The sequence below is a fragment of the Seriola aureovittata genome, chromosome 11 (genome assembly GCF_021018895.1).
Source record: "Seriola aureovittata isolate HTS-2021-v1 ecotype China chromosome 11, ASM2101889v1, whole genome shotgun sequence".
Classification (NCBI taxonomy): Eukaryota; Metazoa; Chordata; class Actinopteri; order Carangiformes; family Carangidae; genus Seriola; species Seriola aureovittata.
In genome coordinates, this window is record NC_079374.1 from 26,618,707 (window position 1) to 26,762,885 (window position 144,179).

General features: G+C 41.2%; 1 long non-coding RNA gene and 27 other non-coding genes across 28 annotated transcripts; 27 read left to right on the forward strand and 1 right to left on the reverse strand.

Moving 5' to 3' along the window:
* Positions 1 to 24,713: 24,713 nt before the first annotated feature.
* Positions 24,714 to 25,632, reverse strand: LOC130177697 (uncharacterized). Its single transcript, XR_008829045.1, has 3 exons — positions 25,516 to 25,632; positions 24,910 to 24,979; positions 24,714 to 24,814 (listed from the first exon to the last, which is right to left on the reverse strand). It is a non-coding gene; the product is annotated as an uncharacterized LOC130177697 (long non-coding RNA).
* Positions 25,633 to 28,600: 2,968 nt separating this feature from the next.
* Positions 28,601 to 28,671, forward strand: trnag-gcc (transfer RNA glycine (anticodon GCC)). The gene has a single exon. It is a non-coding gene; the product is annotated as a tRNA-Gly (tRNA).
* Positions 28,672 to 29,584: 913 nt separating this feature from the next.
* Positions 29,585 to 29,657, forward strand: trnam-cau (transfer RNA methionine (anticodon CAU)). The gene has a single exon. It is a non-coding gene; the product is annotated as a tRNA-Met (tRNA).
* A 270-nt stretch (positions 29,658 to 29,927) lies between these two features.
* On the forward strand, positions 29,928 to 29,998 carry trnag-gcc (transfer RNA glycine (anticodon GCC)). The gene has a single exon. It is a non-coding gene; the product is annotated as a tRNA-Gly (tRNA).
* A 998-nt stretch (positions 29,999 to 30,996) lies between these two features.
* On the forward strand, positions 30,997 to 31,067 carry trnag-gcc (transfer RNA glycine (anticodon GCC)). The gene has a single exon. It is a non-coding gene; the product is annotated as a tRNA-Gly (tRNA).
* A 911-nt stretch (positions 31,068 to 31,978) lies between these two features.
* On the forward strand, positions 31,979 to 32,051 carry trnam-cau (transfer RNA methionine (anticodon CAU)). The gene has a single exon. It is a non-coding gene; the product is annotated as a tRNA-Met (tRNA).
* Positions 32,052 to 32,321: 270 nt separating this feature from the next.
* Positions 32,322 to 32,392, forward strand: trnag-gcc (transfer RNA glycine (anticodon GCC)). Its single transcript has one exon. It is a non-coding gene; the product is annotated as a tRNA-Gly (tRNA).
* Positions 32,393 to 33,390: 998 nt separating this feature from the next.
* trnag-gcc (transfer RNA glycine (anticodon GCC)) lies at positions 33,391 to 33,461 on the forward strand. Its single transcript has one exon. It is a non-coding gene; the product is annotated as a tRNA-Gly (tRNA).
* A 911-nt stretch (positions 33,462 to 34,372) lies between these two features.
* Positions 34,373 to 34,445, forward strand: trnam-cau (transfer RNA methionine (anticodon CAU)). The gene has a single exon. It is a non-coding gene; the product is annotated as a tRNA-Met (tRNA).
* A 270-nt stretch (positions 34,446 to 34,715) lies between these two features.
* On the forward strand, positions 34,716 to 34,786 carry trnag-gcc (transfer RNA glycine (anticodon GCC)). The gene has a single exon. It is a non-coding gene; the product is annotated as a tRNA-Gly (tRNA).
* Positions 34,787 to 35,784: 998 nt separating this feature from the next.
* On the forward strand, positions 35,785 to 35,855 carry trnag-gcc (transfer RNA glycine (anticodon GCC)). Its single transcript has one exon. It is a non-coding gene; the product is annotated as a tRNA-Gly (tRNA).
* A 913-nt stretch (positions 35,856 to 36,768) lies between these two features.
* Positions 36,769 to 36,841, forward strand: trnam-cau (transfer RNA methionine (anticodon CAU)). Its single transcript has one exon. It is a non-coding gene; the product is annotated as a tRNA-Met (tRNA).
* Positions 36,842 to 37,111: 270 nt separating this feature from the next.
* Positions 37,112 to 37,182, forward strand: trnag-gcc (transfer RNA glycine (anticodon GCC)). Its single transcript has one exon. It is a non-coding gene; the product is annotated as a tRNA-Gly (tRNA).
* Positions 37,183 to 38,180: 998 nt separating this feature from the next.
* On the forward strand, positions 38,181 to 38,251 carry trnag-gcc (transfer RNA glycine (anticodon GCC)). The gene has a single exon. It is a non-coding gene; the product is annotated as a tRNA-Gly (tRNA).
* A 913-nt stretch (positions 38,252 to 39,164) lies between these two features.
* On the forward strand, positions 39,165 to 39,237 carry trnam-cau (transfer RNA methionine (anticodon CAU)). Its single transcript has one exon. It is a non-coding gene; the product is annotated as a tRNA-Met (tRNA).
* A 270-nt stretch (positions 39,238 to 39,507) lies between these two features.
* On the forward strand, positions 39,508 to 39,578 carry trnag-gcc (transfer RNA glycine (anticodon GCC)). Its single transcript has one exon. It is a non-coding gene; the product is annotated as a tRNA-Gly (tRNA).
* A 998-nt stretch (positions 39,579 to 40,576) lies between these two features.
* On the forward strand, positions 40,577 to 40,647 carry trnag-gcc (transfer RNA glycine (anticodon GCC)). The gene has a single exon. It is a non-coding gene; the product is annotated as a tRNA-Gly (tRNA).
* A 913-nt stretch (positions 40,648 to 41,560) lies between these two features.
* trnam-cau (transfer RNA methionine (anticodon CAU)) lies at positions 41,561 to 41,633 on the forward strand. The gene has a single exon. It is a non-coding gene; the product is annotated as a tRNA-Met (tRNA).
* A 270-nt stretch (positions 41,634 to 41,903) lies between these two features.
* Positions 41,904 to 41,974, forward strand: trnag-gcc (transfer RNA glycine (anticodon GCC)). The gene has a single exon. It is a non-coding gene; the product is annotated as a tRNA-Gly (tRNA).
* Positions 41,975 to 42,972: 998 nt separating this feature from the next.
* On the forward strand, positions 42,973 to 43,043 carry trnag-gcc (transfer RNA glycine (anticodon GCC)). Its single transcript has one exon. It is a non-coding gene; the product is annotated as a tRNA-Gly (tRNA).
* A 913-nt stretch (positions 43,044 to 43,956) lies between these two features.
* Positions 43,957 to 44,029, forward strand: trnam-cau (transfer RNA methionine (anticodon CAU)). Its single transcript has one exon. It is a non-coding gene; the product is annotated as a tRNA-Met (tRNA).
* Positions 44,030 to 44,299: 270 nt separating this feature from the next.
* trnag-gcc (transfer RNA glycine (anticodon GCC)) lies at positions 44,300 to 44,370 on the forward strand. The gene has a single exon. It is a non-coding gene; the product is annotated as a tRNA-Gly (tRNA).
* A 998-nt stretch (positions 44,371 to 45,368) lies between these two features.
* On the forward strand, positions 45,369 to 45,439 carry trnag-gcc (transfer RNA glycine (anticodon GCC)). Its single transcript has one exon. It is a non-coding gene; the product is annotated as a tRNA-Gly (tRNA).
* A 913-nt stretch (positions 45,440 to 46,352) lies between these two features.
* Positions 46,353 to 46,425, forward strand: trnam-cau (transfer RNA methionine (anticodon CAU)). Its single transcript has one exon. It is a non-coding gene; the product is annotated as a tRNA-Met (tRNA).
* A 270-nt stretch (positions 46,426 to 46,695) lies between these two features.
* Positions 46,696 to 46,766, forward strand: trnag-gcc (transfer RNA glycine (anticodon GCC)). The gene has a single exon. It is a non-coding gene; the product is annotated as a tRNA-Gly (tRNA).
* Positions 46,767 to 47,764: 998 nt separating this feature from the next.
* On the forward strand, positions 47,765 to 47,835 carry trnag-gcc (transfer RNA glycine (anticodon GCC)). The gene has a single exon. It is a non-coding gene; the product is annotated as a tRNA-Gly (tRNA).
* Positions 47,836 to 48,748: 913 nt separating this feature from the next.
* Positions 48,749 to 48,821, forward strand: trnam-cau (transfer RNA methionine (anticodon CAU)). The gene has a single exon. It is a non-coding gene; the product is annotated as a tRNA-Met (tRNA).
* Positions 48,822 to 49,091: 270 nt separating this feature from the next.
* On the forward strand, positions 49,092 to 49,162 carry trnag-gcc (transfer RNA glycine (anticodon GCC)). Its single transcript has one exon. It is a non-coding gene; the product is annotated as a tRNA-Gly (tRNA).
* The last annotated feature ends 95,017 nt before the right edge of the window (positions 49,163 to 144,179 follow it).

The following is a 144,179-nucleotide window of genomic DNA, read 5'->3' on the forward strand; positions in this document are numbered from 1 at the left end:
GTGGATTGTAAAGTTCATCCTTTTTTCTTTTTTCTTTTTTTTGATCCAATACTGCTCATGTACTGTAAGACTGAGCGCTCTGGGAGGTGATGAGAAAATCATTAATTATCTACATAACACCATGAGTGATGTGATATACGTGGTGGCTGGGCAGCTGGAGAGTTATTGAAGAAATAAGTTCCCAACAGGGGAGGAAGATGTGGAACGATGATGAAACTCCAGAATCTCTTGTGTTGTTGTGATGTGAGATGAAATCTGTGTTTGCAGGTTTCTAGCTCAATAAACCAGGAACAAACTTTGGGGAACACAGACCTGAAGGCAGACAGTTGTGGTTGGTGATTAAAGCAGCATCAAATGTAATTATGAACTGGTTCGCCTTTAATGTGCCATGTACTCTGGGCTGCAATGAAGACACTATATAGGGAAACATTTTAACTGACAACATAATCCAGCTGGTTTACACACACACTCACCCATGCATGTACACGCACTATCATACATATGTATGTGCAGATATGCCATGGTATATAGGGTACATACTGTAGATACATGTGTTTATTCTTGCATTGGGGGCATCCATGCACTCATAAACAGATGTATGCAGTAATTAAAAGCGATGAGAAATCAGGGCAAACTCATGATATATATTGCCATAAACATAGCCACAAGACGAACGCACACATAATAATAATCTTCACACTAAAATATTGGCGGATTATTGGTTGAAAAATGCTTGATAAAATACACTTCAGGCTCGCTGGCGAAGCTTCAACACACGCTCGCTGCAGGGAGGAATGAAACTCAGCTCTTTTATATGTGCTGACCCTTCTCCATATAACACCACCCTGCACATTTACTTGACCCCATCGCTCCTCCGCCGGGCTATCTTTGTCATATGTTACGCTGGCCAGACCTTTCATACGTTCATAAAGTTTTAACAAGCCTCACACAGGTGGTGGAGAGGCAGAGGAAGAGAGTGGAGATTTTCCCGTCTGATGAATACATCCACAGTTAAACGTCAGGACATCTCGGTTAATGCCACAGGGTCAGACATGGACCTAATACTGAGGATGAAATATGACATCAGTCTACGCTGCCAGTGCAACTACAGGTTCACACAAATATAGCCGTGCCATAAATTCTCAAATAGTGGACTTTTATTTACCTCTGAACCAGACTTTTATTTGAGGCTGGCTGTTCTTACACATTTTTATTTCTGATGCTGCATCAGTATGAGGCCTCCATGTTTTAATTTATTCCAATTTGCCAGTGTCCTGCAACATTAGCACCATATAGAACTTAAACAGACTGTTTATACTACGATAAAATTAGTCATTATGTATATTTTAAATGTATTAAAACTCTATGTTTTCCTCTTCTCCCGTGTTTTATTTGACCTGTTGATCCATAAGAACCAAACCATTGGTTTTTTAAGAATCAAAAACTATCTCAGTGTAGTTTTAAATCTCCTCTTTCAGGCTTCTCTCTGGAGCTCTAGTAATGACAGATCAGTGAGCCAATCAGAAGAGAAGAGGCACTGAGCCTCTCTTCTAATTGGATGACTGTTTTTCTTCCAATAGCAATATAGCAAATTTCAGGTAAACCAAATCTTGCAAGGTTGGATGCTGGGTCCAGGTGGGCGGGACTTGGGGCATGGCTTAGGGCAGGGACTGCTTTGTTGTGACATCACAAAGTTCCAGAAGTCCTTACAGCTGGTTTTAAGGCTCAGTTTCTGAATACAGGCTGTGTGCATTTCTCTGTGGACTGAGGCTTTGATACTTTCACAGTATCAATATAGAAGCTAGACCTGATCTATAATCAAACTACACATGGACATCTACCTTTATACTATATGGACCTTATTAATATTAGATTACACTCTCATCTATTCAGGTTTTAAGATATTGGTTGTAATAACTCTACTATAACTATATCTACAGAAACTGTGACCTGTGTTGTTTCGTGAAAATTAGAACAAGAGATTTAAATGTAAAACAGAATCTGAGTTTCTATAACCTTTAGTTTCTTTGTTGGGATTAAACACAGTTTCCATAATTCAAGAAACTGGGTACGTAGTTTTGGCTTTTCTCTGTCTTACCTCAAGCTAGTAACTGACTCAACAGAGGTAAAACCTAGCTTAGCTTTTTCTTAGCTAGCTTATATATGTTAGTGCAGTGATAGTATACTAGAAGGGACACAACACAGTTATTGTGCTTTTACCACTTCAATGTTTTCAACTCTGCTACAGCCATTCTTCATGCAGCTGCCAATAGAGTACTCTACCTTCTGCTGGGTCAGGTCTTGCTCCTCTTCTTTCATTTGAATCAGTGTGTTTTGAAAAGCTTCTGCACCTGGAGCCTCATTTATCAAGAACAAGTTCTAAAGCTGTGAGTAAGAGCCTGTGCACACAACTGGCTTGTACCAAATCTAACAGTGCAGTTGTGTGCAGTGAGTAATTTTGATACCTATTCTCCATTTGCTCCTGCTCATTTAAATACAATTTTAAGTCAAGCACGTCCCTGAATGATGGAGTTGGTTTTATGAGAAAATGGAGCAGATTAGAAAAGTAAAGAAATATGTTCAGGTAATGCACCATGAGGTTCACCTGGGATAAAATGTACATGGCAGAGGTGAAGAAATGATGGTTTGACCTTGAAGTGATGTTGAACTGCGCTGGACAAAACAGACTGGACACAGCACCATTGTGTCATTCATGTGCGATGAAATTGTGCAGTAGTTATTGATGGATAAATGCCCCTTAGAGGCATAATGCCTGTTGGTAACAATAAGTCTGGATGACAACTACAGTCTGTAGCAAGTAATTTGTTTTTGTTTTTTGTTTGTTTGTTGTTGAATAAAACATTAAAAAAAAATCAATTTATTTGTTCTCAAAATAAAGTTGTAAGGCCTTTTGAAATACTTCAGTTCTGAGATTAGAGTTAAATGAAAATGTAAAGTTATTTAATGTCTGAATTTAACTAAAGCAGCAGCAACAGTGGAAAGGGAAAGAAGGTACAGCACATCTCCTGGCACTGAATCTGACAGTTATGCTGACAGCTGATGTTGGTTTACTTGATGATTAAACTTGCCTTCCTGTAGAGGTTTGTACAAATGGTCCAGAGTGGGCCTAATTTTTCACTCAGACACAAGAGCAACATAATAATAATGAATAATAATACATACTAGTAATAGTCAATGTGACTTTATGCTGGAATAATATGTGTGCAGGATTCATAAAACTGTTCATATGAGAAGTTGATAGGTGATGTGGATCGTACAGTAGACACGATGGTGTAGATGGAAAACGAAACGTCCTGACTGCAGTTTTGTGAACTTTGCAGAATATTAAACCAATTAATCTGCAACCTTTGATTGGATATGAGTTTTCAAAACTGGGATTTGTTTTATATAATTCTGACATAAATATATACTGGAAGTGAAGGTTTTGAAATTTCACAACTTGAAATTGACTACTGAGTATTTCACAAAGTGAAATTCAGAACACATAAATTCAGAAAGATGGTTTTCAACACTAAGTATTCAGTAGTGATTATATTTGAAAATGTGGGATTCAGTTGAGAAGTCTGAGAAGCACTCACACTAACAGTCTGCTGTAACTCCTCCTGTGAACCTCTCTGTCAACTCTGATCTGATGATTCAAATAAGACACACACACACACACACACACACACACACACACATACACACACACACAAAGGGAGAACAGAGTTCTAGAAAAAAATATCAATTCTTAAATACTTGTTTTGAGACATTAGATACAATTCAACAGTAAGTCAGTATGTGTATGCATGTTATTGATCTAACCTGAGCATAACCACTTCCTCAAAATTCTAAATCTATCAAATACAATATTAGAAATGATGTGTTTGTTATAAGAATACGAAGTTCAGTCTAAAGAGTAACAACCATCAGAAGTAGAGCCCACCTGTGCACACTGACTGACCCCTCCCAGAGAACACTGTCAGCCTTGTGCTTGGCCAGATGCATCTTCTGGGGGTCAGACTTCCACTCTCCAAAAATCTCCCACATGAGAGACAAAGTGGAGGAGAGAGCTGAGCTGGTCCTCTAAAGCTCGTCTCTCCTCCCTCACACCCTCTCCATCCAAACATCTTTATTCGCCCTGTTGTCTTTGTTGTCATGGTTACTGTTTGTCACTGCAGTGTCCGCTCTACCTTCTTTTGCTTGCATTTTAGTCACTTAACCTGAGAGATCTGTACCTCACTAACAGATTAAGAATTTGGTTTTCTCCCCATGGTTTCCTGTGTTTGTGTAAAGCTAAACCAACCAGCCGCCGACAGTCGCTTCATATTTATTGAACAGATATGTGAGTGGTATCAATCCTCTCATCAAACTCTCGGCAAGAAAGCAAATAAACCTATTTCCCAAAATGTCAAGCTATTACATCTCAGAGCAGCAACTGAAAAATGTGCAGCAAAGAAGATAAGCATGAAGCCTCGTAGTGTGAACACAGCTCAAAACAGCCGTACATGATGGGATGGTACGTTTGCTAGCCAATGTATATATATATATATATATAGGATATATATAATCCAATCCATTGTGTCCCTTTAGCGCAGCATGACCCTGTGCATGCAGACACACACACACACACACACACACACACAATGAGTGGTGTCTTCTTGATGCTGCAGTTTTTCCTAGTTCCAGAGCCTCCTAGCCAATGCTGATGAGCCTTGATGCCATTAGCGTTGATTTCATGCGACAGCAATGAAACCAGATAATGGAAATCAATAAGGCGAGCTTCTCTAAGCCTGCAATTGTCAAGTTTTGTAAAAATCTTTTCTTGGCTAAGGTAGACCCTTCTCAGCTGCACACATAAAATGCACATTAAGGTGGGGGGACATGCCTGCAACTGAAATATGTTGTCTCACTGCATCTACATTCATTTCCTGTTGCACAAGGGGCAGAATAAATAGTTTGTCAAATCAGTTGAAACTGTATTAACCATGAATGGCCATTGGAGAGCTGTAATTTTCATAATTTACCAATTTAGTCTGTGAAATGGTTGAACTTTTTTTTTTTATCTGTTCGTGTGCTTTTCTGTTAAATGTTATGTTCTTCTGTTATGCCATTTTTCAGGCTAAACCACTTATCAAATGTAATTTTAGTGCTTTTTTTGCTAAAGTCACAAATTGTATAAAGTGAAATTTCCATGTGTAGTGTGATTATAGATCAGGTCTAGGTTCTATATTAATACTGTGAAAGTATCAAAGCCTCAGTCCACAGAGAAATGCACACAGCCTGTATTCAGAAACTGAGCCTTAAAACCAGCCGTCAGGACTTCTGGAACTTTGTGATGTCACAACAAAGCAGTCACTGCTCTCACCCACGCCCCAAGCCCCGCCCACACGGACCCACCATCCAACCTTGCAGCATTTGGTTTTACCTGAAATCTGCTACATTTCTATTAGATAACCGAAAAAAAAATCAGTCAGTCAATCTGAAGAGAGCCTGAGAGAAGAGGTGTAAAACTACATTGAGATAAATATATCTTCTCATAGCTTGAACACTAATGAAACACTGGAGAAAAGGAATATATGGACCTGACCCCCCATTCCTCCCTGAGGCCCCTTTGCCCCCCTTTATATTCAACTTTTTTTTTTGTATTACATTCACACACACAGATCGATTCTCCCTCTCTGGCCTATCAGTGCACCAAGTTAGACAAATTGCATTTATCTGCTTCACATTGCTTCAAATAGAGAGAACAGAGGAAAATGAGAACACTAGAAAATAAGAGGCAGGAAGACTTCAGGAAACTAAGAACAGCGACAAGCCTCAAATACCATTCCATCACACCAGTGCACAGAGTGCCGTGCTGATTGTTTGTGGATTGGAGAAAAGGGTGGAGGCTCCTGAACATAATAGGCCTTGATTCAATGGCTGAATATTCTCTCTCTCACACACACAAAGAACAAATTAACAAGCTTTCTCCCAAAGATTGCAAGTGCTGCTTTTGATCATGAAATCACACTTGACCTTCTTTCTTGTGTCACATTCTCTAACCCTTCAGTCGAATGCTGCAGCTCTGAGGGACAAGGTAATAAAAGGCAATTTTGTTTTTTTTTCTCCATCTCTGTAGCTCACCCTGCATCTTTCTTTCTCCCTCAAAGACAAAACTTTTGGCAGATGCTGCAGCTCTTTGCACCAGAAGGACAAGATGCGGAGCAATGTTTGTTCATCCCACAGAGAGAAAATATGTGTGTGATCACAGGGAGGGAGTGATGATAGCCTGTATTTTCAGCAGAGGGCCTAGTGTCCTTGGAGGCCCCTACTGATTCATGAATATCTGACCCAGCAGCTGACAGCGATTGTCTGTTGTGGTGAGGCGAGAGGCCTTGTCTGCACTCATTGCCCGCTCGTCCTACAACATGCAACAGTAGCATCTCTTCCCACCTCTGACAGCAGACGAGATGGTTTTAAAACCACACGGAACAAATAGCAGCATGGCAGTAACTGTTTGTTAACGGGTTTGTATTGATTTAATTGAGGACGATAGCTTGGCCATCAATGTTCTCCTTGGAATAAGGAAATCCCCAAGGTTAACAAGTAACAAGTACCTAGAGTTTTCATGAGGATTTTGTTAATAGACACTGAGGGACATTGTGTTAAACATAGGCGATATGTAACAAATACTATATAGTTAGATTTACTAGAGAAGGCTCGGCTCTTTGAAGCAGCACTGTGTGTTTAGATGCAATTAAATAACAGGGTTGCAGTTGGCCTTTAGATGAAAGGAAAGATCATTATATAAAGTGATGCATCTTTGTGTTTGAAACAGCTCCATCCAAAGTCCGACTGACACAGAAACAGATACAAAACAGCCTTTAAAATTCAAAATAGGTTAGTTTTCACAACCAAATATTTGACTATTTATTTTATTGACTATTTAGATGAAGACAGGATCTGCTCTGTAGAAATATATGCTATATATGCAAATTTACAGAAGTTTTACGATCACCTGCATAACCTGGGCTCTCTGAGTAACCTTGTTAATTAAAGGTCCAGATAGTTTGATTATAGATCAGGTCTAGCTTCTATATTAATACTGTGAAAGTATCAAAGCCTCAGTCCACAGAGAAATGCACACAGCCTGTATTCAGAAACTGAGCCTTAAAACCCAGGACTTCTGGAACTTTGTGATGTCACAACAAAGCAGTCACCACTCTCAGCCATGCCCACAAGCCCCGCCCACATAGACCCACCATCCAACATTGCAGGATTTGGTTAATCTGAGTGTTTACCGGAAATCTGTTATATTTTTATTTGATCACTCAGAAAACAGTCAGCCAATCAGAGAAGCCTGAGAGAGGAGATGTAAAACTACACTGAGATGGTTTTTGGTCAATCAGTCCTCCAACCTGAACAATCATACAATGTATTGTATCCTGAAATAGTGCCCCTATGGTGGCAGGCATACCGGACCTCAGTTGTCAGGGTTACAATAACAAACACATGGACTGTACCATCGGCGGCGGAACTAACTTTGTAAATGCACTGAAAGAATCCAACGAGGATTCTGATGGATCTTTTCTGGATTCATTAGATCTTAATTCAGTCAACCGTAGCAAAGCCCATTAGGAGGAGGTTGGGGCGGTGGAGGGGAACAGCACCATTAAACAGCACTGGCATCAGCATATCAGCAGCCAGTAAGACATATCAGGTTAGGGTTGAGGCTTCTGTGTACACCTGTCTGAATGCAATTGGATGTTGCTTTTCAGCTGGAAGCCGAGCAACTGATGAATGACGAACTGATGGTGAAGCATGAATGAAGCTGCTGAGGCCGATCACATAATGCAGGTTCAGGCAGAGACTTCAGTGTTTAGCCTGAAGTAATGGGAAATACAAAAATCTTCTCCTTTCATCTAGGTAATAGATAAGAGAAGATTCACTAAATCTTCCAGTTTGAAAGTTTTTAACAATGTTAGATCCAACTGCTGAAGTATTCAAAGCAAAACCTTTGTTTGGGATTTTGTAAAAACTCCCTGAGGCTTCTTGCTAAACATCAGCCTTTGTTGTTTCCAAATGTTCGAATCAGGAAGAGGGAGCAATAATTGTGTAAATGGTTTGCAGCCCTAAGGTACTGTCAGTAAATCCCATTAAAAAAACAAAAGTAACAATGTGTTAGACAAAGTCTGTACATAGCTGACCTGCCTACACTGTCTGTGGCACTCGGCCCCAAACTATGCAAATATATATATATATATTTTTTTTTTTTAAAAACAGCTAATTGGTAAAACAGTTGGGCTATGTAGTTTTTACCAATATGACTCAATCAAGAGGAAATAGTGCATTTGTCGAGGACTATTTTCAGCTATCACACATGTGTAGAGGAAGTGAGTATTTATAGCAAATTATTGGAGGTTTAGTGTTTTGGTGGGATCTATTGACAATATGGAAAATACTCTGACGTGAAGGCTGGATATGTGGTGCTCTGGATCACTCTTGATAAAAGAAACAACTCACTTTATAAACAGCAGTTTTTTACTTTTCTCCACACTTTGTCCGCTTCACAACAACAACACTTCCTGTCTCTAAGTCACATGTTCCTAAACTAACCAATCAGTTACCAATTAAACTTGAACATAATAAATGTGCAAATATAAATCTGTCAGTAGTTAACTGTGTGAACATAAATGTGTAAATAGTTTACTGTATAAACACTGTAAATATATATATTTTGGTAAATTAACTCAGATATATGAATTAACATCTAAACCTTACAATACTATCATCAGCCTGTTTAAACTTAGTAGCAACATGTTAAACTGACAGATCACATAAAATGTTGAAACACCTATTTGTGTAGAACATGCTTTACTGATTAATACTTTTAAATTGAATTTCTTGCACATTGAACTGCAACCTGGTAAGTGATGCGTCCGCATTGACTTGAACTGGAACAGATAGAGGAGGGGCTGAGAGAGGAACACAATAAGAACTTCAGGAAATTCACAAGTGAGGCACTAGACCTTCTTCCCCTGTCCAATCCATTTGCTTTGTAATCTCAGCCCTGTCTTTAGTCCTGATCACTGCATAATAGCAACCCAAACAACTCAACCGCAGAGTTTGATTCATCAATAAATCATTACCAAGTACTGGTAAAGAATTAGAAACAGCAGTAATGGGCCAAAATGACCTCACACACACAAGTGGGATTTGAGAAACTTTCCACTTACAAATGAATCATCAGTCACAGAGAAGATGGTGGTTCAGATATTTCTCTCTTCACATCTTCCTCTTAAACTTTTTGGCAGTTGGTTTGTGTTGCTGTGACTGCCAGCATCCGGAGGCAAGGTCTCCTTTCGCATGCTAATAAAATATTAGTCATGTAAGCTCATCTTGCTGAAAGCATTTCGACTAACATGTGTAAAAGAAAGTTGAAGATGTATATTGTGTGTGCCAAGCCCATTAGACATGGCTGCAGAGTCTGACACTGTAAAAGTTTGGATGGGATTACTTAAAAGCTCCAATGTAAAAATATATTACTTTCCCTTGTCAAATGGCAAATAAAGTCCAGTTAATCTCAGCAAAGCTTGTTCTGGCCAAAGGGAAACGTGTAAACAAATCTATGACAAATGGCCTAGATGTTTCTAGGAAATTAAATTTAAGGCCACAAATGCTCTTCATCTAAAAATGCAACACTTTCCAAGCATCACCCCCAAGACATGTGACATTATTTGTCTGTCCCCATTTCTTTATCAGCTGTCTGAAACTAACCAAGATACTAATGTTTTCAGCATAAACACTGCCTCCTTCCCTGGTACCTTATGTAATGTACTGTAAATATTTCTCTGATCTTGATATGAGCCCATGGCATTTTATCATTACATATATTCAAACAAATATTCAGGAGCAGTCTGAAGCCAGTGGTGCCAGCTCACATGGGAAAAATGTTTTGCAAAACTGTACTGCTTGGAGATGATGTGTAGTCTGAAGGTGACAGACACAGTCACGTTAGCTGCTCTGTCAGGCTGTGCTGATGAAATGAGCTAAATGCTAACACTACTGACATTCTTATTATATGAAAGCTCTTTTTGATAGTATTTATGGTAGGCATTTTTAGCCATGCTACCATTGCTAGCAGCATAGCTCCATGGTAATGTCGGCCTTCCACCAATATCTTGACAACTATCAAATGGATTGCTAAGAAATTTTGTTAATGAACCCCAGAAGATTAATCCTAGTGACTGTGGTGATCCTCTGACTTTTCCTCTAGCGCCACCATGAGTTTGACAGTTGTGGTACAAGTGGGGAAAAAAACTAGTACAAACTTTCTCATATATTCTAATGACAGTGATGATCTTTTGCCTTTTTCTCTAGTGCCAACGTTAGGTACATGTTTGAGTCTTTTAATTAAATATCATGACAACTATTGGTTAAACTGCTTTGAAATTTGGTACACAGATTCATGGTCCTCAGAGGACGAATTGTAAAAGCAAACTTGTTACTTGTCTTGTCATTTTATAAGATGTGCTCTCTGGTATTTATATAACCTTTATATAATCTGATGCTACCTTCTCATTTGCACTATTTTATGTTGCATATGTTGTGTGTTTTTAATGGTGTGTTGTGTATATGGATTGTATGTTTCTTTTGCTGTATTTTGGGAGAAGCAAAGGACAAATTTCCACTGAGGTGGAAAACAAAGTCAATCACTCAATCAATCAATCAATCAATCAATCAATCAATCAATCAATCAATCAAATATGGTGAACGTGGTTAGCATTGTATCTGGTACACATGCATCATGCTAGCAATATCATTGTATCATATACAGTTTCACAAAAGTTCTAGCCTGGCCGTAAAAACTCCTACAGAGCACTCACCAGACATGCTTTGTTAACTTTGTTAAATGGTGGGCATGCCTGACACTTGGTGCTGGTGCGATTGTCACCAACAGTCACACAATAACATGCCATGCCAGCTGTCGATGCAGTTCTAAAGGGAAATACATGGGAAATAAACTTTACAACCAGACGCCAAACTGCCCCTGCCACCTCTCTCCAGGCTGGAGTTCTCTGGTTTGTGTCCGATTACATAAGCTACATGCTAAATAAACTCTGATCATAGAGAACAACAATTACCAAGCTCTACTCCATTTCTCCATTGATTGATTGATTGATTGATTAATTGTGATTTGACAGCGCCTGCATTGGAACATTTGAATAAACACGATTTGATTGGCTGTCACCTGCCATTGAACAGTTGGACTTTTCTTAACATCTATAAACACAAGCAAAGTGAAGCAGCGGATTTTGTTACTATTTCTCTATATAGTAGTTTATCATTGGTGTAGGAGAATGCTTCTCCTGTGTGGCATTAAAATAGTATACTCTCACAAAGATAAATGCAAGTACTGGACCTGCTGCTGAAGACAACAGCCAATTCTGGATATTTGGAAAAACTACTTATTTGTATTTCTTTATTATTACAAGGTGACTAGATAAATTAGGGTTCATCATCTTGGAACCATGAACATCTGACCCAAATATTGTGCCAATTTGTCTGACATAATTCAAGCTATTTCACCGGATATTTGAAAACTTTGACCTGCTGGTGGTGCTAGATGAAAATTCTGGGTATCTCAAGTCATTTGAATTAATCCACTGGGAAACATGAATGTTTGTATCAGATTTCATGACAATCCATCCCACAGCTGTCAAGACATTTTCATTGTGAGACAAAAAAGTAATGGCTGGTTAAGGAAAAACCAATTCCTCAGGATTCATCTTCTCAGTACCAGTATTTATGGTAATCCATCCAGTATTTGTTGAAATATTTGAGTCTGGACAAAAGTAGTGGTCCAACCAGCCAACCCATATTCCCTGTCAGCAGAATGGACAAAAGCTTTGTTTATTAAATTACAAACACTCAATACTTCTGGTTTCTTGTTGAGCAGTTAACGGCATCTACAAATGTTGTGTTACTGCTCAGCCCGACTGTTGGAGCTGTGTAGACCAAACAATGAAGCAATGTTTATATGAACAGAAACAAATCACAGTGTTGGGTTGAATCAATAATTGTATATATCTGGTAACATTCAACCTGCTAATGCAGTAAATGGCTCTCAAAGACAATAATGGACAGATGGGCTTTTTACTGCTGCAGCCACATTTGGTATAATTGTGCCCCCAGAAGCACCTAGAAAAGTAGAATACTGGGGTGTGGCGTCATGCATGCATACTGTATGTGTCTGTGTGTAAATGCTTCCTCTACATCTGTGGATTGGAATGGGATATCACAATTTAGACATCTAAAAACCCAGAAATGAATTTGTTGTAATGTCTGTGTTCCAGTCAAACATTTGTACATTTTTATCAAAATAAAACAATATCACTCTAGACATGATTGCTGACAAGACACCATGTTCCCTCCCTACCAAATGTTGCCTGTGAACATGTCCAGTTAAGTTAACCTTGTTGTTTCCTTGTTCATGTCCATTCAATTTTCATAATTGGCGATATTCCTACAACAATGCTTTCAGAAAAATATTCTTCTGCTCCAGGAGCAAAGGGTCCAAGCACGATCCTTGTTTTAAACATCCTTGTTAAAAGGACTATAAAGAACTGAGAAAGTGGGAATTTTCCCTTTGTGTTATTACAGCAGGCTGTCTATCAAACCACAGCACAGAGAACTGTGGGAGAACTGTGCTAATATTTGTGTTTGGTGTGCTGAAGGAAGTCTTCACACCAGAGTCTGTTTGACAAGAAGCTCCTGGCTGCAGGCGATGTGATCAACATATCCTGAAAGGTTTTAAACTCTGGTTAAGACGAGGGTGAAACATCTGAGAAGAGGTTTGGAATGGAGCTTCTGCGTATCATTTTCATTCTGAATCATTAACTCTAAGCTTCTGAAAAAACTTTGCTGGGAATACAAGTCTTGGCAAACACAGCTGCAAAAATCTATCTACATTATTCTGTTTATAAATAAAGAAACTGTGCTCTGTTTGATGTGATCTTTCTTTAGGTTTACCTGTCACTTTGTAATCTGTCATCAATGCAGTTTGCCTCAATCTCACAGTCATGAGCCGCCTCAAAACAGAGCAGACAGGAATCATACTCACACTGGAATAATAAAATCTCTCTCTTTTCAGCGATAGTATCTTAGATGTCCACTGAGAATAAACATCCATAAATCCCATCAGAAATCAGAGAAACCAAATGCTCGTAAAAACAGATTAAAAACATAAACTCTGAAGTCTGTGCTGCGTACCTGTCATTCTCAAACAATCCTGCTGTCTGTGCATTCAAGGATACACTGCTAACCATCTCACCTCCTCAATAACAGACTGACCAGGATCACGAACACTGCCAGTAATAGTAATATTATTGTGAAAGAGCAGGAACAACTGGAGTGTGTATACAAACAGAAAGCTTGATAAATTGATGTGTTATTAACGTGTCTGATCCGGTTCATCCTTCTTCTTAAAGAAGTCCCTGAACTGCCCTCGGGAAGATGCTGTATAGCCGCAATAACAAGCAAGAACATCTACAGAAAGTCCTTCATACCATATGCAATAACTTTATTAGTCAGAAGCATCATTCACACTGGAATCATGTCCCTTATTGTTGTCTGTACTGTGCATGTTGTGCCAGTTTATTATTGCATTTACTGTTTGTGAGTTCCAATGATGATAACCAGCCTGTGAAGCAAAGGGTAAAGTCATACCATAATGCAATATGGTCAAATAATAAACTGATAGATACTCCTGATAAATGTTATTTTCGTTTGAAATATACATAGTACATAACCTTTATATACACAACCTTCCATTTCTTAAAGAAAAATCATTCCATATTCTCATCCTCTCTGTCTATTCCCATTATTCACAGCCACCCAAACTGTTAACAGTTGTGATGACACCTGAGGTCATCTTGGGTTTTGGATCTTATGCTAAACTGTGTCTCTTTACCTCGGCAGATATCTGATTGGTGTATCTGGAACACCTGTGGTCCCCAGTGTGTTCCAGGGTGCACAAGTCTTGGCTGCAGACTAGCCATTCTCTCTCTGCTCAGGAACCACAGCATGAGTTTGGGTTACGTTGCCTTGGTTATTTTTTTTTATGTTTTGTCCTGCACCTTACAACACCTGCGCTCACATGCCTCAGTCATGCAGACCACACACCGCCGACTTTACTGATGACAACAAATCCATGCTGTAAGGATTTAAAATATTCTTTATTAATCATTATCCTTGGTCTGTTTCACTTTTCTTGTGGCCACTTGACCCAGTGTTTATTTAGACTCCATTGAAACTGACTGTTATTCTGTATATTGTATAATCTGTTTAACCCAGAGGGTTTACAACAATTTCTGGTAAAGGCAAAGTTCCTACTTTAGGTTTGAATTGAAGTATAGATATTAATACATTTATTTATTAAAAAAATAAACAGATACAGACAGCAGCTTTGTGTTACACCCACAGTAGCTACAAAGTATAATTTCATTCAAAAAACCTATGCTATTCCATTTATTTAGATTTGCTGTGCACTGAAGATTTACATCTTTTTACCTCTCTGTTTGCAGGCACCCAGCTCTCACCAGCCTGCACTGAGCTAAGTATAAAATCTGACAACTTTTCTTTCTCTGGTGATTTTATCAAACTACGTGCTGAGTGAGCTTTGTTGTCAGTTGCCTGAACAAATAAACCCCTTTGAAACATCATCATCACAGCAAACCTGTACCTTAAACTGGACCTTTAAATAACAAAGACCAGAAATTAACTACAGAGGGAAAAAAGTATAAAAGTTATCACAAATTTATGCAAATAAATTATTGGGTTTAAATTTAGGCTTTTAAATTATTGGTGAATCCTGATTGTTTTCTCCAACACAACTTCTAAAGAAGATACATCTTCTACTTTTTAAAGATGTGACAGAAAAGTATATTGAGCAGGTAATGTAGGAATTAGTGCTTTCAGAGAGGATATGCAACACACATATTGTCTGAAGATAGTTTTTATACTGTTTATCTCCCGTTGTCATCATTCTCTCTGTCTCCTCAACTTTGACTTTCTTTTGAATTTTCTTTAAGTATCACTCCTGCAAGTCTTATTTCCTCTTTCCTATCTGTGCTGTCTCATTGTTGGACTGATAGATCTTTTGCTCAAACGATCCTTTCGGACATTTAACCCTAAGGAGTCATGAATGACTAGTAAGGAACTAGTGACTAATGACTTTTTATTTTTCATTTGCTGTGCAGTGGCTGACCACAGGCACTGATCTACAGAGATGTGGTCATGTGAGCCATCCTTCATCATGGTCATTAAGTGGGTGAGTGCATGTGTGGCCCACACCAAGAGATCAGCACAGGCCTGAATGCTCGACTCCAACAGTGATGAGATCAGGTTACACTCTGGGGGGCATTTTGCTGGCATGGTTTGGGTCCACTTGTCTCCTTAGGGATGGGTCAATGCAAATCAATACAGAGCTGTTCTGAATGATCCTATTTATCCATGATGAAACATTTCTATCCTGATAGCAGTGGTCTCTTGACAATGCCCCAATCCATAAGACATTAGGGTGTCATGGTGGTTTGATTAGTATAAAAATGATGTAAATCATATACTGAGGCCTTCACATTCACCAGGTCTCAACCCAGTTGAACACCTATAAAAGACTTTGGACCGCTTTGTTAGACAGCATTCTCCACCACCATCATGAAAACACCACATGAGGGAATATCTTTTTTAAGACTGATGTTCATTCTCCAGTAAAGTTCAGAGACTTGTAGAATCAGTTTCCAAGAACATTTTTCTGGCAGCACATGGAGGCCCAACACACTAAGATACTTTATTGGTTCTTCCCTTAATTTGTCACCTGTCTGTAATTTGCTAATTCAAAACTAGATTAAGTGTTAAATTATTTTTCAAAGACAGTTCAATTACCTCAAAAAGAAGCAAATTATATGTCCATGTAGTGTCTCTACAGCAGTGGATTTGCACTTATTGCTGTAGCACTAGCTTTGTTGTCTATTCTTGATTCTCAATGAAGAGCTCAGTTTCAACAAATCATACATACATTTCATTTGGATTTACTCATCTGACAGACACTTTTATCCAAAGTCACTTACAAGTGAGGGGCATCACTAAAACTTCAGTGTCACGGTCCTGTGTTTTCTCTGTGTTTCCCCTTCTCCTTTTGTGGGTGTGTCTTTGTCTGTGTCTGTCTGGAGCTGGGGCGGCGCCAGGAGGTCAACTGGAATCAAGCTGTACACCCGCTGCAATCACTCACCCGCTCCTCATCTCACAATCAAGCCACCTGCACTGCTGCAGGATAAAAGACCGGTTCATTCTTCCACTCCTTGCCAGATCGTCTGTTACCCACCCGTGGTAAACCTCAGACTACTTTGTATTTTTTGTGATTCTGGCACTAACCTGCGATTCTCCGGTGTCTAGTTCCTGTGTCCTGCTTTCTGGCTCCATTCCTCACGTCAACCAGCTCTGCTTCAGCTACTCACCTGCCCTTCTGGAAACTCCACAGCCTGGATCCACATTGGCCCTCAGCCCCCCTTACTGGTTCTCCACAAAATAAACTGTGATTCTCATCCTATTCGGTGAATAGTCTGCATCTTGTGGTCCCACATTCAGTGTACTTAACATTCAGAGCAGTAGGAGACCTTGGTGTAAGTTCTAAGTACTACATCTATTCAATAACCAGAGCTAGTTAGACATGTTAGGGTGTTAGGGTGTTAGGAGAGGAGGTGCTTTCTGAACAGCTGAGTCTTCGATAGATTCTTGAAGACAGAGAGGGATGTCCCGGCTCTGACAGACTTTGGTAGCTTGTCCCACCAACAGGGAACCACAGACCAGAACAGTCTCGACTGAGACTGTCTTGTGTGCAGGTATGGTAATACTAGACCACTTTCCTTGGAGGAACACAGTGGCTGAGAAGGAACATAAACCTGTATGATTGAGTTCAAGTAGATGGTGCAGACCCAGAAGTCCCTCTGAAGGCAGCATTAGTGACTGTATTTGATTCATGCGGTCATGGGTGGACAGTGGAGGTTGATGAGTAGCGGAGTGGATGACGTGCCCTTTAGGCTGATCAAAGACCGGACGGGCTGCTGCATTCTGGACCATCTGTAAGGGTTTTACTCTCCACGAAGGGAGGCCTGTCAGAAGGTAATTGTAGTAATCGACGTGAAAGATAACCATGGTTTGGAATAGCTGGGTGGCTGAGTCACATAAGACCTAACCAGGAGATGGATGCAACATGGTTAGAGATAGATAGCTGGTCATCAAACATGACACCAAGGTTTCTCATGACCTTGGTTGGTTATTGGCTGGGGTGAAGGATGAAGAGGCTATTCTGATATTGATATCATGATGGAGTGACTGATTGGCTGGTATGACTAAAAGTTTAGTCTTAATATGGTCCACCAATTCACTTGTAATTGCTTGGTAACAGAAGCAGTCGGAGGACCATTCAGGTTTTTGATAAAGACCCAGGTTAGTCACATTTGGTAGGCATAAAAAACAAAGGTGAACTGTTATAATATTACTTAGTGTCTGTTGAATACCTCACAAACTTACTTTACTGTCTTCAAACATGTCAATTGGCCTTAAGAACTAAACACAACCCAGTCTTCTGAGGCTGTTGCTCTGAGAGACAACACCACAGGTGGATCTGTTAACTCACATCTTGTATGTCCTGTGATAACCCAGGGCGAGTGAGGTCGCTTCCCATTGATTTTACACAGAAAGAGTCCGGTCTGTGCTCAGTATGCACAGTGCAGATAAAACAGTTGCAACAGGGACGCAATTTGCAGCTTCACATAGTGAGCTTGGCAAATATATCTATACTCCGCTAAAACCTGCTGGGCTGAAATGTTACCACGGAGACAGAAAGGCAGCCACATATGAACACTGGCAGCATCCACAAGCAACATTAACAAGTGGTTTCTCACCCAGCTTTGCTCCTTTTCATCCTCGTAATTAACCACAGAGTGCATATTAGGCTTGACGGATGCAATATATTTGACAGTAAAAATTACATTATTTAACTTTCTCTAGGGTTGAGATAGACAAATAAGCTGTAAATAGTGAGGACTGCAGTTGGTTTTAGGGCTCAAACAAAGGTGCTGTAGAGGGAGAACATGGCTGGTCTGCTCAGTGGACCGTGGCTGTCGTGAAGTTACAACACTCTCCAGTGAGGAAGTCCCTATTCTCTTTAATGTCATTGCACAACTTTCTCTCTGTGTCTCTCTCGCTCTCCCGTCGCCTCTCTCACTGGTTTTCAATGTCTCTCACTCTCTCTCTTTAGTGGGCCCACTTATGCTTTATGATAGTCTCTCCTGGGCCCTCTGTGTTGAACCCTCTGCTCCCTCGGCCCGTCTCCCTCCTTCTCTCTTTCACAGTCTGTATATCTCTGTCTCCTTAGAGGACCACTTTTACCCCACTTACTTTTTATTACAGGCTCTCAAACCTCCAACTCCCCCCAAACCTTTCAATTGTTCTCTCAATTTTTTTCCTTTTCTCTCTTCCCTCACTCTGTCTGCCCTCAACATGTCCTTTGGTTGCATTTATTTGTCCTTTGATGCCCAGACGTCCTCATTCCACACTCCAGCCTGGCTCTCTTAGAGGAGCCTCCCAGAGCATGTCCCCACTAACACCACCACCCCCCAAATAGAATTCTCCATCATAGTACTATACCAGTTTAACCCATCAAAAGTGCTAGTAACAGGTAAATAATACATTTATATTTTCATTTTTCTAGGCCTCTAACTTGTAGGCCTCTAGTGAAACACAAAGGAGCGAGGATAAATAAATATGAAAGTAATGTCCAATGTCCAACAGCTTTGAGTTTTTTTGGGATTTGGGCAGTTTATCCCTTTCTTCCTGGCAGATCCTCTTAGGCTCCGTCAGAGTGGATGGGAAGTGTCTGAACTGTCTTTTTTAGGTCTCTTCACAGACGTGCTGTGTGGTTTAAGTCTGGGCTTTGGCTGGGACATTCAAAGACACTCTGTCCTGAAGCCACTCCAGTGTTGTCTTGGCTTCAGGTCATTGTCGTGCTGAATGATGAAATGTCGACCGAGTCTCAGGTTGCGCGAACTCTGATGATGGTTGTCTTTAAGGAACTCTGTATTTGATGTACATGATGCTGCCACCACCATGCTTCACCATAGAGATGGTATTAGCCATGTGGTGAGCAGTGCCTTGTGTTTGCCAGACATAGTGTTTTGGGGTTTTTTTTGTTTCAGACCAAAAAAAAGGTGTGCATTGCTGCTGCAGAACATCTTGGTTTTCATTTTGGTGCCCATGTTAACAGGTTAGAGGGGACACACTGCCTGCGTGGTGCGAGCCTCACCCCTTGTGGATGCGTCATGTGATCTAGAGATTGGCCGTCTCACCTATTTTTCATGCGTGAGCTTCTCCCATCAAAAATACACAGAGAAAAGACCTGTTGATACAATTGTCATCATAGCAGCAATATCACATAAAACTGACGCTTTCCCCTATAGCTTCTACGTCTTGAGTGAATATGAATATTTCAGACATGAAAAAAATATAAATATATTTAACCATTTTAGCAGCTGCATGTAGAAACACTGACATTTGAGTGATGTTTTCTGTCAAAAATAACCTACTCTATGTAGAGAGCTAGAGCTGCAGTAGCAGCAACACAACAGAGATGCAGCAGGTCAGCGATGCAGCTGCCACGCAACACAGGCAGTATGTTCCTATTGTTAGGGGCTTCTGTTCAGCCTTGCTGCCATAAAAGCCTGAATGATTGCTGATATGATTTTATTTCCAGCAGGGTCTCTGTCTGTACAGACGACTTCTGAAGATATTTTAAAGAGACCACTGGATTCTTTCCCTCCTCTTGCCTGGTTTGGACAGTTAACTCAGTGAATCCTGGATAGTTTCAAAATTGTTGTTTGACAATAATTGAAGCTATTGTGCTCCTTGGAACACACAAAGCTACAGAAAAGGTTTTATAGATTCTGTCCTGGTCAATGCCTCACCAAAAAGTGTGCTAAAACACTTTCTGAATATATACACAATATGCAGTATACATGCAGGATTCTGTTCCCTCACAAATCAAACCTGCCTCTACTGAAAGGAGCTACAGCCTCTTTCAGACCACCATGGATTTTTGATAACCACTAGACTTCTCACAGCTGCCACTTGCAATACCTCTTGTCATCCAAGAAAAATCTCTAGCAGCCACGCCAAAATGAAAATAAGGCATTAGAGAGATGAAACAGGTGCTATTGGCTGGTTTATTCCATTCAGCTCTGCAGATTGTGGTCCATCACAGCAGATGAGAGTTAGATTTTTTCCTCACTTGGAATGAAAATAAAATGCAGAGGCTGTACGTATGTGTGTATGTGTGTGATTGTGTTGGTGACCCACCCTCTCTTTATTACCTTCCACCAGAATAAAATGCCGAGAGACTTGGACGATATGATGGATGTGTTGGCGACCGCCTCGTCTCAAACTGAAAACTGAGGGAAATGTAAGATGAGTCTCATTAAAATGTGACAGACTTTGCTGTGAGGAGGCCACATTGTTCCCCTGACTCTGTACTTCTTAAACAGGAGGGACTAGATTGAATTGAAATAGGAAGCTGCAGTACAGCAGCTTTTGAGAAATAACTGCAAACAGAGGTGAGTGCAGGTTGCAGCTACGAGAGAAATGTCCTCCTTCTCCTGCCTTCCAAGTCAAATCTGCAAGCAGAGAAGAATCCAGCCAATGTGATGCAAAGGGAATATTCAATGCACTTCACACTCACTGTAATAAAAATTAAATGTGCTTTAGATTGCGTTATTTGGTGCATAGCAGTGGATGCTGAGACATGACTCTTTGGAATCCAATCTTAGATCTATATTTATTATATCTGATGCATCATCCTCAATAAAAGAAACAGTTGAAGAAGAAAAAGTTAAGCAGGTTAATTTTAAACTTGATAATATCACTAGATATTTCCACTGTCTTTTTCAGTAAGTCTTTTCTGTCCAAGTTCTTTATGAATGTGGGGCACTTTGGAGGATAAAAGAAAAGAATGAAACAATTATGCACTGAGCAAAATAGGTTACAGTATCAAAATCTTCATGCATATGCATGCTGAAACTCTGTAAGTCACTTTGCAATTTAAATGCTGAGATGCATGTATTAAAAAGTGTGAAGACGTGTTGGGATTTCTTTTTTTAGCCATGCTGCTTGCATGGCACTGAGGATGTCAATGTTGACAACTGCATGTTGGCGTCAATGGCATTATAGTTTGTATAGATGGTTATGGTCCCTTAACTAGTGAGTCTATAAACTCCCCCCTAGCACCACCAGGTCAAGGTTTTCAATAATAATCCAGTAAAACATCTTGAAATCGACAACATAGATTGGGTTAAAAGTTTGGTACAGTGTTTTCCACGCTGTGTTGTACCAACTTGGTTGAGCCTTTAACTTTTCATCTAAAGACATCATCAAGTCAAAATTTCAATATCTCCAATACTTTAATTTATGTTCAATTTAAATGTATTTTAAGAACTGAATAAGAAACAGGGTGGTGTTTTCTTGGTCCACTTACACACATTGTGACCAACTACATATGCACATTAGTGGCCAATAGATCTCACATTGCTATGGTTGGGATACTTGAAACAAACTTTGTAGGAAGTGTTGTCCAACCTCTTCTAAAAGAAAACTGTCACTTTCAAAGGCAAGAAGAGAAAATCTGCAAATGAAACTGCTAATTTATGTGATAAACAGCTGGTGGCACTAATTCTCCCGTAAGGTAACATTAAAACATTGGAGATGATCGGTGTAACCAGATGACATAATGATAAAAGTATCAATCACACCTCAAATGGTGGACAACCATGCAGAAAGAAAATATGGTGGACAAATAACTGTCATGCTTTGCGCAACAGATATGCTCCCCAAAAACTGTTTCCACTGCACTCTGTCGCATTTTCATTTTATTCATACATCAGCTTTTCCACACCAGCCAAGTGCAAAAAGTTTTTGTAATGTTTTGACTAAAGCACACACTTTAGACAATCTCTCCTCAAAGATCTTTGTGGTGTATTTATACTCCACTGTACAGACAGTTGTGCAAATAAAGAAAAACACAGGGCTTGAGAGAATCGCTGTATTAAAGGGGACCTATTATGCAAAATGCACTTTTCCATGGTTTTCTATCAGTAGTATGTGTCCCTGGCGTGTCTACGGACCCCCCAAACATGAGAAAAGTCCATCCTCTCGTTCTTTTGCTTTCTCCACCTTTCAAGAAATGTGTGCTCAAACGAGCGGATTGGAGATTCGCCCCTGGTGACGTCAAGAAGGGCGATGCCCCTCCCCCCGGGTGGGTGACGCTCCCCGAGCTAGGTGTGTGTTCCGCCCTCTGAGTCCGTGTTGCAGACGGTATCGTTACTTCCCTCGCGAACACTGGCTTTCGGTAGAACAATGTCGAAGGTACAGCGAAACACAGTAGTTGCTTTGTTGTTGGCTGCACAAACCAACACAGGAGTCTTTTTTTAATCCCTACGCCCGAGGATCTGAAGACCCAGTGGATTAATTTTATTTTTGATGGAAATGTTCCCGCTCCAACTCCGAAAGTGTTGTACGTGTGTGCTAACCATTTCACCTCGGACTGCTTTCTCAACGAGGGCCAGGACAATGCAGGATTTGCTACAAGTCTCAAGATAAAGCTTGGATCAGTACTGACTGTCCGTGACCCAACTTTGAACTTCGGAGCTGTAAGTTTTACCATTTTATGTTGCTTTACTGTTTGTTCACGAGAGCCTGTTGCGTGTGTTGTTAGCATGGCAGCTAACGTGGCTAACGTTTAGCGTCGTCGACGCGCAGCCGGGTATAGCCGGGTACAGATTGTATGCAATTCTTCTGCTTGGTATCGCCGTGTGACATTGATTAGAGCCACTCTGTTAAATGTATTATACTTTAAAGGCGTTTTAGCTGTCTGTAAAGTCAAGCAGGTAAAATTCGGACTAAAAATAGGCTCTGTATTGATTAGCATAGGTGTCCGGGCTTGTTTATTAGTGCTGTGAAAGTTATTATTGAGAGTCATGCCTTATGATGGCCGTTTGAACGTTTATATCATGTTTACAGATACAGTGTCTGTAGGGAATATCTAGATAAGCACACAGTTAAGGGGATATGTCCAAGGGGATAGTCTATAATACACATTTTTTGCATCTTGCACATATAGTGAGCTATTTGCAGCATTTACAAGCTATCGACAACCCAGTTTACACATAATTGAGAGCATCTGTTATCATTCTTGCACTGTTTGCAGCTGTTGCCATGACTACACATTTGAGGAGATGTTGGTGTAACCTCTGTTTCCTCTGTTCAGGCCATCTATACAGCTTCCTGCAACAAGGGGTGTTGCATGCCAGACTGACCCACTGCAGGCACACAGTTATCCTTGAAGAGTCTTCAGCCTCACATCAGAAGTACAGGTCTGTAGCCATCTGAAGTGCATCTACTTTTGATAAACCTAACAGTCATTTATCAGTCTTGGAATAATGTGCAGGTAAATGAAGCTGTGGTTACTTACAACTTGTGAGAGTGTGTAGGCTAAGGTTTCTGTCATCATCTGTCACCTGGCTGCCATGTACTACAATGAAAATGCTGACCGACCACAAGCCCAAACAAAAGAAGGTGAACCACTGTTCAAGGTCCAATTTCCAAAAGCCATGAAGGGAGAATGCAGAGCTAAACCAATTAAGACTGGGCTGACATTCTATAAGTGTTATATTATTTTATTTTTCAACCAAAAAATGTTTTGTACACATTGTATTAAATATTGCACATATAATGTTATGACAGTTCCATCAACAACAAAATACAGTAAAGAAAATATCAGGAGGTTAGAAACAGACTTTCAAGCATTGTTTTGTAAAAAAAAAAAAAAGTGAAAAATGTAAAAAAAAAAAAAAAAATCTTTTGTGTTTTATCAAACAGGGAATGTGGTGGACCTCATATTTGAAAAAGTCTTTGTGACCTGGGACCATACACAGAAGCTGCTTTGGCCATCCCCATCCCAGAGGATCTCACTGCACAGTTCGAGCGGCCTGAGAAGGAGGAGGTCATATCCAGCTCTGTGTCCCGGTTCTATCATGGGCCAGTCTAAAGCCCACGTACCGGCCTGTGGCGTCAGGAAACACGGCATGGATGTGTAGGACCACGCAGGCTGGAATGACGACCCAGATTCTGCAACCAAGGAAGCCCCAGCACCAGCTCACAAAGCTCCTATAGGCTAGATACCTGTACTGACTAAAACAACTGGACAGGGCATTTAGTCTTGCAAACATATATCTATGTTGTGTCTCACAATTTTTTATATGGATCCAGTGAATCCTACAGTTTTTTTTTTATTATCACTGATTATACCTGCCTCATTTGATGTAAATAAATGCTTGATTGTTACTAAAGAAATGACTCCTCTGAATTCATATATCATATGCACACTATCTGCTGATAGAAGAACTTTACAAATCAAAGAGCAGCTAAACTAATTTATTTGAGTGTGTGTTACTCTATTTGTGGTGTGTTATTACCATTGTAAAATTATGTGCACTGAAGTAAAACAAGACTGCCTAACATCTTTTATTTAGATTGAAACTATGTTTTTACAAAGAAGCAAAACATACTGGTGTATTCCTCTCAACTGTAAAGGACCGTAGTCAGTGCGGTACATGTTGCAGGCATTCTGGAGGGAGTACATAATGAGGCAGAGCGGCTCCAACCCAGGACGGCCGACCGTACATGGTAAATCTTCCTCGATCTCCCATAGCTGTCTGGTAACCTATAGTGAATTGCAAATGGGACATTCTATGGTTTATTATAAATGTAATGTAATCAAAACAAATTAATGATTAGTTTGTCTAGTGAGAATGTTACCTGTGGTATCTCCTAGCAGCAGATATTCTCAGCTTCTGTGGGCATGGTTGCACAGTTTCCACAGGAGCACCTGTCCAAAATATATAACAGATATAACCGAGGTAATTTATAACATGTCACTTATTGCATATAATGTGGAGCTTGACAACAGTGTAGTGTAGGAAACTGCCCAGTTTAGTCTTTGACTAAAGATTACTGTTGCTGTCAGACATGTTTATGCTGATTTACAGCTTTTACTGTAAAACACAAAATAAATTTACTACATAAAGGAAGATGTCATGATGAGCATCTCTGCTCAAAACATGGAGAAAAATGATTTACTTTGTCAGCACCTATTAAAATATCTGAATAGTACTGACATTGAACACCTGTAGCAGTCTACATACAACAAACATTTTCATAGACTGTAAAAGTATATCTAAGGAGGCATGACAGATAACTACATTACACTATTCACAATAGTGCTTATTTACCAAAAGAGCTCCCAGTAATGACGAGACAGTAACAGTTAGCATTAGCTACCTAGCTACATGTTAGTAACTGTGTGCCAGCTCTCATCAACAAACTGAAAATGTAATGTCAAAATACACAAAATTGGTTACCAACCATTCAGAAACGTCCTGCTGCAGTTGTAGAGTTTGAACTTCTTCAGCAGCCTCTCCCTCTGGCTCAGATTCTGGATAAAAGTCGTGTGGTTGAACCAAATCGCTACCGACGCCAGGTCGCTGGTCACGGTCACCGTAAACATTAGAGCACGGTGCCAGAAGCCCGAACGGCAGCCCCTTCCGGAAAGGGGCGTGGTCAGGCACAGCTCATTGCATTTAAAGCTACAGACACAGAAACAGCCTGTTCTGAACAGGGCTGAAAAAGAGGGGTTTACAGGCATGCTGAAATATAGGATCGGAGTGGATTTTTTAGCAAAAAGCTTCAAATACATGCTTTGGGGACCTCTGAGACTTATTCAAACTTGTTGAAAAGGAGCATAATATGTCCCCTTTAAGAGGATGTTCTTATCAGACTGTCGGTTTCAGGCAGTTGAACAAATTGTCCACCAAATCCAATGTCGGAAATGTTGGAGGAAGGGGTCAGGACAATCTGACAAACACTTAGCATACTGATCCGTATTGGAAGTAGATTGCTTTAAAAACTGACCCTCTTTGCAGTTTGAGGTGTCCTGTCAACAGTTTTATGGGCATCTCTTTTATAAAGGCAGCCTACTGGGAAGAAGGGAAGGTATTACTGTTTTGTTTTTTTTTGTTTTTTTGCAGTAATGTGGATGGCCACATGGAGTCTGACACTGACAACCTTACCTACCGCTCTTAATATATCAGGGCCAAATAACTAAGACTAATCACATCTCCCTCTTCAACTGTATTCTGAGTTTAGAGCTGGTTACATGTCAGTATATTGAAGCCTTGCTGTACACTGCAGTCTGTTATCCTGCTCATCTTTATTCTTTAAATATTGTTCCCTTGAAGCATTGCAAGGCTATGGCTCTTAATCCATCACCATCCTCCACAGATCCCACATCCTGCAGTGTTCAACCTACTGTCTGTCAAAACCCTGGCTGATAAATGACTACGCCCTATGCATGCTCAGAAAACAAAGTGAGGAAGGATGGGCAAATGGAGAAAGAAAGAGGAAAGGAGGAGAGTTGTGGATTAGAGGTACTTTTTGACAGTTTGAACAATGGCCTGGAGGGCTCCCTGGAAAAACACTTTGCACTAAAACATCCCCATTTAGCTTTTCATTTTCACACTGTATGTCTGCAGCTCTGACCCCTCAGCAAACAAAGTGGGGGACCTCTGGTTAGCTTCCAAGACCAGAAGCTGTCAAAGCACATCTCAGGATTGGACAATAGGCCACAGCTTCCTTGTGAAGAGGAAAGGAATCTAACACTTCAGCCTCTGTGGTGCCGCACATTCTCTGTGCCTCTGCCTGACCACTCATCCCAGCTCACAGGAAAGTGAAGATATATTTTTCCATTGTTTCGCCAGATCTCCGGCCTTAAATGCAGCCTGTCACACGGGGAGCAGCTGCTGGTGAAAACATATGCCAAACCTTGGTTTAAATGTATATAATTTCCTCTGCCTGTTTTCCTGCAGCTCACCTCCTCCCCCTATTTAAAGCCACACATTAGCAAAACTGTTCGTGATTGCGGACTCTGTGTTTTGGAGTTGACAAATTGATTATGGTTGATTTGCACCTAGAGGTGATACAGGGCGAGACAAAGAAAGAGATCAAGGGGTGAATTTTCTGAGAGGAGAGGCAGGCCACGGCGGGCAAGGTCATAACTCATTGGTTATTCCTCTGAGAAAGCCAACGGCAAACACTGCAACAACAGGCGCATGGTTGTGGTGATTCAGCTCTGACCAGTGAACCCACCCCATGAAAAGTTTTGTAACGTCTTAGTCTTGGAGCCTGCATTTATTTATATGTGTGTGTGTGTGTGTGTGTGTGTGTGTGTGTGTTTGTGTGTGTACTCACTGTTTGCAGTCTGTGCCACACCAAAAAACAATCACAGTTCTATCGAGTTATTGGAGTCAGAGGGGACCTGGTGGTGTGTGCTCCTTTGCCCTTAGAGTAACTGGAAGTGAGGATGATTGAATTATCTCTAGGCAGAGAGGAACATACAGGAGTGGGTATGTTCAGATACTGAGGGGCCTGAGACGATGGAAACAAACTCAACTCTCCAGCTGGATTGATCTCAGGCTGCTCTGTAATTGCATTGGGAAAGTAGGAAATTCCCTGATATCATAGGTGGCATCAGGTTCTGTTATGTGCTCACATTTTAGTCAATTGTGGAGTTTGGTGTAGGGCTCCGAGCATTGATTGATCTGTTACGCAGCCTTTGATCTGTTATTTTGTGACAATACATTTGATGACATTAAAGGCTCTGTGGCCTCAATATTACTTCCTCTGTGTGTATGAGCCAGGCCTGTCTGACAGCTCATACAGACCCAGCAGTACCCTTCAGACTTTCAGTCAGACACACAGAGACAGAATTGACCATTTATAGCAAATAGTTAGAGGAAACAGACAGATATGTGGATTCTCCTGAGAACGAATCCAACCCTAGTAAACACACTGTCAAGACTTCAATTTAGATTTTTTAAAAAAGAAACAGATTCTGTTAATTTATGTCACATTTACAGTTTGAAAGGAAGTGAAAAGAAAAAAATGATTGTTCTCACCTTTCCATCCAGTGGTAACCTGCCTTTTCCACCACAGATGCCAGCGTTACTTTTCCCACAACTTTCCTGGTGTGGTCAGACCTGAAGACCTGCCCAAATATGCCCTGGATGAATTTGGACACAGCTGGCTATTGACGTCTGAACTCATCTGGTAAGTTACTTGATTTCTTATTAGTTTTCTTAAACGTTTCTGCCATTCAAGTTGTTCAGTCAACACATGTAGATAAGTCCTTTAGAGGTGTGTTCCATGAGTAAAATGTTTTTTGGGATGTAAGTGATTCATTTCTGTTGCAATAGAGAAGCAAGCCATTGGCACAAAATAGCAGCAGGGCTGACTGACCACACCGCATCCAGCGTTCGTATTACATCCATGTTGAAAAGTTGGGGACTTGAGGGACTTTTCAAAGCTATTCGACTGTCAGACAAACAGTTCAGCCAGAGACCAATTGGCCTTTTAGTGGGCCATTTCTTGCAGTTGTAAAAACTCCCACATGTAAGCATTGGTTGTTCAGTGGTAGAATTCTCGCCTGCCACGCGGGAGGCCCGGGTTCAATTCCCGGCCAATGCATTGCATCTGACTTAGTTTATAGCACCGTACTACTCATGGCTAAGGCCAACCTTTGCTCTCCAAGCCGTCTGTGCTCTAGGTTCCACATGATGACAGTAGTTGAAGTAATCTTTGTTGACACACCAGCGCTCTAGTGCCGACTTTGTACCTGCGTTTCCTTGTATCCAAGCGGCTTCATCAGTTCTTATGTATTGGTCTCTCTAGTACGCACTAGTCTGACCAAGAAAGTGGAGTAGGACCCAGGTATTTACCTCTTGTGGGTGGGTCCACCAAAGTACCTGTGAAAGTACTGGTTTCACCTGACCATTGTTGTGGTCTCATGTGGACGACCGTCGTTATGGTCAGGTGACCCTGTTGTTATCCCGTGTGAACGACACTCGTTAGGTTCAGGTGAGCCCCTGGTGGATGACGATCGTTGAGAGTCGTCTGAGGTTATGTTGTTGACTCTCCTGGGTAACGATGAAAGGGCGACATTGTAGATGGAAGTCCAACTCGGATAGCCACAAGTTTTCAGGGCTCCCTTTAGATGTTTATGTTCTTCTGCTTGGGCCCGAGTGGAGGTTGGTATGTTGTCAGCCCTGTGTTGCAGGGTTCTGATAACACCCATTTTGTGCTCCAGTGGATGATGTGAGTCAAAGAGTAGGTATCGGTCTGTGTGCGTGGGCTTCCTGTATACCCCAATGTGGAGGCTCCTGTCCTCAGCAAGGTGGACGTCACAGTCAAGGAAAGGGAGGTGGTTGTCTTTGACATCCTCTCTTGTGAAATTTATGTTCTTGTCCACTGAGTTGATGTGCTGGGTAAAGGCTTGTAGATCTTGTGTTTTAGTCTTTACAACTTGACAACTTGTCTTTTGTGTCTGCATTACATTGAGAGATCTTTTCCATTTTACCCATCTAGTCCGACCGTGTTGCAGGCCTCGTTGGCGCAGTAGGCAGCGCGTCAGTCTCATAATCTGAAGGTCGTGAGTTCGAGCCTCACACGGGGCATCCTTTTGCTGCACAGGTGCTTTTTCTGGACTGGTGGGAAGTCATGTACACTGTACACGGTGTAGGTGTAGCAGTGGGAAAGGAAAGGAAAGGGAAGAATGGCAAAACACAGTCAAGGTACCCACATTGATAGCAACAATTTTCAACAACCAACATCCTCTCATAGGTAAATGTACTTTATCTGGAGGAAACGGTTGGGTGTGCGGACAACTAGGTTTCAGTTGTTTGTTGCGTTCGTTCGCGCAGCGGTACACTAAATTGTTCATGTGAGCATTGGTGGTTCAGTGGTAGAATTCTCGCCTGCCACGCGGGAGGCCCGGGTTCGATTCCCGGCCAATGCAACCTACCTTTTCATCTGTTTGTGTTTGATACCCCTACAGGGCAACACACTTTTTGGGATAATTGTACAGTGTGGTAGCAAAGCATGTTTTGGAACAATGGGCTTTTAAATATGAGTTACACAACTGTAATGTGCAGATGCCACAAACAGCAACATGGGACATGCCTTTTGCTGCACATGTGCATTTTCTGGACTGGTGTGAAGTCATGTATAATGTGCACTGTGTAGATGCAGCAGTGGGAAAGGAAAAAGAAGAATGGCAAAACACAGTCAAGGTTTCCACATTGTCCACAACAATATTCAGGTGTTCTTCTACCTTCAGACATTGATTGACTGGTGCTAAGGGGCCCAAAGAGTGACTTGTTGGTGAGAGATTCTTAAACTTCCATGTCTTGGTTTTCCAAGTGTGGAGTCCTTATTAAGGCCATTGTATTCACTCGATTCGTTAGGGCTCGTGGATGTTGTCACAACAGATGTTAAGAGTCGTTGGGCCACCTGAGGCCAAGAATAAACGACAACAATATTCAGGTGGTCTTCTGCCCTCAGACGTTGATTGACTGGTGTTAAGGGGCCCAAAGAGTGAGTTGTTGGTGAGAGATTTTCAAACATCCAGGTCTTAGTTTTCCAAGTGTGGGGTCCTTATTAAGGCTATTGCTGTCACTGGGTTCGTTAAGGCTCCTGTATTTTCTCACAACAGATGTTAAGAGTTGTTGGGCAAAATTGGGGAAAATTTTAAAGTGTGGTAACAAAATATATATTTTGGAACAATGGGCTTTTATACAAGAATTACACAACTGCAGTGTACCAATACCACAAACAGAAGCACAGACAAACTTACAGAAATGGTGGGAAACCCACCACCCTTCCAATTTGACGCTAGATAGGTGTTGACTGAGGGACTCTACAAAACTATGTGACTATCAGACAAACAGTTCAGCCAGAGACTGCTGGCCCTTTTAATGGGCCTTTTGGTGCAGTTGTAAAAATTCCCACATGTAAGCATTGGTTGTTCAGTGGTAGAATTCTCGCCTGCCACACGGGAGGCCCGGGCTCAATTCCCGGCCAATGCATTGCATCTGACTTAGTTTATAGCACCGTGCTACTCATGGCTAAGGCCAACCTTTGCTCTCCAAGCCGTCTGTGCTCTAGGTTCCACATGATGACAGTAGTTGAAGTAGTCTTTGTTGACACACCAGCGGACTTTGTACCTGCGTTTCCTTGTTTCCTTGTATCCAAGCGGCTTCATCAGTTCTTATGTATTGGTCTCTCTAGTACGCACTAGTCTGACCAAGAAAGTGGAGTAGGACCCAGGTATTTACCTCTTGTGGGTGGGTCCACCAAAGTACCTGTGAAAGTACTGGTTTCACCTGACCATTGTTGTGGTCTCATGTGGACGACCGTCGTTATGGTCAGGTGACCCTGTTGTTATCCCGTGTGAACGACACTCGTTAGGTTCAGGTGAGCCCCTGGTGGATGACGATCGTTGAGAGTCGTCTGAGGTTATGTTGTTGACTCTCCTGGGTAACGATGAAAGGGCGACATTGTAGATGGAAGTCCAACTCGGATAGCCACAAGTTTTCAGGGCTCCCTTTAGATGTTTATGTTCTTCTGCTTGGGCCCGAGTGGAGGTTGGTATGTTGTCAGCCCTGTGTTGCAGGGTTCTGATAACACCCATTTTGTGCTCCAGTGGATGATGTGAGTCAAAGAGTAGGTATCGGTCTGTGTGCGTGGGCTTCCTGTATACCCCAATGTGGAGGCTCCTGTCCTCAGCAAGGTGGACGTCACAGTCAAGGAAAGGGAGGTGGTTGTCTTTGACATCCTCTCTTGTGAAATTTATGTTCTTGTCCACTGAGTTGATGTGTTGGGTAAAGGCTTGTAGATCTTGTGTTTTAGTCTTTACAACTTGACAACTTGTCTTTTGTGTCTGCATTACATTGAGAGATCTTTTCAATTTTACCCATCTAGTCCGACCGTGTTGCAGGCCTCGTTGGCGCAGTAGGCAGCGCGTCAGTCTCATAATCTGAAGGTCGTGAGTTCGAGCCTCACACGGGGCATCCTTTTGCTGCACAGGTGCTTTTTCTGGACTGGTGGGAAGTCATGTACACTGTACACGGTGTAGGTGTAGCAGTGGGAAAGGAAAGGAAAGGGAAGAATGGCAAAACACAGTCAAGGTACCCACATTGATAGCAACAATTTTCAACAACCAACATCCTCTCATAGGTAAATGTACTTTATCTGGAGGAAACGGTTGGGTGTGCGGACAACTAGGTTTCAGTTGTTTGTTGCGTTCGTTCGCGCAGCGGTACACTAAATTGGTCATGTGAGCATTGGTGGTTCAGTGGTAGAATTCTCGCCTGCCACGCGGGAGGCCCGGGTTCGATTCCCGGCCAATGCAACCTACCTTTTCATCTGTTTGTGTTTGATACCCCTACAGGGCAACACACTTTTTGGGATAATTGTACAGTGTGGTAGCAAAGCATGTTTTGGAACAATGGGCTTTTAAATATGAGTTACACAACTGTAATGTGCAGATGCCACAAACAGCAACATGGGACATGCCTTTTGCTGCACATGTGCATTTTCTGGACTGGTGTGAAGTCATGTATAATGTGCACTGTGTAGATGCAGCAGTGGGAAAGGAAAAAGAAGAATGGCAAAACACAGTCAAGGTTTCCACATTGTCCACAACAATATTCAGGTGTTCTTCTACCTTCAGACATTGATTGACTGGTGCTAAGGGGCCCAAAGAGTGACTTGTTGGTGAGAGATTCTTAAACTTCCATGTCTTGGTTTTCCAAGTGTGGAGTCCTTATTAAGGCCATTGTATTCACTCGATTCGTTAGGGCTCGTGGATGTTGTCACAACAGATGTTAAGAGTCGTTGGGCCACCTGAGGCCAAGGATAAACGACAACAATATTCAGGTGGTCTTCTGCCCTCAGACGTTGATTGACTGGTGTTAAGGGGCCCAAAGAGTGAGTTGTTGGTGAGAGATTTTCAAACATCCAGGTCTTAGTTTTCCAAGTGTGGGGTCCTTATTAAGGCTATTGCTGTCACTGGGTTCGTTAAGGCTCCTGTATTTTCTCACAACAGATGTTAAGAGTTGTTGGGCAAAATTGGGGAAAATTTTAAAGTGTGGTAACAAAATATATATTTTGGAACAATGGGCTTTTATACAAGAATTACACAACTGCAGTGTACCAATACCACAAACAGAAGCACAGACAAACTTACAGAAATGGTGGGAAACCCACCACCCTTCCAATTTGACGCTAGATAGGTGTTGACTGAGGGACTCTACAAAACTATGTGACTATCGGACAAACAGTTCAGCCAGAGACTGCTGGCCCTTTTAATGGGCCTTTTGGTGCAGTTGTAAAAATTCCCACATGTAAGCATTGGTTGTTCAGTGGTAGAATTCTCGCCTGCCACACGGGAGGCCCGGGTTCAATTCCCGGCCAATGCATTGCATCTGACTTAGTTTATAGCACCGTGCTACTCATGGCTAAGGCCAACCTTTGCTCTCCAAGCCGTCTGTGCTCTAGGTTCCACATGATGACAGTAGTTGAAGTAGTCTTTGTTGACACACCAGCGGACTTTGTACCTGCGTTTCCTTGTTTCCTTGTATCCAAGCGGCTTCATCAGTTCTTATGTATTGGTCTCTCTAGTACGCACTAGTCTGACCAAGAAAGTGGAGTAGGACCCAGGTATTTACCTCTTGTGGGTGGGTCCACCAAAGTACCTGTGAAAGTACTGGTTTCACCTGACCATTGTTGTGGTCTCATGTGGACGACCGTCGTTATGGTCAGGTGACCCTGTTGTTATCCCGTGTGAACGACACTCGTTAGGTTCAGGTGAGCCCCTGGTGGATGACGATCGTTGAGAGTCGTCTGAGGTTATGTTGTTGACTCTCCTGGGTAACGATGAAAGGGCGACATTGTAGATGGAAGTCCAACTCGGATAGCCACAAGTTTTCAGGGCTCCCTTTAGATGTTTATGTTCTTCTGCTTGGGCCCGAGTGGAGGTTGGTATGTTGTCAGCCCTGTGTTGCAGGGTTCTGATAACACCCATTTTGTGCTCCAGTGGATGATGTGAGTCAAAGAGTAGGTATCGGTCTGTGTGCGTGGGCTTCCTGTATACCCCAATGTGGAGGCTCCTGTCCTCAGCAAGGTGGACGTCACAGTCAAGGAAAGGGAGGTGGTTGTCTTTGACATCCTCTCTTGTGAAATTTATGTTCTTGTCCACTGAGTTGATGTGTTGGGTAAAGGCTTGTAGATCTTGTGTTTTAGTCTTTACAACTTGACAACTTGTCTTTTGTGTCTGCATTACATTGAGAGATCTTTTCAATTTTACCCATCTAGTCCGACCGTGTTGCAGGCCTCGTTGGCGCAGTAGGCAGCGCGTCAGTCTCATAATCTGAAGGTCGTGAGTTCGAGCCTCACACGGGGCATCCTTTTGCTGCACAGGTGCTTTTTCTGGACTGGTGGGAAGTCATGTACACTGTACACGGTGTAGGTGTAGCAGTGGGAAAGGAAAGGAAAGGGAAGAATGGCAAAACACAGTCAAGGTACCCACATTGATAGCAATAATTTTCAACAACCAACATCCTCTCATAGGTAAATGTACTTTATCTGGAGGAAACGGTTGGGTGTGCGGACAACTAGGTTTCAGTTGTTTGTTGCGTTCGTTCGCGCAGCGGTACACTAAATTGGTCATGTGAGCATTGGTGGTTCAGTGGTAGAATTCTCGCCTGCCACGCGGGAGGCCCGGGTTCGATTCCCGGCCAATGCAACCTACCTTTTCATCTGTTTGTGTTTGATACCCCTACAGGGCAACACACTTTTTGGGATAATTGTACAGTGTGGTAGCAAAACATGTTTTGGAACAATGGGCTTTTAAATATGAGTTACACAACTGTAATGTGCAGATGCCACAAACAGCAACATGGGACATGCCTTTTGCTGCACATGTGCATTTTCTGGACTGGTGTGAAGTCATGTATAATGTGCACTGTGTAGATGCAGCAGTGGGAAAGGAAAAAGAAGAATGGCAAAACACAGTCAAGGTTTCCACATTGTCCACAACAATATTCAGGTGTTCTTCTACCTTCAGACATTGATTGACTGGTGCTAAGGGGCCCAAAGAGTGACTTGTTGGTGAGAGATTCTTAAACTTCCATGTCTTGGTTTTCCAAGTGTGGAGTCCTTATTAAGGCCATTGTATTCACTCGATTCGTTAGGGCTCGTGGATGTTGTCACAACAGATGTTAAGAGTCGTTGGGCCACCTGAGGCCAAGGATAAACGACAACAATATTCAGGTGGTCTTCTGCCCTCAGACGTTGATTGACTGGTGTTAAGGGGCCCAAAGAGTGAGTTGTTGGTGAGAGATTTTCAAACATCCAGGTCTTAGTTTTCCAAGTGTGGGGTCCTTATTAAGGCTATTGCTGTCACTGGGTTCGTTAAGGCTCCTGTATTTTCTCACAACAGATGTTAAGAGTTGTTGGGCAAAATTGGGGAAAATTTTAAAGTGTGGTAACAAAATATATATTTTGGAACAATGGGCTTTTATACAAGAATTACACAACTGCAGTGTACCAATACCACAAACAGAAGCACAGACAAACTTACAGAAATGGTGGGAAACCCACCACCCTTCCAATTTGACGCTAGATAGGTGTTGACTGAGGGACTCTACAAAACTATGTGACTATCGGACAAACAGTTCAGCCAGAGACTGCTGGCCCTTTTAATGGGCCTTTTGGTGCAGTTGTAAAAATTCCCACATGTAAGCATTGGTTGTTCAGTGGTAGAATTCTCGCCTGCCACGCGGGAGGCCCGGGTTCAATTCCCGGCCAATGCATTGCATCTGACTTAGTTTATAGCACCGTGCTACTCATGGCTAAGGCCAACCTTTGCTCTCCAAGCCGTCTGTGCTCTAGGTTCCACATGATGACAGTAGTTGAAGTAGTCTTTGTTGACACACCAGCGCTCCAGTGCCGACTTTGTACCTGCGTTTCCTTGTATCCAAGCGGCTTCATCAGTTCTTATGTATTGGTCTCTCTAGTACGCACTAGTCTGACCAAGAAAGTGGAGTAGGACCCAGGTATTTACCTCTTGTGGGTGGGTCCACCAAAGTACCTGTGAAAGTACTGGTTTCACCTGACCATTGTTGTGGTCTCATGTGGACGACCGTCGTTATGGTCAGGTGACCCTGTTGTTATCCCGTGTGAACGACACTCGTTAGGTTCAGGTGAGCCCCTGGTGGATGACGATCGTTGAGAGTCGTCTGAGGTTATGTTGTTGACTCTCCTGGGTAACGATGAAAGGGCGACATTGTAGATGGAAGTCCAACTCGGATAGCCACAAGTTTTCAGGGCTCCCTTTAGATGTTTATGTTCTTCTGCTTGGGCCCGAGTGGAGGTTGGTATGTTGTCAGCCCTGTGTTGCAGGGTTCTGATAACACCCATTTTGTGCTCCAGTGGATGATGTGAGTCAAAGAGTAGGTATCGGTCTGTGTGCGTGGGCTTCCTGTATACCCCAATGTGGAGGCTCCTGTCCTCAGCAAGGTGGACGTCACAGTCAAGGAAAGGGAGGTGGTTGTCTTTGACATCCTCTCTTGTGAAATTTATGTTCTTGTCCACTGAGTTGATGTGTTGGGTAAAGGCTTGTAGATCTTGTGTTTTAGTCTTTACAACTTGACAACTTGTCTTTTGTGTCTGCATTACATTGAGAGATCTTTTCCATTTTACCCATCTAGTCCGACCGTGTTGCAGGCCTCGTTGGCGCAGTAGGCAGCGCGTCAGTCTCATAATCTGAAGGTCGTGAGTTCGAGCCTCACACGGGGCATCCTTTTGCTGCACAGGTGCTTTTTCTGGACTGGTGGGAAGTCATGTACACTGTACACGGTGTAGGTGTAGCAGTGGGAAAGGAAAGGAAAGGGAAGAATGGCAAAACACAGTCAAGGTACCCACATTGATAGCAATAATTTTCAACAACCAACATCCTCTCATAGGTAAATGTACTTTATCTGGAGGAAACGGTTGGGTGTGCGGACAACTAGGTTTCAGTTGTTTGTTGCGTTCGTTCGCGCAGCGGTACACTAAATTGGTCATGTGAGCATTGGTGGTTCAGTGGTAGAATTCTCGCCTGCCACGCGGGAGGCCCGGGTTCGATTCCCGGCCAATGCAACCTACCTTTTCATCTGTTTGTGTTTGATACCCCTACAGGGCAACACACTTTTTGGGATAATTGTACAGTGTGGTAGCAAAACATGTTTTGGAACAATGGGCTTTTAAATATGAGTTACACAACTGTAATGTGCAGATGCCACAAACAGCAACATGGGACATGCCTTTTGCTGCACATGTGCATTTTCTGGACTGGTGTGAAGTCATGTATAATGTGCACTGTGTAGATGCAGCAGTGGGAAAGGAAAAAGAAGAATGGCAAAACACAGTCAAGGTTTCCACATTGTCCACAACAATATTCAGGTGTTCTTCTACCTTCAGACATTGATTGACTGGTGCTAAGGGGCCCAAAGAGTGACTTGTTGGTGAGAGATTCTTAAACTTCCATGTCTTGGTTTTCCAAGTGTGGAGTCCTTATTAAGGCCATTGTATTCACTCGATTCGTTAGGGCTCGTGGATGTTGTCACAACAGATGTTAAGAGTCGTTGGGCCACCTGAGGCCAAGGATAAACGACAACAATATTCAGGTGGTCTTCTGCCCTCAGACGTTGATTGACTGGTGTTAAGGGGCCCAAAGAGTGAGTTGTTGGTGAGAGATTTTCAAACATCCAGGTCTTAGTTTTCCAAGTGTGGGGTCCTTATTAAGGCTATTGCTGTCACTGGGTTCGTTAAGGCTCCTGTATTTTCTCACAACAGATGTTAAGAGTTGTTGGGCAAAATTGGGGAAAATTTTAAAGTGTGGTAACAAAATATATATTTTGGAACAATGGGCTTTTATACAAGAATTACACAACTGCAGTGTACCAATACCACAAACAGAAGCACAGACAAACTTACAGAAATGGTGGGAAACCCACCACCCTTCCAATTTGACGCTAGATAGGTGTTGACTGAGGGACTCTACAAAACTATGTGACTATCGGACAAACAGTTCAGCCAGAGACTGCTGGCCCTTTTAATGGGCCTTTTGGTGCAGTTGTAAAAATTCCCACATGTAAGCATTGGTTGTTCAGTGGTAGAATTCTCGCCTGCCACGCGGGAGGCCCGGGTTCAATTCCCGGCCAATGCATTGCATCTGACTTAGTTTATAGCACCGTGCTACTCATGGCTAAGGCCAACCTTTGCTCTCCAAGCCGTCTGTGCTCTAGGTTCCACATGATGACAGTAGTTGAAGTAGTCTTTGTTGACATACCAGCGCTCCAGTGCCGACTTTGTACCTGCGTTTCCTTGTATCCAAGCGGCTTCATCAGTTCTTATGTATTGGTCTCTCTAGTACGCACTAGTCTGACCAAGAAAGTGGAGTAGGACCCAGGTATTTACCTCTTGTGGGTGGGTCCACCAAAGTACCTGTGAAAGTACTGGTTTCACCTGACCATTGTTGTGGTCTCATGTGGACGACCGTCGTTATGGTCAGGTGACCCTGTTGTTATCCCGTGTGAACGACACTCGTTAGGTTCAGGTGAGCCCCTGGTGGATGACGATCGTTGAGAGTCGTCTGAGGTTATGTTGTTGACTCTCCTGGGTAACGATGAAAGGGCGACATTGTAGATGGAAGTCCAACTCGGATAGCCACAAGTTTTCAGGGCTCCCTTTAGATGTTTATGTTCTTCTGCTTGGGCCCGAGTGGAGGTTGGTATGTTGTCAGCCCTGTGTTGCAGGGTTCTGATAACACCCATTTTGTGCTCCAGTGGATGATGTGAGTCAAAGAGTAGGTATCGGTCTGTGTGCGTGGGCTTCCTGTATACCCCAATGTGGAGGCTCCTGTCCTCAGCAAGGTGGACGTCACAGTCAAGGAAAGGGAGGTGGTTGTCTTTGACATCCTCTCTTGTGAAATTTATGTTCTTGTCCACTGAGTTGATGTGTTGGGTAAAGGCTTGTAGATCTTGTGTTTTAGTCTTTACAACTTGACAACTTGTCTTTTGTGTCTGCATTACATTGAGAGATCTTTTCCATTTTACCCATCTAGTCCGACCGTGTTGCAGGCCTCGTTGGCGCAGTAGGCAGCGCGTCAGTCTCATAATCTGAAGGTCGTGAGTTCGAGCCTCACACGGGGCATCCTTTTGCTGCACAGGTGCTTTTTCTGGACTGGTGGGAAGTCATGTACACTGTACACGGTGTAGGTGTAGCAGTGGGAAAGGAAAGGAAAGGGAAGAATGGCAAAACACAGTCAAGGTACCCACATTGATAGCAATAATTTTCAACAACCAACATCCTCTCATAGGTAAATGTACTTTATCTGGAGGAAACGGTTGGGTGTGCGGACAACTAGGTTTCAGTTGTTTGTTGCGTTCGTTCGCGCAGCGGTACACTAAATTGGTCATGTGAGCATTGGTGGTTCAGTGGTAGAATTCTCGCCTGCCACGCGGGAGGCCCGGGTTCGATTCCCGGCCAATGCAACCTACCTTTTCATCTGTTTGTGTTTGATACCCCTACAGGGCAACACACTTTTTGGGATAATTGTACAGTGTGGTAGCAAAACATGTTTTGGAACAATGGGCTTTTAAATATGAGTTACACAACTGTAATGTGCAGATGCCACAAACAGCAACATGGGACATGCCTTTTGCTGCACATGTGCATTTTCTGGACTGGTGTGAAGTCATGTATAATGTGCACTGTGTAGATGCAGCAGTGGGAAAGGAAAAAGAAGAATGGCAAAACACAGTCAAGGTTTCCACATTGTCCACAACAATATTCAGGTGTTCTTCTACCTTCAGACATTGATTGACTGGTGCTAAGGGGCCCAAAGAGTGACTTGTTGGTGAGAGATTCTTAAACTTCCATGTCTTGGTTTTCCAAGTGTGGAGTCCTTATTAAGGCCATTGTATTCACTCGATTCGTTAGGGCTCGTGGATGTTGTCACAACAGATGTTAAGAGTCGTTGGGCCACCTGAGGCCAAGGATAAACGACAACAATATTCAGGTGGTCTTCTGCCCTCAGACGTTGATTGACTGGTGTTAAGGGGCCCAAAGAGTGAGTTGTTGGTGAGAGATTTTCAAACATCCAGGTCTTAGTTTTCCAAGTGTGGGGTCCTTATTAAGGCTATTGCTGTCACTGGGTTCGTTAAGGCTCCTGTATTTTCTCACAACAGATGTTAAGAGTTGTTGGGCAAAATTGGGGAAAATTTTAAAGTGTGGTAACAAAATATATATTTTGGAACAATGGGCTTTTATACAAGAATTACACAACTGCAGTGTACCAATACCACAAACAGAAGCACAGACAAACTTACAGAAATGGTGGGAAACCCACCACCCTTCCAATTTGACGCTAGATAGGTGTTGACTGAGGGACTCTACAAAACTATGTGACTATCGGACAAACAGTTCAGCCAGAGACTGCTGGCCCTTTTAATGGGCCTTTTGGTGCAGTTGTAAAAACTCCCACATGTAAGCATTGGTTGTTCAGTGGTAGAATTCTCGCCTGCCACGCGGGAGGCCCGGGTTCAATTCCCGGCCAATGCATTGCATCTGACTTAGTTTATAGCACCGTGCTACTCATGGCTAAGGCCAACCTTTGCTCTCCAAGCCGTCTGTGCTCTAGGTTCCACATGATGACAGTAGTTGAAGTAGTCTTTGTTGACATACCAGCGCTCCAGTGCCGACTTTGTACCTGCGTTTCCTTGTATCCAAGCGGCTTCATCAGTTCTTATGTATTGGTCTCTCTAGTACGCACTAGTCTGACCAAGAAAGTGGAGTAGGACCCAGGTATTTACCTCTTGTGGGTGGGTCCACCAAAGTACCTGTGAAAGTACTGGTTTCACCTGACCATTGTTGTGGTCTCATGTGGACGACCGTCGTTATGGTCAGGTGACCCTGTTGTTATCCCGTGTGAACGACACTCGTTAGGTTCAGGTGAGCCCCTGGTGGATGACGATCGTTGAGAGTCGTCTGAGGTTATGTTGTTGACTCTCCTGGGTAACGATGAAAGGGCGACATTGTAGATGGAAGTCCAACTCGGATAGCCACAAGTTTTCAGGGCTCCCTTTAGATGTTTATGTTCTTCTGCTTGGGCCCGAGTGGAGGTTGGTATGTTGTCAGCCCTGTGTTGCAGGGTTCTGATAACACCCATTTTGTGCTCCAGTGGATGATGTGAGTCAAAGAGTAGGTATCGGTCTGTGTGCGTGGGCTTCCTGTATACCCCAATGTGGAGGCTCCTGTCCTCAGCAAGGTGGACGTCACAGTCAAGGAAAGGGAGGTGGTTGTCTTTGACATCCTCTCTTGTGAAATTTATGTTCTTGTCCACTGAGTTGATGTGCTGGGTAAAGGCTTGTAGATCTTGTGTTTTAGTCTTTACAACTTGACAACTTGTCTTTTGTGTCTGCATTACATTGAGAGATCTTTTCAATTTTACCCATCTAGTCCGACCGTGTTGCAGGCCTCGTTGGCGCAGTAGGCAGCGCGTCAGTCTCATAATCTGAAGGTCGTGAGTTCGAGCCTCACACGGGGCATCCTTTTGCTGCACAGGTGCTTTTTCTGGACTGGTGGGAAGTCATGTACACTGTACACGGTGTAGGTGTAGCAGTGGGAAAGGAAAGGAAAGGGAAGAATGGCAAAACACAGTCAAGGTACCCACATTGATAGCAACAATTTTCAACAACCAACATCCTCTCATAGGTAAATGTACTTTATCTGGAGGAAACGGTTGGGTGTGCGGACAACTAGGTTTCAGTTGTTTGTTGCGTTCGTTCGCGCAGCGGTACACTAAATTGGTCATGTGAGCATTGGTGGTTCAGTGGTAGAATTCTCGCCTGCCACGCGGGAGGCCCGGGTTCGATTCCCGGCCAATGCAACCTACCTTTTCATCTGTTTGTGTTTGATACCCCTACAGGGCAACACACTTTTTGGGATAATTGTACAGTGTGGTAGCAAAACATGTTTTGGAACAATGGGCTTTTAAATATGAGTTACACAACTGTAATGTGCAGATGCCACAAACAGCAACATGGGACATGCCTTTTGCTGCACATGTGCATTTTCTGGACTGGTGTGAAGTCATGTATAATGTGCACTGTGTAGATGCAGCAGTGGGAAAGGAAAAAGAAGAATGGCAAAACACAGTCAAGGTTTCCACATTGTCCACAACAATATTCAGGTGTTCTTCTACCTTCAGACATTGATTGACTGGTGCTAAGGGGCCCAAAGAGTGACTTGTTGGTGAGAGATTCTTAAACTTCCATGTCTTGGTTTTCCAAGTGTGGAGTCCTTATTAAGGCCATTGTATTCACTCGATTCGTTAGGGCTCGTGGATGTTGTCACAACAGATGTTAAGAGTCGTTGGGCCACCTGAGGCCAAGGATAAACGACAACAATATTCAGGTGGTCTTCTGCCCTCAGACGTTGATTGACTGGTGTTAAGGGGCCCAAAGAGTGAGTTGTTGGTGAGAGATTTTCAAACATCCAGGTCTTAGTTTTCCAAGTGTGGGGTCCTTATTAAGGCTATTGCTGTCACTGGGTTCGTTAAGGCTCCTGTATTTTCTCACAACAGATGTTAAGAGTTGTTGGGCAAAATTGGGGAAAATTTTAAAGTGTGGTAACAAAATATATATTTTGGAACAATGGGCTTTTATACAAGAATTACACAACTGCAGTGTACCAATACCACAAACAGAAGCACAGACAAACTTACAGAAATGGTGGGAAACCCACCACCCTTCCAATTTGACGCTAGATAGGTGTTGACTGAGGGACTCTACAAAACTATGTGACTATCGGACAAACAGTTCAGCCAGAGACTGCTGGCCCTTTTAATGGGCCTTTTGGTGCAGTTGTGAAAACTCCCACATGTAAGCATTGGTTGTTCAGTGGTAGAATTCTCGCCTGCCACGCGGGAGGCCCGGGTTCAATTCCCGGCCAATGCATTGCATCTGACTTAGTTTATAGCACCGTGCTACTCATGGCTAAGGCCAACCTTTGCTCTCCAAGCCGTCTGTGCTCTAGGTTCCACATGATGACAGTAGTTGAAGTAGTCTTTGTTGACATACCAGCGCTCCAGTGCCGACTTTGTACCTGCGTTTCCTTGTATCCAAGCGGCTTCATCAGTTCTTATGTATTGGTCTCTCTAGTACGCACTAGTCTGACCAAGAAAGTGGAGTAGGACCCAGGTATTTACCTCTTGTGGGTGGGTCCACCAAAGTACCTGTGAAAGTACTGGTTTCACCTGACCATTGTTGTGGTCTCATGTGGACGACCGTCGTTATGGTCAGGTGACCCTGTTGTTATCCCGTGTGAACGACACTCGTTAGGTTCAGGTGAGCCCCTGGTGGATGACGATCGTTGAGAGTCGTCTGAGGTTATGTTGTTGACTCTCCTGGGTAACGATGAAAGGGCGACATTGTAGATGGAAGTCCAACTCGGATAGCCACAAGTTTTCAGGGCTCCCTTTAGATGTTTATGTTCTTCTGCTTGGGCCCGAGTGGAGGTTGGTATGTTGTCAGCCCTGTGTTGCAGGGTTCTGATAACACCCATTTTGTGCTCCAGTGGATGATGTGAGTCAAAGAGTAGGTATCGGTCTGTGTGCGTGGGCTTCCTGTATACCCCAATGTGGAGGCTCCTGTCCTCAGCAAGGTGGACGTCACAGTCAAGGAAAGGGAGGTGGTTGTCTTTGACATCCTCTCTTGTGAAATTTATGTTCTTGTCCACTGAGTTGATGTGCTGGGTAAAGGCTTGTAGATCTTGTGTTTTAGTCTTTACAACTTGACAACTTGTCTTTTGTGTCTGCATTACATTGAGAGATCTTTTCCATTTTACCCATCTAGTCCGACCGTGTTGCAGGCCTCGTTGGCGCAGTAGGCAGCGCGTCAGTCTCATAATCTGAAGGTCGTGAGTTCGAGCCTCACACGGGGCATCCTTTTGCTGCACAGGTGCTTTTTCTGGACTGGTGGGAAGTCATGTACACTGTACACGGTGTAGGTGTAGCAGTGGGAAAGGAAAGGAAAGGGAAGAATGGCAAAACACAGTCAAGGTACCCACATTGATAGCAACAATTTTCAACAACCAACATCCTCTCATAGGTAAATGTACTTTATCTGGAGGAAACGGTTGGGTGTGCGGACAACTAGGTTTCAGTTGTTTGTTGCGTTCGTTCGCGCAGCGGTACACTAAATTGGTCATGTGAGCATTGGTGGTTCAGTGGTAGAATTCTCGCCTGCCACGCGGGAGGCCCGGGTTCGATTCCCGGCCAATGCAACCTACCTTTTCATCTGTTTGTGTTTGATACCCCTACAGGGCAACACACTTTTTGGGATAATTGTACAGTGTGGTAGCAAAACATGTTTTGGAACAATGGGCTTTTAAATATGAGTTACACAACTGTAATGTGCAGATGCCACAAACAGCAACATGGGACATGCCTTTTGCTGCACATGTGCATTTTCTGGACTGGTGTGAAGTCATGTATAATGTGCACTGTGTAGATGCAGCAGTGGGAAAGGAAAAAGAAGAATGGCAAAACACAGTCAAGGTTTCCACATTGTCCACAACAATATTCAGGTGTTCTTCTACCTTCAGACATTGATTGACTGGTGCTAAGGGGCCCAAAGAGTGACTTGTTGGTGAGAGATTCTTAAACTTCCATGTCTTGGTTTTCCAAGTGTGGAGTCCTTATTAAGGCCATTGTATTCACTCGATTCGTTAGGGCTCGTGGATGTTGTCACAACAGATGTTAAGAGTCGTTGGGCCACCTGAGGCCAAGGATAAACGACAACAATATTCAGGTGGTCTTCTGCCCTCAGACGTTGATTGACTGGTGTTAAGGGGCCCAAAGAGTGAGTTGTTGGTGAGAGATTTTCAAACATCCAGGTCTTAGTTTTCCAAGTGTGGGGTCCTTATTAAGGCTATTGCTGTCACTGGGTTCGTTAAGGCTCCTGTATTTTCTCACAACAGATGTTAAGAGTTGTTGGGCAAAATTGGGGAAAATTTTAAAGTGTGGTAACAAAATATATATTTTGGAACAATGGGCTTTTATACAAGAATTACACAACTGCAGTGTACCAATACCACAAACAGAAGCACAGACAAACTTACAGAAATGGTGGGAAACCCACCACCCTTCCAATTTGACGCTAGATAGGTGTTGACTGAGGGACTCTACAAAACTATGTGACTATCAGACAAACAGTTCAGCCAGAGACTGCTGGCCCTTTTAATGGGCCTTTTGGTGCAGTTGTAAAAATTCCCACATGTAAGCATTGGTTGTTCAGTGGTAGAATTCTCGCCTGCCACGCGGGAGGCCCGGGTTCAATTCCCGGCCAATGCATTGCATCTGACTTAGTTTATAGCACCGTGCTACTCATGGCTAAGGCCAACCTTTGCTCTCCAAGCCGTCTGTGCTCTAGGTTCCACATGATGACAGTAGTTGAAGTAGTCTTTGTTGACATACCAGCGCTCCAGTGCCGACTTTGTACCTGCGTTTCCTTGTATCCAAGCGGCTTCATCAGTTCTTATGTATTGGTCTCTCTAGTACGCACTAGTCTGACCAAGAAAGTGGAGTAGGACCCAGGTATTTACCTCTTGTGGGTGGGTCCACCAAAGTACCTGTGAAAGTACTGGTTTCACCTGACCATTGTTGTGGTCTCATGTGGACGACCGTCGTTATGGTCAGGTGACCCTGTTGTTATCCCGTGTGAACGACACTCGTTAGGTTCAGGTGAGCCCCTGGTGGATGACGATCGTTGAGAGTCGTCTGAGGTTATGTTGTTGACTCTCCTGGGTAACGATGAAAGGGCGACATTGTAGATGGAAGTCCAACTCGGATAGCCACAAGTTTTCAGGGCTCCCTTTAGATGTTTATGTTCTTCTGCTTGGGCCCGAGTGGAGGTTGGTATGTTGTCAGCCCTGTGTTGCAGGGTTCTGATAACACCCATTTTGTGCTCCAGTGGATGATGTGAGTCAAAGAGTAGGTATCGGTCTGTGTGCGTGGGCTTCCTGTATACCCCAATGTGGAGGCTCCTGTCCTCAGCAAGGTGGACGTCACAGTCAAGGAAAGGGAGGTGGTTGTCTTTGACATCCTCTCTTGTGAAATTTATGTTCTTGTCCACTGAGTTGATGTGTTGGGTAAAGGCTTGTAGATCTTGTGTTTTAGTCTTTACAACTTGACAACTTGTCTTTTGTGTCTGCATTACATTGAGAGATCTTTTCCATTTTACCCATCTAGTCCGACCGTGTTGCAGGCCTCGTTGGCGCAGTAGGCAGCGCGTCAGTCTCATAATCTGAAGGTCGTGAGTTCGAGCCTCACACGGGGCATCCTTTTGCTGCACAGGTGCTTTTTCTGGACTGGTGGGAAGTCATGTACACTGTACACGGTGTAGGTGTAGCAGTGGGAAAGGAAAGGAAAGGGAAGAATGGCAAAACACAGTCAAGGTACCCACATTGATAGCAATAATTTTCAACAACCAACATCCTCTCATAGGTAAATGTACTTTATCTGGAGGAAACGGTTGGGTGTGCGGACAACTAGGTTTCAGTTGTTTGTTGCGTTCGTTCGCGCAGCGGTACACTAAATTGGTCATGTGAGCATTGGTGGTTCAGTGGTAGAATTCTCGCCTGCCACGCGGGAGGCCCGGGTTCGATTCCCGGCCAATGCAACCTACCTTTTCATCTGTTTGTGTTTGATACCCCTACAGGGCAACACACTTTTTGGGATAATTGTACAGTGTGGTAGCAAAACATGTTTTGGAACAATGGGCTTTTAAATATGAGTTACACAACTGTAATGTGCAGATGCCACAAACAGCAACATGGGACATGCCTTTTGCTGCACATGTGCATTTTCTGGACTGGTGTGAAGTCATGTATAATGTGCACTGTGTAGATGCAGCAGTGGGAAAGGAAAAAGAAGAATGGCAAAACACAGTCAAGGTTTCCACATTGTCCACAACAATATTCAGGTGTTCTTCTACCTTCAGACATTGATTGACTGGTGCTAAGGGGCCCAAAGAGTGACTTGTTGGTGAGAGATTCTTAAACTTCCATGTCTTGGTTTTCCAAGTGTGGAGTCCTTATTAAGGCCATTGTATTCACTCGATTCGTTAGGGCTCGTGGATGTTGTCACAACAGATGTTAAGAGTCGTTGGGCCACCTGAGGCCAAGGATAAACGACAACAATATTCAGGTGGTCTTCTGCCCTCAGACGTTGATTGACTGGTGTTAAGGGGCCCAAAGAGTGAGTTGTTGGTGAGAGATTTTCAAACATCCAGGTCTTAGTTTTCCAAGTGTGGGGTCCTTATTAAGGCTATTGCTGTCACTGGGTTCGTTAAGGCTCCTGTATTTTCTCACAACAGATGTTAAGAGTTGTTGGGCAAAATTGGGGAAAATTTTAAAGTGTGGTAACAAAATATATATTTTGGAACAATGGGCTTTTATACAAGAATTACACAACTGCAGTGTACCAATACCACAAACAGAAGCACAGACAAACTTACAGAAATGGTGGGAAACCCACCACCCTTCCAATTTGACGCTAGATAGGTGTTGACTGAGGGACTCTACAAAACTATGTGACTATCAGACAAACAGTTCAGCCAGAGACTGCTGGCCCTTTTAATGGGCCTTTTGGTGCAGTTGTAAAAACTCCCACATGTAAGCATTGGTTGTTCAGTGGTAGAATTCTCGCCTGCCACGCGGGAGGCCCGGGTTCAATTCCCGGCCAATGCATTGCATCTGACTTAGTTTATAGCACCGTGCTACTCATGGCTAAGGCCAACCTTTGCTCTCCAAGCCGTCTGTGCTCTAGGTTCCACATGATGACAGTAGTTGAAGTAGTCTTTGTTGACACACCAGCGCTCCAGTGCCGACTTTGTACCTGCGTTTCCTTGTATCCAAGCGGCTTCATCAGTTCTTATGTATTGGTCTCTCTAGTACGCACTAGTCTGACCAAGAAAGTGGAGTAGGACCCAGGTATTTACCTCTTGTGGGTGGGTCCACCAAAGTACTTGTGAAAGTATTGGTTTCACCTGACCATTGTTGTGGTCTCATGTGGACGACCGTCGTTATGGTCAGGTGACCCTGTTGTTATCCCGTGTGAACGACACTCGTTAGGTTCAGGTGAGCCCCTGGTGGATGACGATCGTTGAGAGTCGTCTGAGGTTATGTTGTTGACTCTCCTGGGTAACGATGAAAGGGCGACATTGTAGATGGAAGTCCAACTCGGATAGCCACAAGTTTTCAGGGCTCCCTTTAGATGTTTATGTTCTTCTGCTTGGGCCCGAGTGGAGGTTGGTATGTTGTCAGCCCTGTGTTGCAGGGTTCTGATAACACCCATTTTGTGCTCCAGTGGATGATGTGAGTCAAAGAGTAGGTATCGGTCTGTGTGCGTGGGCTTCCTGTATACCCCAATGTGGAGGCTCCTGTCCTCAGCAAGGTGGACGTCACAGTCAAGGAAAGGGAGGTGGTTGTCTTTGACATCCTCTCTTGTGAAATTTATGTTCTTGTCCACTGAGTTGATGTGTTGGGTAAAGGCTTGTAGATCTTGTGTTTTAGTCTTTACAACTTGACAACTTGTCTTTTGTGTCTGCATTACATTGAGAGATCTTTTCAATTTTACCCATCTAGTCCGACTTTGTTGGAGGCCTCGTTGGCGCAGTAGGCAGCGCGTCAGTCTCATAATCTGAAGGTCGTGAGTTCGAGCCTCACATGGGGCATCCTTTTGCTGCACAGGTGCTTTTTCTGGACTGGTGGGAAGTCATGTACAATGTACACGGTGTAGGTGTAGCAGTGGGAAAGGAAAGGAAAGGGAAGAATGGCAAAACACAGTCAAGGTACCCACATTGATAGCAACAATATTCAACAACCAACATCCTCTCATAGGTAAATGTACTTTATCTGGAGGAAACGGTTGGGTGTGCGGACAACTAGGTTTCAGTTGTTTGTTGCGTTCGTTCGCGCAGCGGTACACTAAATTGGTCATGTGAGCATTGGTGGTTCAGTGGTAGAATTCTCGCCTGCCACGCGGGAGACCCGGGTTCGATTCCCGGCCAATGCAACCTACCTTTTCATCTGTTTGTGTTTGATACCCCTACAGGGCAACACACTTTTTGGGATAATTGTACAGTGTGGTAGCAAAACATGTTTTGGAACAATGGGCATTTAAATATGAGTTACACAACTGTAATGTGCAGATGCCACAAACAGCAACATGGGACATGCCTTTTGCTGCACATGTGCTTTTTCTGGACTGGTGTGAAGTCATGTATAATGTGCACTGTGTAGATGCAGCAGTGGGAAAGGAAAAAGAAGAATGGCAACTCACAGTCAAGGTTTCCACATTGTCCACAACAATATTCAGGTGTTCTTCTACCTTCAGACATTGATTGACCGGTGCTAAGGGGCCCAAAGAGTGACTTGTTGGTGAGAGATTCTTAAACTTCCATGTCTTGGTTTTCCAAGTGTGGAGTCCTTATTAAGGCCATTGTATTCAGTCAATTCGTTAGGGCTCGTGGATGTTGTCACAACAGATGTTAAGAGTCGTTGGGCCACCTGAGGCCAAGGATAAACGACAACAATATTCAGGTGGTCTTCTGCCCTCAGACGTTGATTGACTGGTGTTAAGGGGCCCAAAGAGTGAGTTGTTGGTGAGAGATTTTCAAACATCCAGGTCTTAGTTTTCCAAGTGTGAGGTCCTTATTAAGGCCACTGTTGTCACGCTGTTCGTTAGGGCTCTTGGATGTTGTCACAACAGATGTGACAACATCTGTTGGCCACCTGAGGCCAAGGGTAAACGACAGTCGTCTGAGCCAATTGATTTCTTATTAATTTATTGTTTTAGAATAGAAGTAGAATTTTCACTTAGTTAGGAGCACCATACTACACCTGGGTAAGGCCAACCTTTACTCTCAAAGCAGTCGGTGTTCTAGGTTGCACATGATAGCAAATGGTCCTTACTCACAGTTGAAGTAGTGTTTGTAGAGACACCAGTGCTCCAGTAATGCACATTGTATCTGAGTTTCCTTGGATACAAGCACCCTGACTTTTGTGTTAGGGACAACTTGTCTTTTGTATCCTTGTACTGAATTTTTTAAAACTCACAATTAAGTTGGATTATATGAAGTAATTTTCTATTTTTCTTGAAGCTATAAATAATAGATACCCACCACCATAAAATATATGCTAACATTAGCTATCAGTCATTATTTGACTGCTGTTGGTAAATGGACTGCACTTATACAGAGATTTGTTAGTCTTATCGACCACTCAAAGCACTTTACAATGGAAGCCACATTCACCCATTCATACAACACTTTTCTACCATAACTGCACATTCGCAGTGATGATACAATTTCCTGCAAATTGGGGTTTTGGACACTTCATAATGCACACAGGAATCAAACTACCAACCTTCCCACAATCAGATCTACCCCCTTAGCTACAGCCATGATGACAGACAGGAAAAAACATGAAGTCAGTTAATGCTTGAATTTCATTGACAGACACAATTGCTAACATTTTGAATGACAAACTATTTTTGGCAGTGCACGCAAGACACAGGTTGGCAATGCACACATAATAGTGTTGATAAGTAGTTTTGCTAACTCATGAAATAATTGATGCAGACTATAAAATGTAAATAGAAGAAGCATTTTAATGGATTTTATTGGGATCAGTGCAGAGCAGGAACCTTGTAGTGATGGGATTTTCTGTGTTTTAACGGCATCAGCTGCCATAATGGTGCATTCAAGCTCCAGCTCTGTTTTCTGTAGCTCCCCGTGTCCTTAATATGGACAGACTGCAGTAGTTTCCACCATAATTTCAGAGATCAAAAGAATGCATATTGTTGGCTCCCATTACTGCATGCCTGCATTTAGCTTAAAATGGCTGAAAGTGCATCTCCTGGGGCTCTTTTATATAAATATCTGCCATTGCATTTACTCACTCTTCCTACCCATCCCTTTGCATTTCACATACACATCCTAGCTACATTGCATCTAGACAATTCTGAATTCTGTTCACACTGCTATCCTGACCACTTCCATATATCTGGTTATAATGAAATGTCACAATTACATAATACATTCTGGTGTGATTACATGGTGAAACCAGGAGTTGTAACTGTAATTGTTGCCCTTGTGTGCTGTAGAATTTGCATACACTATAGAAATTCAAATCAGTAAAGGAACAAAGGTGAGACTGGTAACAATCTTCTCACTGCTCAACACTGGCTGTGTTTCAAAGAAATCATTTTAATACTCTATACCTCATTCGAGATTTGCTTCTCTCTGATGATGATGATGTAATAGATTCCACTAATAACTAGCTCACAAAAGCTTCTATGTCTGAAGCTGTCAATATGTGATAGAAATCTCCCTGGTTCCATATCCCACAACAAAGTCAAACCTCTGTCTCTTGACTTTCTTTTTTTAAGTTATGGTTTTGTCTTTACTGTAATAACCACAGTGAGAGAGAGAGAGCCGAAGCCTTAATTGTATGCGCTCTACATGCTGAACCCCCTTTCTCTTTACTTTCAAAGGACTCCATATACCTCCTCCAATGCCAACTTCTTCTCCATCCAGGACCAAGGCTTGGGCAACAGGACCCTCTTTATAACTGCCACCTGCTTCTGATAATTGCTTCCTACACACCTGCTCTGCAACTGCTCCAATCGTACTACAGTCTTAAAACTCATCATTTTAAAACAGTTTATAATGTTTAACTTTATTATGATCGACCGTTTTTGATGACAGATTTAGTCTCAGTTATGAATGTGTGTTAATTCACAAATGGTCACCAATGAAGCTAAATTGCTCTATGGAAGAACTTCCAAAACCATTTATTTGGATGAAAAACCTTGTGACAGATTCCTACTGATAGTTATTGCTGTCATGCCAAAAAAAGGGATCAGCATCACTTGATAACATGAAAAATTTATTGTTATAATAAGATTTCTTTCTCATGATATTTTCACATTATTTATTCACCAAATTTATGAAAAAGCAAATTTTTCCAAACTAGTGTCAGAAAAATCACTTAACACATCAACAGTCTATTGGTTTTACCAAAACACTTAAGGAAAAGAAAGTTTTTGAATATTTTCGAAGTCTCTGTTTTTGGTGTTGCAATTTGTGGAAGGTCCCTGATTACTCGACTCACAGGACAGTTTTATTTCTCCAGCTCATTCGGATGAAAAGTGGGTATGAAATAGAACTTCATCAAATCCTGTAAAATGAGCCATATTTCTCCGTTTATTCTCTGCACACCATTGCCTCATTCAAACATACTGTAAGTTTGAAGTTACCATGTTATAATGTGAAATGTTTTATGTTATAATAATATAAATAGTGGAAGGCCTATCACAAGAAAAGTTTCTGCTTGTGTCATAAATTTGTATGTCACAATAACGTGAAAATATCATGTTACTTTTTTTTTTTTCTGGCGTGGCAGCAATACACTTCTGTAGAATCATTCTTATACAAATGCTGTTTACATAATTCACCTACAGTAATCAAGTAATCCGCTTACAGTGTTCATTTTGGATTTTTTCATACATGATACAATATGATTTTTTTTTTTAAATAAATAGTTTTAGCCTCCTACTGAAGTTGTCATATGCTCAGGTTCTTTTCTAACTCATTTGTACAAGGTTTTTGCAGCCACAGTGTGTAACAACTGGTAACAACCGCCCCTGCCTGCTCTCCCAACATAAGGTCACCGCATGTGAGTGTTTGTGATATCTTCACAGATATCTTCATTGAGTTATTTTTCCCTCCCTCCTTGCTCAGCTCACATTTTGGGACTTTATGAGTGCATAACTATCATCCCCGTTCTCTCACAGCAGCAGGTACAGTATGTTATGTGAGTGGCCTAACTATACAAAAGTCAATTAGAAGAAAAAAAAAGGGGGGGGGGGCAAATGGTTATAATAATTATCCAAGCTTATCCAAGATTATAATATAAAAATGATATGCTTTCGATAAAACCAGTCAGGATTAGATTAAGTGAGATACAGAAAGATACTGGAGCTGATCATCATTAGTTTAGGGTCAAGGCTAAGGGTTGAGGCAAAGTTTATAGGAAGGGAAATGTAATCCAGGTTGTGTGTGTGTGTGTGTGTGTGTGTGTGTGTGTGTGTGTAGGTTGGTTTAGGTGTGCGTATGTGTGTATAGGTCAGTGAGCCGGAAGCAGTGGGTTCTCTGTGTGTCTGACCTTTCCTCTGCCTCCTGCAGGCATGTGACACTGGGCGGACACTGACCCCATACTGGCCAGATGCTGCTTCCCTCACCCACCACAGACACAGCATATTTACCTGCCCTTTATTACTCACCATGCCCTATCACACACACAGACAAGGAACTTTAATAGAAAAAAAACTGATCTGATAACTTGATTTTGAAAAGATGGCCTTGGAATGAAATTATATGATGACCAGCAGACACCTGTTGGTCATCACCTGCCTGACATCGATTACATCTACAACTCAGCCTGCTCAAAGAGGCCTACACACATCATCAAGGTAGCTGACTCACTCCGGTAATCATCTCTTTAATCTGATACCTTCTGGCAGTAGACACAGGAACATACTGTATTTACTAACACATCCAGATTTACGAGCAGCTTCATCCACAGGGCCATCACTCAATTTGAGCAGTGCCCATAAACTGTAACCCTCCACTCCCTCCTGAGCTCATCCTCTCCTCTGGCATATTCTACATGCATTTCAACAAACACAGTTCCCAGCATATGCTATATAACTATGTACATAAAGGCTAATATGCAAGCGCAATGACACATAATTCCACACTTTCTTATCTACTGTAATTACCATATTTATTTTACAATTCACTGTATTATATTACTATATTAATGTTATACATTATTCATATGACATTTCCTCATATAGTTATTTATTCTTTTCATATTTCTATTTTTAACTGTCAATTTTGCAATTTTAAAGCAATTTTAATTTTTATCAAAAATTTGAATCCAGTTTTGGAGGATGAGGAAGACCTTCAAGTGCTTAGAAGTCAAAACCTAGTATATGTCTGGACTGCGTATGGTCAGTGTGCAAACTGACATCATTGTGTTGTATTAGCATCCAGCACTGTGTCAGCTGGTTTTAGCTCTTTATCGGTTTGCTTCCCTCTATGCTCACTTATACAGTTTTTCACTAGAGCTGAACTCATACTAAAGCTGTCCTCAATTACATGTTTTTCTGTTTCTGCCACAAGTATGAAGTATTGACTGAGATGTGACCACAACTTCCAAGTAATTTCCAAGCTGCTGCAAAAATCCTGATTTTATAACGACATCGTCTGACAAAATCACCAAACACGTCAGCTAAGGACAAAAACTGAGCTCTGATTTTCATTATATTTACTTGTAAAATGATCACTCAGAAAGTCTCACACAGTGCAGGAGCACAGGACTGGACATGATAGTGCTTTTCTAGTATTATTGACCACTCAAAACACTTTACACTGTGTAGGAACACACACACATTTATACAGCGCACATTCACACAGACATGATACTTCAGGGGCAATTTGAGGTTCAGTATCTTCCCCAAGGACACATTGAAGTGCAGATTGGAGTAGCTGAGAATGGAACCAATGACTTTCCAGTTAGTGGACTACCTGCTCTACCTACTGAGCCACAGCCTTCCCTCCATCTGAATAAGGAACTGCGGCTCCGCCTCTTAGCCACTCAGCAGACTAGACACAGAGAGGAGAGTTATCAGTCCTGCCCTCTCTAAGTAATAATCACTCAACTCTATCAATCAATCAGTCAGTCAGGGACATTCATGGACCCAGTGGACGTAGTATTCCCTGAGGAGAAACTACAGGAATACCTCCGAACCTACTGTCAAACAACCTTCAGCTTAGAACAATAAAATGAAGCTCTGGTATTAAACATCCACCAGGCCACTTCTAAACCTTGGTTGATGAAGGTTCCTGCCTCCTCAAAATTCTTTTCATCAAGTGTGAAAGGTTTTTCAGGCAGCTAGCCACCAGCCTGTTTCCCATTCAGCTAGTGTCAGGCTTGCTAGTTTCCTGCCTGTACTTCACTTGGCTAATTGCCCCTGAAAACCCCCAGCTGTAACATTTCAAGGGACTTGCCTCACCTGTTTAGGGAGAATCCTGGTGTTGAAGCCTCCAGAAGGTGTGACTCCCATAAATGTCTGTCTCCCCGCACCATGACTGTGGCTCCACCCAAGTAAGACTTGGCTCCCGCCGGACCCTGACTCAGACTCCACTGCCAACGCGTCACTGGACTAACTCTGATCCCCAGGCACCGGCTCAGTGACTCCCCTGTCCCCTGATCATCTGTGTACCTCCTGCCCTCCAGCAGCCGACTTCCTCTGAAGCCTCTCGTTGCTAGCTGTCGTCTGCCTGCCCAGCTCCCCAGATGCTGGCTTTCACTGATGCCTCTGGTTTCCAGCTGCCATCCGCCTGCCCAGGTCCTCAGCCATCTGGGCTTGTTTTTCATTTCAGCCATCAACCTGTTGTATTTGCACTGAGGGGTCTTCTAAATTCCTGTTGCCAGCTTCACACTCTGGCCACCCGGTGCATCTCATCTCTTGCCTTCTGGCTGTCCTGCAACCTGCCCTGATCCCCAGTATTTGGCTCATGCTCCAGAAGGGTCCTGTCTTAGCTTTGCTGTTTGGTACTGGGCAGCTAGTTTATAAGAACTGAGAGCGCTAAGATTTAAGTAAAATGGTGAAGTTGCAGACTGTTAAAACCAACATAATGAGCTAAGATGCTAAAGATGCTAAAAAGCTCCATACAGCTGAGGGAAACTGTAGGATCAGGTAATAGTTCTCACTTCAAGTGAGCCCTTTTTGCAGCATGTGTAATCATTTTATCCAGCATTGATAGAAACATTTGATTAGTAAAGCTTAAATTGGCTATAATCAATATTTTTGTAATGATAAGGTGAATGTGGTCGCTCATATGCACCTGAAGAGAATTATTACCTGAAGCAGCTTTAGAGAGCTTGATGGTGAGTGTCAGCTCATTGTTTTAGCTGTCCAGCCTGGAAATCCACTGTTCTGGTTCACTCTCGCCACTCAAAAAAATACATTTCATCTGCTTTCAGAGGAATAGTTCTAAAGGCACACTGCACACACACTACCTGCTCAGCAACAAACAGCAGACAGGCACAGTTAGAGACTGCTGGTGAACATAGTGGAACTGTTAGTGGCTACAGAGCCACACGTTTCCCTCTGGAGATAGTAGAGTCCAAAAACAGAGCTAAAAGAGAGGGAATACTGGACAAACATTCACCAGGTGGCAACACACACAATTCTGTTCGAATGCTCATGTTGCTCTGTAACTGCTGGATGTGCAAATTGTGACGGCCTCCAGGCCTCCAGACCAATTTCCTGGTTATTGGGATCTGGGGAGAGGCTCATGTCAGTGAGTGATGAGAGAGTGTTGGGTAACAACTGGTGTGACTGCTCACCCATACTGTATATTTACTTTAAAGAGTCTCCACATTTTATCCTGGATTTTGGTTGTATTATTTATTTATTTATTTTAGTTTATTTATTAAATAGGGATGATGAAATTAAACATAGTTTCAATATAAGCATGAAACTGATGACTGATGAGACTTTATAGCTTTCGCTAATTTTCAACTCTTGTCCCTATTTGGCATTTTACATGTTGTGTAATTCAAACAGTCAGTTTTCATTATCATAATTATTTTTATTATCATAAACCACAACACACTACAGATAGATACAGTAGAGTAAAATACTATACTGAAATGCATTGATTGTGATGTACAGTCTGAGAGGAGACAACAGCACTAAAAACAAAATAAATCAAACGAACTTTGTTCTTTGTTACTTTTGGCTGGAGGACCTCTCACGATTTTGATGTTTTGTTATTTTGTGGAGCATTCTAATCCATTGCTAATAAGTTCACCATATAAACTTAGAAGATGATGATTATGTCCATGCCATGACTGCAGCATGTTTCTGATTTAAGGGAAACTATTGTTTGTTTTAGATTTCATTTTCACAGCACTGACCACTGGTTCTGTTGAGCAGAAAAATACTGCGCTCACCAATGTGTTGATATCTAGAAATGCTGCAGCACTGTTATTAAATTGGAACAAAAAGGCATCACACAGGTTGTAAACGAGGTTATTCCTTTGTTTTCATTAAATGACTCAATATCTTTCAAATCATGGTCATGTGTTGACACAGGTAACAACGTCAGATCTTCAAGGTCATAAAAGTCGACATCAGCAGCCAATTATATGTTTCTTTATATAAGCAGCTGCAGGCAATAACTGCCAATGTTCATATACATAAAACCATTCGCAGTGTTAATTGACCTTATGATCACTATCTCCGGGGGCGTGGTCCCTGGAACAAACTACTTTCAAGTAAACATAATCCTGTTTTTTACGCTTCTTCTAACATGAAGTGACAGCAGCACATGGCTTTGGAGAGGAGAGAGGCAAAGTGAAAGGGAGGAATGAGTAATGTCTGTCATACCGTAAATCCTGCACCATAACTTTTCAGCCACCATTTTACTGCCCCTCATGCTGCCCTGTAAGAGCTTGGCACAGACACATGGCATTAGCATCTCACGCCGTAACTCTGTGCTGTACTTATAATCATGGTGGTGAACACACACACACACACACACACACACATGCATAGAGCATACACATGCGGCCGCATTTCCAAGGGGGAAGCAAATACTTTTTGCCATTTAGGTCATTTTTTGGTTGGGTGGGCACAGTCGAGCTGTGGGTGCAATATTGTAAGAAATGAGTGTGTTAGGAAACGCCACTGGTGGGTGACGGAGCTTTAATGTTGATCATATAAAATCAAATCTGCAGACCTAATTCCAATAACCCGTGCAGTCCTAATGGATTAGAGTGATAGCTCACTATTAACTGCAGCTCGGGCCTTTTTTTACAGCCTCCCTAAAACTCACCACCTTTTTCCAAAAGAAGAACGACCAAGGTTATTCAGCTTTTAAGAACAGCACAGGAAGACACTGCAGCCCAGCACTGGATCGTATAAGAGAAAAAAAGGAAAAGTCACTGCAGGTTGTTTTCATATCACACTCTGGAGGGAGTCCTGTCAGTGCTGTAATAGCATTTTCTAGAGTGTCATGTTTTTATCCTGAGAAATTTAACATATATGTTACTTGGACGGTCTGCCTTTAGAACCAGATCATAGGTGAAACTGCTTTTCCCCAGAAAAAAGGTGCAAACAATCCCCTCTGTGGCCACAGGAGATATTTAGGCGTACAGGGCTGGAGGCAGGGATAACTCTGCTGTAGAGATAAACTGAGAGGGTCTCCATTTCCCTTAAGGGATATCTAGAACTTTAGTAATCCTACCTCTGCTTATGTGTTCAGACAGCTTGTACAAGTGAGTGATATTTTGCCCGCGGCCCAGGCTGTATGTCACTACACTATCTCTGTGGTCTAGGCTCTGTTGGGGTTTCAGTCTTGTAGCTCATGAAGCTTTTAACTGGACTCCGTCATCTGGAGCTCTCATGATGTGATTATCTGGTCGAAGCTTTAGTCTACCTGTATTCCTCCAACACTATAAAGTATTTCTATTACCTGCTCTGTGATATTTCATTATCCTTAGGAAGATAAAAATAATAATAATACAATAATTACAGATGTGTGTGTGTGTCTGTGTGTGTGTGTGTGTGTGTACATGGACTTGCTGGTCTAGTACTACTCAGCCAATGAGACAGCTTTCAAGTCTGATAGAATAAACTTGATAATGTCATTGTGTCATTGGGGTTTGGATGCTTTTACATTTTGGTCTCATGTCTGAGTTTCTGAGTCACCTTTCTGTTGCAGTGTTGGTGGGACCTGGTAACATTTCTGTGACACTTAAGATGGCACAAGGTAATATAATAGACTTCAAATGTGTGTCATTATTAAGAGCACAGTGATAAATTTATAACTCAGTTATTATCTCAGCGGAAAGAGTTCAACATTTTATGAAATGTGCTTATTTGCTTTTATGCAAAGAGTTACATGAGAAGATCAAAAACGTTTTCATATCTGTCTGTGAAGCTGGAGTTAGGAGACAGTTAGCTTAGCTTAGCATAAATCTTAACAGCAGGGGGAAACAGCTAGCCTTGCTCTGTCCAAGGGTTAAAAAATACACATACTAGTGCCTCTAAGGCCTCAATTATACTCCCTTGCAGACAGCTGCAGACACCGGGGACGCAATGTTGTTCTTACTTATATATGTCCTTCTAATCTTCTTGGAGGAGCCTATGCGCATTTGTAACCTCTGTTGCGTGGTGGCTGTGCAGACAGATACAACGTATTTGAAACTGAAACTGGAAACTAAAAAACTCTAGATCTGAGTCTTTGAAACCAAATTTCAGGGGCTTTAAAAACTAATGACATTTCAGAATCATAACTGAAAAAGTAGCACTAGCTGCACTAAAGCGCATTTTCTACCAATGCATCTAAAAGAGCTTGTTTGGACCCAGTCAGAGGAATACTGGATGTTTTTGTCAGGCTTAGTAATGGCACCACTAATGTGTTCCCCAGCATTTTTCCCAAAAACAAAATATTAAAAGCCATAGATGGACAGACAGATGGATAAATAGATGGATGGATAAATAGATGGATGGGTAGCCAGAGGTTCAGCTGTGTGTTTTTCAGTGCTTGAGAATCCATGATGGTATCATTCATCCCAAATCCACCCTCCTCATAACTGCATTGCAACTCCACCTGAACTTGTGCTGCTGCTCTGCTTGTGATCCCTTTAGTGCTGTAATCCGCTTCAGCAAACAACCTTTCACTGTTCCCTTACCCTAAGATGTTACGCTTTGATGGGTTGATAACGGCTGTAAATTGGAAACTAATCCTAAATGGTTTTTATTTTCCCACTGTGTTCTCGGTGCTCTCCCTCTCTCCCACACTCTGGACGCTCCGCAGGGCGGGGAGGTGGCTCTCCTTTTCTCCCGTCTTAAAATAAAGAGACACATTTTCTCTCTGTCTTCTGCTTCTATATAGGAACTCACAAAGACCTTTTATTTGGTTTTTGTCCATCGTTCCACTTTTATTGTACATTTTCCAACTAGATGGCAAATTATCGAGCAGACAAAAAAGCAGAGGAAGCAAAAGAAAAAGTTTTACTCCAAAGTCAGACAGAATAAAATTAATGAGTGGTTCTTCCAGCTCTGTAATCCATGACGATCGCCTGCACTTTGTTTACTGTGGTCTCACAGCCATCTGAAGGCAGCAGGTATCTGCTCCATCTCTAACAGGAGTGATGCACAATAATACAGAGCACAGTTTTGCATGAAGCACCAGACCATTGCAAGATAACCATGGAAACCTCTGTGCACATGTGCACAACTCAACATTCATCCTATCCTTGAGTCCAAGTGAACATTTGTGCCAAATGTGAAGGGATTCCCTTGAAGAGATCTCCAGATATTGTAAGCACAAGGGACACAACAACCCCTCCAAAACAAAGAGAATTAATGCTGTTAACCGAACGGTTTTCTTAACATATCGTCTGCATTTACAATATACATTACATTAACAAATTACTTGTTAAGAGAAAAGAGAAAATTTTTGCATTTTTTCATCCAACAGCAACATGTTTATATTCAGTAGATCTACCATTGTTTCAATTTCCCTCCTCCCCTTGATTTCACATTTAAAACCAGCTCCATGTTGACCCTCTACAACAGTAAAATGCTGCTAATCCGGTGATACAATTTAATAATATAAGGTTGGTGACGTGAGCTAGCTAACATGTTTTCATTTAAATCACAGTGGCTGCTGGCTTGTTAGTTCACTACCTACATAACTACTACCACCTCTTCGTTCGTCTTGGAAACGTAGCCTCTGGGAGGGCACATCAGAATTATCTAATATGACTTCACTTCAAACTTAGTGCGTAAAAGTTCACTCAAATATTGGTAGGGACAATTCTGTTCTCCCAAATTATTAGTAAAAACATGTCCGTACCGTCCATATGCAAACCGACGTCTTGTGGTATTAGCTATCTACTGGAAAGCCTTCTTTCTTTTTTCCTTACACAGCTGGTGCTTGAAGTGGAGCTTCACACTGAGACCTGGACTTGTGGAGTGCTGCCTGTAATCACTGGAGTTAAGTAAGTCATTTGTTCAAAAACTTGAAGCACACATACATATTCCTGACAAGGACCTCTTGCGGTTGTGTGAATAATGATGTCGGTCAACGGCAGAGGCAGAAGTACCATGTTGTAACATGTAGAAACTTCTAAGGGAAGAGGCCGGGGGTTAGAGAGTTGAATAGGTCATCAATATCATTTATGGCTGTGAGAATGACTGATATGTCCGCTGTTGAGTCTGCTGCTTGCATGCTTATCTCCGATTCGCTGCTGCTAGACGGAGAAGCTGCTGCTTCATTAGTAGTTTTCTTGGTGGTGAGACACTTCTTAGATGACTTCATGTCGCCATTTTGTGTGGGGGGCTTTTATTGCAGGATACAGGTTTTATAGTAGTATAGATAATATTTTATTACTTGAATCTTGTTATATTGAAGAGGGGCTCTGGTGAAACTCGTCTACTTCATTAGGGGCCAGTTTCACAAAGACAGATTTTGACTGTGTGAGACGTAACAAAGTGTCAGACTTCAGATAGACGTCTGAATTTATCCGTTGCACAAAGCAGCTTAGTTCTTGACAATCCTAAGCCGGACTGTGATACAATGAATTCTGGGTAAATTTGGAAGATTTCAACAGTTAAAAGGACGTTTTACTTGAAGAGTGAAACAATAAAAATAAAAATCTGAGTTGGGAGAAAAAAAAACGTCCTCACCATTAACAATGTTTTCCTGTTCCTTGTTGTTGGGTGCTACTGCATAGCGCAATTGTCATTGATTGTTACCATGGTAACATTGGTCTTAGGCCTGAGTTAGCCTGAGGGTAAGGTGTTAATTGTTTTGTCTTAAAATGAGTAAAAAGAAGACTGGACCGATACCACTGACCAGGCTGAGATATCTTTGTGAAACCAGCTCCAGATGCACACTAGCGCCCTCTCTTGCCTATAAATACTAACGAAGACTTAGAGATAATCAATATTTCAAAAGTCATTAATATTTTACAAAATTAGACACCTCGTGCAATAATGCAGAGAGTTTCATGTTTTTCAATCAACAGCTCATATTTCAAGACAAATCTGTCAAGTTACTAATGAGGTAATTATCTGCCTCAACATCCCGGCTGCCCAGACTTTTTATGTGCGCAAACACATACACACCCACAGATATACACAACTACACACTACACAATCACAGCGGACACGTACAGAAGAATACACTTATTGGTTCTGTCTCAGCTCATGAAGTAGGTAGTGAGGTGCCCCGTGTGTCGGATATATGGGTCATTACCCATCCGCCGGATCACCCTAAATCTCCGGACACATTCTTCTTCAGACGTGATTGTTTTAATGGACGCCGATAATAAACAGGCTGCCGTGCAGACCCGGCAGCTGTGGGTGGATGCATGTGTTTTTCTTCGGTGAAGAGTAGAAATCTGCTTGTTTTTTTTCTGCGTGCTTTTATTTTCACTCTGGTCCGTGTGTGTGTTTGTGTTTTTGTCTCTCAGGAGTCACCCAGACTGCATCTGCAGCCCGGCGCTATCACACGAGTTGGCGTTCATGTCTATTAATCTACAGATGTAATAGTACATGTTAACATATAAATGATATGTTTCACTCCTCGAACCTGTTTAGTCTCATGGAGCTGTGTATATACTCTGGTTGGTGTGTGCATGTGGCTGTATGTGTTAACACTGTCATTTACAGCTCAAGCAGAAGAGGAGTAGACTGGTGCTAAAGAGTTATGTACTGCAAAAAATGTCGTCCTCAAAAACTCACTCACAGAAAAAACCCCAAAAATGATCTTGTGCTCTTTTATCAAGCGGAGCAGGATCACTGACATCTGATGAAGCGATGAAGACAGCTGTATTCCCACAGTATTATATTGATTATATTGAACTGATATCAGAAAACATTAAAACGATGCAGGTACAATGGCTACAGGTGACTGCTGATAACTCTCTTTATTTACAGTGGCTCCCAGGATTGTGTGTGTATGATAAGCAGATTTACAGCAGATCCAGTTACAGTGTCATGAAAAAGAAAAGCTCAAAACAACTAGTAGTGGAAACAAGTAAAATCATATAAACCCACTGAGTAACTCTTCATTAGAATTAGAAAGTCTTTATTACTACTGTAGGCTCTGCAGACAAAGACAAGCAACAACAAAAAAGATACAAAAATATATATACAAAAAAAAAATAAAATTGGGCCGAGTTGAGTGTATTATATTGCACAATAATAAACTGTAAATTGTTGAATATAGTACTGAACATGAATGAATAGCGGTGAGAGATGAACAGAAGTTTGATTTGGTGATTATTACACACAGTATTGAGCCAAAGTAAAGTAGACTTCATTGCTTATTTGCGGTTGCTGTGCTAATGGCCTTGGGGGAAGAAACTGTCTCTCACTCTGGAGGTGTGTGTTTTGACAATTAACAATTAAAATGAAAGGTTTTTGTGCTCGACATAAGATTCAAGTTGTATTTTCTCGCCAAGGATATTTTATATATATATATACCTATATATATATATAATTGAAATGTTTGACTCAAGTCTTGTGGATTTCTATTTTTTCTTATTTTCACTAAATCCCATGAAAACATCCAAAGTAACAATAAATTGATCCTTTCAACAAATCTAAGGTGTGTATCACAGCCTGATGAATCTTACTCCTCTGAGCCATAGAGCTCTTTCGTTTCCAGAAACACACCAATAAACCACACTGTTGCACTGGGTAACATGCACATTTAGGAACAAATTTGTATAAATCTGTGGCTGAAAATATTCCCCCGAAAACTGGACTGTCTGAGTAAAATTTTCTGAAAAAGAATGACAAGAGTCCGTTTTATAAAGTCAAACTAAGTATTTGTGAGTTGTTTTGAAAGATTGATGTCTTCAGTAGGAACCAGTGAGCTCAGTGCCACAGATCATAGTGAGAGATGGACTAATAGGCTTCTGGTTTTGATCTTAAGAAGTACAAAAATATAGATCACCAGCCTGATACGTTATTGGCAAACTGGTAATATATTAAGTTAACCTGAACTAAAACACCTGTCAATCAATCAGAGTTCTCACATTTCACTGTTTTGTTAAGATGATTTCTTTACAGTAGGCCTATGCGTCGCCGTTTCCTACAGTCCACACTCAACAGATGTATCAGACACTCACACGACTGTGCACACACACAGACACAGACACACACACATGCACGCGCATGCACGCGCACACACACACACACACACCACAGATGCAAGCAGAGCCAAGGCTGTGACTTTAATTATCACCTTGTCTCAGTCTAAATGAGGGTGCAAGGCTGCGCTCATCTCCACATGGACTGTGTGTGTGTGTGTGTGTGTGTGTGTGTGTGTGTGTGTGTGTGTGTGTGTGTGTGAAAGAGGGAGACAGAGAAAAAAAAATTATCCTTCATTTAATCACTTCAACTTTCTGATTGTCTTTACGTGTGACAGCATTTTTTTGTCTGATTGCAGAGTGGTCGGCTGAGGCACCTGACCCCAAACCTCTGACACAAACAGGATTATTCACTCAAGTTCTTTTTCTCCACACTAACTGCTACCCTTACAAAAGCCCCAGTTCTTTCTTCACAGACAAAGTTATGGTTGCTATATATAGTGTAAATAAATTCTTATGTCAGAGGTGGGGCTCTGAAAGAGAAGGTTAGAGTGCGTGTTATATTTCCCATCCAAATGAGGGAGAGAAAGAAAGAAAAATTGCAGTGTGGGGCACAGTAGATCTGTCATATCCCCTAAGGTGACATTTCAGCACCCTGTGATGTATGATTTGATTACTATCACACATCTATGACATTTCACTAAGCTGAAAATCAATGGGGCTCAATGGAGATGTTGTATCAGACATAAATCACCCCAGCATCTCTTATCTTCCCCTTTATGTGACATTAGATATGAAAAGAAGGAAAGATAATGCTGATACTGGGTATAAAAGAGAAGAGAAATGAAAAGGGGATATGAGTGGATCGTGATAAGGGAAAACATATGCAGAAAGCAAAGCAGTAAAACTGAGAGAGAAGGGAGGAAAGAGATGACAAAAGATAAGCGTGAACAAAGATTAGCAGAAGACAGAGGAAAGGGCATTAGCAGGAAGAGAGGAGGAGATTAGAATAAAACGATGAAATAAGAGAGGAAAATGAGGAGGATGGAGAAATATATATTGACAAGAAAATGACAGATCAGTCACAGATGTGTTGGGGCTCTAATCCCACTGCTTCCTCTGGGGGTGAAAGGGCGTCTTTAATCCCCTCACTGGTGTATGGAGCCTGGTGTACATGGATGCACACAAATACACATGTAAAAAAAAATTAAAAAATCACACATATGCTGCAGAGGGAAGCAGCAGGATTCTACAGCATGGCATCTGTATTTAAACCTGGGACTCCACGGTGATGCCAGCCATGCACTTAGCAGGCTGCTGGAGCTACTGGGGAAGGATCGCTGTGTGTGTGTGTGTGTGTGTGTGTGTGTGTGTGTGTGTGTGTGTGTGTGTGTGTGTGGAGGGGGGGGGCAGCATGACAGGCACAGAGCTCATTTTAGCCGCAGCAGCTGGCGGAGGCGCTCTGGTGGGAATGAGCATGGCGACTGCTTCCCCTCCTGTAGCTCGTGAAGTCGAACCAGGGCCAGCTATCTGTATTAATAGAGCCAAAACCCCGCATTTAAAATGCCAATTTGAATTAGGTTGAATTTTAAAATGGGTTGAAAGGACTGGATTTTTTTTTACTACAGTTATAGTAAAAGAATGGATCTAATGGCTGTAATAGTTTATCGTGTTAATTAAACATTGTTCTTTGGGGCTTAAAGATGTCTGCACAGGTGTTTGATTAGACCTCTTCAATGGACTCTGGGAATGTAACACTCATGTTGCAACTGTTAGAATGGGACAACAGTCAGAGTAAGAGGCATTTTGTTTTCTGGTTATCCGTCTGTCCTACCTATTCTCGTGGATGCAATATCTCAGTAACGCCTCAAGGTGAAGGTCGTGGTGACCTCACATTACATGATTTTGGCCTTGTGAATGCAATATCTCAAGAACTCCTCAAGGGAATCCTTTCAAATTTGGTACAAAGGTTCACTTGGACTCAAAGAAAGAGTGATTAGATTTTTGTGGTCAAAGGTCAAAGGTCAAGGTCAGTGTGACCTCACAAAACACTTTTTAGCCATTACTCAGACATTACACAACAATTATGACAAAGTTTCACACAAATGCTTCATATTTTCTACGACTTTGGATAAACAGGGATGTAACCTGGAACTAGTCTGAGTGGAGGAGGCAGACAACCACGAGCTGGTAGTTGTAGTTTTTCCACTTTATTCATATACTAAAAGGTACGAAGAAATGACAAACCAGAAAATAATTCACATTTTACATGTTACAAAGCCAGAGTTTGTGTTATATGTAACATATTATATACATTAAATAGTTTTAAGGTCTTAATAGCTCTTTTGGTGCTATCTTGTTGTATCTTTGTTTCTATTGTTTTCTTTATCTTCCCCTGGTATTTTGTTCACCATTGCACACTATTTTGTTCAACAATAACCCATTACAGAAGTTCTCTGAGCAAAAAGAACTTGCTTAACACTAGTTACTTGTCAAATTTCACCCCATTTGAAACAAGGACCAACCTCTGGAGCTGAAAAAAGAAGCCAACACGTTCCATGATTGACCAATGTAGTCAACAGTGAGTCAGTCCCCATAGACTCCAATGTTAAAATGTCCAACTTTACAGCAGGAATACACATGTTTACAGCCTGGTACAAAAACAGTTTTTGGTCTCTAGAGCTAATTTCCTCCTTCATGACAACTGTTTATATAACTCACCTGTGTACATTTTATAAAGTTATGTATAATTAAGGGCGTGGCCGCTTTGAATGACAGGTGCGTGACATCACAGTCCACTAGCTGTCTGCTAGATGTCACGTGACCTCTTGGACATGTTTGTAGTGTTGGAGCTTTTTGGAGGATTATTCATACAAATATCAAATGATAATCAAATAATATAGCTTGTTGTGCAGTTAAATGATAGAGGTGCAAGTCTGTCTTCAAGGTGAGTGAAATTCTACTATTATTTTTAGCACTAATTAGCAGGTATCAGTGGCTTGTTATCTTAACTAGTTAACTAGCTAATTAGCCGACATATTAATTAGCCTTGGGTTAGCTTTGAAACAAGACATCCAGACACCCAGCTGTGCCATTGATGCTAACAGGAGCATGTGCTTGCCACAAACTGGCATCCACCAGAGTCTTGGCTCCACACACGCCCCTCCCCTTTGACCATTTTTGGATTAGCTGGGAGTTAGGGGCGGCGTCAGACACCGTCAAAATGGCGACGGTGGAGCAGCTTAATCTGAGCTTCAGAACCGCTCTTCAGAAACTGCCTTCACTGTGGGCGAGGTCACAGAGGCTACGTCCAGCTTCATTTACAGTCTGTGATTTGAACTCTATGTAGAGCATCAATTTCACTTCCTGGAGCAAATATTCATAAAACTTTAGTAGCCTTTAGTAGGAAAAGCACAGGTGTTGTTAAAAACATTAATATGACTTAACTTCAAGTGTGCCAGTAAGTCATGACACCACAGTGAGCCAATATGCACAACTGGAGCAGCTAAATGGAATTCAGGCATCGTTAATTTTATTTTTTTACAGATGCTTCTCCTACATGACATGAGATATCACAATGTCTTCTGTGTAAAAGGTCTATTGAAAAAAAAAAAAAACTTTTAAGTTGCAAAGAAGTTCAGTCAGTTCTCTAGAAAATCAGTCAGACATGATGTAGAGGCCAGAGGAGGAATGTCAGTTTAAGCTGCTCAATCAGGAGCTTTAACATTCAGACATTTAGCGTTCTGATACTGCAGAGGTTAGCACTGATGTGTGATTTCTGCTGCACTGGGTCTTAGATATAGAAGTATGTTTTAACCACCACAACCAGGATGACGTACCCACAGACATTATAAAGGACAGAAAGGTAAATATCACAGACACAGATTTTCATTCATCATTTCTGAACGGTTGCCACTTGACAGAGTATAGAGGTATAGACACATGAGAGCGGTGTGCAGCAAAAAGCATGTGTTTATTGAGACCATGATGGACACTGAGTAATAACCCCTCAACCCGGTCATTGGTAATTGAGGCAATCAGTTTTTGGTGCAGTTTGTTAATTACATCCACTAGACCAGTACAACCTGTGCCCTGACAATAACATGCTGGTTTTCAAACATTCAAATAAATCTGTCGTCCAAATGTTTTACAAGGAAGACCATCGAACACATTTACTAGGCCTCGAAGATATATACAAATGTGTTTTGGTGAGTCCAGCTGGCAACTCCAGTCACACCCACTATTTAGTTTGTTTGGTCTGAAACACGGTGGGAAGATGTGCAAAAAAAAAGTCACACAGACTCAGAAGACAAGCTTGTTTACTGGAGTCCTGCTACAGTAATCTGTCATGTAACTAAATTAGAGATTTTGGTGACAGTCTTAAATCAACTTCCATAATGGAAGACTATGTCTCTTCCCTGTAAATAACCTAATCCATGGAGTTAATAACAGGGACAGAGTCATGTTAATAATCTGGTGCATCTTTTGCCACGTTGGGCTTTAAATGAGGAGCTGCTGGTGACAACGTAGATGCTGCCGCTCTCAACTGCTGAATGACACACACAAAAAAAAAATGGAATTGGATTATATCTACACTGAATTTTGGTGAACTCTAACATGCATGTTTGTTAATAGCAAACAGTCTTGACTTTGCTGACCTTTGTGGAAACAGTAAGCTAAAGGATGCTGCTTATTAGTTTTGTTGAACCATAACCTTCCTCTGTCAGGTATGGTAGTCGATGGTGTCAATAAATATCTTGAATTAACTATTCACTATTCATGCTTTGTCCAGTTACGCAGATTGTTCTCTTTTCCATTTCCAAAAGTCCAATGTTAGCGCATCTTAGTGGCTTTTTTGACCAGTGGAAAAAGGGCTTTAGGGATTATTGGAGTTGTTGTGGTCAAATTAACACAACTAAAAGTAAGTACTGTAATAAAGAGGAGGCAGAATCCTGATATCAGAAATCCATTTAAAAGTCTTCTTCCTGTTAATATAGTATCATATACGAATAAATGAAAAGCTTGTATTTCAGAAAGAAACTCACTGTGTAAGGTTTTGCTATGATCTGAACCCACAGGGCAGAACACAGAGCAGTGGTGAAAACAAGTCTCTACTGCACTTTTAGTTTATGGTGTGGAATGGGGGCTGGTTACAATGCTGAGGGAATGGAGGTGTAGACAGTTAGGTAGGATAATGGCAGAGATGACTTTACAGACAGGAATCCACAGAGCTAAGCAGGCAAACCAGATCCAATATGGCGAGGCAGGACAGGAGCTGAGCGTGGCAGGTGGCAGGATGGCAGGAGTATGACTCTGAAGCACAAAATCAACAGGATTACCAAAAGTTTAGATAGACTCAGAGCAAACAGGTAGCAGACTGAGCTTTCCTGTTGCAGCTTGAAGAGACGGAACGATCGGGTCAAGAATGGTGAGTTGAACCGTTCCTTTGTACTGCAGCAGGAGGTTGATGACTGGATGAGAAGCAGGTGAGTATGGAGACTGGAGAGAGCAGGAACAAGGCTCAACTGACACACACACACACACACACACACACACACACACACATACAGAACCACAGCACAATCTGGGGACAAAAAACCACGAGGGAGGGGAAAACAGTAGAGGACAAGAGGGAAAGAAAAGGACCAGGAGGTCCTACTTCTTAACAAATGTTGATTTGTTTCAAATGTCAATTACATACAGTAGGTTTTTTTTATTTGTATTATTATTCAGTTAAAACTCGTAGCATTTTCTTGCTTAAAGAATGAATGTGTTTTGTAGCGGAGATGACAATCACATCTCTGACAACAAAAAAGAAAAACTTTTCAGACAGTTTTTAAACTGCTGTGACAACAACAATGAAACTTGTGAATCATGTCACCACTTCCTTGACCTTTGCAAAGTTGAGCGATTCATTTTAAGAAGAACATGATCACACTTTTCTGTTCACTTCAAGCACTGACTTGATATTTTCCAAATTCTGCAGAATGGCACATTTTTTAGCTTACTTTACCTTTGTGTTCCCCGACTGACTGCTCAGCTCTCTCGCTCTCTCTCTCTCTCTTACACACACACACACACACACACACACACAAAGAGAAAACAAGAGGCTGTGCCTCCAGTGTATGTGAACATAAAGGTCAGGTGTAATTTGTACAGCTGTGGTATCTCCTCAATTAAGCACTGATGATAATAATGAGTGCCCCCACTGCCAGCCAGCGCCATGTATACACACTGTCAACAGCAAGATTTACAATGAAAAGACAAAATGCAAAAAAAATAAATTCCCCAAGCAAAGCTGCAAATTCATTTGGAGTCTATCCCCAAGTATTTCTCAGAAACACAAACACTCAGGACATGAGGAGGAAGGTCAGTACAGAACAAAGTGTATCAGCTGAGCCTTTGCAGTTACACATAGCACAGAGATGCATCTTGATTGGGTAAAGGTGTTTTTCTTCTCCCGAACTCTTTTAATCCATAAAATAATTATAATTCCTAACTCGTGTTGCTAGATTTAGTGCTAAGAGATGCATCAATCAGACATCAGAGTTTGCAAATTACTGGGCACACTTCACCCTAAAAACATTGAATTACCTACAATTAATAACTGGTGTGATGAGAAGGGAGACCAGAGTGAAACGCTGCTGAATCCCTGCTGAATCGCTTCTGAGCTAGAAACTCATCATGTGGCTGACTTTGATCTCAGGTCTCTGTGCATGGGTCAAGCCAAAGCACATGTTCCTGTGTGAGCCAATGTAAAACAGTGCATTATGGGGAAAACATCAGACTGAAATTGAAAAATGAAAAAAAAAAAAAATAGGTTCAACAGTTTTAAGCTTCGACAGTCAAGAGTGTTGAAGAGTTGGAGTTAAGTCAATAAAGAGCTGTGGAGGCAGACGCAAGAGGGTCAGTGTGAGAGTCCTGTCTGAAACACATCAGTCAGCTCAAACTCTGTGCATTTAAAAGGTTATACTGTTTAAAATACTCTCTTCAGTTAAATGCAAATAAGTCTCAGTACAAATGGTCAAAAGGAAGGTTTTCACTGGAGATGAAAATAATGGCTGACTTTTGTTTTGTGTTCTCAAGTGTCACCACCATCACTGAAGCAGCAGACTGGAACTGAGCACAGTGAGAGCAGAGATGTTTGGGTTGATCATGGTTTGCAGTCCAGCAGATGACGGTAGTGGAAATTGCTCTGTCACCAAGCACTAGTCTGAATGTGGTTATGACACAGGCTTTGGGAAAAATAAAAATTAATAAAAGGATTAAATCTGGGATAGGTAGACATCTGGTAAAGAATAGAAAAATGCCACAATTTGAAAATACAAAAATACAGCCGGCGTCCTGCAGCTCTTTCCTCTTGCTTCATACACACACACACACAACACAAGCAACACAACCACAGCCGTGAGCCTTTGGCTACAGTTAGCAGAAGGCTGAACTATTGGCGACATTCAACATAGCTACTCATCACCTGCTTTCATGGTACATCTACCTGCACATTTAGATACTACAGGACAGTGAAGTTAGCAGCCTGTTACCTGTCCAGGTGAAGAACAGCAAGTCCTCTGCATCTCTGAAACACTTCACTGATAGTGACACACGTCCATCTGATGGGACGTGCACACACATCTGCATTTGTAGAACAGCCACACATCTATTAAGGTAGGAAGGAATCCTGTTAACCAATTAGATTGTTGCACATAAAGGACCACACTTCCTGGTTCATGCTGAATAGTACCACAGCTTGCTTGGGCACTGAAACTTCTGTCTTCAGTTTCTGCTGCTGCCATAAACATGGAGCTCCATATGGAGAAGGCTGGAAGAAGGCTGGAATGTGCCAGCAAGTCACCTCTTTATTTTATTACTGTAATCCTGTCACATGTGATCCAACGCTCCCCTTTCCTAATCAGACCAGATGATGATAATAAGAGTATGATGTGTACATAAGCTACACAAACACACTGTGTTTTTAACTTATTTTTTCACAATATGTAAGGACAACAGTAAGTGATTGGATAAGTGGCTAAGTGGGTCTTTCATAATGGCCTTTATATAACTGGATAAACCATATGTACAAACCATTACTGCGCACCTTATCAGATACAGGATTAGGTTCTCCCACTGCACACAGATGTGTATCAGAGAAACCTGATAGTCATGCAGTCCCCCCCAGGTATGTGTATGGTATCCATTTACTCTGAGTCTCACACACACACGCACACATGCACACACAAACACAGATAGCGTCTATGTAATAAAGTTAGGAGTTGGAGCAGCAGCATACAGCACATTGTTTAGCTGGATATGAAGATTCTATATATGAAGTGACTAGACTGCAATTTCAAGGGTACTTTGTTGACCTATCCAAGGTGGGTCCTGGTTCTCACCAAGTGCATGCTGGGAAACTCCAGCCCTCCACAAACTTGTACAGAGAAAGTGGTTTAGAGAAATGACGGACTGATAGATGGACGTTTTCTTACTTCTCTATAGTCTATGTACTTCTTTACCAAATGTGAGCACAGACATTCCTGGTCCAGACATAAAAGACAGCCCTGGTGGAGATGCAGTAGAGTTTAGAGTACATTACAGTACTAGTCACAGGAACAACATTCTGTCACGTTCACAGTCTTTCCAACAACCCAGGACAAGTTTTCCTCAAAGTACTTTGAATTTCTTTGCTGATCTTTTCAAACACTGTGCACCATGTCCTTTCTGTTTACATTGGTGTAACATGTTGGTTACATTATAACTTCTGCTCTGGACTGTAAGTACACTTCCTGTGCACAAAGGTTTGATGCATCACTATCCTTAGACTGAGAACCCAACTTCAGTGTCATGGCTGCAGTGTATACCTCTTTACATAGATTATATTATATCTATTGATATCCATAAGTCATGTTTACTTTTCATGCGTGGACAACTGGCTTTAAGTGATAATCAGTTACTAACCCTCTATTAATTCTCTATTAAACTATCTGAGCGCTTATAGGTGGGAAGACCTCCAGCGTTGTCCTAAATACCATCACTATGTAGGTTAGTATTTTATTTTGTTTTGGCAAAATTGTGCTTTGAACTAAATGCTAACAGCAGCATGCTCACATGCTCAGAATGACGATACTATGTAATCCCATTAATGTTCTTCTGCTCAGCCACTTTGTTTATTATTTTTCTTTCTTTGAGTTTATAATGGGTGTGTATTGCACAGAAGCTCGAAAGCTGGTCTGAAAATGTTTTGTTTAACTCGTCCTCACGGCTACAAATTTCATTCTTTACATGTAATTTTTTCCAAGAACATAAACATATTGATCTTCTTTCAGAGAATAAGCCTGACAAAGAGACTTACAGAATTTGAACTGTGAGCCTCCGAGTGATGGGAGTACCATCCAACTGTTCCATAGACTTCAATACGAATTCAGAAGTGGATTTTAAGAGAAAGGCTGTTTTAAGCTCCTCTTTCCACATTTTTGAGTCTGGGAACACCAAAACCACATAGACCTGTTCAGGAAGGTCTTGTTCCACTGAAGGTGTAAAAATTGTTCTGATAAATGGCAGGAGTTGGAGAGGTGCACCGAGCAGGAATCTCAATCAGGTCTGCTCACAGCTAAAGGATATTAATCAGCTGATTCAAATCAGCTGATTAGACGACTTCTCTGATATCTTTGGTGTTTATCAACCGCTTGATTGACTTTTCTGTTAAAGTTCAGCTAGAAACTGCTCCAACACTAAATACAGTAGGACAGTGATTTACGCACATCTCAACACTTTTCAATGGAAATATGTTTTAATAAAGTTTTAGTCAGGAAGCATTCGGCAGTTTATGTCAGTCTGTCAATCTAAATGACTCCACATTACATATATTGTGATTGGTTGATTACCTTTAAGCAGATTTTGCCTGCTACATTTTCCTTTCCATTTTAAATGTGAGTAAAGTGAAACAGGAAGTCGGACATTTTTAAAATCGCTGCACATGCCACATATTAGACACCACAGACAAGTACTTTATATTACTGTGTTCAGAAGAATCTCCTCCCTCAGAAGATACAAAGCTTTAGCTGATAGTTGTAATAGTGTTCGATTGGCAAGCCAGAGTTCAAGAGGTATATATACATACACATATACATTTTCATTTACTCATGTTGCAGTAGCTTTTATCCCGAGCGACTTACAAGTGAGGGACATCACTAAAGCTTCAGTGAAGTACCAGACCTTAAGTAAGTAAGTGTGAAGTACTACATCTTGTCTTGTGTACAGAGACATTCCTTGGGCTGATTGAAGACCAGATGAGCTGCTGCATTCTGGACCATCTGTAAGGGTTTCACTGTGCATGAATGGAGGAACACCAGAGGGCATTGGTCAAGGCGAGAGAGTCAGAGTCAGGTAAGACCTGATTTTTCTGATGTTGTATAAAGCGAAGCGGTACGACCGGGAGACGGATGCAATTGTCAGAGAAGGAGAACTGGTCATCAAGCAGGACATTGAGGTTTCTCGCAACATTAGATGAGGTAAGGGATGAAGAGGTGATTCGGACGTCGATATTGTGATGGAGAGATCGATTGGCTGAGATGACTAAGAGTTCAGTCTTAGTAATAATATTAATTAGATAAGAACATGTGACATTGACCAGGTTTATGTGACCAATAGAGTCTTCACACATATTGGTTTGGACTATAGTTTAGCCTTATTGGGGTAAGATGCGGAAAAATTTTGCAACTATGTGACACATATACACCCTGTCAGACAAGACATCTTCTACCACTTCTAGTGGCACTAGTCTGATTCACATGCTGGCTTGGTACTTCTTGTCATTTTCTCCATGCTTACATACTAACCTCCTGGTAACAGTACAATACCTTGGATATAATTCAATATATATCCATGCAAAGTTTGGAGAAAAGACACATATGTTTCAATGTTTCCAACTCTGATTTTAAACAAATTCTGTTCCATATATAGTTTAATAATATACTTGTGACCCATTATATTTTACCCAGTTATCCAGCACATCTTTAGTAGGAACAAATGGGTTTGGGGCAGAAAAGCACAGAGTGGTGCACCAGTCAGAAAGTATTGAGGGATGGCATTGCTGCTCTTTTCATGGGATGTCTTCCTAATTATCCTTTAGTGCAGGGCGACCTTGGCGGGGCAAAGTTATCATTTTACAAAAAGCAGAATAAAGCAATTAAATCAAGAAACCACTCTGCAGTTAAAGAGTAGAGAAGCATAATGTATTGTTGGAGCATCCATTTTCTGTATTGATATTACTCAACTCAACTCAACTCAACACACCATGTCTAATGCCACCACCACTCAGCTAGACTATGTTATATTACATTACTGATGCTAATTATCAAAGCTATATGACTCCATGCTTTAAACGATTTTGGCCCTGGGTCTTTATGCTGCAGAGACAGTATCATTATAAAAACACACTCAAGGTTGTTGGCATGGTTACTGCTGACTATACTCTTATCATAGATCTTATGATTCGTCACGTCCTCCATTAACTTTTTGCACCAACCTCTCCCTCTTAAGCACTGTTTCTCTGTCGGCAGGATGTCCCCATGCCTAAAAGAAAAAAAAAAAAAAAAAAAGTTCCGTCAAATCATTCATGTTATTTCACATCTGTCCGTCTGTGGGCCATAACCAATGACACCCTCCACATCCATCCTCTGCCCTCCTGAGGCCCAGGGATCAGGCTTCTCACTGGTCTTGATGAGTCATACTGCTCCCGCTTCCAACCTTCTGGTCCCTGGAGGTCCTCAGTGCCCCTGTCGCCTCATTCCCATGCCTCCCTCCCTCCTCCCCCCTTCCCCATACTTACTGTCCCAATCTCCTTTCCCTCTCATCTACCCCTTTTCCCTTGCTCTACCCCCTCCTGCCCACCACCTCCCTTATCCTCCTCCTCCTCTCCCCAGGGCTCGGCGGGGCTGGCATCCACCCAGAGTCCCTCCATTTCCTCCACATCTGATATAATCAGGACAGAAAAGAGCTGAGAACATTCTTTTCCCATGATTCTTAAGTGGCACCACAGGCACTCTGGGCAGGCTGGCTGGCTGGTTGGCCAACTGGCTGGTTGGATGACTGGGTGACTGGCTGGCCTTGAAAAAAGAGAACTGAAGTGCATAACTTACCCGGATTAGCCAGTGGCTTCCCCTCTATACTCACACCAAAACACTTATCTGTGATTACAGCACAGGACCATTATAGAACAGCCTCTGTATGAAATTGTGGTTGTAAACTGGGTTATCCATAAAAACAATCACAACCTGCTTTTAATCTTTATTCTGTTTTTCTGCTCTTGTTTAAGTAGATAAATGCTGTAACCAATATTTTCAATGTGCTGCAAACTTCAACTTAAACAGTATCCCTCCATATTCTATCAGGAGATTATCCTCCTGTAAAAAACGAGCCTATATGTCGTCTGTGCAGCAGGTTATAATGACTCATAGTTACATTTTGTTGCTAGGCGACATCTAGTGGTCATAGTAATGATGACAGGAGCAAAGGGAACAGTGCGGTGACGTAGTATAAAGAGAGACAAAGTCCACGTCAGGAGGAGGTTGTGGTGGATGGATGGATATGACGCAGGAGTGCAGCGTTTGATTCCCATGTGAAACCAGCAGTTTGTTTTTTCTATTATCCATGACCTTTTTAACAATGTTAACCACGTTGTTATTATTGTAACCATGACAACAAAGATTGCATACTGTTGAGGAAGTACTTATTCAAACCCAAATCTAACCAAGCTATAACTGTTATATTACTATGATATAGTAACCATGGTGATGAAGATATGTACAACACTTTCAGTACAGTCAGCGTGTTTAATATTGTAATCATGACAACCAAGGTCGAGAACACCTGCCGCCGTAAGGGCTCTATTTCGGGAGACAGTCCTATGGGTCGTATTCAGAGGGTAAAAAAAAATGACCTGTGTGGTTGTTGAGGGTGGAGGAGTTGTTGTCTATCACTGATGTTTGACTTCCTGTAGGTGCCACTTCTTGTCTTTGTTCCGCCATGGAGGCTAACACTGCTCATGCTAACCAGGTAGATGAACCCAGCACCATTTGTCAGAAGAAGCAAAGTCTGGGAGCTATAGTTCTTATAGTCAACTCCACATTTGTTTGTTGCATGGCTGCTGCCCCATTGCTCACCTGAAAGGTACAATATGTTGTCAAGTGCCTCACCTCCACCCACCCCATGACGCATTGCTATGCTCTGAGTTTACCTCTCCCTAGAGGAAGAGGTTATTATCATCAATCCCCATTTCCTGCTGTGCTCGGTGTTTCATTGCGGAGAGTGATGATGTCAGTGCTAACACGTCAAGTACATTGTGCATGCCTAATAGAACTGAAAATATCAAAGCCTTTCTGATTTGAACATACACTGCAGTGGTAAAAGTTTCATTAAATCCATATGTGGCTATTGAATACGAATCTCCCAAACAACAGAGATTAACGTGCTGCTACACTTCTGGAAAAGGCTTTTCACCAGATTTTGGAACCTGGCTTCAGGGAATTGCTCCCATTTAACCATAAGAGCATTAGTGAGATGGCCAGTGATGTTGGAATATAAGAACTGGCTCACAGTCGGCGTTCAAGTTCAGGTGTTGAATCCTGTGTCTTTTTGTTTTTTACACTTCAGTAAACCCCTCTGTTGATGTCTTGTGCATTTAAGAACTGCTCTGTACTCAGCTGCTGTGCATACACTTCCCTGCCGCGCGCTGTGCTCCCCTGCTTGGCAATAGTACGTGTATGGCACTGTGCTGTGAAGTGTGCCAGGGCGGCGCCGGCCATCACACTGAAGCTACGCTCAGATTTTGCCTCCCTTCCTCTTGCTTTTATGCCTCACAGTTTTGTTGTACTCGGGGAGATTGGAGCATTAGATGGAATTACCAGCTTGCTGTGTTCCCATGACAACAAGATACTGTTAGCGTCAGGCAGAATCAGAATCAAGCCTTGGGCCGGGATCTAAAAAGGACCTCCTCCATTGCTCCTTCCCCGTCATCCCCTTCTGTTTGCCCCCCAAGGAGCTTTCTACTCTCTATGTACCTTCTTTCTCTCTCAGCCTCTCTCATCTCCCTGCTGCTGTCAGAACCTGTTCACAGAGAGGAGCTTTTTAGATTTCTCCTTTCACTCTATGCATACACACACACACACACACACACACAAATGCATGCAGACACACACCATTCACAACATACAGTGGTCTGTCATGGAGGAAACACTTTGAAGCCAAATCTTTCAGGCAAACTCCTTGAATGCCCCGTGCAAGATAGACAAGGAGACAGTAGAAGAAAAGCAGACACAGGGGAGGAAGACAAGGGGATGAAAGAAAAATGGTAGAGGAGGAATAGGGAAAAGGAGGGAGGTGAGGCAAGGGCTGGGTTTAGGGTGGAACTGACCCAGGACATCAGCCTCCGTGACAGCGAGGACAGAAGAGGTGCCAGTCTGTGCTTGCAGCAGTGGCTGATAATAAACCCAGGTCCTATTGAGAGTTGGATTGCATGGGGTCTCGGGGTGGGGGTGAAGTGTTTGATTGTGGGTGGATTCATCTGTGTATACATGTGAGAGTATGTGATTGACTTTGTGTGTAATCTGATGCAGGGAAACGGCACGAACGAGGAAGCAGAGAGAGAACAAGTGAGCAGTGAATGCACTAAAAGTGTGTGTGTGTGTGTGTGTGTGTGTGTGTGTGAGTGTGTGTTGGGGGGGGGGGTGTGTGTGTCTGTAAGCAGGATGGAGATGAGCCACTGACTTCCTGGGCTCCGCGCCAGGACGAAACCATTCGACTATGATGTACACAGAATGTACAACAGAGGGGATTAGCACACCCCATGCCTGCAATAGAAATATAATGGATAATATTTCTGCTTTTTTTTCATTTGCAAAGGTATGAGGCGGATTATACTATTGTCTGAATGATTTTGGCAGGGAACAATATTTGTAGAATATTACTTTGCATTGTCTTGGAAACAAAGGTACCACGGACGGAAGAAATATTCATTTTACAATAATTCTCTTTAGCGGAAATTGGCAAATTTATGCATTCACAAAGCCCAGATGCAACTTTCTAATCCCCGTTCTTCCGACAATCAGGAGAGTTTTGATTAAGTGAATTAAGGGTAGGCCCAGATCTGGCAGACAGCACAGACATTTTGTCAGTTGGGAGAAACGGAGTTCTTGGCAAGATCCTGAACAACAACAACAAAAAAAACCAACAACAGTTCTCACTGCTTCTCTCTGCCGTTCTGTTGTTTGACTCCAGATCAAGTGCAGGTTGGTGGTCTGGAACATTTGCATACCTCTTTTTAATTATATCCATCTAATAAGAGAAGAACTCACTCCTAAAGTGGTGTGATCATTCATTCAGCTAGCACACATATAACATGCTGTGAAGACATTTGTGAGCCTGTGCTCACAGGCCTTGATAGATACAACTGCTCCCAGTGCCTGGTCCCGGGAGGAGACGTTTGTTATCATCCCTTCAAACACGCTGCCTTATTAAACGAAGACGCAGCATGACATACTGTACAAACTCATACATAAAAAAGTGTTGGGAGCTCCCCTGTATTGTGCTAGATGTGTATTCCTATATGATCAATTAACAACTGTTCCCAAGGCTTAAGGAATTCATTTATTTATTTATTTAAGCAGCGTCATTCAACTGCGTTGATTCAACTTTTCTTGGCTAATCCTGATCTGGATGACTGAAAACCTTCACAGACACCCTTCCTGTTTTTTTATGATGTTTAAAATAGGAAAACTGGATCAAAAGTAGTTGTGTGTGTGTGTGGCATCCCATATGCAAATGTAATTTATTCCATATATTCCATATATGTACATATAAAATAAAAACACATGTAAAAAAATATACATGAAACCTGTTAGAAATTAGAACAACTTTCCTATATACTGTATATATATATATGTATGTTGTTTTAATAAACTGGCGTATACAAATTTAATATATATTGTTAACATATATAGTTGCAAAATATTTATACCATATAAAAAGTCATAATATAGATATTTATAATATATGTACATAAACACAAATTTTACTCTGGATATTTCATATAAGTTATAAAGATATCTTCATACATCCAGAGGATATTATATATGTGATAATAATATAGGTGACATATCACTCCTGATATGGGGACATACACAGTATAGTATGTCACATATTACATTTCTGTATGGGATTTGTTGGCAAGTGGCTGTGGTATAAGCAGAGCAGTACCCTCCAGTTTGTATATTCATAATTGTAATAGATACAGTCATGGAATGTAGAACATGTCCACATCCATGTCATGCTAAATCTCTTTCATGTCTGGTGGAGTGAATCTCAAGTCTCATGGATTTTGACAAGAGCTTCGGCCATCATTCCTCTGAGCAGCTACGTCCTGGAGGCCACTGTGAGTCACTTTCCAATAGTGACTCACTCGGGCCGGGGCTCGTTGGTTAGCATGCTAACTTCAGTAGAAGAAAAGATGTCACAGAAACAAGAGTTAACATTGGTGTTGCTTTCCACCACTGGACCTCTTAGTGAGTAAAGAAATTAAGTTTGATGCTGAACTCACAACATTCCTAGAGTGGTAAGTAAACAGCTGCTTATGCTAACGTTAACTAGGTAACAATAGCAAAACTTGTACCTCCTTTAAAGTGTCAGGATTTGAACAGGTCAAATCTTGGGACAGTTTGTTTTGTTTTTCTTGCAGTTAACATGTTAAATGGCACTGTTAGAGTTTCCATAATGCATTTAACAAAAGTGCATAAAGCGGCCGTTAGATAATACCCATTCTTTACACAGTATAATAAACAACTGGCACTTTAGATCTGATATGTCTTGAGAATGTGAAGCTATAAAATGAAGACCACTTATTCATGTGCCACATGGGTAAGACAGTATTAAACAAGTGATAAAAAACAAAATCTTTTCACCTCGTTTTCAGTCCTTTGTCTCAACCACAAAATTTGGACAGTAAACATGTCCGCTCCTCAGATCATGAATAATTCAGCCACATTGTAAAAGATGCAAGCAGCTGGATTCCTGTGACAGAGTTACAGACAGGGAAACCTTGGACTGGCAGGTCAGAGTGCTCGGTAAGTTGCTTGGCTCTGTTTGTGGCAGCATAGATTTTTAAGTGGACCTCCCAGGAGTTGAAGTGCTGCAGGAGTGATAGCAGGTGTTAATATTTTATAGGTGGGGTGGTAGCCAGGCAGCGCATGGACACAATGGATGGTGCAGTGTTGAATGCTGTGCAGCGCAGCACTTCTGTCAGCCTGTGAGGACTTTTAATGGGGTACAAAGCTTAATTGGTGGGCAGCTGCGAGAGGCTCGTGAAAACAGCTATAAAAATAATAATGGCTCGGGAGAAGACAAATGAACAGAGAGACTGAATCAATAATGAGAGGATAGAATACTCTATTGCTGCTGTCAGGTGGACAATTACGTAACTTAAAAATGTCACAAAAACAGGTCATCTGCCTGTAAAGCACCACACAGTCCAGCTCTCATATCCAAGAAAAAATCGAAAAAAAACAAAACAAAACATAATGACCAAAAAACAAAAAGTTTCAATGTTGTCATTATGGATGTTGTGCTTCAGAAGTTTGCGTGAACGCACAAAGACAAGACTTAAATTGTAGACATGGGTGACACAAAACAGTAATACACACCAGTTACTACATCATATAATAGATGTCCATGTTAATCCATTACATTCACAGTGGTAGACTTTCCTCTGTATGTTTTAAGGTCATGGTGCCCTGGGCCTCTCCTCAGTTGGCTATGCCCAAAAATACCTCCACAAAAAGGCATTTAAGTGTCTGACATAAACTGTGTGGCAGCCATATTGGAGGGCACTCATTAAGAAGTCGTAACTGGAGTGAACTTAATCATTGGAGATGAAAACAAATGGTTAATTGTTCTTGTTCAACCATCCTATACAACTTGGAGGAGTGTCTCTTTAAATAGCACCCCTGTGGTGACAGTCCTACCAGACCTTTTTTTGGTAATGGTTACAACAATAAACACGGATTGTACAGACAGTGGTGTACCTGACCTTCATTCATGGTTACAAAATTAAAGTGTCATGGCTTGGTTAGGTTTAGGCACAAAAAATACTTGGTTAGGTTTAGGTGGTTTGGGTTAGAATAAGTACTTCCTAAACATTAGACAATCTTTGTTGTCATGGTTACAACCATAGCAATGTGGTTACCTTTGTCTAACATAAACAGACATCGGACATCGCTCTCCTGTGTCATTTTCATCCATCCACCACCACCTCCTCCTGACGTGGACTTTGTCTCTCTTTATACTACGTCACCGCACTTTTCCCTTTGCTCATCATTACTAAGACCACTAGATTTTACCTAGCAACAAAATGTAAACATAATAACCTGCTGCACAGATGACCTATGGGCTTGTTTTTATTTTCTTTATAGGAGGACTCTAATTTCTTTTGCAAAATGAAGGTTGTTGACGGACAAAAAGTTTGAGTTTTTTTTATGTGGCCCAGTTCAGTCCCGTTGGCTATCTAATCAGCTAGTTATCACTTAGAGGCCATTTGTGCAGCAGCATATATTTCGTATTTTTCTTGATGGCACTTTTCTGTTGTTATTCCACTATCACAGGGATTTCCCTGAAGTTTGGAGCTATGGCAAAGTGAGTACTGTTTTCTGCTTGCACTTCATTTTTATCAACCATGATAACCAGGTCATGGGCCCTCATTTTTCTCTCCTCTTATGCACACACACACATACACATACACACTCTCTCTCTCTCTCTCTCTCTCTCTCTCTCTCTCTCTCTGAACATTTTACAAAACTCAAAACAGACAAAGATGGGTGTAGATGATTTTAAGGGTTATTAGAGATGATTTATTCCTGCCATCCAGATTTACTGTCACCTATGATGAGTTTCTTTCACTCCCCCACTACAGAACCACATTGTGCAAACACTATACAATAAATAGATTATACTGCACATCTTTTGTCACAATGCAGACCTTATATGAAATATCAACCATATCAACCACCCCTGTTCAGTGAAGCAAAGGAGGATTGGTGGTGTGATCAAGGACTGTCAAAACACACTGCGAGTGTAGTCAGCCACCTCTGTGTCTCTCACTCTGAGGTGAACAATCCAGTGTTAGAACAGCTCTCTGTCATCTCCGACACTTATCATGCTTAGCGTGCTGAAAAGTTGGCGTTAGAAACCATCAAACTCCCAATTATCAAACTCACACAGACAAGCCAAGGAAATGTGAGGGTAGGTGCAGCTGTCAGTTAATTGGTGGGATTACAGTGTTTGCTCATTATCACATCCTAACAGTGCTGATGAAAGGGAGAACTGGAGCAAAGCTGTGGTGGGGAACTTGTTTCATTGCACATCTCTCAAACTGACTGTGATAGAATGTAATTGGTGTTATATTCACAATTGGCTTTGTCATCATTATCACATTCAACCATCGTATTCAATAATATTTTCATGGTTTGAGATCCTATCATACATCATTTACATCGCTAGAGAATAAATCTGCTTTCTGAATCATTTTCTTTGGTACGACTGGGACCTTTCTACTGATTAGCATTGTTGTCTCCCTGGTGAACTACATCCCATCTCCTCTATGAAAGTTAGAAAATAACTTCCCGATGTGAAAATCCTTTATTTACTTATAATTCTTCCCATTGCTTGATTTACCAAGCTATTCAGCAATGCCTCAGACATCACCCCTGATGACTGATCAGGGTGGTGCATATGTTTGCATATGTCTTCCTTCAATCATGACACTCACAGACACTTACGCTGGAGATACGAAATATGCAAAGTAGCATCGCTCTTATCTTTTAGAAGTGTTTCTACACATACAATATTTCTTACTGGACACGGACACGTACAAGAGAACCTCACTTTCAAAATACCTTTTATAGATGAATGAGGAAATAGGTTGTAATTAATTTTTAAAAATACAGCATATTTAAATTTATTCCATCTCTTAACACTTTAACCCTAATAACCGACTAATTATGAAGTCAATCTGTGGTCGACTTTAACTCTGCTTTTTTTTTTTTGTCTACAGTTTGGAATGTGCTCAAAATAATCGTATATGTCAGGATGTCCTTGTAGGCTATTCACATTCAGACTAGTGTTAACCAGTTGCAGCCCTTGATCTGTTTTCTTCTCTCCTCCTCTCTGCTCACAGAGAATGCTGTCGTTACCAGCGGCCATGGTGCCGTCAGTTTTTTTCGTCCCAGTTTAATGGCATGTGATCTCTGTAGAGCAGGACAAAGGCCAGGAACACACTGGATGCGTGGTGTGAGTCCGGTGGCTGTGGAACATCTTAGTTTTCATTTGGGTGCACATGTTAAACAGGTTAGAGCGACACACTGCTGTGATGTGCTGTGTCGCATGATTTCGAGACGGGGCGTCTCGCCTATTTTTCCCATACGCAGTGAAAACACCTGTTAATGTCATATTCACATCATGCCAGCAACATTTTGCAAAACTGACAGCTTCAACTATGATTCTCTATGTCTGGGCTGAATCTGAATGTGATAAAGACATTAAAATATAAATATGTTTTTTAAATATTTTATTTTTAACCATTTTAGCAGCTGGATGTGAAGACAGTGACACTTTAGTGGCATTTTCTATCAAAAATAAATCAGAAGTTAATTTCTAATGAAAAGAAATTCCAATAACCTGCAAACTCTATGTGGTAGAGCTGCAGCGACGCAGCAGAGACGCTGCTGGTTTAAACACAAGTAGTCGAGCCACAGCAGCTTAGTGACGGCAGCCGCCCCGCACATGCCATGCAGATAGTGTGTTCCTCGCGTAAAATACAATGGCAAAGGGGGACAAGAAAGTTAGAGTGCTTTACAGAAAGCCTGTTTAACATATGGAATTATATTTCTTCATAGAGGAGGCTCTGCGTCTTCTTTGTTTAATTATGTTCACCAAAAATGTAAAGTTGTATTACTATAATTCAGTATTGAGGCACAATTACATTCATGATTTTGTAAAGGCATACTAACCTAAAAACGTGTTCCTGGATCATGAGAAACAGACACAGAGCGTCGCTGTAACCGTAGTAACTCACTCACACACCTGCATGTGTGTGTACGGCACGAGAGGAGCAACAGCATGGGAATAAATTAGCCCGTATAAAATAAATCACAATGAAAAGGTCGCTCACTTTGCCCCGAACGTCTGAAAAAGTCGTTGCTGCTCAATCTGGTCTGTCGGTGTCTTATCGCGCAGCAATGTTATCGGTTATGAATTAATTTTTCATGCTCCGCTTTCAAGCTGGATTTTTGTTTCTCTAATTGAAATGTCAAGATACCACAAGGGAAGGGAGAGAACATGTCTAGTTCACCAAGGAAACACAGCTCAGTAAATACTCACAAGATGTTAGCCAGCTCAAGAGGTGAACTTTTTAAAACTTACCACGGAGGAAATCGATTCGACTGAATGTCAGATGGTGATATTAGCGCTGTTAGATACCACATACCTGATGACGTGATAATTGATAAGCTATAGAGCTCGTTGTTAACATTGGTTAGGTGTAGAAATCACCTCAAACATCTCTTTGTAGTCTACAGTATTACTCATCAAGACCCATATGCTGTTGGAAGTACTGGTGTGATAAGATGGTATGATTTTGAAGCAGAGCTCAGCTGCTGGTGGCTCTAATTCGGACGTGAGGCTGCGGAGCTCAGCTCTGGAGGGCCGGCCCAATTTCTACGCCTGGTCTCAGCAAACCAAACTGAGAACGAAATGCACTAAGTTGGCAACACCGCAGGCTGTAATTGGCCCCCTAATAGAAAGTGTGTGAATACATTTTGAAAGAGCAATAGCCAATGGGGAAACTCCAACTCAGTCATGTGGCATGTAGCTGAACAATGGTGGAATTATGATTCCTCAATCAGTCAGTCAGTCAGTGACATTCACAATTGTCACAACCGGCCCTTCTGTTGTGGTCCAGACAAATATGATCTGGTTGACTGTTCAAAAATGACTTTGATTCTAGTTACACATGTACTTCATTCTCATTAAATATCTAGTTTATAAAATGCTTCTCTAATGTGTGCCTTTTAAATTTGTGTTACTCTTTTTACTGCAGCTTATGTTGATGTAAGATCTATAACTTACAGATACAAATAACCAAGTTAATGCTTAAAATTTCAACTGAAATGTTCATGAATGGCATAGATATATGCACAGCTTGCATTTTTAACCATTTTGCTGCCATTATTAATATGTCGTGGGGAGTAGGAATTAAGAGGTGGGGGTGTGGTTGACATTCAACAAAGGTCCCCAGCCAAACTCAAACCAGGGATGGTCAGCATCTTAAATAGGGCTGGGTTGAAAAAAATGATTCTCTTAAAGTTGAACTTCTTTAAAATAATCCGATATCGGTTCATAAAACCTGAGATTGATCTTTATATATAAGTCTTTTACACTCTCTTGCAGATGTGTGAGGCTGCTAAAATGAGATTTGGTCAGGTGAGCGTAGGTGTAATGCTGCCAGAGCCACTTCTACCATGCTCTTCCACTTTTTTTCTCAAAGTGATGAAATAAAATATTTACAGTTAACAGAATCTGGTTGAAATGTAAATAGAGTTTAAAGCATGTGTCATGTAGAGAGCGAACAAAAATAAATAAAATGGTCAAAGTTGTCATATTGACATTTAAGGTGTATTAATTGATCTCCGAACGTCAATCATGCATTGAGTAACATGCAAGAAAACATTCCACCTTAAAAGTTTCCAGTTGCTGCAAGTTCCTTCTGAGCTGCTCAGTGAATTAAATGCTTAATTGGTAAAGATGAAAAGACAGAAAACATCCTTTCATTCGTCGTTCACTCTTCTGACAGTTTCTTTATCTGTGATGCTTTTACACAGAAACAGGACAGAGTCAAGCCAGGTGCGTTCCGGTATGTAAACAGCACTACACCACTATATGTGACAAAAACAAGATGGATGAGGTTCCACTGAAATCGGCGGCAAGTCTAAAGGCAGATGCGTAGCTGCATTCAGATTTAAAAACTATGAAGACAAGAAAAGCTGCACAAAAGCAAAGCGATATGTGAGATGTGATGAAGACGCTGTGAGTATCTGTTCACAGTGTAGCTGGTGCACACGTCCATTATTTCTTGAGATGTGTCTAAACTCTTGGTCATGTTAAATAGAAAAAGCATTAATTTAACTGCTTTGGGTCCAGTAATGTAAGCATGAATGTTTTTAATAATGCACCAGGTTAGAGGAACAATTTACAGCATTAGTTTTCTGAGAATCAAATTCATATCCAAGAAAAATTGATATTGTAACTGAAATACCTCTAACTGAATCGATATTGACTCGAACGAATCAGGAATGGGATCAAATATCATCAAAAACCATGTGAACCGGAATGGAATCGCTTCAGGAAATCAATAGCAATACCCGGCCCTAGTCTTGAACCCCTTGGCCATGAGGACACCCCCAGCCAGAGCATTATTATAAAATATATACACTTTCATCATTACTGTTCTCATCGTTTGTCCTGTGCTACTCATGGAGTGCAGTTAGAAGAAATGTGTTGCATCGACTTCTTATTGTTTTTCATTCATCTTCTAGTATTAGTCTGCCCTACACTAATACAGCCAAACAATGTGCTGTGTGCAGTAGTTCAGTGTGTCAATAAGGAGCCAGAAACAACGGTGCCATGTTGAACCTAATGCCTTAATAATGAAATGATTAATTGAAAAAGGCAGCCATAATCAAATTCAGTAAATGGTCGCCCTAATAGCTGATGTGGTGTGTCCTTTCTGTTGCACACGATCACCAGCTCCAAAGACTTTGCACATGAATGAAAACCCATATCAAACCCATTCATATCCGAGGTCATCGGCCGCAGCAGGGAATGGACTGAAACAATGTAGTGAATTAATATTAATGATCTCAGGTCAGGACCCTTGTAACAATTAAACTTTGCACATTAGATCACACTTTGCCCGTGTTCCCTCTTTAAACCTATTTGCATGTATAATGAGGAATTTGAATGAGAGGTCATTATTTATTAATGCTGTCATTTATATTTATGATCAGTGTGCTTTTGTGATGTTGGTGCGCCATCGAAAAGCTCCGGATGAGTGTCGCCATTTGGTCCAGGACTCTGACACGCCTGACGGGGGCAGGCTGGCTTCTCCTTTAATTAGATGAAAAACACTATCACAGTGCAGATTAACTGAAGAGTGTATGATTCTTTGCAGCATGATAAAGCATCACCAGTCACATTTGAGCAGACGGACTCAAATTGGAAAAAATAACAATGAGTTGATTTAGCATCATAGTGTGAGTTGTTTTAACATAAAGCATGTTGACAGAGTTAGTCTCAATTAACTGTCTTACTGGAGCCATATAAATTATTGACTGATAACTGGTAATAAATGTTTGACACTGTCGAGTGAGGTAACGAAGGTGACGTTGATGTAGCTCAGAAATAGTTGGAAATAATAACATATATATTTCTTGTCTTCTCAGTGCCTGAGGAATTCACTGCTGGGATGAAATATCGGGCAAAGGATTGAGACATAAAACCATCTGCTTTGACTATATTTCTGTCATACACTGTCCTACTTCATTCACCACAAAAACTAGAACTCAGACACCCGAGAGAAATTGGGAGAGAGAGAGAGAGAGACAGCGAGTGCAAGAGCTTTCTCACTGAGTAAAAGTTTGTTTATCTATCATGGTCTGTCAGTGTCAAAGAAGCATGTGCAGAAAAAAAAAAATCTTGTTTCAACTGAGAGGGTCTGTGGGCGCCAAGGCAGCTTTGCATCGTTGACTGTTATCAATTCCCCCGGTGATTTTCTTCTTCTCTGAATCACGCAAGAAGAGCTTGTGAAAGTGAATGCATTCACATTCTGCTGCCAAACCGTGCCTGATCAAGTTAAAGGTATCACATGTGAAACCCTTATGGGTAGAATATGCTGGTAAAATTAAAAAAATAAATAAATAAAAACTACACTTGCTTATCTTATCAGGCTCAGAATATCAGATCTGCAAATCACAGGCCAGCAGGCGTGACACCAGGACAAATGAGATGGAGCGTATCGAAAGCATAACTTGGGGTGTTCAAAATCCAACACATGTGGTGTTTAACTGACACTGAAGCCCTCATCCGGGCAAAGGTTTTTAGCAAGGCAGTGATTCATTGTGCAATCTGCAACTAAATCCTTATGGTTCAGGAACAACCTGAACAACCATACAGGTTGTTTTTTTCAACCCTCTGTTGCAACCCATAGGAGTGTCTCCTGAAATTGTGCCCTTATGGCAGCAGGCTTACCAGACCTTGATTGTCATGGCTACAATAATAAACGTGGACTGTACCAAGAGTGAAATACCTGGTACTACAATAACGGTCATGACTTGGTTAGGTTTAAGAAAAGATGGTGATTTGGATTAAAATAAGTACTTCTTCAACAATAGATGATCTCTGTTGTCGTGGTTACAATAATGACAACATGATTAACGTTGTTGAACGGTCATGGATAATAACAACATGAGAATCAAACACAGCTCTTTGCTGTCATTCATCCATCCATCCACCACCACCTCCTCCTGACGTGGACTTGTCTTTCTTTATACCACGTCACCGCCCCTTTTCTCTCTGCTCCTGTCATAATAACTACGACCACTAGATGTTGCCTAGCAAAAAAATATAACTATGGGTCATAATAAGCAGGAGGATAATAATCTCCTTTCAAATACAGTAGGTTTGTCAGTGGTATATTTTGTCTTTCACAAAGTAAGAGCTTGGAGAACTGAACTTTTCTCTCTGAAATCTTGGCAGACTAAAAAAAAAACTGTTTTTAATACAGACGTGGCTTATTGTCATTATGGTGCTGTTGTCTGTCTGTCTGACTCGCAGACATGAAGAAAGAGCTCATTAACACTGGCCCTGTGTCATCTGAATTAGAAGGAACAATGGAAATTAAAAAAAGAGAGAGATAGCATGGTGAGTCTGACCATGTGCAAATGTGATGGTGATGAGGGTGAAGAGGAGGGGAAAGGAAGAAAGGTACACAATGAGGGAAGGAGAGGGCCTGGAGAGCTGGAGGCTGTTCAGCCGCCGATCAGAGAGTGAGTGGGAGAAGTGTGACATGCTTCTGGCCAATGGCGACACAGCCGCCCACACTCCCGGCCGTCTCTGCTGCTGGTAACAGAGGGCTCGACATGATCTTTTCCTCATCATGTCCTCTGCGTGGCTTCCTCTCTCTTAGATTTTTGTCTGTCTGGAGAGCTGCAGCCCTGTCTCACTTACAGCCTGTTCTTGGCATCACCAGCTTAGCAGGATCAGCTTTGAGTCACTCTCTTTTCTTTGGTGCAGTTTTAGCCAAGATGGCTGTGCATCCTTGATTAAACTTATACTGTATGTCTGATTGCTTCCTTGCTTGAAGTTGAAGTGTGGTTACTAAAATCACGTCTTAGATAGATTAAGGGTATGTTCACACCAAACATTCCAGGATTGGTTTGTAAAACATTGTCTCTTTACTTTTGGCGAAAACCTCTTGGGGAGCAGTTGGAGCTCAATGTACAAAGGGGAAACCTAAATTCATGCCCCATCTTTTAAAAATACAAAACTCAATGTTAGTTTCTATACACCAAGATGGGGATTTTTCTAACCATGTGGTTTGATTTTACCTAGAAACTGTTGTTTGAGGAGGTGTTGCTATGACAACAGAGTTAAGCAAGTGCATAAACAAAATCTGAAACTATAATAAGCTAAAGATTGCCCTCTTACAGAGAGATAACTATAGTCTGGACTGTTTGATGCTCCTGCAACAAAGTCATCTATAATTGGCTGGAGAAAAGGATTTAGAAAAAAGTTTGCCTCTTGACACTTGACTAATTGCATGTGAAGTGCTTTTTTACATGTGATAAGTCACATGTGGTTTCACATGTGAGGCATTCAGGGCACGTGTGGTTTCCGGACATTTCACATGTGACGCATTCATCTGTGTAACTAATGGATGAAATCGTATGTGTGTGAGAGAGAAAGAGAAAAAACCAAAGCAAAAGGAAGGGTGTGTGTGTCTACTGTTATTGTTTGCTTGAGTCCCTTTAAAAGTGTCACTGCAGCAGTCCATGTTCTCTCTTCAGTACTATTACTCCTCACTCTCTCTCTCACCAGCGACACACACAACCTACGTCCTGATCTAATACTGAAAGGAGCCGCTCTACTCCTTTAACAATGTTCTGTCTCAAACTTCTCAAATTTACTGCAGATCTCACACAGAGATGATAAATCTGTAAAAGTAGCTTGTTAACTTGCTACCGCTGCCACTTAATGCTTAATGCGCAAGTTTGGTTTCCATACATGTCTGCGCATGTGTATAATGCTGTTATATCATAAGTGATCTCAGAACAGTAGAAGCTGAGAGAAGTTAAGTCAAGGAAAGTTTGACAAGCTCTAGTCCTTGTCAACGGGACATGGTCAGTCCCATGAAAATGACAGAAACTATATATGCAATAGACTAGATCGTTCTTACATTCATCTGCTGAAAGTTTCTCTGATATGAAATATATTTACATATTTATAGATTCTGGTAAATTGATTCATGGTAACACGATGCATCTTCACACTAAAAAATGCTGCGTTATTTTATCTATCCAAACGCTGGGTTGGGCCTTTTGGCTAATTTTTTGGAGTTATTTCCAGGGATTTGGGTAGTTTTTGTGTAACCCAGCAGCTGGGTTATTGATTTGGGTCAGTCCTGGTGATGTTTCAGACACTGCTCAGAGGACCCTGTCTCTTTGCCCCCTCCACTCAAGAAACAGCAAACTCATCTCCTGCACTGAAGGAGAAAAGAAAAGGAAAAGGTACATATACACGTTTTTACCCATCTTCAAACACGAGCAAAAATGATAAATCGAACTGTTAAGTGTTGAGACATATTCGGCATGTGTACACGACACCCACGACAAATGTTATTGAGTAATGCCACCAATAATGTTAGCCACCCAAGCGAGCGTTAGCTAAACTTGCTATGGTTGCACAGCATAGTGTGGGAATCGAAGCACTGGTTCTCCTTTTTTATTCAGTAGTAGCAATGATACTACTTGGGGATTAATATCATATGGGTTTTACAAGCCATTTGTTGTGTTTCAACGTTACAGACAGCATATTAATTAGCTTTGTGATAGCCGGCAAACGCCGCCAAACCATATAACCCAGCAGATGGGTTATTTATTCATTTATTTTTAAGAACTTTGTTTAGAAATAAACACAGACATACAGCAAAGAACAATATTAATTGAATAACGATTTAGTCTACCATTACTAACAGGTACACCAGGGGGATTATCAAAGTATCTTTGAAAAAAGAAATTGTATACTGTGTGTGTCTCTCTCTGTCTCTCTCTCTCTCTCTCTCTCTCTCTCTCTCTCTCCCTCTCTCTCTCTCTCTCTCTCTCTGGAACTACTTTTACATTTTGGTTCTTTTTATTTACTTTTTTAAATTGCTCGGAATAAATATTCATCCATTCTGTTCTTTTGTTCTTATGTTGGAACAGAGATGTTGGTGTACCTCCAGCAGGCTGAGGTGTGAAGACCATATACCCCTATTTCCTGACTCTGGGAGAAGACCATCAGTCCTCCTCTCAATCTTTTCGTTTTGAAAAATAAATATATTGTCTAAATTCCAGAATAATTGTGTTGTTTTTCATATACATATGATTTGCATTACTAAATGTTGGCTTTATTTTGTAATTGTAAAATCAAAAAAACTTCACTATAAAAAGAAATTTAACTGTTTACTAGACGTGCATTTTAAGTAATTTTCACAGATTTTACTGTAAGTAAACATGGAAATAATAACCTATTTATGAGGTAAAATTAACCCAACATTACAGTAAATACGACCCAGCATTTGGATAGAAATAATCAACTAGTTCATGTGGTAGAATTAACCCAGCATTGTACTAAAATGCAGCATTTGGATTGAATTTTTAACCCCTCTTGGGTTAAATCAACACAGCGTGTAGTTGGTCCAATAGTTACCCAGCAGTGTAGTTAAAACTACCCAGCATTTTGTTTGTATACATGAAAATGGACTGCATCTCAAAATATGTCTTTTTTATTTATATTAGGTGAATAATTTATGTCATTTGTCATTGTGTGTTATTTTCTTTTCTTTTTTTTTCTTCTCATTAGAATGTCAAGGTATTTATTTGTAGGCATCAAGTCACTGGACGGCCTTTGTGCACAAAAGTTTTTATGGCATTGAAGGCCAAACGCCCTTACCCCTAAAACGACAAAATTCCTGGACTGCAGTACCAGTCAAAAGTATATTCCTTTTCACCATCATAAAGACATTGAATTCTAACTTTTAATCCTTATTAGAAGTTGTTCGTAATTCATTAGTGTGAACCTATAATTAACCACATTGAAGTGTCTCAAATGTCACTAATTGTAACTGGATCAGTATCAATAAAGACATTTTGGCTGTGATATTATAATTAAAAAGGCACTAATCACCCCAGCCATGCCAGTCACACCTATTTCGCAGCCCTATGGTCGTAACTCAGACGTGACATTTGCTCATATGTGGAACTCTGACACCCAAGTCAGCTTCAACCACACTATATTCAACATATGGTGGAACTACTGTGCAATAGAGAGCGCCTTCAAATCTGTTTCCTGAAGTTCCAACCTTTGAGAGAGACATAGCCTTGTATGAGATCACTGCAGCAGATGGGCAAGTCATCCACTTGCTGCAAACTGGGTTATTTATAATGTGTTTGAGAGCGCATATTCACACAAAAATACCACCCCTGAGAGGGTGAGGAAATATGGTGCGAAGCAGCAAAAAATCTTGCACCCTCACAAAGATGTGTCACACTGTAGATGAGAGATATCATTTCTGTGCAGAGAGGAGCACAAAGTTATAGTCTCTAAAATAAACTGAGAGAGAAAAAAGCAGCTTTCACATGACCTCCGCGAGAGCCAAGCAGATTCGTCACCATCTGCTTGTAGCTTTGACAATGATAGGAGTGGAATTTTTAATATAGCAAAGGAGGCCAGGCAGTGCAGTGACATCCAAATGAGAAGCAGTGTGAACATGTCTGTTCATATTACAGTGAGATGGGAGCAGTTTGTGTTTGTGAGTGCATGTGTGAAGGCCTTTGTACATGTGTGCATAAAGGAGCAAGAGTGTGAGAGGATATGCGGTGAGAATAAGTGTGTGTGTATGTGTGAGTGTGTGTGTGTGTGTGTGAGGAGACATTCTTGTTCATCCACAGGAGTGTGGGAAGGTAGAAGATGAAAGGCGAGGGAATCCATCTCCCAGAGTAGAAACGACAAACCTTCTCACTGAGACGTCCCTTCATACCCACAGCTTCACATCTCATAAGAGTTAGCTTCCCCGACACAAACAGCCACGTTCCACCACACTGAGGGATTGCACAGAGATTCCAAACACTGCTCTCCATCCTTCCCTTTACATCCTAATACATTAACATTATCTGTGGGATGTGCATGTGGCATGTTATCGTCAATGTGCGTGAATACAGCCTCATGCTAGCCTAGCATGGCTGTGGACTCCTGTTAACCTGTTAGCAATGACTGAAGTGTCATTTAAGAACAGAATGTGTAATAAAATAACATCAGCTCAAATGTGGTACAGGCTCCCAGTGAGTCAAGTTGGCTCATAGTTCATCATACAACCCAAACTGGGAATGTCATGGCTTTGGATCATGTTTACACACATTTTTGCCACTGCAGCTAGCAGCCGTCTCCTTCTCTGCTGTGTCTTTATATGGCAGCATGTGGAATAGTTCAAAAGAAATCAACATGAGTACACAGAGACCAGACTTTTTAAATGCTGCTTTTGTTTGAAAGCTGGATTTGAACTTTAATTTGTTTGTACTGGAGAGGTGGTTTGAATCCAGTCAATCAATAGGTCTGTAGACAAATTAGTATTGGTTAATGCAAAATATAGGAAATCATCCGGAAAGCTTGCAGGGCCTGCAGTAAGAAAAGAAAGGATACTGCAGGTGAAAGGGACCAGGGGTGACATCAAAAAGTAATACAGTTAATAAATAATGCAATCAAATGCAAAAGAGTCAATTAAAACAGAATAAAGGGTTAGAGATTAAGAATCTAAAATGACCAAGAGGAACCAATGAACTTATTGTTTGCCATTTATTGATTAAGTGCTCTGTAGTGAGTTCAGGTGCAAAGAAGCGAACACGAGGGACATGGTCTGATGTGGTCCAGTGGACCAAACTAACATGGATGTAAGATGTGAAGACAGTTTTCCAATAAGGGCTTTGTAAATAAACAAATATGCAAATCACATCACTCAGAGAGAGAGAGAGGACCATCCAACCTTTTTATACAGGATGCAACGATGAGTGTTATAAGCATCAGCAGTAATGAACCCGAGAGCAGATTGGTAGAAAGCATCAAGGGGTTTTAGAGCTGCAGCCGAAGCATACAATGTCACCATGATCTAAAACTAATTTAAAAAAAGTTGCCTCGACAAGAGTTTTCTCTACAGTGCAATGGGAAGCAGGATTTATTCTCATTTATTATTAAGACAATCTTTTGCTTTAATTTACTCACCGGATTTCATACATGATCCTTAAATGATAACTTCTCATCAATCCAAATGCCAAGATTTCTGTGCTAACGGTGTCTCTCTGCTGTTTGGTGCTGGAAAACCAAACAACTCGCTATGAGATGCTGAACAGTGTTGTACAGCTCAAGATTTGTGCAATGATTCTCTATGAGTCCATCTCTATGATAAACATCTTTCATATCCTGATAATTATTTGCTCCATTCTAGATATAAAGAAAATGATTATTGCAGATTTAATTCTGTTGTTTAATAAACCCCATCAGAATTAAAATAGCAAGAGGCAAAAACTTTAAGACAGACACTGTTCAACTCTCCTGTTCTTAAGATGTACACTGAGCATATGGTCTGGGATGCCGTGGTGAATACAGTATAAACAGCAGCCTGATAAGCATACCAAAGCATCTTTATTATGCCAGGCAGTGGAAGATTAATAAGGTGATGTGTTTCGACTGTAATTGACCCAGTTAATGAGACCCTTGTTTTGTGGTTTCCTCCCCCGTAACCAACTGTGAGGGTGCTCAAAACAAGTGCCAAAAACTCTCATCTCTGCCAAATGAAATTGGCTTATTAATTCCAATTATACTGATCATTGAACACTCAAATGAAAAATGAAGATGTTTCAACTTGACTAATTGGCCCCAGGAGTGAGCGTATGTTTGTGTCTGTGTGTGGGCATGTGTGTGTGTGTGTGTGTGTGTGTGTGTGTGTGTGTGTGTGCGTGTGTGTGTATATATGAATGAAAGGGAAGCAGAAAGAGAAAAAAAATCACTGTTGGACAGAGAAGGAACTTTATGTTCTTAGACTGGAGGACAGTAGGGATGCTGACAGCGGGGGAAGGAGGGACCACTTACAAGGGACCTAAAACACAATGGTAGGGATTTGGGCTAATTCACTCTTTTTCTCTCTCTTTTTTTGCCATAAATCCATCTATTTAATAACACATCCCAAAAGATGAGTAAAATTATATAAAAAAGAATTTGTACTCATCAAGTTCTAACTAATACCTCAGGGGTGAATCAGTTTCCCGTGCAATCATTTAGTTTGGGCTGGTGGTCCAAGACACCTGCAGAGGAGATTGCACACAGGTTGCTGCATGTGGCATGTTGGAGACGTAAGGGTGCTCGCACATCTGTTCGGTGTCATTCAGCGTCAAACTTTGAAGTCATTGTCCATTTGCTTGGAGCGAGACAGAGAGCCTCAGCCTGCTTCCAGTCTGTGTTTGTTTATGGTCTGAAAGTAAATGGACCAAACTGTGACAGCTCAGAAAACACTGGACTCAAATGCGCAACTCAGAGACACTGACTTAAAGTTCAAACAGTTCACATTTATTGAAAGGTATTGCAGGAAAGGTGAGAGGGTGAGAGGTGAAGTCAGCAACCAGGCAGGAAGGCAAAAGGGAGCAGACCAAAAACATACAGGAAGGCAAAGACTGGCAGGAAGGTACAAAAGGCCAGTGTAAGTGAACCAATAGGGCCTATATATTATATACTACGGAGCTAATGAGGAAAAGATGAGCAAGCTATAATTTTTGGCTGGACCTCAGCACAGAGCTGTGTAAACGTAAATGTTTTTGCCTGACTCACTGAGTGATAAACCTTACACCTTAGGTCGGCTGTATGAGTTTCCTCATTGTTTGTTGCTTTTTCAAAATGATTTAGCGTGAACAAGCAGTGTTGACATTGTGATTTCATGCAGGAAATATGAAGAGGAGAGCAGGTCAATGATAACAGGCCTACACAGAGCAGGATGAGTGGAGACTAGGGTTAAAGATTGAGTTTTGGGACAAGGTGGAGGGGAGAAAATGTATATTTAGATTTTTCAAAGCAAAATTAAAATGCAACATAATGGATGCCAACTGCTGTAAAACCCTAAAGAAGAAGAAGAGTTTCCAACTGAAGACCTTTGTCACTAGATTCCCTGACTTTTCAGACCCTTTTACAAATTTACCTGCAACCAATCCAGTACAGTCTCCTCTCTTTGCTGACCACAGGGCAGCTGATGTGAATGAGCGTCTACCTTTCTCTCTGAGTGATAATTTCAGTAAGTATACATAAACCAAAACCACAGCACAGTCTTTAACTGATGTGTTTGGTGATGTCAGACGACGTCGTGGTTATAAAATCGGCATTTCACTGATACTAGGCTGAATGCTAATACCCTGCAACGTGGTCCAAACATATGTCTCGTTTACTCCGTCGATAGTTTACAATTCTCCACGATTGCTAACCCATGTTTCTCCATATTGTACATTATTTTTCAAAACTCAAAAATGCATAAATTCAACCAAAACACAAACTCTACACATCTCAGGATAAACTCTTGAACTAGAGCACTGACACTTGTCTCCCAGATGTAACACACTGATTACACCATGACCTAAAAAGACTAACAACGGGTAATAATACAATATATAGCATCGCTTTTATCTTTTTTTATGTATTTAGCATAAACCAAGATTCTATTACAACAAGAAAATTGTTGCTATTTATTGCATGGATTGTCTTATCTTACAGTAAATTGCACATAAAAGAATCAGACATGCTGCACATGCTTCATTGGGCCTGTTTTTGCCATTTTCAGAGGAATTCCAAATGTACAAAATGAAACTGAAGTTATTCCACTGGTGCCATATAAAACTATACATATTCACTCTACATATAGTACATGCATAGAATAGTTGTCTGCATTTGGCCACAAGTTCTCATCCACATCACACCGTCTGTTCTGTTCAGTACATGTGGGAAAGAATCTGTGTTCATGCATTCATGATCCATCCCTGGCAATCCTCTGCAGATATGTCCACACACCCAGCATTCACTGTGTCCGAGAAGGACGTCTGATCATGTGGCTGGTGCTTAGAAAACTTACCACCTCCGTGAGGAAAACAGTTCCTCTGTGTAACTGAGGAAAGGAGAGTAAGGTGGAGTGAAATGTGACACCATCCTGGGACGCTCACTTGAAGACAGCAGTGAAATGCCACATCAGCTCATACAGTTCTGGACGCCGAACTTACCTGCCCCCTGTGCTCACCTGCTGTAAGGTGAGTCACTGTGTGAACTCAGTACGGAGAAATGTGTCAGCAACCTTAAGAAAAAAACTGTTAAATTCAGTGCATGTGTGAGAGCGGTCATTCCTGTAGTAATTCAGGTTATAATGACAGCAGAGCTTCACAGACCCCACAGCAAGACACACTACAGAGGAGCCATTCACAGAGACAGAGAGGCAGGCAAAGTGTTGGGCTGTTTATTTAGTTTTGGGGTTGGGACGCTGAAAAGAGCTGCTGGGAAATGACACACATCCCCATGTTCACATAGATAAATATACACACACACAACATACACATACACAGGGTTATAAACCTCAGTGTCTCCACTGAGCTGTGAGAAAGAGGTAACTTTTTAAATGTTGTGAATCCTCATGTTCACATTTTATATTAAAGTCAGCAGTTTCTACCTGATAAATAAAGCTATTTTTAGTTATATATATTTTTATTATTGTTATCATTATTATTATTATTTCCTTGACTTTTTCTGGAGCTTTCAACAGCGTTACACAGTCTAAAAGTGCAAGACTTGAAATCATAAGTCATCATAAATCAAAGTCCATCCACTGATAAAGACTGTGTATGTATTATGAAGAGAAGCTGTGAAAAAAAAACAGACAGTAAGTGGATCTTGAGTTTTGTTTGTTTCAAACTATATATTTGTGACCCATATTTAGAATAACAGGCTTGGGGCCTATCTGAACGCCACAGACTCTTTTCATGAAAACAAACAATAACACCAGTTATTCTGTTATGAACTCCCCTGGCCTTCACTCTCTTCCTGTGCACAATTTAACCATCAGACACCAATTAAAAAAAAGGTTGAAAGAACATATTGTGTGTTTCTGGCATGCAAGTCTTCTCACACACACACACACACACACACATATACATGTATATATTACCGGTCAAAATTTTTAGACCACCTCTATTTTCCCAGCTGTTATTTAAATTTACATAATCTAATTGTTACTAAGTATAGAACAAAAAAGATTTTAAAAACAAAACCGAGAATCATGGAATTTTCTTGTTCTTTTGTGTTGTCAAAACAACAGTGGATGGAAACACATTCATTCACGTTCTCTCGCCGATTTTGATGAAATTTAGGTTGAGTGTGCTGAATTTGGATGGTGTCTGAAACTCATTGTTTTGAAAAGAGTCTGAAACATGTTGCAGCTATGATAAAACTGCTCAGAAGATGAGTCATATTGTTGTTCTCCAACTGCACTGTGGCCCTTTAAAGCCGGATAAATGATAGAATCAATGTTGTTTCGTAGTAAGAATGTGTGCTGTAGTCCTCACTTACTCCTAATGATTCCTATGTTCATGACTATATGTTGAGCTTTCATTAGATGTCTCCGTCACTTCTCTCCATCGTACACTTGTTTATTGTTTCTGTACTTAGGCATCTGTTGCATCTTATTTATTCCATTCCTAGTCAATCCAGGAAATAATTGGCAAGTTTGATAGACAGAGTGGATTATAAGCATTACTGCAACAATGATGAGGATCTTCCGCCACTAGCATTAATATGATGATTCTGTTGTTCTTACCGCTTCAGACGTATAATCTTAAAGCCTCATACAGTCTGTGGGTGTGTAGAATATAATTATAGGCTTTCATTATCCACATAAATAGAAGAAAGAGAGCAAGTGGGAGAGGAAGAGGAGGAGTACTGCGTCTGCAGAATGCTAAATGATGGATACACTGAATAATGTTAATGCTTACAAGAACAGAAAAGAAAAACAGAGGCATATCAGTGGAAAAGAGAGAGAGAAAGAAAAGCGATGATAAAGGGAATAGAATAGAGGAGAAAAGGCGCTAAGGGAGCAGTAATCCACTTGTCACATGCAGAGATGTCAACCAAAGTGACTTCTCCACACAGCTAGGGATAAATCCATTTATTCTGGTAATAGCTGCTCTTATCAACCACGGACCCACTGTAAAAGCACAATGTAATTTTCCTAATGCCCAAACAACAGCTTATACACTCAGGAGCAGCAGTGAACCTGGCCGACTCTTATCCTCACTGCTGGCACTGGTGTCAAGATCAGAGCTGGAAACCAGTTATGCTGTTCCCGACAACCTGCTCAATTATCCCTGTGATAATCTGCTACAGAAACAGACTCACCTGTTCTGGACAAAAATAGCCTAAATGCTATTGTAAAAGTTTGTTCAAAGAAAACGATAACTGGAGTCCAGCAAAGTATTTATATTATTTATTTACTATAAAAACTGTAACGTAATGTGTTATTTTGCATCTATTTTACTTGTTTTATTCTTATTTATTTTACTTATTGCTGCATGTTGTTCTTTGTATTCTGATCTGTTGCGTCTGACATATAACTACTTTCCTACTTTAAGTTTTATGTATGGACTCGGTAAGCTGCAAAGGAATTGCCCTTCTTGGGAAGAATAAAGTTGTCTGAATCTGAATCTAAATGTGGATACAATGTGAACAGGTTGTAGTTTACCGTCAGAGGCTGACCACTGCTCTACCTTGTCTCCCTTTACACTTTGCCTGGGCAAATCACAAACAAACCTCAACTTGATACAAGAGTCTGCTTGACCATGAGTTTTCTGGTCGGCCTGGTCTGTTCTGGCTCTGACACAACTTCTTCATCATAATATCATCTTCTTTTGTGATTATCCTGAAAATGTCTAAGAGCTGACATTTGATGCCTGCATTCAGCTAGAATGAAAAGAAATAACATTTAAAAATTACCCTTAAATCCTCAGTGTCATGGCAGATACAAAGTATTATCTTGAGATTTTGTATTTGCTGCAAGACTAACATTGAAACCTACAAAGCCAAAATAAAACTAAAGGTACATGATTCTTTCTACAAGCACTTAAGTCTGAACAAGGAATGGTTTACCACAAGGATTCCACCATTTCATTACTATCCACAGTAACAGCATGTTTATAGTTCAAGTTACCAGCAGGAAAGCTGAGGTTCAACACACATCCAGAATGACTAAAGCAATTCAATAGCAATTCAAGGATGGATTGACAAAGATTGTGTTGGGCTGAAAAAAGTTTCAACATTCAACTCAAAGCATGTTAGAGACTGGTAAATGACTGCAGAGACTTTCTGTTCAAGGAACATTTCATAATTAGTAACACATCATAAAGCGCAGGGCTGAAGCATGGCCTGGAGGCTCATCCAAACTGCAGCTGTAATTAGGAAGCCGCAAAATGAAGCATGCCGTTTTTCTTTCCACCATTTTTCCAACCAAAACCTAATGCAATAAATCAAATACATTCTTAGTGAAGGAGCAATAGGAGACTGTACCAGGTCTTACAGCTCTGGTCTGAGATGTTTAAATTGTCAAAATGAAATTTTTTAAGTGATACACATACCTTGAAATTCAGTGCTTAGCTCGCAGTCATTATCATTATATTAACCATTTATCCCACATCACCTCACCACCAAAACTTTGTACCAAGAAGAGATGGAAAACCTTGTTTTAATTATGTCAACAAAAACTATATAACTAACATAAAACAAGACTAGGTATAAACCTAGTGAATGGCTGGACCATGTATGAGTGTGAACCGTGGGCCTAGGGCTATGCCTCCTGTTACAGGCAGTCACCCAGCTGCCCTGGCTTCCCAGCTACTCAGGAGCTACTGGGAAGTGGTTCCAACTCTCTGAGCCTCGGCTCCATAGCAGCAAATAAACTACTTTCATTTCATGTATCATTATTACTAAAGGAGGCAGAAAAATAACTAAACATGAAACACACTGACCGGGAGGGGGGGCAGGAGAGAGGGAGGGAGATAGAAAAGTCATTGCTACCTGCTAAGCTAAAGAAACTAGCAGACCTAAATGTATTATGTAAACAGAAACACCAGCAATTGCAAATGAGACAATACTTTCACTGCAGCACAGCAATAAAAGCCCTGTTAAGAAATAAAGTGTTTTCGTCCACTTAAACACAAGAGGGCCTTTAATTTGAAACAGTTACAGGAAGTGTTGAGTTTGTATTAACTCTTAATATAGTAGCTTTAACAGGAGCAGATCAAATGAGGCTTCATACTAAAGGCGCTATGACCAATTGTACACATCAAACAGAGGAAGTTAGAAATAAAGACCTGCTAAGCTTGCAACACTTCAGCTGTAAACGCCCTCTAATAGAAGATGTTTGCACCGATTCATTTTGATAGAGCAGTGGCCAATGGGGAAACTCCAACTCAGTTATGTGGCATTCAGCTGACCAATGGTGGAACTATGATCACTCAGTCAGTCAGTCATTCACAGATATTTGCAATTATAGGGCTGGCCCCGCTGTTATGGTCCAGCCAACAATGGATGGAATGTATTACACTTTTTGTCAATAATGTGAAAGATAGAAAATTAACAAATTAACTTATTACCATTTTAATGAAAGGTCCCATTGAGTGACGTGGAGAATCAGGCACTGTAGTGCCTGATTACCATTTTGGAAAGGACAATTTATGAGGCAAACAACAAAAGCAAATGGCATTCATGATATAGGTAAGTAACATGTTCTTTGGATGTTAATGTTATGTTATTTCACTAGGCTATCTGTCGTATCGCTCTCAGAAGGAGTGAGTAAGTCTGAGTATTAATGTTGGCAGTCAGTCATTTAAATCTTCCTCCTAATGTTCACAAAAGAATATCACTACATTATCTAATATTTCAGCTTTTCCTCTCAGGCTGAACCCAGACAGTGAACTGTAAAATTAGACAAAACACTGGTTGTCACACATGTAGGTTGATCCACTACACTGCTGCCTCACTCTGACTCCTCCGACAGTGCCTCCAAAATGTTCCATTCATGGTCTTGATTGCGTAGTTTGGCATGTGTTACAACTCCAGCAGCAGCTGCCGGCTGTTGGTTCCACAGACTGGTGATCAGATAATGTAGCAGCACTATCTTCTCTTCTTGTCCTCTGTGTGTCTTTCTCTGCTTGCACGGATTTGCACTGGCATGATATAACGGTCGTTCGGCAGAAAGTGTAATCTTCATCTTGTCAGAGCTCCTCGTCATGATATTTGCTATCTGATGTTTTCTACTTTGTTCATAGTCCTGATCATCCAAAGAGAGCGCACATCTGTGTTTGCTGTAAAGGAATAGTATGTTAACAAGTTACTTCTACTATGAATTCAGAAAAATTTCACAACCACTACAAGTGTCACAGTTTTTACAGAATTCAAGTCTGATAAATATTTTCTTCCCTTGCTGAGTTTCAAAACAACATAACTTATGAATGTAACACTATGTGGCAGCTGAACAGCAAAGTTCTGTTGTCAGACATTTACTTCAGCACGTGAACATACCACCAGGAAGGATCACTGTGATTTTAAAACCTATTAAAACTCTAAAATGAAGTAACTTTCCCGAAGACCAGTGCGGACATGTGTTTCATTATGCATTAGCTATGCTGAGCAATTCTCACCTCTCTGTGCATTAACTACGATGAAATGAAACCAGTGGACTTCTTGAAGGTTGGGAAAATGCATTTAAAATCTACAGCACCACTTGTGTGATTTGGGAAATGGTTGTCAGTAATGTAAGTCAGAGGCAGGTTGGATTTATGATTTGCTGATCTTGCAAAAGCACTGGTGTAGTCCTTAAAGTAAACTAATTAGTGTCTTAATGTCAACTAATACAAAGGCCCAAGAGTGCCTGCTCATAGCTACAGATTGAGACACTTTCGGGGGCTGCAAAAAACTGCATGAGATTGTTTACCAAATATTGACACTGGGAAGATAAATTATTCAATCCTAATTGACTTCTCATTGAATAATTGATGCTAAGAGGGAGGGAAGGGTTTGTAGAGGCGGAGGGGGGAAGAGTTTTCACAGCTTGACCATGTGAACTGGACTACACTCACAGGCTGGAGAGCCTAATATGAGCAGACAGGTGAGTGTACATGCAAAATACCTCCCGTCGCTCAGCCGTCTGCCTGTCTGTCTCCACACCCAATAAAACAGGTCAGATCATCAGTGATTTGAAATCACAAACTGTCTGGTCCAGACAGCCGACTCAGATTGAGTCGTTCATTGCAACTATTTTAAGCATTTCTTTTAGTTTATTCAGTAAATCTGGTCGTGCAAACAAATCTGCAAAGAGCACAGAGTGCTGCTAGAAGCAGTGTGCTTCAGCTTTTATTGTAATCTGTCAAGGCTGGTACCCTAATGACCTAAAGCTACTTTATGTTCTCTAGACTGTGCCAAGTGTTTAAGATGGAAAACAGTCTCAGTCGAGTGCTCGCCTGTGTCTAACACTGATTCTGAACGGTCAAATTCTCTCTGCAGAATCAGGAACAGCAAAAAAAAAACTAATGGACTTGTAGTTTAGTAGAGTTGGTCTGAGATGCTGTGGGTTACAGACAATGTAAAACTACACTAAGTGGCCAAAAGTTTGCAGATGCCCCTGTCTTCATACTTTTGTTCTGGGTTGTTTTTATGGTCTGCACGGAACACTTAAGATTTCTTAATACAAAATTTTACAAAGACTTTAGAAAGACAGTTGTGTGCATGATGAGGGCTCTCACCAAAATGAACCTGGACTTCAGTAGGTTACTATCCTATGAAGACATATTTTACATTATTAGCCATGTTTTACTATTTTCTCTATTCGTGTCTATAGAACACTCCTCCTGTGTTCACAGGAGGAGTTATACTTAGCAAATACACAGAGCTGGACAAAGTCCACAGCTCCATTACTTGAGTCAAAGTATAGACACACCTGGTCACATATTACTCCAATACAAGTGAAAGTTGTTCAGTCAGATCTTTACTTGAGTTAAAGTACTGGAGTAATTGATTTGAAAAATAGTGAAGTATTCAAAAGTACATTTTATGTCAACACATTGTTGTATTGTTCCACATTTAGAGAACCTAAAAACGGACTCTAGAACCTGTAGAATAAGAAGCTTTTAGGACATGATGTTGTAGCTATCATTAGGACACTGACAGATTCAAACATGACTGACAGCGGAGGAGCTGCCTGTGATTGGTTTTTCTCCTGTGATGAACACAGTTTGTTGTCTAGAAATATAGAAATTCTCATTCACATAGAAATGTAGTGGAGTCAAAAGAACAATATTAGCGAATTAAAAGTCATAAGTTCACAAAAAATAATATACATATATACATATAATATACATATATATATATATATATATACAGTATATATAAAGAAAAATATACTTAAATACAGTACTGAAGTAAATCTACTTAGTTACTGTGCACCCCTGCAAATACAACATTAAACACTTAGATCTGCGTACAGCTGCTTTATAACATGTTATAAACTACTTGTGAAGTAACGTGGGATCATGGGAGCTGTTATCTTCACCACCATTGCCATCAGCTTCCCCTGGTTTGGATTCCTTCAGTGTCAGTGGTTCAGGAGGTTTTTACCAGCAGCTGAATTATCCACAGAGGCTGAATACAGGCTGTGCGCATTTCTCTGTGGACTGAGGCTTTGATACTTTCACAGTATTAATATAGAACTTAGACCTGATCTATAATCAAACTACACATGGACTTATTCGACCTTTAACTCCCAACCCTGTGATGAAAAATGTCTGCAGATTTCTAAATTGTCCTCAAGTCTAAAAGCCAAACTTGTCCTCACAAAGATAGAAACACACACACACACACACACACACACACACACACACACACACACACCCTATTCTCACTCCTCTCACTTAATACAATATGGGACTTTAAATATTACTTTAATGCATTATTATGATAATTACAACTATCATCAAACTCACAGGATTCATACGTCATGAGATTACTCATAATAGTGGTAAAACCTAACTTCCACATATTTTTAATCTCAATAAACAGGAAAAAGTCACAGTGTTTTTTTGAAAAGTTTACAGTGAACCAAGGGCAACAGGCAAACATTACTTTGTGCTAAGTCATGCAAGGAGTAAAATGTGTTTCTGAAAATATCTGAGTAAACAAACTAGTCCCTCCATCTCTGTTTTTGTCGGGTCACGTATCAACCCCCTCACCCCCCACCCCCCCACCCTCCCCCTCTCCTCTCCCCAGCCTGGCTGGTACAGTGATGTCATTCAAGAAGGGGAAAGATGAGAGGTTCTGCTCCGTCTACCATACGGGGGAGAAGTGCGATACCTTAGCTCTCTCTCTCTCTCGCCAGCCACAATGAGGTTCCCACACACGAGGCATCGGGTTTGAGTCTCAGCCTCGCCTCCTCGCCTTTCACCATTCATCCTCAACGCTGATAAGGAGAGAGAAAGAGACTAAGAGGGATCGGGGGGGGGGGGCGAGGAGAGAGAAAAGGAGGCTGAGAGTGAGTAAAGAAAAAAGTGAGAGGCATTAGGGTCAAAGAGAAGCAAGATGAATGAAAGGAAAAAGAGAGGCACTTGGGGACGAGAGAAAGAAAGACAAAGGAGGGGGGGTGATGAAAAAAAAGGATGCAGGGAAGAGAAAATGATGAGAAAGTGAAGGGGAGGGGAGAAGGAGAGGAGTCAGTGTAAAGAAATGGGGGAGTGTGAGAGAGGAGGGGATGAAAGAGAGAGGCAGCAGGGTGTGTGTCTGTGTGTGACGAGCATCAGTCAGTAGGTTTGCAGGAGATCTGAGGGTTCCCAATGGCAGGAGGGAGTCTAGACCAGAAAGAACCTGACAGGCAACACAAACACGCTCTCTGGCTACTGGAGACTTTCTAGCATGTCTTGGTCACACACACACACACACACACACACACACACACACACACACGGGAAACAAGTGCACAAACATGTTTAAAGGTGGCCTGTGGAGGTTTTGACCACTAACAATGTTTTGGTGATATTTTGTTCGACACACACATGCACCAGGGCATGTGACTCAGTCCAGTTTTTCAAGGTTAGAAAGAAGCTATTCCATATTTCTTACCAGAGCTTGGTGAGTCTGCTTGGGTGACTGCATTACCAACAATGCTGAGAACAAGATTAATACATTTATTAAAAACGCTGACTGTATAATTGGTTTGGCACCCAATTCATTTAAAAAGGTCCTGGAGAAAGGAATCAGATGGTGAAATAAAAAAAAAAAGTGGTTGGACTAATGCAAAATTTGAACTTATACAAACCATTTGATCGAGATCATGTGGCCCTGAAAACCAAAGGTCAGAGCCGCATGGGCTCGGCAAGCTGACTGCAAGAGGATGCGACTACAGGCAGGACGTGCTCCATATTCTTGCATATAAGCAAACAAGTTACAGCCGTCACATTTTCAGCCATTAATCAAAACTATAAATCAAACCATTTTGAATGAACTGAAATACCAACAGAAGTATTAACATACATTCAGAAAGAGTTAAAGAGGTTCCATCCATCCATCCATTTTCTTCCGTTTATCTGGGGTCGGGTCGTGGTGGCAGCAGGTCAGTAACCCGCGAGTCTCCCGTAAAAAATATACAAAAAAAACAGTTGTTTGTGCAGCAGGTTATTATGTTTATATTTTGTTGTTGGCAACATCTAGTGTTCGTATTAATGATGACATGAGCAAAAGGGAAAAGTGCAGTGATGTAAGTCCATGTCAGGAGCAGATTGTGGTGGATAATTAGGTCAACAAAACAGGAACATGACACAGGAGAGCGCTGTTTGATTTCCATGTCAAATCAGCAGTTTATATTGTAACCATGACAACAAAGATCATCTAATGTTGAGCAAATATTTATTTTACCGCAAATCACGATTTTTTCCTAAACCTAACCAAGTAGTTTTTGTGTCTAAACCAAGCCATGGCCGTTACTATACTAACCACAGTGATGAAGGTAGCTACACTGCTGTCAGTACAGTCTGTGTGTTTATGGAGGTCAAGGTCCGGTGTACTTGCCGATGTGGGGGCGCTACTTTAGGAGACACTCTTATGGGTCATATCAGAGGGCTGAAAAAAACTACCTGTCTGCTTGTTAAGGTTGGAAGACCGGTTGATATGAGGGGTATATAACAGACATTTAATTTTCAGCATGTTCCCTGTTTCCCAATGGCCAAAAAAGTAACTGATGGTGGTTCAGGTTGGAGAACTTGTTGAGTAGTCCAGACCTCTCTCTCCACAGCAACGTTTTCCAGCTCCTCCTGGGGGATCCAGAGACGTTCCCAGTCCAGATGAGATGTATAATCTCCAGTGTGTTCCGGTCTGCCCTCGATGCCTGAACCACCTCAACTGGCTCCTTTCCATGCAAACGAGTAGCAGCTCCTGCGAATGTCAGAGCTCCTATCTCTAAGACTGGGCCCAGGGGTAAAGAGGTTATGAGGTTATGGGTGGCAGATATGTCTGTGCCATGAGATCACGATATAACAGAATGATTTCCAAGTGATTCAGGGTCAGTTTTACATAATACATGATGTCATGACAATGACATAGTGAGCATATGATAGATAATCAAGCCAGTTCCAAATCAGCTCCATGCCACTATACTTGAATGGAAATGACTGGTGGTGCAGTGGGCAAAAGGCTCCTGGGTCTGAATTAACTGGGTGGCCCGGCCTTACCGACAACACAACACACTTCATGTCCTGCCCCACACACAGACTCAGACACAGAATGGCAGTCTTTTTACTGAAGTGGATTAGTCTCCACAATGCTGTCCTTTATTCCCAGTGGAATGTGACTTTTTGAGGACCCCCCCCCCCCCCCCCCCCCCCACACACACACACACACACACACACACAATCTCACCCCTCAGTAAAAACTTTCAACTATTTTCCCATTTAAAAACAATATCATCAATCAAGGCAGGTGGGCAGCTGTCAGGGGGCCAGGAATGCCCCCACTTAGCCATCACATGGTGGTGATTATTGTGCTCATCACGGGGGGAAATTGCAGGTTATGACAGAGTGCTCCAAATAATGTGTCTATTGTCTCTGCAGGCGGTGCAGTGCTGCTATTGATTAAGCCATCCACGAACAAGGACCCCAGACAGGCTGCTTTCACCCTTTTATTGGCATTCAGATTAAAACTATATTAATGGTAAACAATGTTTTGGACATAAATACGAGCGAAATGGATGCGTGATCAGAAGGTGAGGCAGCTGAAATTAAGATGCGCTATTGATCGAAGGAGCTAATTTTAGGGGAAATGATGAATAAATGTCTATTACAGAGCTGCACCTGGAGGCTGTGAGATGAAGCAGGGAATATCATTTCTAATGAGCTGGCTGCAACAATGGCCAAATTACCCCTGTCATGAGAACTACATTTTCCTTGTTCTTCTAATGGCTCGGCTAACTGAAATATGAGGAAAAGCAAGTGCTTTCCACTTTGCTCGTCACACAGTTTGCCACAAATCACCTGCGGACATGAAGCAGGAGACACATCAGGTTTCAGTTACTAATAAACACCTGTTTACAACTTTTGAATATTTGTTCTGTGGTTCATCCCAACATACACACCTTCTTAAGGAGAATTTAGGTTATGTAAGAAACAAGTGAGAGGATTCAATCTTTTCCAGCCTCTGCATTCTCCCGCTGAAAGCAGGCTCTACCCACAATCCATCACTTTCACTTACTTTACTCATATACTATACCATGAGTCACATAGGCAGGGGATGAAGCAATCATCAAGTTAAACAGCCAAGTAAGTGTGCCAGTTTGGCTGCAGAATATTATGTGTATGTGTGTGAGTGACTGGATATTAAAGGAGCACAGCTGATGTAAAACTGTGTCTCACACAAAAACAGGGACTTTAGATATAGAACATACATAGGTTAAGATGAATGTGGCACATATAATGGGGAGATAATGTAAATCCATATCTGTATCTGTATATTTAAGATTTACATGGATAGTGGGTGGTGCCTTCGCAGGAAGTTACTGGAATCATCATTTTTAAATTTAAAAAACTTTAGATTTCTATTTTTAAATAATATCTACTGCCACTTATACCATATGTGTTTAAGTTTGGCTGCTCAAAAATAACAATATATTTAAACACACAGTCTGTAACTCCTGCTTTTAGGGGTTTCTCAATCAAACCATAAGAAAAGACCTCATGAGTGTGGGATCATGGGAGTTGTTGTCTTCACCGCCATTGCCACCAGCTTCTCCTGTTTTGAATTCCTTCAGTGTCAGTGGTTCAGGAGGTTTTTCATAGAGGATATGACGTCACTGACAGGCGACCAAATGAAATGGACGCTTACCATTATTAAAATCATGTATTAATCTGGTTGGAGAATTGCTGGAAACATTTGGGATAATGTAAGAGCACAACTTAAAAAATACATAATGAAGATGTCATCATTTTTAGACATTTTAACATTGATAAGTTTCATATTATAACTTAAAACTATGTACCTAAATTACTCAAATAATAAATAGATAAACCCCACCTCCAAAATAAGAAAAAGCAAATAAAAGCTGTGTGACAGTAGAAAAATACAAGGTCAGTTTGTCTTTAAAAAGTGGAGGTTGTGTAAAGTTTGGAAAAAAGATCTGAAGATCTGAAAAGCATGCACTTTTAAGACGGTCACTTTATGCCATGATGGCTAACTGGGGCCATATAACATAATAAAAAGAATAAAGGTTGTGCATGCAAATATGAAATTGAGTTGACTAGAAGTTACAAAAAAATAAAAAAAATATCAAAAAAAATCTGAAAAGCTCTCTTCATTTTCTCACCTGCTTTATGACTACACTTCAATATTGAAACATAAGGTGAAAATATAACCCAGCTTCATCCTGCACTGTGCATTGACTTAAACCAATCTAAACTTCATTGTTCTTTTTAGACTGTATTTGTTGACTGTTTTGATGTATCCACACCATACAAGGAGCAGTTTTGAAGCTCAGAATGAGCTGATCTGCTGTGGCCATCTTGGCAGTGTCTTGACTCCACCCCTAACTCCCAGCTAATCCAAAATGGGAAAAGAAGTGGGGCGTGTGTGGAACTGTGCCTTGGAGCATGACAGTTTGTGGCAGACATACTCTCACCCACCTGTCACTCAAAGAGGCCACACCCTCAATTAATCTGAATTTCAAGCCTTTTTGTGTCTTTTGTAGTGTGTATTTCTGCTGTAAAGTTGGACATTTTAACATGCGAGTCTATAGGGATTGAGTCACTTTTGGAGCCAGACTCTAGTGGTCATTAGTGGAACTACAGTTTTTGGCTTCAGAGATTGCTGCATGGTTAAGACTCTCAGAATTAGAGGTGTGAGTCAAACGTAATGGAAAAACTAAATAAAACATCACTAAATTGCTCGATTTGCACGTTTAAAGTGAATTATCTGTGCATGTGTGAATAATGTATGTGTGTATCAAAGCATACAGGCCACACACCTGCAAACACAACACATACAGTACATATTCAAGTCAACCTGAGCAATGTGTGTGTGTGACTGGGTGAATTTCAGTGTGTGTATACTGGCTCTGCCTTTTCTTTGTGTGTGTGTTTGCATGTGTGTGTCTCCCTGCCACCAGCATCTAGCAGTAGGGGATCAGTGGACCAGATGTGTGTGATTTATGGAGTGGCAGAAGTTGCAGTGGAGAGGCGTCCAACATGTTAAACATTATTAGCCGCAGATGGAGCTGCGTTCGCGCCCAGCGGCACTCACACACATCAGGACTTTGACGCCTCCCTTTCATCCCTGCCTGCAATGCTATTTTTGCATATGTGTGCGAGCAGGACATTTTGTGAGGCTTCAAATACTGTCTCACCCTGCGCTGACCTCACTGCTGCTTTTTCAACAGGATCCTCCAGCGTGGACGGCCAGGCGGCTTGGTGCCATATGGCTCTGCAACAAGACCCGGCAGGCAGGCAGGGCCCGTGGATGTGGGGAGGTCATCTACTTTTCACACACACAAAGCACCTCAGAGTGATGGACTGAAAAAAGATATAATGGAGAGTTGAAAGGCAACAATAAAAAGAACGGAAAATGGAAAAATACATAGTGCCTCATTCACTCATTGTCATGGAGCCCCCTCCTTTCCTTTTCCAAACCTGGAAGTTCTGTAGAGGGGGTGCAGGATATATTCACTCAGAAACTGTCACCAGTCCTGATTAATGCCTTCTCCCCCTCAGGGCAACCTCTCCAGCTTCTCTGCATCAATCCCTTCATCTATCTATTCATCCAGCCTGCTACCCATCCTGCAACTCAGGCCTCCTTTTATTTATCCTCCCATCCATTCATTCATCTGTCTTTTCACCTATCCATCCTGGTAGGCAGGTACCCATTCATAAAATGGCTTACCGAATCCCTCATTGATTTTCCCGCCTGCCAGTCTGCTGCCCACTCGTCCATACATCCATCCCAAAACATCGTCCCTGGCCCTACTTGAACTTATTCGCTTTAAATATATTTTAACATCATTTGGCTTTTACCATGGAGTGACTGCCAGCTGTTAAGGGCAGATTTTAGATTTCTTATTAGTAATAATTATAGATGAGAGGAGAGAATTCAAGTTTTTATAATTAAAGTTCAATGAAATTCAGGGCTTCGTGTTCTCACTAAGAGGCATGTGAGAACCTTTTGACCCCAGTCTCTCCACTAGTTGTGTCAAGTGTATGATAATATTTTATATTTTCAGGATAATTCAGTCTGTTTAAGTATAGTTCATATAATAAAACATCTAAATGTATCATCACATCAAAGTTTCAGTAAAATGGCATGGCCCTATCTGGATCCTTGATATGATTATTAATCATGTGTTATGTATTGCAGCAACCTGAATCTGCCATTAATAATATGCTGAAATCTTGTGCAAAAGCTAGTGTCACCACTAAGTAATCTCTTTAGTGATTATAGTTCACAGCTTTTGTTTCTGGTGGAATATCGCAACATGCTCACATTTGAATCTGAGACCTTTAAATTTCTTAGGGTTCACAACCTGCAACTGCAACCTGAAAATGAGATGAGCAGATATGATGACGCATTAAAATAACAACTGTAGCTTACAGACTTTTACACTTTAATTTTCACAACTTACTGCCTCCACATACAGGACTGACTTAGACATATTAAGTTAATTAACCTAACGTGATACTCTGTAGCTTAGTGCTACAGATGGGATAAAGCTTAATGCAACAAAGTAATGGAAGAATAGTAGGAGTGGAGAAGAATCATCAAGTCCATAATATTTCCCTAAAGCTTGCTAACATACCAATCATTAGCCTATATAAACTATCGGTCATATCAGACCAAGTAAAGCTGCAACAATAAAACCTCTGAATGCCCAGATTTGAGCAACTTTCTTATGAATTCAAATTTATCTATTGACTGACAGACTTGTATTACAGAGTGACCTTGAATGATCAGTACAGACACCAGCTTGCAGAGAGCACATTAGCCAGGCAACATTATGAACATATAGTTAATTAGCTAGAACTGATATAATCTGTCGCTGCTGCTGTTAGTCATCTTACTGTGACCGCCAATACTGATGGTTAGCATTGGTAGAAAAGTCTGCGCCACAAAAAATTTGGAAAATGTAATGAAGGTTCAATAAGATGTGTTAGAGGCCGAGCTTAGTAAATTTAGCATACAAAAGCCCAATGGAACCTGCTATTGTAAATTTACTCAGGAATATGGAACAGTATATGGAATATAAACTTGACGTCAAATTAAATCATACAGGTATAATGACTGGCCCCTACACCAGACAGAGTCTCCAACTGGGTAATAATACAGGACCAACTTTATGATCTATCTATTGTTTCAGTTTATGCTGTCCTTTAGTTGTGCATATTGCCAAACAACTTTTCTGTGAATCAAAATACAAAAAAGTTTACAGTTGCCAGTTTTGCCCAGTTGGTAACTTTGATTGAATTAAAAGACAGTAGAACCTGTTTCACTGTATCAGGGCCGAGCAGCAGCCTCCAGGGCTGAAAAATTAAGTGCCAAAAACTGCAGTTCCTCTAATGACCACTAGAGTCTGGCTCCAACAGTGAGTCAGTCCCCATAGACTCCCATGTTAAACTGTCCAACTTTACAGCAGAAATAAACATGTTTACAGCCTGGTACAAAAAACAGTTTTGGTCTCTAGAGCTAATTTCTTCCTTCATGACAACTGTTTATATAACTCACCTGTTTACATTTTATTAAGGCTTAAAGTTATGTATAATTGAGGGCATGGACTCTTTGAGTGACAGGTGGGTGAGTGTATGCTTGCAACAAATTAACATGCATTGAAGTCTCAGCTCCACACAAGACCCTCTTCTTTGACCATTTCTTTGATTAGCTGGGAGTTAGGGGTGGGGTCAGGCACTGCCAAGATGGTGACGGTTGAGCAGCTCATTCTGAGCTTCAAAATTGCGTTTCAGAAACCTGTGGGTGACATCACAGAGGCTATGTCCATCTTTATTCATAGTATATGGTCAGGGCCAGCCTAGTAAGGTCCATATTGAAAATCACAACTCTGATCATGAATTGGCTATCATACTCTTGTGTCAGTCAGCAAACATCCACAGACACCAGGATCACTTGTTTCAGCTTGGTACCTGCCACGCAACACCAGTGTCAATATCATTTTGCTGTTTTCCTCCACCCTGTTTGAAATCTGTTGGGAATGAAACTTCGGCATCCTCATTGTGTAAGCTAATATAAAACGAAGAGGATTAAAGAAGCAGTGAATACAGAATTTGAGTTGGGTAGAGAATCGAACAGACGGTAATACTGACTGACAGAGAGGGAGGTTACACTTGAATAAAGAAAGGGAAAGAATGAGTGCATGGTCTTGCTGAACAGAAGTAGAGTGTGTGAGGGTTTAAAGAGGCAGACACACACACGCACACACACCGAGAACAACAGATGAGGGCTCAGACTGAGCTGACAGGTGTAATTGGAATCTAAATAGCGGGCATTGACGTTGACTGACAGCAGCTTAAACCTTCCCGGTGATGCGCCTCCCTCCCAGTCTGCCACACTCGAGATCCACACCCGTCTTATTTTATCCCACGGAAAATAGCAAGCAAGAAGATAAAGGACTACACACCACCTCTCAGGCTCTGACCCTTGTACGTCTACGCCTCCCTCTGTGACCTGACATTTACATCTCAACCGCTACCGGTGACAGAAAGGATGTTTTGTGCTCTGCTAGAACATATCTGCTCAGACTAAGTGAGTTGAGAGCAGAAACATTTGCATCATGTTTTCCATATTTCCCCCTGATGTCATGAAACATCTGAATAACCTGTATGTACATGTTCCCTTCACACATGTTCATCAGATTCAATAGCTTTAACATAGTATATAGTAGTATATAGTTCCAGTCTGAGAAAAGGTACCAGTAGAAGCTACAGTAAGCACATTAACCACCCTAACGTGGGTGTATGAAAGGTGGCTAGTTGCTAGTGTTCTGTTAGTGGGGTAATAGAGAAAGACTATTGCCATAGCAACAGCATTAACACATATGCAAACCGCACACACAGACACCATTGGATCTAATTAGCCAGAAAGCTGACAAGGAGATGCTAACGCTGGTAATGGCTAGATGCAAGAGGAACAGACGGTTTGGAAATGGCAAAGCTTCATCTTGTTGATCCACCTCCTGTTTTCCCTCTCATCTCCGTCTCTCCCACTTCCTCCTCGCTCACTGTCAGCGTAGGCCCTCCACTGTGGTAAACATGCATGTTATGAAAGCCTTTTGAAAAGACCTAAGAGCCGGATTATCAATTGTGGATGTGTACTGACATGTGCCAGCCCCACAGAGACGGCTATCGAGCAGTGCACAGGAAGCAGCTCTACTACATTAGCAGACCTGTAAGGTCCATTAGTACCTGGGAGGACAGAAAAAAAAAATAACACCATAGAATGAATGAATATTTTGTAAGTGTGCTGTTCACCAGTTCAGCATTTGGTTTAAGACAGAAAATAAGTGCAGGATTCATTGGTCCATCTACTATACCTTAATGAAAAACAAATCTGACATACGTTCTACAGACAAAATGGGCTCACTAGGTGTAAAGGTGTAAAGAAATATGAGATGTTATTCAGATGTTTCTAATTTTAGTGAAAGCTAAAAAGTCATGATAAATTCAGCGAATCATTGTCATATTATCATATACATTTAAAACAGGGCTATTCCAGAATTAAAGACCTAGTTTTCTAATATCTGGCTGTGCGTAAAACTACATTTAATACTGTTTGATTGCTTTACAGATATAATGAACCATTTTTTGGCCATTTGGAAACAGGGAAAATGCTGATAATATCCCCCTTATATTGTTGGTATGTCATTGTTGTTCTGGTGACCAGATGAATATTTTCCTGTTAGATCTGTTTTGCCGTCACATACTGAGAAAATCCTCTTTGTTGTGAGTTGCTAAATGTTACCCTGTGTTCATTAGCTAGTTGCTAACTTTGTTCATCTCATTTGGTGTTGGGCAAGTAGTGTATAGTGAGTTATTCAGAGTTTTCTCACTAAGAACAGCTCACCACTGCAGCTCAAAATTAGGTTGTTCACATTTGTGAAGTAGACAATGAAGTTTGTGGGCAGAAAATCCAAAACAGTTAGCTTAATGAGGCTAAGGTTACATCCACACAACTGGGTTTTAGTTTTAAAACACATCTCGTTTCCTCCTGAGATCCACACTACTCCCAAATTATCGAGCCCCTGAAACCTAGACTTTTGGAAATGCAGTTAACTATTTTATTTTGAAAACCCTGACGTTGTGTTGTAGTCTGGAGAGACAGAAATTAAGACCTTTGGCAACAATGACAGAGAAACCTACAGTCGCCTCCACTACCAGTGATGAAAGCAACATGGATAATGAATTACAAGTGTTACTGACCTTGTTGTTTTTGCTAGCAGCTGTTGTTCACTTCCTGTTTACACTGGCTTGTGCATGCCCAGTATACATGAATGGTCATGTATGTGTGCTTTTTCAGGTGTGTTAGTATGGACAGAGATCGTTTCTGATACAGAACTAAAACAATTGCCTGGACAGACATTGTTTTAGTCTTAAACAGCTGTTTTAAAATGAAAACGTATTAGTGTGGGCGTGGCCTAAAAAAAGGCAGAATACTTGAGGAGAAAAGCAGTTGCGAGGTAATCCTCTCTTGGTTCATTTGATGAGAATATTCAATCACTTTTAATAATACAAAACAAGTGTAGCAACTTTAATATCACACATAAGTGGCACATTAGTGTTTTTATTGAGTATTTATATCTATTTCCAGGGGCTCTAGCCAAAGACACATGGTTTTTATGTTACCCTTTGAGAGCCAGGGGCAGTAAGCTTCTTTGTGGACCCTCCATTTTGCACCAAAACAGTCTCATGCTGTTTGCAGGACCCAACGCTTCTGCAATCATCAACGTTCTGTTATGAATTATGTTGTCCAAACTGCCTCACCTCTGACGTTTTCTCTCTTTAATCCTTCCAGAGAAAAATAACATCTCTCATTTTCTTGGAACAGTCTTCATACAGTAATAACCATAATTAACGTGCCATTGCTGGTTATTTGGGTTTGATTGCCATGGCAACTGATTCACCTAAACTGGCTGGAGTAGGTAGTTCTCCAGACGCCTAAGCCACTGCACAGAAATCTATGTGAAGGAGAAAGGGAATAAAAGACAAAGAATGTTTGAAGAGGGTGAGAGCATGTGACAGACAGACAGAGAGACTGAGAGAGGGAGAGAAAAAGATGGAAATGGTGGAAAAGAGAGAGATATACAAGGAGAGAGGCCAGAGCAAACGGGTAAGACTAAAGAATAAACAAATGAAGAGAAGTCATTCACGTTTGATTCACTGGGATTAGAATTGCTGCAGGGTGACCAGATCCTGCTGCATGGTGCACAGTTTACAACACAAATTGTACACAAGGGAATTCACATACATACACAAAGAGAAAAGAAAGGGAGGGAGAAAAGTCAAGGGAGCATCATGCATTTTGTCAATGAGAGCTGCTGTTTGCTGTCTGTTTTTGCTGTTGAGTGAGGTTGTATAAGGAGGCAGGAGGTGGGATGAATAGTTAGATTTTTCTTCATGTATGTTGGTCCTGGTGCTGGCGCACTGGGGCCACTGTCTGTGACACCCTCTCTGCATAGGAGGTGTAGCAGGAGCACCACGTTAGCAGAGCAGCATCTTCTGTCCTCTGTCTGTGTGTCCACACAGGATGCATTCAGGGCACTGTAATGAGTGTTGTTCATCCATGTTTTCACAATCAATCAATCACGCAATCAAACTCAAAGCCTAAAAGAACGACATCTCTGTGTATAGCAAGAGTGAAATGCGATCCTTCTTGTGGCCTGTAAACAGCTGTATTGATTAAAATGGAAGAGTCTGTAAGCTGATATCACCTCCATAATGTGTTAGAGACTGTGATGGTCATATTTTATATCAGTGTTTCCAAGTTATTTTAATCATTGCAGGATCATTTTTATGTTGCAAAATAAAGATGAGGCAACTATTTATTTACCAGATTGTCAAAAACAGGCAACTGTCACTGAATTAAACATTAAAAATCATTTCATAAATGGAAAAATACAACATGAAAAACTCACATATGTCACTGTGGTGTTACTTTATGGCAGATGAGTCATTGTAAAACTGTGCATGATCATGCACAGAAAACATGATGATCATAAGATCTTCACTCTGTTCAAAGTGAATTCAAAAGTGAATTTAACTTTAAAGTCACATCTTCAGCTTCTGGCAGAATATTTGACTTGCTGTGTTCAGGTTTTGACAGGATTCAAAAACTGTGTCACGATGGGGAGAGTTTGAAAGGGAGAAATGAAGGAGTGACTGTGATTGACCATGATTTTCTCAAACTTTTTGTGCCTGAGAAAACACCACAGAGCATTCGGCCAGCCCCGGGGTGCACTGGGCAGGGCACATTTAACTGTGCTCTGTGCTGCGCTGCGGGGGTCATGAAAACAGAGACAATTATGGTGTGATAACTCAGCTGTAGGCGGCTGGCTTATGAGCAGTGTTTATAGTGTGAATAGCTTGAACCAGCAACTTGTTACTGACCTGAAGACAAGACAGTAAGAGACTGATGTGCATTTGAACAGTGATGTGATTTCTCAGGTTAAATAAATGGATTACGCACGAACTGACAAAACAATTTAGATTTGAATAATCTGTTGGTTAGTTTGACAGCTCTGCTTAGCCCTGCCTATCAGCGCAGCTTGAATCACCTGGTAGTAATGCACATTTAAATTTACATTAAACTGCTCACATTGGCTGCATCACCCATAGAGTCACATGCATTGGTGTAAAAAAAAGACTGTCCTTCTGTAAAAAAACGAGCCCATTGTCTGTGCAGCAGGTTATTATGACCCACAGTTACGTTTTGTTGCTAGGCGACATCTAGTGGTTGTAGTAATGATGACAGGAGCAAAGGGAAAAGCGCGGTGACGTAGTATAAAGAGAGACAAAGTCCACGTCAGGAGGAGGAGGTGGTGGATGGATGAATATGACACAGGAGAGCGATGTCCAATTCCCATGTGAAACCAGCAGTTTATGTTGTTTCTCTTATCCATGACCATTAACCATGACAAAGTTAACCACGTTGTCATTATTGTAACCATAACAACAGAGATCGTCTAATGTCACGTAAGTACTTATTTTAAACCAAATCAAGATCTTTTCCTAAAGCTAACCAAGCCATGACCGTTATTATAGTAACCGTGGACACGAAGGTAGGTACACCACTCTCAGTACAAGAGATTTAGTAAGTGCTATTATACAGTAGATTCATTAAAAATGTTGTTGCTGCAATTAATAGCAACATTCAAACCTTAACCCACTGAAATGATTCAGTAATACACACTAACACAAATGAATAAAATTTGTGGCTGTGTTACTGTATATTATCATTTTTTGTGTTTGTGCCATGTACATAATTATACATCACACTGCTTACTGTACTCGGCTCTCTGGATGGTGTTGTGTGTTTTATTTGGTCTGTAGTGTAGTGTGTAGATCTGATCTCTTTTTAGATTTATTTTGGCCAGAGGAGTTCTGCTTTGATATGTGTTCCTCTGCTGGTCTGTTTAACCTGTGCCGCTCTTATTTGCCTCCTATCTGGTTATATCTTGATGCCTTATTGATGACCTTATTGTGTGTGTGTGTGCGTGTGTGTGTGTGTGTGTGTGTGTGTGTGTACGTGCGCACTAGTTCTGCTGTGTGTGTTTAGACAAAGTCAGTGACAAATGAAATAAATAACTTGAAAATACTTCTAAGTCAGCTGTTAACAATTACAGGCATTTAGTGTGTGTACATTCACAAGTGAATTTCAGGCTTCAACTACAGATGTGAGCCCAGCAGAAAAATCTCCAGCACGTACAGATAAAAAGAGACGGGGTCACGCCTGGTTCAAGGACTTGTTGGACACACACACACCTGCTAAGATTAAGCGAAAATGGAGATTTGTATATACTGTATATCAATAAAGTTACATCTTATCTTAGCTTACATGGTTTTGTCAGAATCAGACTATAAATAAAGATGGACGTAGCCTCTATGACATCAGCCACAGGTTTCTGAAGAGCAGTTTTGAAGCTTAGAGAGAGCTGCTCCACCATCACCATCTTGGCAGTGCGCGACTCTGCCCCCAACTCCCAGCTAATCCAAAAATGGACAAAGAAGAGGGGTGTTTGTGGAGCTGAGGCTCACCCACCTGTCACTCAAAGAGGCCACGCTGTCAATTTAGCATATCTTTAACTTATTTTAAGCCTTAATAAAATGTAAATAGGTGAGTTATATAAAAAAGTTTTCCCCCATACATATAGGAAATTAGCTATAGAGACCTTAAGTTGAACATTTTAACATGGGAGTCTATGGGGATTGACTGCAGACTGACTGTAGTGGTCGTTAGAGGAATTGCAGTTTTTGATACTTCTGTGTTGACTTGATTTTTCAGCCCCAGAGGTTGATGCTTGGTCAGAATGCACAGTACACTTGTCAGGATTGGCAGATGGAAAAAGAAACACAAATGGGTTCATTTGAATTAAGAAGCAGAGTCTCTTGTGCTGATTAACGGTGATTAAATAATAAAAGCATTTTTGTCTTCAGTTGTTTATAGTCGATCTGAACCTGATCAAGCCTAAGGCTGAGTGTAGTGTATGGTATGTGGCACATGTAAAACTGAGCAGCCTATCACAGTCTGTAGTGACAGTAACATACACAATCTATATACATTTCCGGATGGCAGGCTGCATTGATAGGTTCTACGTTGAGTGACAGTGGCTGGAAATCCCAAAACAACAGTGGGTAGAGACGATCAATGTCTACTTGTGCCAACTAATACATCAGTCGGAAACAGGAAAAGCTAAACTTGATGGAGAAGAATCAGCTGCTTGTATCCACTTTATTTCCACTCCAGTTTGCAGTTTTCCACAGAGATCCTAAGTGCTCCTTGATTTAGAGATAGCTGTCTCAAAAACTTGGAAACAACATTTAGCTAACATCTACTCTCAAGGTTTTAATGTCATTGGAGCCATAAATACAATAAAGTGCCTAATTCCCATTAGCACTGCTAGGAGCTGAGTATTTATTAATGCAACTGTACTGCATAAGGCAGTTTCATGTAGAAAGAAATGAGAGTACAATTGCTCTACAAGAGGGGTTATCAGCACACAGTATATCTTTGTAAATTACTTTGGCAATTAGCATTAGCAAAAATGCTAGAATTGATAAGAGCAGCTTAGTTTCCCTACAGGCAAAGGAGCAGTGAGTACTGATCTGAGCCTGTTATGCACATCTCTCCCACTGAATGTGTTCCACTGATTTCTGTCCATAACAATGACGCCTGTGCTGTGTGGAGGCAGCTAACGCAGGATGAAAATTTAGTGTAATTAATAGAGATGGTTAATCTTTTCATGTGTAAATACGTTGATTTATACATGAAACAAACAGCATGAATACCATTTCACAAACACAAGGCTGAATAAGGGCACGTTAATTTGCTAGAGCTGAGCATTTAGGTGGAACACAACGCTAATTTCATCTCTCTAGTCCTCTGGGATATGATAATGTACTATGCGGAGAAGCATTACATGGGTAGGCACTACACGTTCATGCTTTCAAGTGACTGTTAATTATTCATTTAATATTTTTTTTTAACCATGTCCAACTGGGATTGTAGCCAATAGCAAGCTCCCAGTGCTGCACGATCTGTGACAGAGATCCAGAGACATGAGAACGAAGCTTATTTCTCACAGAGAAATGAAATGTACAAACAAATAAATGAGTTGCTTGATCAGACAATATCTAAGGGTGTTTGTGTTTTCCAAAACTGTGTGTGTATAGACATGTTTCTCAGATCTGTGTGAACCAGACAACTCAGCCTGTCTAAATGGTCTGTCTGTCACTCACAAGTGGCTCAGTACAAAAGCAGCCATGATGGAGAGATGAAAATATGGGACGGGGCCTGTGAACATCACCGGTTAATGTGACATGACCTTGTCCGAAAAATAGTTATGATGACGGAGCGTAGTGCAGCGAGGGAATGATTTTATTCCTGGGCCGCCGGAAGTCCTCAGGCCCCCTCCAGGCTCCCGCTTCTCCATTTATCTCAGATACCATTGGGTTTGGGAAAGGGGGTAAGAGGGGGGATATAAAAGTAGAGAGGGCCTTCTACAGGGAGAGTAATGAGAGGCATTATGGAGCTAAGTGTGTGAAATAAAGGGGGGAGGTAAAGCAATCCCAGCCGGGGGGTTCCTCAGGATCAGGACCCAGTGGCTGATCCCTTAACCTATGACCATGCAGATGAGTCCCAGGGGCCGGGGGCTCGACATGGACTCTAAACAGGGGCCAAGCTGCTATTAGAACAACTGAGAAATTTCTAAGGGGAAAAGAGGCTCAGAATTTTGGAAAGACATCCCCTTTGAGGAACCAAAATAATCTCAGCACAATGTTTATTCAGTACCTGCTCTGCAGCTTTTGAATGTATCACACAGTCTTCCTCATTAGATGTTGATGGCCGATTATAGACATTAAAATTTCCAATCCTCTCAACCCTTTTTTTGACTCCTCATTCATTGTGGTTTAAAAGTAGTGACTGGGAATCGAAGTTATTCAGTGACTGGAATAAACACCCAGCCTGTTTATCTCATTGTTATTGTCATTTTAGCCATGTTGCCTTACTGGTACTACAGTACTACAGAGAAACACACTACTGTTGTTCCACAGAATGAGGACTGTGGATTTTGTGCCCCATCACTTCCATTGGGATTTTGTTAGAAAAGGGACTCTCAATGGCCTCTATAGCAAACAAACCAAGTCTCAGTATTATTTTAGGCCTAGTACTGGCAAGTTTCAGGGCCACCATGAGGCTGTTTGTTGCTTGACTTCCTGCATCTGTGTCTTTCACACTGGTTATGCCACCACAGTTGATTGGTAGCGTCACTCTGCCCCACCTGCACATCAAAAAGCCAGTGCTAGACTGATTACTTTGCATATCGATGCCTTAATGTAGTTTTAATCAGTATCTTGTTGAGGGCCTAACACTGAGTAATGAGGAAAAGAGGCAACATCAGGTTCAAGGTAGCGCACATTATGGTCTGGTACCAGTCTGTGGCCTTCGGGTTAGGAACCACCGCTCCAGGCATCTTCAGAGGCTTTATTGACACCTTTTACAAACAGAACAAATGGAATATCTGAGATATTTATTATACAGTTCGAACCTGGCAAAAAACTAAAAGTGGCTTCAGTTGCATGAGTCACCCATGCAGTTCCAATGCTGCTCTCACTCCCTGTACATCCTTCCGCATTATCCAGCCACATTTACATTCCTGTACTGAAACATCTCCAGCTGATTAGGGATTGATCAACCAGAGGACCACAAGGCTCGTCGGCTGCTGATCCCACGGGTGTTGTCTGCCAAGGAACTTCCTCAGTACTAACTATCTTCCTGTCTATGTGCACATGACTCCCATTGATTTCCCATTCCCTGACTCCCCTCCCCCCACTTCACCCGCCCACATCATACAAAACCCAACTATTTGGCTGCTACCCTACTAAGTTGTCAGAAACCTGTTGATCACACAGGAACTATGTTTTCAGGGTTTGCTGTGCATTTTCTGGATGAGTAATTTTGAACACACGCCACTTTATCTCTCTCTATCTACTGCTCTCTTTGTCATTATCAGCCCATCACATCCTGTCTTTCCACCTCTAAAAGCAAGCTGTTGGAGAAAAGTGGGAATGCTGTTTCACACAGGAGCTTCACTTAAAGACCAGTGGGGGGGTGAGGGTGGGAGGCAGTCCACAACCGAGGGGACACAAGTAACAAAGATGAAGCTGCCCACATTACTCTAGTAGTTGGAAAGTGGCATCCCTTCTTCTTTTTCTGTAACATTGTCATTAACATTCACATGTGCTGTGGCCTGACAAGTGGCATTATTAAGTGATAATGGAGTTCAAAGGTCAGTTTGCATGTGGTCAGATGCTGTGAGTAACCCGGTGGTAAAGCAGTCTATTAATGACAACATTGTCCGGGGCTTGTTTGCACAATTCTTCTCTAAAACCCCACAAGGGATTTAGCAAAAGCCATGTTTGCTGACTGAAGGCTTCACTTTGCAACGCAAATACAAAGGCACCCCCGAATTTACTGGGTTTCAGATCAAGAGTAAATAGTCATTCAGAGCAAAAACATATGACAGCTGGTCCCTGTTTGATTCAACATTAAGTGCTGTTCTAATCTTAACTTACATGTTACTTAACGCTCTTAATTCTTCACCTAAACATCAATTCAATTCAATTAAAATAGCTGTATTGGCATGAACAAGAACACGCTGTTGCCAAAGCAGTTTACAGATTGTTAAAATACATATGCATGTTAAATATGTGTCACACATTGATACATCATCATTGATCTGTCTCTGTGTGAGGGGGCAGCGACAGCTTTTAGGTGCTATGTTTCACAGAGGCAGGTGTGTGTGTTTGTGTGGTGAAGTGAATTATAAAGAAGGCAGAATCAAAGCAGTATTAAGGAGTGGTGATATTGGTTTGTCCACCACTTTGGTCCACTGAAATATTTCAACAAGTGTTGGATGGATTGTCATGACATCTGGTTCAGTCAATCATCGTCCCCAGAGGACACATCACATTGACTTCAGTTATCCCCTGATATTCCCTCCAGGACCACTGCGGTTTTGCTTGAAATCTCATTTCATGCACATGTATTTGTTGTATTGTCATAACATTTGAAACAGACATTCAAAAAAATGGCTGCAACTAACAAATATTTGCATTAACAGTGAACCTTGTGATTATTTTTTTCAATTAATCTAGTAATCAAAATGAACCTAAAGGTGACATAAGTGGCATGTCAAATATCTTGTTTGGCAAACTGACAAACCAAACAAAAGTCCAAACTAGGTTTGCCACCTTTGTTGCATGAAAAACCAGGACCCATTTTTTTTGTTTGTTTTTGTTTTTTTCTTACACCTGCCTCAATCATCTGCCTGAACTCATGGTGGGGTCAAGGAATTTTCATATATCTGCTTTCAATCAAATAAAAGTATAGGCCTGGCCATTGGCCAGTCGTCAGTGTTGTACCCGTTTTCATTCGTTGACGCACTCAGGATTGGACATAACCAAGAAGGAAACAGAACAGCAGCAGAAGGAAACAAATGAGGTTGTATTTGAAACTATGAAATTCTAAGTCAGATGAGCATTTTCACAAAAAACAGGACAATTTGTGCCCCGGGAAACAATATTAATTTTCCAGAAGAGTAACTCAAAACACAATCCTGGAAAAACGAGATGGGTGGCAACCCTCGTCCAAACCACAAATATATACAATTCAAAAATCTATAAAATACAGAGGAGCCAAAAGAAGCTGCAAAGCTTCATCCAAATTATATTTAACATTTATACTTGATTAAACAATGTTAAGGATTTAATTGAGTATCAAAATTGTTGTTGTTTGGTTTTGTGTCATATGACTAAACAATTAATAATTTTTGTAACCTCCTGCTCCAGATTCATCATAAAAAAGCGAAACATTACAATGCTCTTCATCCAGCAGCTTCCCTGTTCACTTGTCTACAGTCTTACCTGGTCCAATATGGCCGTGGCACTGACGTACAATCCAGCAGCCAATAAATAAATGAAGTGTCTGATGTTGAAGGGGACCAATCAAAGGGGCGGAGACATCAGACACTGTCCCCGCCCCCAAAGTCTCAAAAGTCAGCTTGATGAGCAGGTGGGTGTTGAGCTGCAAGCACTTAGGGAGGGTCTGCTCTGTCTGTTCAGTTTTTATGCACATATGTATGTATGTATGTATGTATGTATAAGTTTTGAGCACTGCATTTCTTATATAAAACTGCTGCTATTGAACCTGGACTCCTACATAAAAAATATGCAGCACTGTTTTCAGTTTTGTCAATTTCACTTTTATACATAAATCCTCATTATAATATATGTATATAGTGTTATATTTTATTTATATCTCACCCCATCTTTATGTATTTATTTATTTATTTTTTATCTTATATTCTCTTTGATGTGAAAAGTGCTCTTATTGCTGAGCTGACCTGTTTTCTCATCTTACACGTCTCATTGTACAGTTGACCCTGGGTTAACCTACATATGACTGAAAACTGAAACTTTTAACTTTTTAACTTTTTGCTTCACTGAAATGCCATTGATTCTTGTGTAGGGGTCCAGTGACAGTTTTTAGATGGCGTTTCTAGAGGCCTGTGTGTGTGTGTGTGTGTGTGTGTGTGTGTGTGTGTGTGTGTGTGTGTGTGTGACTGGAGGGAGGAGGACATGAGGAAGAAAGCAACATCTTTTTTAGTATCTCCATTGCTGTCGAAAAAGTGTGATAAAGAGGGCTAGAGATAAGGAATTAGGAACGGAAGTGGGCATGCAGGACACTGACAGACAGGGAGGGGAGGACGAATACACGGCCATTTCATCTAATTTCTCATGTAACCAATGAAAAAAAAAGCAGCAGAGGAGCCGTAGCAGGAAATGACAGCCGATAAACAGGCTCGGCTGCTGCCTCCATTAGCCGTCATTACGCTTCCCACCGTGGGACAGGATACCATTTTCAAAAGCTGCTGAAATCCACTGAGAATAAAGAGCCCAAAATTATTACAGACATTTCATAAATAGACATGTCATATCTGTCCAATCAGTGTCTGGAGGGAATTTCTGAATTACCTCTGGTCATTTGCAGCATTTTGGTGCTTTGATAAAAAAGAGAACTGTGCAACGACAGCTTGTATAACACATGCCACAGTGTGTGTCCGCGGAGGTGTTGCATTTACAGGCAAAACACAGGGACACAGTGCATGTCATCTATACAGATGTGAGCTTTATTGAAACAGCAGATAGTGATTTCTTGTGCAGTTCTTCTTTTGGATTAAATCTGATCTAGTCCAGGTTTCAAAGCTCCATGTCAAGAAGAAATCAATCTCTCAGGTGTTTTTCTGCTCCTGAGAATAGAGAATCTGACAAGATAAAAAAAAAAAAAAAAAAAAAATAAACATCAAACTTTATTTGAACAGGGCAGCCATCAACCGTTTGACCTCCATATTAGGCTTAGCAAGTGAAGGGAGGGGGACGGGAGGGGGTGTCTCAGGATGGAAATTGCTTCTCATTTTTCACTGTAACTCTTTGTTTTGCTGAGCCTGTGCGGGGGGATATGACGCTCTCCTTTATCGCGTCTGAAGAGGAAAAAGAAAAATCACCCCAGAAAACAATATCTGCTGAAAAGTGACAGAGAGAAGGAGGGAGAGAGAGTGACAGAGAGAGAGAAAGAGAGTGTGTTGAAATGGCAGACCCTGAGATGGATGACAAGAAATTCCATCCCTCAGCTTGCTTTTCCTTTCTCTTGTTTTTCTTTTTTCTGCATCTGTTGGAAAATATGATCCAGCCAAAGGCGTCGCATATGCTCCACTCCTCTGCTTTTTGTTTGTGTGATTGCTTAAGTGCAGTTAATTACCATATGGCCAGAAAAGAAAAGAAAATAAGTTCACTATACATATAAGTAAACGCCAAATGCTTCTTTATTTGGAGGCAATTCTTGTAGACAATAGAAAAATTAAGACATAGTTGTGCAACAGTAAGAATTAATGCTCACTGCTTAAAACGTGTATTGTATAGTTCAAGTTCAATACTTTCCGAACTATAATTTTTCTAATAAGTGGCATTTTGATATCTTTAAGTTTTAAACAATTTGTTTTAGCAGTTTTTACCTTAAATGTGATTCATTCAAAGTGTTTTCTATTGCTGCAAACTTGTTTCTACTGGAACACTGACACTTTTTAACACCAAAATTAAAAAGCGAGTATATAAGTGGGTTTATGTAAGATGATTGACTCCTTTCGCATTGTCAGACAAGGTTTGCCTTTCTGTTCGCACATAGACACACAACTGCAGGGAGAAACATCTTCATATGCAGTTACAGAGAACACACACATACGCAGTGGAGAAAGAATGAGCTGCTAGCTGTCGTGCGGACTGATAAAATCGATCTGTTGTGTCTGATCCCCAGGTTGGTGCTCCTGTCAGTGTCAGAGCCTCCCAGTGAGATGCTTCAATCGGTGACTGTGTGTTTTTGAAACTTATTTAGGGGCTGCAGCTCACTCTTTCATCCCCGAAATCAGTGTAGCCACGGTACTGTGTTTCTGGTTTAACCACACTGGGCATATTGTGTTTGTGCTCTGAAAAACATCACAGCATGGAAAATGCACAAATATTAGCGTGTTACCCAGGGGTGTCAAGTTTACATCCAGAGCCAGAGCCAATAAAAACCAAACCAGTCATTTAAGTGAATATAGATTCACACTGACAACAAACTTGAACAAAATTGACATTACCAGTCTAGGAAATACAATTTTGTGAGCTTTCTGTAGTGTTTTTGTTCATAATCACTGGAGAGGAAATCAAAATCTTAATTTTAGCATTTACAGCATCAGTCTAGGTTAAATGAGTTGAACTAGTGAGGCCTCCACATTAAAGAATGTGCATTTTATTCTTGCTGAATCACCAGGTTGAGCTTTTGGAGAAGTCATTGGTTAGAATAAAAACCTGAAAGAAAGTTTTTCATCATATTCAAACCTTTTTTTAGTTGATTATTCAGGCGCAGTTCAAAGCCTTTCAATGTGTGAATCTGTGCAAAACAGTGTGGAATATTTACAAGTGCACAAATAAGGATGATAAAATAAGAACATACAGAGAATTATGTTGTACTATAATTTATCTAAGACACAGAGATCATTTGATCTGTGTATTTACGAATGGAATAGCAAATATAGCAAATGATGAAAACAGACTGCACTTATACAGAGCTTTTATAGTCTTATCAACCACTCAAAATGCTTTACAACAGAAGCAGCATTCACCCATCCACACACACGCTTTTTCCTACAAATATAGTGCTTTTCTACCATACACACACATTGATGATACGTCGGGACCAGTATCTTGCCCAAGGACACTTTGAATGCTGACTGGAGGAGCTGGCAGTTGAACCAGTTATATCCAATGGATGACCCTCTCTACTTCCACAGCCGCCTCTTATGATTCTAAATGCAAAAATATGAAAACAAGGGAAAATAATAACTGGCCTGACAAAAGACATAATATGTATACACACACACACATATATATATATATATATATATATATATATATATATAAATATGAAAACAAGGGAAAATAATAACTAGCCTGACAAAAGACACACTATGTATATATATATATATATATATATATATATATATATATATATATATATACATAAGCTGACACAGACACTGAAAAAGCAACAAGGATAGAATGAGTCAGTTGACATTGAGTGTTGATAAAAACCACATGCACGTGAATGATCATACTGTGATAAAATGCAGTAATAGTGTGTGTGTGTGTGTGTGTGTGTGTGTTATTTAAATGTTTGCAGGTTAACTAACTGTGCTCAAAGAAAGAAAGCTACCAATATCCCTGTAGCTATTACAGTCTGGTTTTTACCTCTCAGAGTGGATGGAGGCTAAAGCTAAAAGAAGGAGAGTATTTATTCAATGGTATAAAAAATGTATTATTTCCTATTGTCCTTTTTACTGGGTCTCACACACAATATTGATTTGTTAAATGAAATTAGAAAAGTTTATTTTTAAACATAAATGAAGTAGAAAGACTAAAACACATGGCTTAACAAAAGAAATTACAAATTATCCAGGCCTGAACTTTTCTTTACTCTGCAATTCAGAGCACAATTTAATAAAAATATGAAACATATTACCCGAAATTATAATTATTATGTACATTTTTATAGTAATAATAATAATAATTATAATGTTTATTTATAAAGCACTTATCAAACCTTGATACAAAGTGCTTCACAAGGATAACAAAACATGCAACATACACATGCAGACAATTCACTAAAAATGAAAATAAAAACGCAATAACAATAAAAACACGAATAGGAAATCTAACAATAGGCAAACTATTTAAAGAGATTATTCAAAGAAATTTTAGAAGCTATTTACTGATTTCATTATGCAGGTTGTTCCAGAGTTGCAGTGACCTGACAGCAAAAGCTCCGCCCCCTTTACTCTTACATCTTATACCAACAAGTTCCTGTCTGAGGACCATATATACATAATGTGATGTGTATGACTTCTCGTTCTTTTTGGAATAACCCAGAAATAAAAACGACCCTAAAAGTATAATGAGGGAACATAGGTATGTAGGGTTTTCCTTCATTTCACTGTTAGTCAGTGACACTCTGCTGCTCTGCTTGGTGGAGTTAGAGACACTGACTGTGTGTGTGTGTGTGTGTGTTTTTGATTCTTCCTTCACATTCCCTTCTAAACAGAGATTTCCCTCTTTTCTCAGCGTGATGTGAGAGGAGGTAATCCTTTTCACCCTCTTTTGTTTCAAACCAGAAGAGGGAGTATTGTTTCACTACCAGAGACACAGCAGAAACAGATCCAAGCTTTCTGACCTTCACTGTTCTTGCCAAGCTCACACAAAACACACACAAACATCTACTGGTCCAGTCTATTTGAAAACCCAGTGCTGATGTGGATCAGTAGTCTTGATCCTTAACATATCAAGGAATTAAAGGAATTAGAGGATGATCTATGGGAAGTGTTCCTGTCTTTTGGAACAACTATTAACTGTGATCTTTAAGACAAACACTTAAGTGTTGAAAGCTGATTTTGTATGCTGCTTTGCACAGTGTACAGTGACCAATTAAGAGGAATGAAGAAAGAAAATAAAAAAAAAACATAATTGAAAAAAATTGTGAGAATTTAACCTTTTACTCCCTTAGTGAGCTTAAATCACTAGTCTTAAACTAAAACCAAGGTCACAACTCAGTATATGTGCTGGACCATTTATAGTAGTTTAAAACTGCTTTAAAAAACTGACATTATTGAGCCCTATCAGCATCCAGCCTAGTGTCGGTTGTTTTCAGCTCTTTATCTGTTTGCTTCTCTCACACATACATCATTTTAATACAGCTGAATTCACAATAAAGCCGTGTTTTTCTATGTTTTTCTGTTTCTGTTGTCATGACAATGGAACAAGTTTGAGTTAGTGAATGAAACATGGCCCATTAAGACTACATCTTAACCAACAGTCACTTCCAAGCTGCTGCTAAAATCCTGATTTTATAACCATGACACAACAGTTAAAGACAAAGACTGAGCTGTGATTTCAGCTGTGAATGATCACTCAGAGAGAAATTCAGAAGCAACAGAATTTTCTTATTTTGTCCCACAGCGGACAGCATCTGTCTGGGATCCACAACAGCTTTCAACTACTGTATTTCAACAAAATATGACCGAGGCCTTTATTTACCTCAACTACAAAAGCTAACAGGTCTTTACAGGACACAGGTCTTTATTTTCTAACTCCCTCTGTCTCATATCGAGAACCGGTATTTTAGTATGGAACCTTGCTTTGAGTCAGCCCCATTTCATGTGTTAAAGTTACTACATTAACATGGACAGAAACCTTTGTCTTAACAGGGCTTTTATTGCTGTGCTGCAGTAAGCGTATTGTCTTATTTCCGGTTACTGGTGTTTCTGTTGTTTACATTCTATTTAAATCTGCTAGTTTCTTTAGCTCCCATGCACGGTCCAGCCATATACTAAGTCTTGTTTGAAAAAAAAAGTCTCTAAATGTAGTGACAAATGCTGCAGGCTGTAAACATCCCCCTATGAGAACATATTTGCACCAAATCATTTTGAAAAAAAGCAAAAACCATTGGGGAAACTCCAACTCAGTCATTTGTTATTCTGCTGACCAATGGTGGAACTATGATCAGTCAGTCAGTCAGTCAGTAAGGGACATTTGCTTTTATGGCTTGTCCCGCTGTTGTAGTCCAGCCAACAAACACTGTAGTTATGAATGATTCCATTGTCGTCATGTTAAGTAGCTATGAGGGAAATCACCCAAACTACTAAAGTAGCACACATAGCATCACTAAAAATTTGCAATACACACATAGACGACTAGGGGTCCACTTAGATGTGAAACTGTTTACAAATACAAAGAAAAGGTTTTCCTCGACCGTGGTAGCTGCAGAGAAAGGCCTGGATTCTCTGTGTAATACTGCGTGTTTTTCTTTTTCTTTTTCTTTTTCTTCTCTGTGAGTCTGTGCTTGTCTTTCCACAGTTTCTCTACAGCCTTGGTGCCACGATCACTATCTGTCAAGGACAAAAAAATAAACACAGAGGCCAGATTGTCATCGACTGTGATGCCAGACAAAGGCCTTGAGAACTGTGCAAAGGGGGAAGGGACACAGCTGAAGATGAAAAATCCATCCACAGAGCGGAGAACACTGGGAGATATATTGCAAAAGTTTGTTTAAAAAATGTTATGGGTAAAATTCCTGCCTCGCCAGCCATCATGACAGGCCTCTCCAATAACTCAGGTGTGGCCTTTCCTAAAGCCTGTGAAAAACTGTGCACCATAAAAGAGAAACATGGCTTCTTCTTTGTTTACCTCGTTCCCCCGGTGGCTATAAAGCATAGAGAGAGTGATGTATCTGTCAATGCTCTGATGGTATGTTGGGGGAGCGAGGTGGATAGAGGTGAGGGAAAACACATCACAACAACAAATAGGAAGTGACACGCATGTGTGCAGACGAGCGTGTACAAACAAACACCCACTCGCGCAGACACTTAGAAACATGCTCCAACTCCCAAAGACACACATTTACTTTCTTGTTCCCTCACACCCACAGAAACATTCAGACCATTTCAGGACTGTGTGTGGCGTCTGTCAGTGTGGCAAGACGGTGGGCTTAGTGTGCTCTGTGGTGTGTGACTGCCACCGCCTGAGCCACTTCACACCGTGTTTGCATTGCTTATCTGAGTCAGGGGCCAGGTCAGGAGGGGTCACAGCTCTTATTTGCCATGCTGATAGACTGGGTAATGAAAAAGGCTCCTAGCACAGAAGCCACACACTGGAGTACAAACACTGAATAACATCCAACAATGCGTTTCTCTCTTACTCTATCCTCATTCACCACCACCGCAAAGACTGGTTACTTCAGATTTTATCAGCTGGAAAGCCCAATCGCATATTTCTATCAGCTGAATGAAAATGATGAGAAAAAAAAAAAGAATCAGAGTCAGAAGTTAGAGTCAAACCAGAGGCTACCTCCGACATATTTGTGGTTTAATCAAGAGGTTTAAAAGGAAAAAAACATTGGTAGCAACTGAAAAGGTGCTTTGAAGTTAAATATATTGTTTGTTACTAAGATTTGTGCAAATTCTGGAAAGCAAAACTCAACATTAAGACTCTACCATCTGTCTAAGATCTCTGATGGTATTTTCTGGTTTGAATTTGAATTCCTGGTTTGAATCTAATCTTGCACAGCTTCAGTATCGTTTGTTTAACAGGTGCACATACTGATAGTTAGCTAGCCTCAGTTTTTCATGTCAGGAGGAGATTTCACGTTGTTTTAAAAGGATTAAAGGATTATTTCTGCGGTGCCAGGGCATTTGGTGGCAGGAGAAAAACCTATTAACATATTAACGTTTTAGCAAACAAGTGCCTCCATCCAACAGACACGGAGCAACATAAGCATTTCTTAAAGAGTTGTGTTTCTGGCCACCCAACCAGCCCCAGAGGCAAAGTGCAGAGTTGATTGATACCGATCAGTGCAGCTTTAACAAAGAGAGTAAATATGCATTGATTTCTTTTACAACAAGTAATCTGGATTTGACTAATTCGGGCTATCGTGATGTTAGCCGGCTTAAATTTATTTTGTTAATTCTAATTGATTGTTTGAGCTTTGAGTTTAGATTAAGTTTTCTTGAATAAATGTGCAAATGTTCAATTATTTTGAAATAAAGGCAACATGAAGAGAGTTAACACCATGATCAGCACATATGATTGGTTGTATGTTGATCACATGATTGCACCCGTGACAGGCTAGCATAACACTGGTCATAATAGCCTGTATTACTGCACCTTCACAGTAGTGATGATTAGATCAGTGCTTTACCATACAGATTATTTCACTCAGTAAATGACTCAATGATTTAGTATTAATTGATTTGATCATTGTCTCATCCATTTGAACTGCCTCCACCCACTGTGCTTCCTCCTCTTACTTGCTATCACATTCTCTCTTCAGTCCAGTGATGCGTGATAGGTTTAGAAAATATCCAATTCAGTTGCTGACTTGGGCAAACAGCACTCCTTCCATCCCTATGGTCCACCTTTGGGGTATGTCTGACCCTGGTTGGCCTAATCCTGGAGACTATAGCTTCACTTCAATCTGCATCATAAAACAGATTCCTCCTAACGCCCACTGTATACCACTGACTGTTGCTCCTCTGCTACTGGCCCACAGGCGATTTAGCTGCATCATGGGTAAAGTCAAACTTTAAAAAAAATGTATGGTCAAATTCTGCTGTCAGTAGTCAAACCTCCATCCCCAACTCAACCACCCATCATCCCACTTCTCCTTTACAACCATGCTCATGGAGGGTCAGTGTAAAAAATAAGACATTACTTCACATTTAAAACTGCTATTTTGTCTCCTCATGTTCTCCCTAATTACAACTGCTGATCATAGCCAAACAGCAGATAGGTCTATTGTCAATATACAGTATCTTTTCTGCTGCTGTAGATTAGCTAGCCATATTGAGACAGCTAGACAAAGTTACTGTCACTAGAGGCAGCAGTGCCAAAGATGGGAACACAACATTGATATCTCACATTTATTTAAGTAGGCTAGACATGGTTCATGCGTCAATAGTTCCTTATTTCCACATCCAAGAGCAACATGAGCCTTCATCTAAAATTGTATCCACCATGAGAATGTAAATCCAATATTCACTCTCTTTTAGTTTTGTCTTTGGTTTCTACCAGCTCTAGCAGAAATGAGCTTGCTAGTGCTAACTTTGTCTGTCTGAGTTACCAACAGCGAATCAGCAACTTTTTGTCTGAAAACAGCTGCTTGATGTGGTGATGCTGAATTTTCTAGGAAAATCCAAAGGTTAGCTAGCTAACGATAGCTTAGAAATGGAATCCAACAAATGACCTGCTCCCAGCACAATACAGACTCCATCATAAACTCCATATGCACAAAACACTCTAGTGAAGCCAATGTGGCCAAACAGGAATATGTCCGCTGTTGGGGGAAATTAGGGCCAACATCTGCTGATAATGATATTACACTTTATAAATCCTTTTTTTTTTTTTAAACTAATGTTTGTCAAACTATAGTCTGACATAGACACATCGCCACACTTTTACGTTTTAGCACTGTGCCACTGCTGGAGAGTCAGAAATAGTAAAGTATAATGACAGTGTATCTATAGTTACTTCATCTATCAACATGATGCCGGTCAATCAAATTCAGTCTCACGTAGTTGGACTGGCCATTGGCCACCAATACTTACTGTCCCCGCCTGTCTCTGTGCCTGTCATTCAAGGTGAGCATGAGTATCTTCCTGTGGATAAGTCAAGGACATCACACACTCTCTGTTACGTTGCTGAAGGCCTCTCATCTGCAGTCCCTATTATCAATCAATCAAACAATCAATCAATCAAAGTGCACGGGCCAGTCTATTGACTCTAAGCGTTGGACACTCTGAGGGACAAGTTGTAAAGTTTGTTGGCCACAGGCAGGAATGATTTCCTCTGGTGCTCTGTGGTGCATCGCGGTGGAATTTTTTCTTTCACTAAACAAATCCCATTCAAAACTGACAGAAGTGTAGAATGCTCCTTTTTTACCTGCTCCTTCTTCTTCTGCTGCTATCCAAGTGCCATACAGGGGTGAATTTCTTTTACAGCCTGACCATCATGCAACTGTTTTGGCCAATGCCCAGGATGCTTGTTCATGCTTACCCCTACCTACAGTGTTCAGGCACATGTGAAAGCAATAGGATGCTGACTTCAGGTCACATAACAGCCACCACTGTCATTAATATCATTAATATCAATATGTTACAAGAGTAAAGTCAATGCTCAAATTTAAATATAAATAACTGATGATGATACAATGTATTAATAACTTTGAAATGTTTAGTTTCCCCAGTTAAATTTCCATATGAATTGAGTCATGATTTTGTGGGCAGAGGACACAAAGATAATGTGAAACTTATTTGAGATTTTTCAAAATGTTTGACTTTGACAAGAAGCAAAAGACGGCCTCGTTGCAGCTGCAGTGGTGACATTTTTTTGACGCCACCCTGAGGCATTTCAAAGGGTTTCATGTACTCAATAGGTTAAAAGCATTTGCTCATGATATAGAGCATACAATTCTTCTACTGAAGACAAAAAACCCTAAAATTGAGTTTACAATATTTTCATATTCTATTTTTTTTCTCATTTGAAGTGGAATTGTGTGGAATAAAAAAAAATCCACAGATGTCTGATATGATAATTTTTCATCTTACCAGCCTTGATTCATGGTGCTGCATACTATCCTGTAATTGCCTGGATTCATGTCATCCTTCACATGTACTTATGTTTTCCCTTCAGAGATAATTATGATAAGTCTTTCCACTTGAGGAGCAACACTGTTTGGGGTACAAGGAGTATTCACTTGAGGCCACATTGATTGAAATCCATTTTACATAGAATAAAATTCACATATGTTGCACTCTAACCCACTCCATGCCTTTCTACTTCATTCCTTTTCTCCCCTGCCTCTGCTCTTCTCTCTATTTTCCATCTCTCCCTCTTCCTTTGGGGAAATCTTGGCCTCTCTATCTATCACTGCAACTTTAGTGTCACCGTCTCCCCTAGTGTAAGCAATAATAGCACCAACAGCGCTACAGCTAGCCAACCAAAGCCCAGCTCGTTCAATCACTCCGATATGAATCTGCTTAAAACTCTAAAGCTATCGAGCGCTCAGCTAAATCCATCAGCGTGGGCTTAAGATCGGTGGCACACGTGGCGCTGATAAGACGTTCTCTGTGGTCAGGGCCTAGTGATGAGGAGCAGAGTAACATCCGCTGCTGCTGGCTGGAAGGCTAACTGGAGCACTCAGAAAGTTAAACAGTGCTAACCGGCAGGAACCATTAGAAAAATACTTGTGGTTCTGGCTTTGGTTTGTTTTTGCTGCTGCCGGAGCCAATTTCTGAGTTTTATGTAATTGGGGCAGTGGATCATTTTTGTCGCAGATCATATATATGATATTTCTCTTAATTTGCTCGAGGACTGAGAGCTAAATTGGATGCTTGCCCTTGTTCGCTTTTGTTGTCTTTGTGTTTTTTCTGTCTCTTGCACTTTTAGTCCCCTTGACCATTCCAGCACACAGTCATGCTGCTGTTGCTTCCCTCTCAGCTGTATATGTGTGTCGAGCATGCCCATTGTGTGTGTGTGTGTGTGCGTGTTTGAGGTATATATTCTGCTGAGTAGCAATGTCAGCTAAATGCACACTGCTGTATAAACTGGAGGGAACTCAAGGACAGGTAGCTTATAATAGAGCGTTGGGGTTCTGTGAACTCAAGCCTCCACAGATGGTGGGGGTCAGGGGAGCATGGGCCTGCTGGGAATCTAAGCCAGGGGCTTGATTAAACACCAGCCCCACTGCAGGGGATCCCCAGAGGGGTCACATCAATGCTGAGCCTCTTGGCTTCATTCTGAAAGTTCGTAAGAGGAAAAGGAGAGAACAGAACAGGACAGGTGAGAAAAATGCTTTTGAGATGCTAACCTAAAATATCCTAAAATGAGATATAACATTGGCTCGTTTTATTGTGAAAGACTCAAAAAAACGCTATTCTGGAAATAGAGCCAGGGATGAAGAGGCAAGAAAAAGAGGTTAAAGGTCAGATGAAAATAAGAAGAGATAAAACGTGAAAAGATAAAGAAGGAAAGGCACAGTAACCATCTGAGTGTCAACAAAGGCCTGATAAAGGCTTTGTTCTGTCTCTGCAGGTCAATAGTGGACTCCGGCAGAGCGGACGCAGCTGCAGCAGCGTGGAAATTAGATTCTATTTTTCTTCCAACATTCTCAATACTTCGATCCAAGCCATATCTCTCTGCTGCATCTCAGCCCCGCTGCAGGAACGCCAGATCTCCACTGCCACGGCAAAGATCGTAAATAAACATCCTTCCCTCTCCTGTCCTCTGCTCCACGGCCTCAAAGAAGATTAGAAATTATTCAGTCTCTCATCTATCTTTCACTCCCAAAATGAATAAAAGAGGGGGCCTGTTATCTGCTCTCCGTCTTTCCCGAGACATCTCCACCCCATCACATGCTTTTAGTTTTCCTAATCTCTCTGCTCCAATTTCTTTATGGGAAACCACTGCTGCTCACATTCTTCTACTGTGATAGGGCAATCTGGTTTATTTAATAATTCACGAGGCAATCTACCTGCGGCGTAGTTTGTAGACGAATATATGCGGCTGAATGGAGGGGATAAATACAAATAGATCTGCACTCATGGGAGGGCAAGAGACATTTTTAGGACATTAAGATATCTATTTCCTTGTGGTATGGAACATCACTGAGGGGATTATAGGATCTACTTTACTTTTAAGACAGCCAATAAACATTATAGACACAGTTTAACAAAATGGGATGCTTTTGATTCAAGGTAAAGTGTATTTCCAGGATAAATTCACCAAGGTGAGCAGAATGAGCTTTGCACAATGTCAGGCTTTCCACTGACCGGTGGCTTGGTAAAGAAGATAAGTTGTTTTTCCATTTCCAATTTAAGTAAGCAAGTACAATTGTATTTATATACTACCTTTCAAAACCCAGGTTATAAAGTGCTTTACAAAAGAACAAAAAGTTAAAAGAACAAAAGATGATTATAAAGAACAAAGTTTGCTGACCTGACTCACAGGAGGAGACTATTCTACAGCCTGGGACCCAAGACAGCAAAAGCATGAGGTACGATTAGCAGGCCTTAATCAAAGGACCTGAGGGGCTGAGCACACATGTAATGCATTCATAGTTCACTGATATACACTGGAACAAGATTATTCAAGATCTTATAGATGAGGAGGAGGATCTTGAATTGTCTCAGCCACTGTGTTCCTCAAAGAATGTGATCTGAGATCACCATCCCTGCACACAAGAAAATCTCAGTCCAGACTATTCTGGTCTGTGGCTCACTGATGGTGGAACAAGCTACCAAAGACATTCAATTACTAATTTCGAGCAGACACACTGCATAGTTAAATGTGAGAAGTCACTCTGCCTCACAGATGAGTACAGCTCTGTATCATCACCATAGCAATAATCAAACATACCAAATTGTTGGAACAAGTGCACTAAGGGGAGCATATATAATGAAAATAAAATGGGTCCAAGAATTGACCCCTGAGGCACTCCACAAGTCCAAGGGGCACAGGAGGATGCCTTGTCATCAGTTGAAACAAAAATCTTCCGGTTAACTAAATAAGAGGAAAACAATTTTAGTAATACAGATATCCCAATCCATTTTTCTACCTGGTGAATAAGAATACTGATCAGTAACGTCAAAGGCTGCAGACTAATTTAAAAGAAATATAGTAGAAATTTCACTGTCGTCTTACTGCATGAGAAAGTCATTCATGACCCTGAGGACAGCAGTCTCAGTGCTGTTCTTCTGTTGAAAGCCTGATTAGTAATATATATATATTTTTTCAACCTGTTCCTGAAGTTGCTTGCAGACAATTTTTTTCTAAAATCTTAGATGTAGCAATGTCATTGGTAAAAGCGTTGTTTCTTTAGAATAGGTTGAACAGAGGCCTCTTTAAAGGATTCAGGAACATAGCCTGACGAGAGGGACTGGTTCATAATAGCAAGCAGAGATGGTCCAATAATGCTAATGGCTTCTTTAAGTAATTTGGGAGGCACAATGTCAAGGGAACACATGGAAGAACGAGCGTGGGAAACAGTATCAATCCAATCGCTGAGGGAGATGGGAGAAAATTGATCTAGTAGGATGGGACATATGTGGCAAGGCTGAGTATGGAGGATGGGGGAGCTGGGGGGGGGACCCTGCCAAGAAAAAGACTCTGCCAAAGGTGGGGACATGCTGGAGGCTGGATTATTTAAGAGACCACAAGAGAAGTGAGTTTGTTGAAATAAAGACCATCTCAAGTCTTTCATTTGAGTGTATAGGACAGCAGTTGTGTGTTTTCCACCTGCGCTCTTCACAGAGCAGATGTCATCATTTATCTAGGAAGATGAGGAGGATTTAGAAACTGATTTGGTCTTAAGTGGACGAGCATTAAAATGGTTGATTAACCATGTCATCAATATGTGGTGATGATGACCAGTGCCAGTGTGCGTCGAGGTCAACCAACAGAGCGTGGCCACAGAATCTGGGACCATCAGGGACCTGGGTGATGGGGCAGCTGGGACAGCAGGAGTGCAAGACTGCAGCAGCAGCTACGGAGACAAGAAAAAGTAAAGCAGCTCATCTTTTTTTTCAGAGCTCTGATTCCAGGCGCTGGATATCATCCCATAATTTTGAAGTTCACACACACAACCATAATAAAGCTGCAAAAGACCAGCGTTTAAAACAGGATTTACTGGCAGTAGAGAGTGGTGTCCCTCATGCACGGGGGACTATTAGACCACTACCAATTTAACAAGCTAATGACTTGTCATTCAAATGAAGGGGGCCGCAAAGCTTTGTCAAATTAGACTGAGAGTGTGGTTCATGCTGGAAAATAGATATAAGTAATGTGAGAGTGGACATAATTGGAAACACAAACATTGTGGAGGTTTGACTATATTCAGAGGTGATACAAACATGCAACGGGTCACATGCTACAAGTTCAAATTAAAAAACATAAACAAAACTGCTGCATTCTGGGAAGAGTATCTCTTAAGAAAGCAATGAGTTCTCTAAACGAACACAAGCCCTAGAGGCACAAATACAAATACCTACACACCACACTGTGTGTGGTCAATCAAAACAGACTGTGTAAATGTGTGAGTACTCTATCTATTAGAGTATAGTAAAGTCTGATTAATGTCTTCAAACAATAATCGTCAAACAGGAGGAAATAGCACATGTGTTAGATTATTCAATACGGTATTATTACACATTTGGTGCTCTAGTGCCTATTTCCAGCAGCAGGACAGTGTATGTGGGACCAAGTCAAAAGTAAACTATAATGTGTGTGTTCATGGTAACGCAACATGTGCCCCAATGCAACAGAACAGAGGAATTAGATGAAAAAGATATATCAGGCTTTGGATGTACACACAACATTTGTTAGCAGGATAAATTCATTATTGGTTTTAGTCTTTTCATTAGATTTGTTGACAGTAAGAAGAACCAAGGCTATAAAAATCCTCATAAACGGACATTGCTTTTTTCACCAATTAAACATATTTACAGTGTTTAAATCATTTAAAGTGGTTGTGACAAGTGACTTTGTCACACAAGTAAGTTTAAAGATTTAAAAGAAGAAATACATTCTTCTTCTTCTCACAAATAAAAAAGTTTTTGTTTTGCTGTATAACTTACATTACTGAGTCAACTTGCTAATTTGATCTCTTGTCTACGTGAGCTACTGGAATACTGCATTACGTAATTTACTATTATCCCAACTTATCACCCCCTTAAAATATCTTTGTTGACCTCCAGTTGTTTAACGTCTGACCTTGCTCAAGTGACAGAAGTGTCGTATCAGTGTAGTCCAGGACCCTTTGACAAACTGTTGGGCATGGTAACAGTTCCAACAGAGCACATTTCTGACCACACGTAGTGTGTTCCATCATAACTGGGTGTGGTCAGAAGTAAAACAGTAAGGCAAACACGATCCAATATCTCAAATGAAATGTTCCAATACCTCACCAAAAATCAAAGATTAGAAAAACCCTAAAAACTGAAAACATCTGTGTATGAGAACTTTGTTTTTTGGTCTTTCCTCTCCCATTAATCATCTGGTGTCCCTGTTTACAAAACCGTATATAAAGTAGTTTAAATCAGCTCCACCTGCAGCAGCTACAACAGTAACATGCTGCTGACACACTGACGCTTCAGTATTAATCATCTAATGATATATCAGTCAGTACATTTGCATGACTGCATTGGTACGTTTACATCAGTAAAGGATCTGAATGCTTCCTTCAACACTGGTGTTCATCAGTTTGAGAAAATAACCCTGATGACATCATCATCATCATCAAAAAAAAGTTATCTCTGCAGCTTTGATTTTTACCATTGTTTTTAGAGCACCCGGCAACGACCAGTACAACTCAACAAATACTGAGACTCGTAATAAACATAAAGAAGACATAGATAAGTGCTGGTGCTGCTCAGTGGCCAGCGTCATCAACAGGGCCAGGTGCATCGGGCAGGTGAGGATGAAACTACCTGAATATGAAGTAGGGCAGTGCTAAAAAAAGGAGCATGCACAATCAGCAAAAGCCTACCACGGAAAAATACAAGCACAAAAAAGGCCAAACGTACAAACTATCCACTAATATTTGTTCCTAATTCACATCTCTCGGCTTTTCCTCCACATTTGCTCCCGACTCCTGCTGAGCGAAGCTTGATCGACGTGTCCCTGACTTCTCTGCACCACGTGACAAATCACAGCTTTCATGTGGGTTCATTATTAGCTTTCAGAATGAGTTTCCCTCACTCCCACAGGGCAGCGGAAAGAAAGCAGAAGCTCTGTGAACAGATGAGACATGATTTGCTATCATTGCAACAGACAGGCAGGATTATGAAGGGTCGGCAGTGCTCCGTAAAACCCTTTATGCAGCAATTTTCTATTCTCTTAATTGTTTACCCAACACCTGCTCACCCCTTCCCTTTACAAACTATGTTCTCAATTAGGGAGTTATGTGTGTATGCATGGATTGCACTTATCAGTGTTAGG